Source organism: Lissotriton vulgaris, chromosome 4_1, assembly GCF_964263255.1.
Source record: "Lissotriton vulgaris chromosome 4_1, aLisVul1.2, whole genome shotgun sequence".
Lineage (NCBI taxonomy): Eukaryota > Metazoa > Chordata > Amphibia > Caudata > Salamandridae > Lissotriton > Lissotriton vulgaris.
Genome location: NC_141691.1, coordinates 2,037,293,563 through 2,037,437,741, shown reverse-complemented (window position 1 = coordinate 2,037,437,741; position 144,179 = coordinate 2,037,293,563). Strand labels below are relative to the sequence as shown.

Below are 144,179 nucleotides of genomic sequence, written 5' to 3'. Positions count from 1 at the left end.
GTTGAGCTGGATGGAGGTCCCTGCCGGCCCTTCTGAAGAGAAAATATGGAAGCTGTAGGTTGTGTTGGTGTAGTAGTTACCTGTGTTGGTGGTAGTACCAGTGGTGCCATGCCGCACACATCCTGCACAGCAGCATTTTTGGATACCTGCATGCCTGCTGGGGCTGGAGTGACGACTGTGATGACTGGGTCTTCATCGTCAGGCTGTTCATCAGGGCTCATGGTGTGCCTCCCTCTCAGACTGCATTGGTGGGTGCCAATCAAGATCTTGATCATCAGAAGGAAGGGGGCTTGAAGAAGAACTTGTACTAGCCCTCCTTGACCTTTTCCTTGCGGGGGATCTGGAAGACAATGGATCATCAGGAGGAGTGGTGGCTTGCTTGGCTGATACCTCCGCATGAATCTCGATTTCCTGATGTGCCCCTACTTCTGGAGGAACAAGCATTGTGGGCAGTTGGGCCTCTCCATGCACCTCTCCGTGCCCCTCTCAATGCGCCTCTCCATGCGCCTCTCCATGTGCCTCCCCATGCGCCTTTACTTGCGCTTCTCCATGCGCTTCTACTTGCGCCTCTCCATGCGCCTCTCAGTGCGCCTCTCCATGCGCCTCTACTTGCGCCTCTCCATGCGCATCTCCTTGCGCCTTTCCTTGCGCCTCTCCTTGTTACGTCTGTGGTTGTCGTTGCAGCTGTGGTTGAAAACTCTTCAGATGAGGTACACCCTGTGTTGATTGGATGCTACTTTGCGATGAGTCAACGCCAAAATTACTGGTTGCTGGTGAAAGAGCAATTAAAGTGGCTGCATCTGTGGCACTCATGGGCTTGGGCCTAACTTGGCGTGGTGGCCCTGAGACCAATGAAGCGGAAGTGCTGCTCCCACCTTGGTCCCCGGCGGACACCGCTGCTGCAGGCAAAGGTTTTTTTTCCCCAAAACAGTGTCGGTTGGCATACCAGTCTCCTTGGTAAGTGGCGCCACTTGCTTCTTCTGCTCCTTCTTACTGGCAGTGGCACAGGTAACTTTCTTGGTAGAGGAGCTACGTCCACCTTTGTTTGGGCCCATCTTCTCCATCCATCACCACCCCCTTTTGTACTGCATCTTCTTCAGATAGCATAACAGCAGGATGCAGTTGCATGAGTTGCAGAGTTGTGGCCACACGTGATGTCACGTGACGTTGTGCACACACCACAGCAGGACCTCTTCCTGGCACTACAACAAGTGATGATGATGAGGATGATTCCTGGTTCTCAGTAAGCATGGGTGAATTTTGCGAATCTGGCGTTCGTGAATTTGCGAACTCGCAATCCGCAAAATCTGCGAATTCTCGCGAATTTGCAGATTTTTTTTGTGTTCGCAAGGGTTTCTGCCAGTTCACGAGGGTTTTCTACCAGTTCGCAATTGCGAACTTACTTGTCGGCTCGCAGCGGTCACGACTATGTTGTTTCTACGTCTGGTTCATCATCACAGGTTCACAGCACCATCTGTTTCACCACTGCCACCCTCTGTTTCACCCATGCCACCCTCTGGTACATCAATGCCACCCTCTGGTTCATCACTGTAGATTATGGGGGGGAAAAGCAAGCACACCTGCCCTGCTTCAACTGACATGAATTAATTTGGGGTTGATTTATTAATGTGTCACTGTTTTAAAATTCCAGTCTGGCACCTGCTTCCTTATCTGTAATTTGCTTTCTGTTGCAGTGCAATTTTTTTCCCAGGACCTTTGTGGCCTACTTGTAGCTATTCTATGAGCCTGCTGTGAGGGTCAGAGCAGGGTCATAGAATAGTTGCAAGTAGGCAACTGAACTCTGGAGGGGCCCCTCAGGAAGCACTACAGGGAATGGTTACTAATGATGAGTTTGAACTTTTACACCTGCTGAGTGCTTTCAGTTTTGCAAAACTCGTTTTTCAGCAGTTTCGCAAGATTCGTGGGGCGCGAACTTGCGCGAGATCGAATTCGAAAGCCGCAAATTTGTACGAATATGTGATTTGTTTTTTTGCGGCGTGTTAGTTCTCAAGGTTTTGTGCGTTTTAGCGAGCCGCTTGTAGCGCAACGGCGCAAAGTTACCCTGACGGTCATTCACGGGCGCGGCCATCTTGTTTGCATGACGTATTTCCATTTCCGGGCGCGATGTGTAATCTCGCAAAGTGTGCGGCTCCCCAGTACAATTTCGTGTGTGATCGCGAGGAAAATCTCGCGCGAACTTACCCACGCGGTCATGAACGGGCGCGGCCATCTTGTTTCTCATTCATTGCTATGGTTCTGGGCATTCTTTCTGTATCCTCTCTGAATCTCTGCCATCGTTTGCTTGTTTGAAGTTTTTTTTATCTATTTTACTTATTATCTATCTGTCTATTTTTCTAGCTCTATATTTTTGTGTTTACTGCTACTTTTGGTTAATTTTAAACTACTTTTTTAAACTCTTTTCTTTTCTTCTTCCCTATTCTATTTATTCTTTATTATTTAGCTTCCTTTCTGCCCAGACCATGGTAAAGGGAGCCGGGAAGCATCCTGAGAAGGGGAAGGGTCCCGCACCCTGTGCCCGCATCCCGTGCGGGCGTTTGAGGGGGGAGACAGTCACAGCCCGGGAGATCTTTAGCGTGGAGGAGGTAGCCACACTAGTCTTTTATGTCCAGTGCCGCCTCCCCAGGACCATCATGGCAGGCGACAAGATCGCTAGCGGCTACAGGATCCGGGAGTGCCGGAAGCAGTGAGAGAAGGTGTGCTGGGCCATGTACCAACACTCTCGGGTCCGGCGCACCTACAACCAGGCCACCCACCGTTGGACGGATCTCCTGGACCGGGAACGCGATCTGCTCGACCTGCTCGGCCTTGAGATCCCCGGGCGTGGTGAGTTGTAGTAGCTATTTCTTTACTACTATGTTTTCTCCTGCTCTGTGTTATTATCTTGCAAATTTTTGTTTTTTACCAAGAGCAATAATGCTGCTGATTACAATGTAGGTAAATTATATTTCAAAATCTTCTGTGCATTTCAGGTGCAGTGCTCTCCTTCTCAGTAGCGCTGCTACTATGCTTATTTGTTTTCGATTTTGTGTTCATTTAATTGGCCTGTGAAATTATGCATGAGTGTAGTTTAAAGAACTGCGTAATGCTAGACACTAAGGGTCAGATTTTTAATTACGTGCCCATCCCTGCAAATTAGAAGGGATGCGCCAGTAATTGTGCGCCACGCCACCACCACCCATGGTGCGCCGTATTTACAATGCGGCGCACCATGGCCCCAAAACGTCACCGAAGCGTTACGCTTCTGTGCCGTAAAGGTGGCACATTGCTGGAGTTGCATTACAACGATGACGCAGCTCCAGCAATGCTCTGGGGTGCCCTATCTCTCCAATGCTGCGTCAAGCCGTACGTCTGCTTCAAACAGGCGCAGGGTTTGAGTTACGCATCATTGTCCTCAAAGTCACTTTTAGGCTGTGTTCCTGCGCAGGAACGCCCTCCCTTGCGCCGGAAGGCCGCCTGATGGCGCAGGGCTTTACAACGTGATGCATCTCCCATATGCGTCACGTTGTTAATATACGCTGCACCATGGCGCCTCTTTTCTTCTGCCGCTGCATCACAAAAGTCACGCAACAATGGAGCCAAAGAACTGCAAAGGTCTTCTAAATCAGCCCCTACAGACTCAAGTCCAGTCCTTCCTTTGTACACCTGGCAATAAGAAGAAATAGTGGTGGTGGATTGATAGTTTGAGTATTTTAATGACTGGTTAATGTAGTAGGAAACTTGTTAGTGTTGTCGCTGATCTGCAATCACGATGGACTTTGTCTGTCACTTCGCGTGCTGCGGACTGCTGCCTGCCAGTCCTAGGCGAACCTTTTTAGTAGTTTGTTTAGTGAGTTACATAAGAACTTTCCAAGTCGACGGTCCGCAAATCAAGCAATACTAATAACACAGTAGACCACATGAGATAGGTCAATATATCCCGTGGAATAGTTGTCTATTTGCTATTTCGCCAAAATATTTTGTTATTTTTCTTTTGAAATGTTTGATTTGGTTGACAAATATCATCCATGTTTTTTGGTCTTTCTTCCTTTCATGTTGTACATCAGCTCCCCCCGGGCATTGGAGGAGGCTGCTACTGCTGCTGAACAGGATCGGTCATGCGAGGGCTCCTTTGCTGGCCCGGTAAGTTTTAATTTTAATATAGAGTACATATTTTTTCCTAGCGTTCCTCTTTCGATTTTTTCTGAATCATCTTTGATCTACTTGTAGACTGTATTTAAATTCTTATCCTGCCTCGACTATGACTCCCTGTGGTATTACTAGATTATTCTTATTAGTCTGTCTGTGTAGCTAACTAAGATTGCACATTTGGCAATTCCATTGGACTCCCATTCTAGTCAGCATTAGCTCTATGCACTGAGTGCAGTCCTCTGGGATTGTCCATAATGTCTTTTCAAGTCTAAATGTTTATGCTTTGACAATTGCCAGCAATAAAAAGGTGAATGACCACCAAGAAAGAATAAGATAGTACTTTACTCTTGGTTTACTCTTGGTTTGGATAGGAGGACAATTCATTCTACTACTGTTGCAGGGACAAATCTGCACAAACAGAACTATGGACACTAAATAGTGCATTGTTTATCAATTATAATAGGCGCAGGTAGACTTTCTTTCCACATACCTCAGTGATATCAGACTTTGAAGAACCCCCAATCTCCTTACTGACTAGATAGTGTGGCAGAGTCATTTAGCTCCCGAATTCATCGATGATTGATCCCCAATGATGATTATCCAACGCAGGACAAGAGTACGAAGTCAGGGTCCAGAAGTGTCCGAGGCACGGACTCATGCTTGCAAATTGCAAAACCTTTTGCACATTCACTCATGACCAAAAACCACAGAGTCTATTTAAGTGTTAAAGCTTTATTAAAAGTAAAAATATTTATTAAAATCAAGCTTATCTTAAAACGTAAACGATTGATTAAAAATGGAAAAGTGCTTATACTCATTTTTTTATTTCACACATTTATTGTGGGCGAGGCGAGCCCTCACCTGGTTTGAACTTTCATTTTTCTTTTTGGTGCTGAATCATTGGTCCCTTCGTCCTAATGATGTCTGTTATGAGGAAAATGGTGTGTGTTAAAAAGCAAGCATTCATCAGTTGTGCCAAATAATGCTGCAAGACAACACACCCTTCCCTGGAAAAAGGGACATTTTTACTTTAGAGTAGACAGTCACAATTTATTAGATTGGTTTCTGTATTCACATTTCTTCATTCCTAGACAAAATATTAGTGAGTGGTGTATGTCTATGACATCTAACATTCTTAAATGTACTTTGTAGGTGGAACATCTGGTGCTAGGCCCAGCGCGGAGGTGGAGGGAAGCTCTGGGGAGGAGGCGGTGCAAGTGCCAGATCAAACTGCTGTGCGGGTTGCCACGGTACTGGCGGGCAGTGGTAAGCTCTTCTATTCCTTACTTATTGAGATTGCAGACTGCATAGTGTGCTGCTCCCCGTGAGAAAACGTAAGGTTTGTCCAGATGAGAGACATGAAGAAGAATGATTGACATTTAGGGGGCAATTATGATGGCGAACGGACCTGAGTCCGTCCGCCACCATAGAGTAGGAGGGACCGTCCGCAGGGGCAGCGGCGGTCCCTCCATGGTAATTAGGATGTGACCGCCACCCGCGCGGTGCCTGGCGCTTTGTGCAGGCAAAAGCTTGGGGGTACCATAGGTACCCCCCATGTGCACCCCCCACACCCCCTTCACCTCTGGGGGCCCGCAACGGGCCTCCAAACAAAAATCTGTATGCCTTTGCACATCGGAAATGCCGCCGTGTAAAGGCATGCTCCTCCAGACATCCTAATATGGCTGGCGGTGTCTGATAGACACCGCCAGCCATGTTAGTGCTTTTCCGCCACGGACGGGAGGCGACCGCGGCGGAAAAGCTGTGGACTGAAAAACGATCCCCCAGCCATCCAAATCTGGCGGGGGGTCTTTTTCAGTCCGCTGCGGATTTCTCGCATCCTCCGGGCCGGCGGTGAATTCCGCCGGCCCGGAGGATGCGGGAAATCCCCATAGTTTAAATGGATGGATGCCTGGATCATGGTACTATCTGACTCTTAGATAGCATATGTGTATCTCTAGAGATTAGACGGTCACTGGATGAACTAAGTGTTACTTTGAAGAGCATGTAACACCGCACCCGCACGTCCATCCCAGTGTAGGAAAGGCAAGGAAAAGAAGTTGTAATTTTGTCCGAATACTACCATGAATAGTAGCAGTAGTTTTTATTGCAAGCACAGCACATATCCGGCTATTACGATGGCCACTCACTACCTCTGTTAATAAGTTTAGTAGAACTCGGTCATTCATGTGTGGATGTATCACTGTTCACTCAATAAAAAGCAAAGCACCTAAAGTCATCCCATATGTAAGTAAATACATACCATGTGCAGTGATAGATAATCAGATTATTTATCTTCTTCATTTTTCTTTTCTAGTATTCGTTGGCACTGTAGGGTGAAAGTTAAATTAATGAAGCAGTAGCCCTTGTAACAGAGTATTCTCAGTGCCACCCGTAATAGAAAAGTAAGAGCATCACCACCTGCATGTACTGGACTGGTACAGTAACGCAAGTCTGTCTCACTCATCATGGCGGGCGTCTGTTTTCCTCGGGTGCAAGTTGACTGCGCTGGCATTATGCCGGCTTGCAGAAGTTAACATACCAATTTTGCTAAACAAGAGAGAAGAAGAAGAATAAGACTGGTGTACTGTCATAGTCAACTCTAATGGAGTGAGTCCATAGTGCTCGTAGAATTGATTCCTTAAACTCCAACTAATGTTAGAGCAAGGGTGAAGAAGTGGGAGGTTAGATAGATACTGGCCACAATAGTTATGTACTGCACTTGCAAGTTGCTGGTTCTACTGTGACACAACTTTCGGCTGAATCATTTTTTGTTAATCTTAAAAAGCATTGGTTACAGACTATGTCTTTCTTTCTTCATATAGATGCTCCTTCCAAACCAACCCAGAAGGTGCTGGCTAGACGGGCCCGGCAACGGAGGCTGTAGGCCACTGTCGCTGAATATCGCCGGCTGGTGCCCCAGGAGGAGGGGGACACGTAGTCTACCACAACATCTACCGGGACAGCTGCATCCTCCTCCGCGCTCCCTGGGTCACCCAGACGGCGCAGGTCTCCAGCGGTACGGAGCCGGGGTACCGCAGCCACCCGCCACTGTCGAGCAAAGAAATCAGCTGCCCCCCACAGCAGTTGCAAGAAACGCATGCACCGCCTTTCCCTGAGAGTTTCCTACCTCGAGCAGGAGCTGCTCAACACGAAAACCCTGCTCGAGACCATCCGCAAGGAGCATTCCGACCTGGCCCGGAAATTCAACAGCATTAGCCAGCAGTAGGAGGAGACTGTCCCTTGCCCCTTTTTTAAAGACTTCTGGGGGGTGGGAATTGGGAGTTGGGTTTTTTCACTTTTTTGGACTTTTCACGGACATTCGTTGGGGTTAGGGAGTGGGGGTGGCTTGGGTCTTGTGGGAGATTATTTTTGTCAGGGATATAAATATACTTTAAACTTTATCTTAGCATACGTGTTTTTTTTACTGCTTTTGAGGCTGGTGGGTGGGGGTTTAACAGTAACTTTGTTTTGGTGACACTTAAGTGGCATCTTGATTCAAGTTGTGCAATTAATTGCCCAAATGTTTTCAAAACTAAGTGCCTCTCACAGAGTAAGTGAATTCAATAGTCCTAGGACTTTACTAGTACTAGCATCAGTCTCTCGTCTCTCCTAATACTCCATTATACTTCCTCCCCCCAAACGCTTATCTTACCTGTAATTTGTGTTTGGAAATAGGGCTAGGCACAGGGCTGGCTGCACGTCAAATGGCGATATGGCAATCCTGGGCGGATGAAATGTCATCATTGCGTTGGTACTAGTGGTGTTACACTGTGGCAGTTGCAGCACCTTAAAAAAAAGAAAATGAAACCTTGTTTGTCCTTACCGTAGCATTAGAACGGTACGATAGAGAATATAGCAGGTGACAGTACACTAGAACAGTGCCACAATGTAGCCTAACAAATGGTAAAGTATTGAAAGTATAACTAGAACTTGCGTTGAATTTCTTTGACATTGGCTACTACTACAAGAAATAGTACTGAAAGTGAAGGACACAGCAGCGTAGTAATTTTCCACTTCTAGGAGGAGGATGTTCTTGATGACCTATCAAGTTGATGGCGGCATGGCGCACATGAAAATCTGCTTTCATTTGCCAATAGTGACTGAGTGTGAAGCTGAGTAAGTATAGAATATATCCTCGGATTCCTTCACCAGCCTGTTGCTATGCCCTTATCCTCCCCAGCAAGTGTGTGGAATTATTGCTGTCATTTAGTCACACATTAATCAAAACCACACAGCCCGGGGCAAGAGGGTTAGGGTTTGTAAAATGGATGGGAATGGGGGATTTTAGGAAAGTTTTTTTGAGACAAGAAAAAAAAGCACAGCATGGACAAACAATAATTGAAGATAAAGAAATCTTTGGGTACAAAGCTAACCATAAATCTTTTAAGTGACATAAAGGAAGTGCAGGCACTACTGCATGCATTGTTACTGAAAAGTAAGTAGTACTTTCGACAACCGTGAATGACAGAATGCGACAGTACTGGGCTGCAGCGTTTTCACTTGCCTATCTCTGCACTCAGAGAGACACTTCTTACATTAAATTAGGTTTACAAAATAGCCGAAGTAAAACCTATAGAATGGCTGTAGGGATCAATTTAGAAGCAGAGAGATATCTAAGAAATGCAGAGTCATACTCATAGAAGTTCACAGCAATAAATAATTAGAAAAGAATGGATACTGCTTCTGTATATTGTTGTAGTTGTCCTGTTGAATTTGGTAAGTAAGTTGCACGCATCAAACCATTCCTCTTATTAGCGGCACTCCTCCATTCCAGGTGACGCTTCGTCCATCAATGTTGGTGACCAGAAGACACCGTCCACTGCCTGCCTGGCGGATGCTGAATTGCGGCTCGCTAATGTGATGCCTAACTTCATCCTTTTTTTCCCATTGCACAGACTGAAACCCGGCCTGTAATTATTGATGGAAAAACAGGAAGTGATATTAGAACACCAATGACAAATAAAGATAAGGTATGTACGCTGTGTAGTGCAAAAAGTCACACTTTGAGTTTCCTAATAGACAGTACAATATTTTTGAAAGTGCGTACTCTGTCTGAGTCTCCTTTTGAAGGATGAATAAGTATGGGCAAATTAATTTAGCGGATCTTTCCCCTCAAGCTAGGTGTACTGTAAACTGTGTTTTAGAACAAAATTAGACCTTTCCAGCAGTGCTCCCAGCCAGACCCTTACTAAAGCCAGTCGCAAAAATGTAGAAGACCCCCAAAACGAGACCTAGTAGAAAACTGGTGACAAAACGTACTTTGAAAGCAAAAGTAGGCCCCAATCCCCCCTTACCCACCGTGGATTGTATTCAAACCACTTGCAAGCAAGCAAAAGTATCCATACCCTGCATCGCTCCAAGACTCGCAAACCCCCCCACAAACTGCCCCCCACCCAAACACATGCAATACAAATACTGCTAACCCTAACAAGCCCTAAGTTAAGAATAGTGGCAAACGCTTTCTTTAACCATGCCAAATCCCCCCTTTCCCACCATGGACTTTCTTCAAATCACTTGCAACCAAAATTCAACATTCCCACGAGTGCTCTAAGACCCCAAAACTCAGTTGCAAAAATCTAGAACACCCCGAAACACATATAATCCTGTTGCTAGGGCTAACCCTAACGAACCCTAAGTTACAAAAAGTGCCAAAAGGCTTTTCCGCATGGATTTTGTCCAAACCAGTTTTATCCGGTATTAGACCTTCCCAGCAATGCCCCAAGAGACCCGACAACCCACCCGCAAAAAAGCACAACACCCCCAAACAGCCAAATAGGAAAATCTCATACTTACAATATTTTTCGGCCTTCTGTCCAAACGCGCTGTGCGGCTAGGTCATAACTCCCTTTTTCCACCATGGATTCCCTGAAAAGCAAATGCAATCAAAATTAGACTGTGCCAGCAGTGCTCTCAGACCCCAAAACTAACCCACAAACACCCGGAACCCCCCCAAAGAGCACCTCAAAGACAAGCAAGTCAGCAAAAACGCAGCTAGGCCCTAACTCCCCTCTGCCACCATGGATTTGCTTCAAACCTCTTGCAATAAAAAGTGTCCATAGCCAGCAGTGCTCCCAGACCCGAAACCCACCCACAAACACCAGGAAGCCCCCCAAACAGGCCCCCGAAAATGCTACATTGAGCGAAATGTCAGAAATAGCAAAAACTTTTTCCTCATGGATTTTGTCTAAACCAGTTTTATCCGGTATTAGACCTTCCCAGCAATGCCCCAAGAGACCCGCCAACCCACCCGCAAAAAAAGCACAACACACCCAAACAGCCAAAAAGGAAAATCTCATACTTACAATATTTTTCGGCCTTCTGTCCAAAAGCGCTGTGCAGCTAGGTCATAACTCCTGTTTTTCAATATGGATTTCCTGAAAAGCAAATGCAATCAAAATTAGACTGTCCCAGCAGTGCTCCCAGACCCCAAAACCCACCCACAAACACCATAAAGCCCCCCAAACAGGCCCCTGAAAACATGATAGTGAGCAAAAAATCTAAAACATTTTCAAGTCTGATTTGGTCAAAACCAGTTTTATCCGGTATTAGACCTTCCCAGCAATGCCCCAAGACTCACCAACTCACCCGCAAAGAAGTAGAACACCCCCACAAGTGCAGAGTTGTTCTTCATTGGGCATAATCCAGCCCTCTGCTTTGAGGGAAATAGGAGTCTGGAGGAGGAGGATAGAGGAGCATGTTCTTGTGCACTTGTAAACCTGAGGAATGCAGACTGCGGCACCTTCAAATCAATAAGCAAATAAGTGAAGACAGTTCTGCTGATGGGCTTGTTTTTGTGATTAGGTGATTAAAGTTTTAATTATATTAACTGTGCAAAACAAAGAAAGACAGACACACAGGAATAAAAGTGAATAAGGACGAAAAAGAAAGTTATTGATTCATTGGCTCATTTTCAGGGCTCGGTGTCAGGGAATAAGAGTTTGTCCTCATACTCTGCCAATTCAGGCAGGAGTAGGTCAGTGTCACCTAACAGAGAAGAAATTCCCTCATCTAAGTTGCTGTCCTCCTCGTCTTCTTCCGGCGTGCATTCTCGTACTTTGTAATCTGGTGGTATGAGGTGCTGATTCATCTTGATCATTGTTAACCTCTCCACATTTTTGAGCGAGAGGTAGGTCGGTTTGCAAGTTACAATGCCACCAGCAGCACTGAAAACACGTTCAGAAGACACAATTGCGAGTGGGCAAGACAAGTAGCCAGGTTGGAGATCTGTGCCCACAATTCTTTTTTTCCATGCCAATACGCCAATGGGTCAGCATTAACACAGATCTCTGTTGAATCATTCAGATAGTCTTGCACCATTGACTGAAGGTTCTCCAAGGTTCCTCCACTTTGCTTACATTTTGCTGGGACCTTTTGAGAACCAAACCCTAGCTGAGTTAGCCAATCCTCTTCTTCACCCAATGTTACTGTTGTGTCTGGTGCAGAGGATCTGGTTGCCGGTGTCTTTAACGGCTGAGAGGTCACTTGTGCCACAGCCACAGGTGCAGAAGTGGATTCTTTTGACTGGGGATGGCCTGCTGATGCTGATGTACTGCCTTTTTCTTCAATTTGCTGCCGTTCTCTTTCAAACCTCATGGCTGACAAGGCTAGCCAACGCTTGTACTTTGTAACATCTTCATCACCAAAAAGAAAGAATGCTTTGCCTGCCAGCACCTTTTTGTAGCGTGGATCCAGAATAGTAGCACAAATGTAATGCTGTTCTGAGTGGATCATTTTAAGACGTTCATCGCCAAGTAGGCGCTCTAATAATTTCTCCGCCAAAACAAAAGCGTCTTGCTTTTCTTTATCTTTTTGAAACATAGAAGACACCGCCTTCAGTTGGTGCTCCAGCATGCACAACAATTTATTTATTTTATTTATTTATTTATTTTATATTCTTGTAGAGCGCCAGACTAGACTCCCGAAGGGGTATCTCTGCGCTATTACTGTACCATGAAACTGTGCTAGTTACGAGAGCATGAGTGATAAAGAGTGCGGAAACTGGAGAGTTATTTATGTGTCGGGATATAGGTAGGTCTTTAAATTTTTCCGGAAACACAGATGACTGGAAATTGATCTGAGTTCTGGAGGCAAGGAATTCCAGAGTATTGGGCCGGCATAAGCTAATGCACGGCCACCCTGTCTGGTTTTATTTACTCTTGGTGTCTGTAGGAGCTGCTGATGACTGGAGCGCAGGGAACGCCCCGGGATGTAGGGCTGAAAGATCTTGGTCATATACTTCGGGCCCTCCCCTATCCTGCTCTTATGAATTGTGCAGTGGCAATGGTATATCTTTTCCCAAATTACAGTCCTCCCTGCTGACTGCATGCGTGAAGACCTCAAAAGGACGAAGCAAGTCTGTCAGGCTTTTAACTAGCTTCCATTGCGCCACATCTAGCCTCAGGTCCTTCTGAGCTGTACCCAGTGTTAAGAAATACTGATCGAGTACCGTATACTGCTCATACAGACGCTCAAGCATGTAGAAGGTTGAGTTCCAACATGTTGGCCCCTCCTGGATGAGTGCTTTCACTGGCATTCGACGTTCATGTAGCAGGCCCCTCAGATGCTTCCGGGCTTTAAAAGAATGGCTGAAATGGTTGCACATTCTTCGGCAGGTAGCCACTAACTCGCACGCTGGACTGTCTTCTTCACTCAAGAATTTTTTAACAGCCAGGTTTATACATTGCGCCAAACACGGCACTCTGAAATGGTTACCCAGCTTCATGGCCTTAACTACATTGGCGCCATTATCCGTGGAAACATAACCAATCTGGTGCTTTTTTGGGGATAGCCAGTGAAAGACCTTTGTGTAAAACTCATTCAAAATGTTTTCTGCTGTATGGCGTTTCTCCAAGCAAACATGGCTAGTGTTGCATGTTTCCGAGCAGCTTTAAAAACTTGGTCCGGGTCAACACTTGCGTTTAGCTTTGCTTTAACCCCTGAAAAAGAGAACCAGTGTGCAGTGATGTACATGTAATCAGCACCTGCACCACTGGTCCACATGTCTGTTGTCAGATGTATAGTGTGAACAGCACTCCTTTGCAAAGCTGACCCAATCACCTCCAGCACATCTTCATGTAGTGCTGGAACCGCAACTCTGGCAAAATAGAACCGGCTAGGAACCTTCCATTTAGGGCAGAGCACTGCCACTAATTCTAGAAAACCAACCCCTTCTACAAAAGAAAAAGGGAGAAGGTCCAGAGCTAGCATTTTAGCCAGCCTAGTGTTATACAGACGCGTGAGTGGGTGGTTGCGTTCATATGGCGCGTCTGAAAACAACATGGTTCTAATGTTGGCCTGGACCATGATTTTACGGGATGATGATGATGACTTCTTCGATCCAGTTACGCTCGCTGATGAACTTTTTCGCATTGGTGTCTCACTCTCTCCCACACTCTTAGTGTGGCTCACTTCTTCCTCCTCGTCATCATCAAATGAAAAATCAACGTTTTCTTGACTTCCAATTTGGGCTTCCTTGATCTCCTTTAGGTGCGCATGCCATTGGACAGTGTGCTGTCTCTCATGATGACCTCTCTGGCCTCCGATACCATAGTTGGTACCAAACTTACCACGACTAACTGCAAACTTACAAATGCTACAAATGGCTATGTTTTCCTTTTTTGGGAAAACACTAAAGAAGTCCCAAACTGCGGACTTGAAATGTCTGTGGGGGCCGGAGGAGTCGATACTGGTGGTGGTCATGCTGCTAATGCCAGATGAAGTGGAGGATGTGTATTGCCGAACTTTACTATGTTGTGCACTTTCACCACCACTAATTGAGGTCGAGGTGGATGGAGGTCCATTCTGGCGAGGAAGAAATATGGAAGTGGTAGGTGGTGGTGTACTAGTTAACTCCAATGATTGTGCTGTTCCCATTGCCTCCTCGTCGACAACATCATCACGCTCAGAAGCTTTTTGGGCTAGGGTCAAAATGTCTGTTTGCTGAATGCACGCTGGGGCTGCAGTGACGTTTATGATGACTGCGTCATCGTTGTGAGAGTCTTCATCAGCAGGAGTATACGCCACTTCTTGTTGAGCGTCATCACACTCCATAACTATGAGAGTTTCGACGACCTTCCTTTTACGCTTAGCTACCTTTGTCAGATCATGGTGTGCCTCACTCTCAGACGGCAGTGGTGGTTCCCAATTTAGATCCGTATCATCAGAAGGAGGTGGGCTTGAAGAAGATGTAGAGACCACTTGATCTTTTCCTTGCTAGGGATGTGGAAGACAATGAATGATCATCAGGAGAAGTGGCTTCCTCAAATGATACCTCAGCTTATTTGTCGATTTTCTGATGTGCCCCTACTTCTGGAGGAACAACTGTTGTGGGCAATTGTGCCCCTCCATGCACCTCTGCTTGAGCATCTCCTTGTGCTGCCTCTCCTTCCACATGTGCTTGGGCTTGTACTTGCACATGTGGTTGTTGTTCCGGCTGTGGTTGTTCAACTTTCGTCAGATGAGTTACAACAACCTGTGTTGATTGAGGGACAATGCTGCTACTTTCTTGCAATGAGCCAACATCACTGGTCGATGATGATTGAACAACTAGACTAAGTGCCTCTGCAGCACTCAAGGGCTTGGACTTAAGTTGTCGTGGTGGTAGTGGCACTGAGCCCAATGGAGCGGGGATGCTGCTCCCAGCTTGGTCCCCAGCAGATCCCGCTGCTGCTGCAGGCGTACTTTTTTTTTTCTCCCAAAAAATGTGGCGTGCGGCACACCAGTCTCCTTGGTAACTTGTTTCTTCTGCTCCTTACTGGCAACTTTCTTGCTAGAGGAGCTACGGGGAACTGTTATTGGGGCCATCTTTTTCAGAGGTCAGAACAGCAGGCCGCAGTTGCAAGAGTTGCAGAGTTGTCTGTGGCCAGACGTGACGTCGCGTGACGTTATGCTGCACACACACACCGCTGCAGGACTTCTTCCTGGCACTTGTGGTTCTCTTGAGTCTTGTGCACCTAAAAGCAATGGAAGACAGAGGAACATCAGTTAGGTTATACACCCCAAAAACTCGAAAAACACAGAAAAATCAGCACAATCCCATGCCATCCATGCCCTCCATGATGTTTAAATTCAAGACACCCCACAGAAAGACGAGGCCCATGCACCACTCACTACCCCTGGGCATAATGTATGAAAGCTAGGCAAAATGGGTGCAATCCTGAGAACACTGCCTGCATTCAAAATGGCCCCTTGCCTCCCAGCACATGCCCAGGGCCTGCCTGTACCAGCAATCAAAATGGCCCCCACCCACATAGCCTGTCCCCATGAACACCCCAAAAAATCGAAAAACAAAGAAAAATCAGCACAATCCCATGCCATCCATGCCCTCCATGATCTTTAAATTCAAAACACCCCACAGAAAGATTAGGCCCATGCACCACTCACTACCCCTGGTCAAAAGGCCCCAACAACATCCCACAAATCGAAAAACACAGAAACATCAACACAATCCCATTGCATCCATGCCCTTCATGACGTTTAAATTCAAGACACCCCACAGAAAGACTAGGCCCATGCACCACTCACTACCCCTGGGTATAATGTATGAAAGCTAGGAAAAATGGGTGCAGGCCTGAGAACACTGCCTGCATTCAAAATGGCCCCTTGCCTCCCAGCACATGCCCAAGGCCTGCCTGTACCAGCACTCAAAATGGCCCCCACCCACATGGCCTGTCCTCATGAACACCCCAAAAAATCGAGAAACACAGAAAAATCAGCACAATCCCATGCCATCCATGCCCTCCATGATGTTTAAATTCAAGACACCCCACAGAAAGACTAGGCCCATGCACCACTCACTAGCCCTGGTCAAAAGTCCCCAACAACAGCCCAAAAAATCAAGAAACACAGAAAAATCCGCACAATCCCATGCCATCCATGCCCTGCATGATGTTTAAATTCAAGATACCCCACAGAAAGACTAGGCCCATACACCACTCACTACCCCTGGTCAAAAGACTCCAACAACAGCCCAAAAATCGAAAAACACAGACAAATCAGCACAATCCCATGCCATCCATGCCCTCCATGATGTTTAAATTCAAGACACCCCACAGAAAGACTAGGCCCATGCACCACTCACCACCCCTGGGCATAATGTATGAAAGCTAGGCAAAATGGGTGCAGGCCTGAGAACACTGCCTGCATTCAAAATTGCCCCTTGCCTCCCAGCACATGCCCAGGGCCTGCCTGTACCAGCACTCAAAATGGCCCCCACCCACATGGTCTGTCCCCATGAACACCCCAAAAAATCGAAAAACACAGAAAAATCAGCACAATCCCATGCCATCCATGCCCTCCATGATGTAAATGTAAATGTACATGTATTTATATAGCGCAAATCGCCCACATCGCAGGCATCTATGCGCTTGCTTAGGGAACCCGTCCTGGTATTCCCCTGTGAGATACCCCGGCAGGGTATCCACAAGGTGAAAGCCAGGCATCCCACCGCGAGGGGCCGTTGTGGAGATTAAGCAAGTTATTGCCCAGAGTCGCAGAGTGTGAACCCGTGAGTCGAGTAGGCACCGGAGCGAGAATTATCGAGTCCGTGGAATTATTGAACCCAACCCCCGTCGGGGCGGGGAATTGAACCCTGGTCCGGGGCCGATCTCAGCTTCCGGGTCTGCCGCCTCTAACCCCTGAGCCACACTTCTCTTTAAATTCAAGACACCCCACAGAAAGACTAGGCCCATGCACCACTCACTACCCCTGGTCAAAAGGCCCCAACAACAGCCCAAAAATCGAAAAACACAGAAAAATCAGCACAATCCCATGCCATCCATGCCCTCCATGATGTTTAAATTCAAGACACCCCACAGAAAGACTAGGCCCATGCATCAATCCCTACCCCTGGGCATAATGTATGAAAGCTAGGCAAAATGGGTGCAGGCCTGAGAACACTGCCTGCATTCAAAATGGCCCCTTGCCTCCCAGGACATGCCCAGGGCCTTCCTGTACCAGCACTCAAAATGGCCCCCACTCACATGGCCTGTCCCCATGAACACCCCAAAAAATTGAGAAACACAGAAAAATCAGCACAATCCCATGCCATCCATGCCCTCCATGATGTTTAAATTCAAGACACCCCACAGAAAGACTAGGCCCATGCACCACTCGCTAGCCCTGGTCAAAAAGCCCCAACAACAGCCCAAAAAATCGAGAAACACAGAAAAATCAGCACAAGCCCATGCCATCCATGCCCTCCATGATGTTTAAATTCAAGACACCCCACAGAAAGACTAGGCCCATGCACCACTCACTACCCCTGGTCAAAAGTCCCCCACTCTCTAATAAAAGAAAGAGGGACCCCACACCAAAGGGATAGGGTACCAGAACTGACTGTATGTCAAGATAAATTCCCTTTGGGTTATTTTAAAAGAGGACACCAATTCTTTTAGACTACTAAACAAATGGCATTCATTCATCAGGACCCTTCAGTTGGAGCAATGCAAAATACAACAAAACAGTTCTATAAAAACAAATGGATTCAATGTGACAATTTATTCATATAAAAACCAAGTTAAAAACAAACAAATATAAAATTGAATAAAATGAAATTTGGGAAAACAGACAGTATGAGAACGGAACAAATCATATACACATTCTAAACCTAAGCATTTCCTAAGAATAATAAGGGAGGTGCAAAATCAAGGTAAAAATTCTACAACAGTCAGAGTAATCCTTGCTCAGTGTGTATTGCACTTCTCCCCTTTGCTCAACGCATTTCAACGGACATTAAAATACAGCCGCCTTCAACAGGAGTATATTGGCTGTCTTTCCAAAATTAATTTCTGAAAGTTAATCAAATTGTATTTTAGATTCCAATTACATTGTAAAATAAAAAATAAAACAATGCTGTACATCACGGTAAAGGCCCCAACAACAGCCCAAAAATAAAAAAAACAGAAAAATCAGCACAATCCCATGCCATCCATGACCTCCATGATGTTTAAATTCAAGACACCCCACAGAAAGACTAGGCCCATGCACCACTCACTACCCCTGGGCATAATGTAGGAAAGCTAGGCAAAATGGGTGCAGGCCTGAGAACACTGCCTGCATTCAAAATTGCCCCTTGCCTCTCAGCACATGCCCAGGGCCTGCCTGTACCAGCACTCAAAATGGCCCCCACCCACATGGCCTGTCCCCATGAACACATGAAAAAAATCGAAAAACACAGAAAAACCAGCAAAATCCCATGCCATCCATGCCCTCCATGATGTTTAAATTCAAGACACCCCACAGAAAGACAAGGGCCATGCACCACTCACTACCCCTGGTCAAAAGGCCCCAACAACAGCCCAAAAATAAAAAAACACAGAAAAATCAGCACAATACCATGCCATCCATGCCCTCCATGATGTTTAAATTCAAGACACCCCACAGAAAGACTGGGCCCATGCACCACTCACTACCCCTGGGCATAATGTATGAAAGCTAGGCAAAATGGGTGCAGGATTGAGAACACTGCCTGCATTCAAAATGGCCCCTTGCCTCCCAGCACATGCCCAGGGCCTGCCTGTACCAGCACTCAAAATGGCCCCCACCCACATGGCCTGTCCCCATGAACACCCCAAAAAACTCGAAAAACACAGAAAAATCAGCACCATGCCATCCATGCCCTGCATGATGTTTAAATTCAAGACACCCTACAGAGAGACTAGGCCCATGCACCACTCACTAGCCCTGGTCAAAAGGCCCACACAACAGCCCACAAAATCGGAAAACACAGAAAAATCAGCACAATCCCATGCCATCCATGCCCTCCATGATGTTTAAATTCAAGACACCCCACAGAAAGACTAGGCCCATGCACCACTCACTACCCCTGGTCAAAAGGCCCCAACAACAGCCCAAAAATCGAAAAACACAGAAGAATCAGCACAATCCCATGCCATCCATGCCCTCCATGATGTTTAAATTCAAGACACCCCACAGAAAGACTAGGCCCATGCACCACTCACTACCCCTGGGCATAATGTATGAAAGCTAGGCAAAATGGGTGCAGGCCTGAGAACACTGCCTGCATTCAAAATGGCCCCTTGCCTCCCAGCACATGGCCAGGGCTTGCCTGTACCAGCACTCAAAATGGCCCCCACCCACATATCCTGTCCCCATGAACACCCCAAAAAATCGAAAAACGCAGAAAAATCAGCACAATCCCATGCCATCCATTCCCTCCATGATGTTTAAATTCAAGACACCCCACAGAAAGACTAGGCCCATGCACCACTCACTACCCCTGGTCAAAAGGCCCCAACTACAGCCCAAAAATCGAAAAACACAGAAAAATCAGCACAATCCCATGCCATCCATGCTCTCCATGATGTTTAAATTCAAGACACCCCACAGAAAGACTAGGCCCATGCACCAATCACTAGCCTTGGTCAAAAGGCCCCAACAACAGCCCAAAAATCGAAAATTCCAAAATTGTAGTTGCAGCAACTGTAATGCCCCAAACAAACTTACTTGTGAAATTTCTAATCCAAAAGTGATCCAAAGAAAGTCAAAAAGGCCTCAAATACAAATATCCAGCAGCATCCACAAAAAGTAATCCTCTCAGGTCAAGATCCAAATGAAAGTGACCAGCACATGAAGAAAGCACTGGGAGGAGCCTGCTGGACAGGAACAGGAAGTTGGAGACTGTGGGGCACTTCCTTCCTCCCACCCCCCCCCACAAAATGGACTCCTTGCAAAAAAAGTGCAGGCAAATGTCAACCTGAGGAGTTATTCTGATAAAAAATCATCATTTTCAGAAGGTTTATGCTGCTTGCTGGTGGATTTCTTGTGCAGAATTGCAAATTCTTTATTTCGTGAGTGCGAGATTGTTGCTGCCCGCCGCATCTATGTGTTTGCAATTGCGAACTCCCGCGATTCGTGCTGTGCAAGGTGGCAAGCGGCGATTACGTAATCGCGGTCGCCAAACTTCCGCGGGATCCCGCAGCAAGATCTAAGATGGCGCAGCACTCGCAAAATATTGAGAAAAACAACTCGGCAAACGCTAAATGACGGTAAGTGAACGCCGCCGGCCGCAATATTATATCACCAAGCAAAAAAATCCGCGGACTTTCGGCAAATTCACGAGAGTTTGCGGATTGCGAATTTACCGAAAATCCGCAAAATCCTCGAGCGGAACGGATTTTACGCCTATGCTTAGTTCTCAGTCTTTTTGCACCTAAAAGCAAAGGAAGCCAGAGGAACATCAGTTAAATAAATGTTGCATGTGTTGTGCTTCAATTAATATTTGCAACTAGACATTTATTATTATTAACACAACACACCCTAAAACGGAAAGACCCAAAATAAAAATTGCAATTCTATTCCAAAATGGATGTTTAGAATAATAGAAGAGAGACCACACAGAGAGAGTTGTTTCATTCACCACTGAGTACCCCTGGGCATAATGGATGAAAGCAAGGCAGACTGGGTGCAGGCCTATGGCACAAAGCACACTGCCTGGCTTCAAAATGGCCCCTAGACCTCCGCCCACATGGCCAGGCACTGGACCAGGCCTCAAAATGGCCCCCACCCACATGGCCAGACCCTAGACCAGGCCCCAACAACACCCAAAATATCGAAATACACACAAAAATCAACCCAATCCAACGCCATCCATTCCCTAAATTATGTTTAAATTCAAGAGACCCCACCGAAAGACTTGGCCCATGCACCACTGACTACCCATGGGCCTAGTGGCTAGTGTGGCTTTAACACGCACCCCAAAATTACAAAAAAACTTACACATAGATATAACAGTGAGCTATTCAATTCCATGCCATTCATGCCGTAAATGATATTTAATTTCAACAAAACTCACAGAAACAGTTGCACCCATGACTAACCCTTGGCCTACTGGATACTGTGGCTACCCACAATATATTTTTTTTAAAATTGTGAAAATGTTTACAAATTGTAGTTGCAGCAACTGCAATGCCCCAAACAAACAACACCAACTTACTTGTAAAATCTCAACTCCAAAAGTGATCCAAACAAAAAGTCCTCAAATACAAATATCCAGCAGCAGCCACAAAGAGTAATCCTTCCAGCTCCAGATCCAAATGAAAAGTGACCAGGACATGGACAAAGCACTGTTAGGAGCCTGCTTGACAGGAACATGAATTTGGAGACTCTGGGGCACTTCTTTCCTCCCAACCCCCCAAAAATGCACTGCTTGCACAAAAAAGTGCAGCCAAATGTCAATCTGAGGAGTTATTCTGATCCAAATCATCAATTTCAGAAGGTTTATGCTGCCAGCGATAGATTTCTTGTGCAGCATTGCAATTTTTGTGATTTCGGGAAAGCGAGATGTTCAAATCTCATGCCGATGTCAGCTGCACGTTGCATTTACGTATTCAATATGGTTTACTCATGCGCTATGTGATCCCTGGCCCTTATGACGTATTCCTGTTCTGAAAATCTCGCATTGCAAGATGGCAGGACTCTATGACGTACCCGCGGTCGAATAGTCTCGCACGATCATGCCATGACGTACCCGCGGTCAAAAAGTCTTGCGCGATCAAGCAGCAAGATCGAAAATGGCACAGCGCACGCAAACCGGGAGGAAAACAACTCGGCAAACTCAGAATGACGGTAAGGCAACGCCGCGCGCGTGAGATTGTATTTTTGAAGCGCGACCAAGCAAAACAAATCCGCCAAACTCGCAAATTGCGAATTCTTTGACAATTTCCCACGATTCGCGGACCGCAAAATTGCCAAAAATTCGCAAATTCCGCGAGCGGAACGAATTTTCAGCCCATGCTTAATATAAAATATGTCCTTAAATATATGATGGTTTATGCACTTCTAAAAACTGCAATTCTGAGTCTCTCCTCCTTTTTTGCCCAGGTTCTTTGTAATATCTTGTATATACAAATATATCTTCTTCTTTAGTAAATCCAATTGAGATATTGTTGTTTTTTGCATCCATTTCCGAATCAGCACATATTTACTTTTGCAAGAGTAGGAAGCAGCACATCCTTGTCATTGTGTGGAGTGGATCTGGCGCAACACCTTCAGGAACCAGCACATCACCATCGAATTGACACATCGCCTACTGTGGGAGCAGCAGCTCCACATCGCATTTAGAACCAAGAACTTGCACTGGGAACTGACACATCACTGCAGTTGCGTGGAGAAAATCAATACATTTCATCTACTGAGTGGCTCAATAAAGTGGAAGAGGTGTGGTTTCGGGGCCAGGGTGCCTGACCCTGAACCACGAGGTTCATGGGTCGATCCCTGGTGCCGGTGGCAGGGTAGCCCCACACCATGTGACTCTGGGCAATAGCTTGCTTAATCTTCCTGACTGCCCCCAGCTCCGGGACACCTCTCCGAAGGAGGCTGTGCACTTTACAAATGGTGGTATTTAATTATTTTATTTTATTTTATTCATTGACGATGACTCATCCAGGATCAAGGAACTTTGGTTCAGTGGGCCCAGGTGGGTCCCTGTATCTGGCCCACACTCCATCACAGTTGTCCTACATTTTTTACTTTGCTCCTGTACAGCACAGCCAGATAGCCCATTTAAGCACAATGTATTCTTAAACAAATCATATCTTGACTTCTACTTATTGTATTTTTGTCATTTTGGCCTTGTTTTGTTTATAGAATCATAATCTATTTCTCTAATTTTGTCTTTTTGTGATATTTTGACTGCGTTACTATTTGAAGTGTTGTACAAACACTTTTCATATTGCCTCTTAAGTTAAGCCTGATTATCTGTGCCAAGCTACACGAAAGTGATCACATGATAATGAGGGTGAATTGTGTTTTACCCTGACTAGTATTTTAGTTCCTGCTTGGGCAGGGTGCACACCCCTGCCAACCAGAAACCCATTTTCTACATTTCTAACAGGGAAGAATAATACACACCCCCACCCAGATGTTCCCAGGATATCCTTGTAAGTCCCAAATGCAAATGCTGATCCCTGGTCCAAGTGGAATGAAGCTACTGCACATGTTATAATAAAGACTTACAATTCTTTTATATACAATATAATCATACTGGTCAAGAGACAAAATATCACTGGGTACAGAGAATTCTTGTTCATAGTGTAGGAATTCTTGTTTGCAAAATGAGGGTCAAAGACATAGTCAATATCAATGGCTGTGAAGGAGGTGGGCCACTGTATCCCCCCGGGATGTAAGCCTTCCATGTTAGGAACATTTGCCTTTGTGACAGCCTCAAGGTCTGGAATGGGAGTTACCACAATTATAAGTTTTCCATGAGCTAATGTTCTTAACTTTGTAACAGTTGTCTGAACTACAGTCAATATTTTTTCCTTTGGTGTAAAACACACTTTAATATTTTAATATGTATCTGTTTTAGAGGCAATTGTTATAGCTTCAGATTAATTGAAAGAGATATATGTATAGCCAGTGAATTCCAAAATTATGCAGATCACACGTTTTGTTATGTTAACCCATGTTTGCAAGTTTCTCGATGCCAGCATGTCTGTTAGCAATGTTCTCAGAATCCGTGTATATTCTGATGCCTAATGTGTGCTTGAAAAGTCTGGATAAATTAAATAAAAAAAATGGTTTGACCCACGTATTCTGGTATGTATGCTCTACCAAAATTGAGAAAGCCCAAAAGCAATTGTATCTTTTCATACTCTTTGGAGGTTGTACAAGTGCACATTTTTCTAAAAATATGGTCCAACACCTTTGCCTTCCATTACCTTTTCTCTTCAACTGACAGCTCATATCCCAAGAACAGGACAGTGAGATCAGAAAAGTGAATTTGTCGGCTTGTTCTGAAAATCCCAAGACTATGCAATCTACACTGCAATGTGTGTTTAAGTCTTCATCTGCAACATATATCTCATCTACATAATACAGAGTGTCTGGGTCAATCTCTTCTGAAATTTATGTACTCTGGCAGAAAAAAGAGTCCACAAAAAATGTTTGGTTCTCTAAAGCAGTGAATGTTGTTTCAGGTGCTATGTTTTGGCAGACAAGCACATTTGAAATGTCCAAAGTGCTTTTGTATTTTTTGTTCAATACTGCTGATCTGTAGGAATTTTGTGTTGCAAAACTGTGTGTGTTACTGTTTAAATATCAGTAGTCTAAGACAAGGTGTTATAATTGATATGGTTTCTCTACTGGAAACAAGTGATTTGTCATTGGAGAGATAGAGGGTTCAATTATGCCTTGATATTCAAGTTGTGTTTACATTTCTCTGAGTGTTTAGCTTCATGCTTAATTGAAAAGTGTGGTTGCACTTGCAGGGTGGATAAGGGTGGTAAAATGAGCCTTTATCCCAGCCTACATGATTGTGGTATATTGCTGGGGATTGCACACTGCCCCATCACATGGCAAATGCTTACTTGACAGGTTCAGGAACCAGAACGAAGAAAGATTGTATTATTATATCTTCCCCTTACTGAACCTTTCTAACAAACTCAGGTGGCCAGTCCACTTTAGCCAAGATAATGTCATAGCTGTAAGTTAAAGATTCCCAGTACATTACATTGATAGTACACAGTTTATCACCCTCAATTTGTCAATTTGGATATCCAAATTAGTTGTCTATCCGGAGGGCTAATCCACTGATCTAGTATCTCTAGTATCTCAGCTTGACTATATGCATTAGTTGCTCTCACAACCAAAAAGTCTTGAAGATTCTGGCAAACTATTGTGACCTCTGCAGCACTGTCAATTCCAACATCTTGTTCTGAAATAATGTCCACTTATGTGTGGCATATTTAATGGAAATAGCTGCCCCTTTCTTCTTTTCGGATTGGGTTTTTTGTTGTGAAAGTTTCTCTTTCTTTTTTATGATGATGTTAGATGATCGGTGGGACTCATTTTTCGGTTTCACATTCAAACTTGTCTGTGCTCTGATTGTCCTACTATCTGTGAGCATTTGTGGGGAGAGTCCTGAAAGAAATTGAAGTGTGCATTGAATCCGGTTCTACCGGTCATAACACTTTCCATTTGACTCTGGTTGCAGAGATCTTTTCAGTGTTTTTGTTTTTCTTTATTTTTTTTGTTATAAGACTCAGGTATCTGTTTGGTGATATCCATTTTGAAATTACTTTTTAACTGTGGATTATTATTTTCTGGCTCCCAAAATACCTCAGCCCATTGATGGTGTAGCATTTGTTATGGTATTTATTGCAGTGAAGCCTATGGGGCTCATAACAATGGCTTAACGATCGCCACCGCCGAGCCGGTCGTGGTGACCCTTATGCCATCGTACAGAGAAATACCCCTGTTTTTCCACCGGTCGGCAATCGTTAAGATTTCCGGCTGGGTGGTGCTGGACCAGTAATATGGTGGAAGTGCCTAGCAGGCACCGACAGCCATATCATGATTTTGGTGGTATACAGGTCCTTCCATTGCTGCGATTCCGCCATAGAAGGGCTGGAAGGAATTGGCTTTGAGGACTGTTGCAGGCCCCTGGGGGGGTTGGGGGTTTCACTTGGGGGTACCCATGGTTCCCCCCTGCAGTTCCCTGCACCAAATGGCAGGCACCGCATGGTGCCTGCCACGTGGTGGAGGGAAATTCCAGGCATGCGATTTTGACATTGCGGCAGGTGCTGCAGTAAGCAGCATCCGCCGCATTGTTAAAATGCGGAACGTGACTGCCAGGGTGGCGGTCGCATCTTAATTGGCGGTGCAGGATCGCCATCGGAATACAAGGAAAAGCACTGGACTGGATCATCTCATGCCTCGCTGGAAGAACCCAGACAGTCCGCCTCCCCCCTTTTATATCAGAGGCCACCGAAGTCATCTGCGGCGTACCACAAGGATTATCACTCAGTCCCACCCTCTTCAACGTATACATGAGGTCCCTTGCATCCATCGCGTGCCAACACAACCTCAACATCATCTCCTACGCAGATGACACCCAGCTGATCCTCTCCCTCACCAAAGACCCAAACACCGCCAAAACCAACCTACACGAAGGAATGAAAGAAGTAGCCGAGTGGATGAAGATCAGCCGTTTAAAACTGAACTCAGACAAAACAGAAGTCCTCATCTTAGGATCATCCCCCTCCGCATGGGACGACTCATGGTGGCCACCGGCCTTGGGAACCGCACCCATGCCAACGGGTCACGCACGTAACCTGGGCTTCCTCCTGGTCTCCTCCCTCTCGATGACCAGACAAGTCAACGCCGTATCATCATCATGCTTCAACATCCTACGTATGCTCAAAAAAATCTTCCGTTGGATCCCCACCAAAACAAGAAAGACGGTCACCCATGTACTGGTCACAAGCCGACTGGACTACGGAAACACCCTTTACGCCGGAACAACAGCCAAACTACAGAAAAAACTCCAACGCATCCAAAACGCCTCAGCAAGACTCATCCTAGACGTCCCCCGCCAAGCTCACATTTCCAGTCACCTGAAAGACCTCCACTGGCTCCCCCTCAACAAGAGAATAACGTTCCGTCTCCTCACCCACGCACACAAAGCCCTCTACGACCTAGGACCCAAATACCTCAACACACGCCTCTCCTTTTACACCCCCACCCGCCAACTTCGATCGTCCAATCAAGCCCTCGCCGCAATTCCACGCATCCAAAGATCCACCATGGGGGGAAGATCCTTCTCCTACTTAGCGGCCAAGACCTGGAATTCTCTCCCCCCCCCCACCTCCGCTTTACACAGAACCACCTCTCCTTCAGAAAACAACTAAAAACTTGGATATTCGATAAGTAAAGTACCCCCCTCCCTCAAGCGCCTTGAGACCCTCTGGGTGAGTAGTGCGCTATACAAATTTTAAACTTGAACTTGAACACTTAGCAGACTCAATTGGATAAAAATGGCCGTGCTTGTTATAATGTCTTTAAAATCGATTCTGTTTAATCAAATTGAGGACAGATCTAAAATAATCTTCTCTTTTTGGGTAGAAAATGCCTCTGACCTCAACACTATCACCAATTCCCTTTACTCAGTACTTCAAACCTTTGACATACTTCACAAACACTCTAATATCTTGTATCAGATGAAATATGTCTATACCAAAGAGCTCTTTCCTAGAAGACAAACTCATACAAGGGCAGGCTCTCTAATTAAAACTTCTCAAGATTATCCTCTCAAGAGCTAAGTCTCAGTCCACTCTTACCTCAGAACACGCAGAGTTTTACTTTGCAGAATTCTGTGGAGTTACATAAAAAGATTTTACAGAGTTTCATCAATGGGTGAAAAATATGTCTCTGTCTATGCATTGATTTTTATTAAGGGCCTTTCTCACCCGTAGGTCTCATAGCGCTAGCTGAAAAAGAGGGCCCTGTCAGAACAGAATGTTTTTTTGTTTTTTTTTCCTTTCTTTCTTAGAAAAGTCATGTTTTTCGGGCTTTACGAAAAGTTTTGTGGTTAATTTCAAGATGCAGCTGCAATGGTAAGTTATTCCATGTCTCCTGTGCGGTTCTGGAAAAGGATCTGTTACCGTTTTTCACCATACGGACCTTAGGAACTGTCAGGAGGTGTTTTTTGCAGAGCAAAGTGTTCTTGTCAGTTGATATTGACTTAGCTTCTTTGCTAGATATGTTGGGCCATTATTGTTGACTGTTTTATGTACAATGCAGCATATCTTAAATGTAATCCTCTTTTTAATAGGGACCAGTGAAGTGTTTTTAGGCTGGGAGCCAAAGGTGAGCGTGGGGGGAGATTTTGCACTAGCCTCACTGCAGTGTTCTGCACTACTTGGAGTTTGGATATTAGTTTCTCATTTATTGATGCAAAAAGTGTGTTACCATAGTCCAAACAATTTATGATTATGCCCTGAACCAGGGGTAAGCGAGAATAAAGTGGGATCCATTTAAAGATTTTTCTAAGGGCTCGCATTATACCATAGCAGGTTCGGGTCACGGTATTTACGTGGTTTTCCATTGAAAGTTTGTTGTCCATTATAACTCCTAGGTTGCGGACAGCTAACTTTGGTGAGGGGCTGGACCCCAGTGAGGGTGGCCACCAGTCGGAGGACTAGATATTTTGAGCATTACCGAAAAGCAGGATTTCGGTCTTGCTCGCATTTAACAGGTGGTGGTTTTTGGACATCCAGTCATTTACAGTTATCATTCACTGAATGAATTTATGCTGTGTATTGATATGATCTGGACCTAGAGTGATCAGTACTTGTGTGTCGTTGGCGTACGACACTGTGTCAAAACCATGTGCTCTAATTATTTTTGCTAAGGGTGACATGTAAAAATTGAAAAGTGTAGGACTGAGGATTGATCCCTGGGGAACGCCTTTGTTGATAGTCTGACTTTTAGAAGAGAATCCGTAAATTTCCACCTTAAAAGATCGGTCTGAGGTATAGCTTTCAAAACACTGTAGAGTGGAGCCCTCGACACCACATTCCCTAAGGCGGCCCAGAAGAGTGGTATGGGATATGGTGTCGAAGGCCACCGATAGATCTAAAAGGAATAAAATAGCAGATTGTTTAGCGTCGAAGGAGATCCTGATGTTATCTATAATCTCCACTAGGGCTGTATCCGTGCTGTGGTGTGATCAAAAGCCTGATTATAATGGGTGGAGGATTTTATTGTTTTCTAAATGGTTTGATAGCTGTTTATTAATCCTTGATTCTATTACTTTCCCGAACAGAGGGAGCAGTGAAATAGGCCTGTAGTTTGATAATTGTTTGGGATCAGCAGATTTTTTTTTTATGATTGGCCTAACCACAGCTTCCTTCCAGTGAGGAGGGACTGTGGACAGCGTTAGTGATAAATTTAGAATTTTAGTGAGGTCAGTATGAGAATGTTTCCAATTTTAAATAGGATTTGTGGAGATACTGGATCTGCTGGTGAACCGGATTGCATCTTTTTAAGTGTTGCCATGGTGTGTTCTTCAGTTATTTCCTCGAAGTTTTTTAAGCAATTAATCAGGCTGGAAAGAGTTATCGTACTATCCTGTTGTGGGGTGTTATTTGCTGGGGGGAAAGCTTTATGGATGTCATTGATTTTGGTTATGAAGAAATCTGAAAGTGAGTCCATCCATTCCTGGGAAGCAGTTTGGGATGCTAGACTAGAAGGGGGATTCATGAAATTCTTTACGATCTTATATAATTCCTTATGTGAATTAGCTGCTTGGTTGATGCGGTTTCCTAAGTACGTTCTTTTAGTTTCTGCTATACTGTCCATATAATGGTGATGTAAGGTTTTATAGTGTTGTCTATCCGTGTTGTCTTTTGTTTGCCTCCATTTTCGTTCTACCTTCCTTACAATGAGTTTTTCACTTTTTAGCTCAGGGGTATACCAAGAGGATAGTTTATTCGGACATTTGGTTATTTTCTTTGGTGCAATATTATCCAAAGATGTGCTGATTGCTAGGTCAAATTTTTTTTGCAACCTGGTTGATATTAATTTTTTCTGAGAAGACGGTGGAGTGTGATGGGTTAAAGGTATCTGGATTTGTCTTCCTCCAGGATCTGCTTAATCTGAGTTCTTTCGTAGGGCGAGGTTGTGTTAATAATCCATTTAGGTAGAATTTTCTAACATGGTGGTCAGACCATAGAATAGGGGTAGGTTGATCTACTTTGATATTCATGGTGTTTGTGAATATTAGGTCCAGGTTGTGGCCTGCGATGTGTGTGGGTCCGATCACCATCTGTTTTAGTCCCAGGGTTTCAAGACTATTTATAAGATCCTGGGTGTGGGAATCTGTGTTAAGTTCGGCTTTCAAATTAAAGTCGCCTTGTAGCAAGAAATGATCAACCGCTAGGACATGAGGAGCTATAATTTCTGTAAGGTTGCTGGGGAGGAGAGTTTTGTTTCCTGGTGGACTTTAAAGTAGGGCACCTTTCCATGTTCCCTTTATTTCGATCTCCATTGAGAAGATACAGATTTCACCCCAAATCTCTTGTACTGCCTCTACTATGTGAATGTTAGTTGTACTTCTAGAAGCAATGGCTATGCCACCGCCTTTCTTATTTTTTCTGTCTAGTCTGATTATTTGATAGTCAGGTGGAAGTGCTACCGAGAGATCGGGTTGAGACTGTTCATGGAGCCATGTTTCAGTGATAAAGAATATATTGGGTTGTTCAGCATCTAGGAGAGATCAGATCTCAATTGCATGTTTGGCAAGAGACCGTGCATTGCAGTATAGACCCGTTAGTTGTTTGTATTCTGGTTTTATTGGTCTTGGTGAACTTGGTTTAACTTTATTGTTTATATGCTTGTCTTGGGGGCTTTTTGTGGGGGGATTTTAGGGAACTCTGAGGATCTCTGTTGGGATGGAGCCCGTAGCCAGTGTTTCGGCTTCGTTAAGTGAATGGAGCTCATAGCTGGTGTATCGGATCTGAGTCATCATTGTGGATCCAGGAGGGTTTGATGTGTGAATATAAGTGTGAAAACGGGCAGGGTGTCTGGCTTTTCGCGCCGCTGCGCGCGTCTGCTCGGCGCACTTCCTTTTAAATCGAGGAAGTGGGCGGGACTATGCTTGACTCGCCTGGGGCCTGGACTGCTAACCTAGCCTACTGTGTGGGAGGTGGGGATCCAAGATAGCCGTATTTATCCCCTCTGCGCAAAAGGCACAAGCCACGGCGGACCAGGGGGAAAAGGCACAGTACAATGCAAGGTAAGTGGCGCAAAACACAACAGCTTCTTTCTAAGTGCTAAGTGCAAGTTTAAAAAGTACAGACTGCGCTGACTGGCGCAGTGGTTTAAAATTAAGATTCAGCAGCATGTCCGCTCGGCGCACTTCCTTTTAAATAGAGGAAGTGGGCGGAACTACGCTTGACTCGCCTGGGGCCTGGACTGCTAACCTAGCGTGCCTGGTGGGAGGTGGAGATCTAGGATGGCCGTATTTATCCCCTCCGTGCAAATGGCACAAGCTGCAGCGGACCCGGGGGAAAAGGCACAGTACAATGCAAGGTAAGCGGCGCAAAATGTAACAGCTTCTTTCTAAGTGCTAAGTGCAAGTTTAAAAAGTGCAGACTGCTCTGACTGGCGTGTTGATTTAAAATTAAGATTCAGCAGCGCGTCCGCTCGGCGCACTTCTTTAAAATCGAGGAAGTGGGTTGGACTACGCTTGACTCGCCTGGGGCCTGGACTGCTAACCTACTATCCTGTGTAGGAGGTGGGGATCCAAGATGGCCGTATTAATCCCCTCCGCGCAAACGGCACAAGCCACGGCGGACCAGGGAGAAAAGGCACAGTACAATGCAAGGTAAGCGGCACAAAACACAACAGCTTCTTCTAAGTGCTAAGTGCAAGTTTAAAAAGTACAGACTGCTGTGACTGGCACGGTGATTTAAAATTAAGATTCAAAAATATGTAAGTTGCACTGCAATTCAGTGTCGATAGAGGGAGCAGCGAGGTAAAATCAGCATGCGGTGCTCAAGAGTGTACACCCATTCCTATTGATTTTGCTGATGATCGAGTAGAAAATCTTATCAAGCTGTGCAAACATGCTCGGGAAGCAGCCTTCTGACCACAACCACTCGCATTAGATAACTGTGCATTTCTGTAACCTTGAGGGAATCAAATGACACCATTGGATATTGGAAGAATTTGGCCGTAAATACGAAACGTTAAATTTCACAAATTCCACAGGGAAATTAAAACTTTCTGCCTGCCTCTAGACTCTTGTCTAGACTCACTCAATGTACTAGACACTCAACCTCACATGAGAATCTTTGTGAATAATGCTAGACAGAAATCTAGACCCATACGCACACATGAATGTCATAGTAACCAAGTGCCCACTTAAAGGTCACAGAGGAATTGCATTCTTTAATCCTGAACTGAACTTTAAAATGGACTTTAAAATGATGGTCAGTCACTTGTAATGTCAAGATTCCATGATGCAGACCTTTCAAACCATGAATGAGACAAGCACTTGTAGTGCTGGGTGATGCCACTAAATGCCAATGTGTCTTTGGACCTCACAGCATTCATGGGTCAAAAGTGAAGGAAAGAAACAACTTCCACTGCTTTGAAGAGCACAGTATCTCTGTGAGGCTGAGTTCCCAAAATTACATGTCTATACACTCCAATTTAAGCAACATAAATTTTGAGTGGATTCACCACTGAATGCCAACACTTAATAATATAAGAACCACCTAGGAAAGATTATCTGGAGTCTGCTAGAAGGACTATGGATTCTGAAAAAGACCTGTCAAAGTGATCCTCAAGAGTAATGTCTGACCTATATATTTAGGTATATTTAGAAAATAGATCTATAATATTGATGATGATGGGCTTGAATTGAATGCTGGAAGAATGCAAATAAGTCAGAGTGGAGTTGGCCGTACAGCTTGTTCTCTCAGGAGGCAGAGCTTCTCCTGGAACATGATGACCAATAAGTTCAAGTGAGCTGAATACGCTTTCAAATGGGATGGGCAGTGTTTGTCTTTCTGAGAACAGTCTGGTACTTGTTCTGAACTTTAATATCCAGGTGACGCATTCAGAGAAAGGCTATACCTAATGTTCCTTACCCTGTTAAGAGTTCTTGTACTGTTGAACATATCAAATGATGTATCTCCATTACTCTACTGATACTGAAAGAAAGTCAATAAAGTTTGTGCTATAAGGATATAGATGGTGTCAGTGTTGGTGATAGATACATGCATGCCACTCAAAATTTTCATAGATTGAATCCAAATGATTGTCATGAGATTTTTATGTGTTTAAAAATGTTGGCCCTACCAAAAGCCTGAGATAGAGATATTCCAAGATTTATTGGTTTTATTAGTAGGTCAGAAGCAGCAAACTATTTATAGACACTAAATGGTCGTTGTCTTGTTCTAGATATCCACTATGGCTAGCAGAAGTTAAAACCCAGGGTAGTGACGAGTCAGAGGGGCAATATCCAGTGTTGTTGTCGTTTTTTATCCTATCCCATTCCCTTTTATTCAGGCCTACTGATAAGAAAAGGTATTCCTATTGTGTGTCGTTAACTGTGAATACATAGATGTGTGGAAACATTCCTCATCTCATCCCTGTTGGATGCAGAGGACAAGGTTTGTTAGATTTGATGACGATACAATAATTCCGTGGAGGGCCCATCCAACTTTTAGAAATTGTGGCGAGGTCTAGGGTGATTCCACACTTTGAAAATGCTCTTCAACTGCTGAAGTCCAGAGGAAATATTTTTCTCTTGTTTGTCTCGTGGATACTATAGATAGTTCTCCGTAAGCTAAAATGGAGTTGAATTGCAATAAATGGCCAAATATCTTTTTCATCCATGTGTTGGGTAATTCCTTTTGCAGAAGAAATACTGAGATTTGTTTATAGTTTGCTATTCTGGAACAGTCAAGAGCTGCTAGGTCAATAAGAACGTGTCTAAAATTAGCAGTATTTTTTCTAACATGGAAATTGTTCCTCTTCGACCTCTAATGATTATTCAGAATTTTTTTATAAAGCTATCAAATACTCTTTAACTCAATTCTTAATGTGTTTTCAGTTTTCACTCTATGTTTCAGAAGAGAAAAATACTGAATTTTAACTGCATTACCAATATTTTGATCGGCCTGGACCTAAACCCACAGGCTAGACCATTACGAAACAGGTTAGTGAGCAAAAATGTTGTCGTGAAAAAAAATATCCTGGCATACTGACAGCAGCTGTGTCAACTGACTACACAATCAGACTGACAACACTGTAAATTAAAATTCAAATAAACTTAATTTCGGTTATATTGCAAACCACAAAAGTACACATTCAATATAAAATATTATATCACAGATAAATGTAACTACATATCATATAAAGTGCCAACGTGAGAATAAAATTGTCCTTTCTTCCACAAAATAGAATCAGGACAAATAAAGAAGATATAAATGAAGCAGAATTCACAGTGAATCATTACTGGTCCAAACAGTTTCTCAGTTTAATAGTCAATTTTGAAAATTCCTTGATTTGGAGGATACTGTCACTGTACAAAAGTTGTAAATACATTAGTGCCGGTCTGATTTGTGTATAATTACGTTTTTTTAAAAGTGATACTAGATAACGCTTGCGTGGGAATTCATAACACTTACATAGAAATATAAAATGCAGCATATCCTTCGGAGACTTTCTGTCGCAGCCACAGGGTGCTGCCCATTTGTTAAAAATGTCTGTTTTTGGTCTGATCAGCAGATGATGGAATAAATTGAGCCTGAATCATGTTAGGAGATATTTTTCGTGGGAGGTCAATGAGCCAGCCAGATACGGTTCTATAGTTTCACAAGTTTTTAGCATGGCAAATTTCCTCACACTTTGTTTTTGTAGCTGCACTTCCTCCCTCTGCATCCTCCTGTCCAGAAGGAAGGCCCATTTAATGAGCCCCGGATCCCCTTTTGTAATTTTACTTGGATGTTCAAACAGGTCGTCCCAGGCGACCCAGCCTAGCAAAATTAGATTTCAAGTATTTCAGCCAAGGGGTACACATTGCATTATCTTGACAAACAAAATCCCTCAGAATCAAATGTGTTAGTGGTATGTCCTGGTTCGACCAAATTCTGAGCCAGCAGATCAAGGGGCGTAAAGAAAGCAAATCACTTAAGTATTGTATCCCTAGCTCTTTATGTACGTAGAAGTTGGCAGTGCCTACCGGGACACACAAAAGACACTTCAAGAAACAATTTTAAGCAATCTGCAAGTGCTCACCACCAAGATACCCCCAGATTTCACTCCCATACAAAATAAAAAATGGAAGCATTAACACGCACAAATTCTCCTTTCTTTTTTCCAAGATGTGGGGCCCAATTGAGTTTAGTATCAAAAAGAACACCAAGATAAGAAAACAACTTTGCTAAAGGGATTAAAGCTTCCCCAATTTTTTTTGATGGCTGGCCTACTTGCATGACAAATGATTTTGAGTTATTCACCAAAAGATCTCTATCTGTCATGAACAAATTAAGAGCGTCTAACGATTGTAGACCCTTTTCCGTTCGCAAGATTAAAACCGCATCATATGCGTACAGGAGAATCGGAATTCCCCGCCTGCCTACTCTAGGGCAATCTGCCTGAACTTTCTGAAGCACGTTATCTAGGTCATTAATATAAAAATTAAAAAGGAAGGGCGCCAAGATGCATCCTTGGGGAACACCCTTTCCGATGTGAAAATTATGCGTTACACGCAGGTCTTGGGAGTATCTCACTTTAGCTCTGGTATTGTTATGCAAATCAGCCAAGAAATCTACCAGACCGTCATCCACTCCCTTCTCCCTCATGGACGGCCACAGCCTTCCCCTGTTGACACAGTCGAAGGCTGATGACACGTCCATGAAGGCGAGATGGATGGTGCCCCTTTTCACAACAGTATACTTATTTAGTATTAAAAAAAGATTCAGGCACTGGGTTATTGTAGAACGACCGCTACAGAATTCATACTGAGCAAAGGACATGATATTTTTTACCTCTGCCCATTTAGACAGTCTCTGCAGTACCATTCTCCCCACAATTTTAACCATCGAGTCTATTAGTGAGATGGGTCTGTAACAATGCGGGCTACCCTTGTCCCCCTTCCTGAAAACCGGGACAGTTGTAGAAACACCCCATGATTGCAGACAACCATTTTTCACTGCAGCATTAAATACAGACTCTAATATAGGGGCCCAAAAATTGGGCTCGGATTTGAATAAGTCCGGTGGGATTCCATCAGGCCCTGGGGCTTTCCCGGCTGTTAGACCAACAATGCCCTTAATAACCTCACCTCTGTCGAAGCTAGTCATTTCACCACCACTGACTCGCAGGGCGGTATTATGGGACATATCCAACGGGCAACAGTACAATTTATTAAAATGTTCTTCTCAGTCATCCTTAGTTATGTGACATTCTAGACCATCACCCTGCACCTGGGCCAAGAAAGGTTTCCTCATCATTACCCAGAATTTAGTACTACACTGTAGTGTAGTAGGATCAAGAATCTTGCTTTTGGCTTCTTTCCTAAGTGAGTCCTTATGTCGATACAATAGTAGTTTTAAGTTCTTCCGACATAGTTGTACATTTGCCTTTATTCTTGGTTTAGGAGCCAGTGCTAATCTTAAATTTCTGGCTGCTTTTGAGCATTCATGATTAAACCATTTAGGTCCCTCGGTCACCATCTTCTTAGCAGGAGCTGACAACAGCTTTGAGACCTTGACTGTTAGATTTTGGAAAGCGCTAAAGATATTATCTGGCTGAGTGCCTTCTTGCGTACAGACCATGATCTCATCTGCACAAGCAACTTTAATATCTTTGTACTGCAGTTCTGGAGTGATCTTGGACCATCTTAATCGCCGTCTCCCATCTGTCGTGGTCACCCTACCCGAAGTGTGATTCAGCCCTTCTACAGCTATCCATGGGCCCCTCATACGTACAGTAAGTGGGTTGTGGTCACTAAATTCACTGTCCTCAATAATAAAGGAATCCACAAAGGACTGCATTGAGGATGTTAAAAATACATAGTCAATGAAGGTTCCCCTCTCATGACCCTTAAAGGTCGGTATCTCAAGTAGCGCAGTAGGGTCCATCAGAGCCATTGTCGCTGTTAAGTCCAGATCATTAAGCATATCATTTAGGTGTTCCCCCTCGATAGTATGTTCAAGGTGGAAACCCTCGGACTGTGCACAATGAAGGTCCCTAATACATTTAATGAGGGGGTCCCCACATGGATGCACATTAAAATCCCCCATAATTAAAAGATTATGTAAACAGTCCTTCATTGAACTGCTAATAAAAGTGTTCAATGCAACTATCTGACTAGGAACAGAGCAAAAATTAATAGCATTATAAAAATCTACAACACCGGCCATACAGCTATCCCCCAATAGGACTAAGCCGATAATACCAGTGTTACAAGTTGGCACTCTAAGAACTTTGCTAGATAATGCAACAGAGATAAACATTACCATTCCCCCCTTGGGTCTGCCCCTATTGGTTGCCGTTGCAGGGATATAAAAAGCCTTGTACCCTTCAAGAAAGTGATTACATTCAATAGACCAGGTCTCCTGCAGGCATATCATTTGATACTGCTTAATATACTTGATCCAATTGCAGTCCTCCATCTTGGTACCTAGGCCCGCAATATTCCATGTGATAACATTATTCTTTCTCGTTTTTACACGGGATATCTCTGTACATCCCACTTCCTCCAAACTATCAATTCCCTGATCCACAGATTCCTCAAGTCAATCACAGGACTCTAAACCTGAAAGTGCGTCATATCTATTCTGTGTTACAATGTTGAACCCATATCCACACTGATTACAAACATTGTACTGATATACTCCATTCGAAGTCAACGGCTGCTTAGGAGTAAATGGTCTGAGTGGCCCAGGATTCAGTGGGGCTTTAATCAAGTACGTGTAGAAATAGCCAAGGGGGCGTACACATATACTGTTCTCCGTATAAACTAGGGAAGCCGCTCTTAGTAAGACTGTGGCAACATGTTGGGGATGCTTGAAGTTGACGATGATACAGTCTCCACTTATTGTCATTTTGGAAGTTCCAACCCAGTTGACCCTCCTTGTTGACAAAACTTGATCAGCATATTTAACTGGGAACCCACAGTTTTTATTCAGCCATGATACTGTTCTATTTTTTAATGATTCATGAGATTCTTCATGGGACTGAATAAAGTAATACTCAGTGGGGGGAATGTTTGTAAGAACAACCACATATGGTGCGCAGTCCGGAGGAAGATTAATATGACGACTTTTCTTTGCATAGGTATGAGCTGGCGTTACTTCTGTGGCTACAGTGGCCTTTATATTCCACATATTTGGAGGGACAGGCCGAGGTTGGGATGGCTCAGATACAAATGTCAGCTGGCTAGTTTGCTGTGAAGTTACTCTGCCAGCTCCTTGCCCCTCGGCATCTGGTCTCTTATCCACAGCTATTGATCTTCCAGCAGCACACTGTAGATATATTATAAAAACACATGGAAAACAGTATTTTTCGGGGACATGTTCCTTTCTGGACCACATTTCAGTAAAAATGGGAACAATTTAAAGCACACAGAAGGTAAAGTCTTGATACTGTAACAACATTTGTTTCAGTTACTAGCTAAGATTCTTCTAAACAGCTATTGAACAGTTATGAATCAACCAAAATGCAGCATTTTGGAAGAGTTCAACAGTCTGATTGTGAAGGACACTGAATAAAATCAATATTAAGCTAGTGCTTTTACTTTTAATATAGAAAAGTACTTTAATCAAATACCTGAATGCCTAAGATATTATAAATGTACACAATGAAAAGTAGGTTTCTCTAATGTATGCTGAAGTGAAGATCAGTAGAAGGTCTCTCAATGCTTCCTGTCATTGTTGCCACAGGGTTCACATTGTAAATACCTGTTAGGATTAAAAAGTATTTTGCATTGCTGAAAAAGTGGTTCCCTGCACTGAGTCCCAAGTTTACTGTTGTGTGGATCCCTAAAGTGGAGTGGTGTGGCTCACTGGTTAGAGGCGGCAGACCCGGGAGCAGAAGTCCGCCGGGACCAGGGTTCAATTCCCGACGCGGCAGGGTCATGGACGTTGGTCAGCGGACTCGATAATTCTCGCTTCGGTGCCTACTCGAATCAGGGGTCCCACTCGGCAACTCTGGGCATCAGCTTGCCTAATCTCCAAAACGGCCCCTCCAACGCCGGGGATGCTTGGCTCCACCTTGGGGACTCCCAGCAGGGACCATCTCACAGGGAAAGCCAGGACGGGTTCCCCAGCATTACACAGCGCCAGGAAACCTCCGGGTAACAGTGCGCTTTACAAGCTCAAACATAATAATAATAAAGCTGATATTTTGTCATAGATAAACACAGATCATAAGTGTGCACCTTGACATAGGTCTGTCCCTGTCTCACTGATTGCAAACTTGTTGGATCAGGAGGTGTGCAGAAAGTCCTACCTTCACAGTGGTGGAAGGCTACTACCGTCACCAAGAGTTAAGCAGCATAATCTTGATGGTGGCAGCATACCGTGTAGTATTCAGAAGAAATGAACAAGACATTTTTACCCAGTCTCACTGGAGTGAGGCCTATAGGCTCACTCACCTTTTAAAAGGCTTCTTTGCTGGGTGCTTATATAACCTTTGGCCATTATCAGGTAGACCTTGAGTGTTGCGCAGTGCAGAAGCTGTTAATCTGTACTGGATGCATGTGGGCCTTAAAAGGATACAGTACAGAGACAGAGCATTATTGTATATTACATGTGGAATCAGTGCATGTGCTAAGTGTATGTATGTGGTACTGTGCAGCGAATGCACGATAAAGACATGTGCTGGGTATGTGTGTATGTGTATGAACTACAATACATGCTGGAAGTGCGTTTGCAAATAGCACACCTTGGTACCGTATAAAAAGCATTAGTGCTGAACAGTGTGTGCCGGCTGAATTTCTTTCTTTGAATTTACGTGCACATGAATTAGAACAATGCATGGAGGTCACAGTGCTTAACAATACGTGTAGTGTGATGTATACTGCATAACTGTGCCTGTAATGGTACATTTCATAAAACTTAACAGAGTCAGATTCTAAGTTACATTTTGGTGTCTGGAAATGAACTATTTAGCAGGCTAGTCTTCAACACCTGACACTACATATGGACACGCTAACGCAACTGCACAGCAGGCGTGCGGAAAGTGCGTCAAAGGCAAACATGTCCGCACCCGACCGAGCCCGGAGGCCAGGAACGCTGGCTAAAAAATGGTAAAAACCCCAAACACTACTGACTGCTTATATTTAGAACCCAGGAACTTCCAAAGCACTTATCCCATGTAAGCTGTCCCACAAATTTTCCATGCTTCTTAGAAGGCCCGGTAGCCTGTGGGAACTACCATTTTCAATGTGACCCAGAACCCAATGATCCAGGAAGTAATCAAGATTTAAAAACGTATGGTCTAAACTGCCTACTATGTAACTTTCAATCCTTAGCAAAGCATGATGTTGAAATATGGGATATGATCACCTCAAACTCCCCAGACATCTGTTTTTTAACAGAATCATGGCTAAATGCTAAGAAACAACCAGCGATCAATTTAGCCATTCCGGAGAGTTATAAACGTATTCATCTTGACAGGGAAGGAAAAACTGGCGGGGCATTGCCATTGCCTTTAAAAACACTCTCAATGTAAATTTGATCTCTACCATAAGCAATAGCTGTATGGAATTACGGATCTTTTAGATAAACATATCTGCAACAGACAGCTGGAATGGAGCTTTGATCTATCGACCTTCAGGGCCCAGGGCCTATTTCTGTGACCAATTGATGGAACAAATAGCGATGTATGTCCTAGCATCAAATCAATTTCTCCTGCTTGGCGACTTTGACTTCCATCGGGAAGAATATACCAACCCCGAAGTTAATAAACTTTTACTAAACTTAGAATTACTAGGACTCACCCAAAGAGTTAAAGGCCCAACACACTCAGCTGGTCATTCGTTGGATCTAATTTTCTCCAACACTGACCATCTGATTTGTGAACCTCCAATCCCCCTAATGTGGACAGATCACTTTATGATTACATTTGCTATTACACCCCCGTGCCCTGTGGACCCTTTAGCGAACAAAGGGCGGCAACAGGAAGTGAGAAGACCATGGCATAAACTCACTCCAGATTCCTTTAGTAAGGCCTTCCACCCCAAATCTCCAAATAGGGATTTTGATGTGTCTAAGCTGCTGGAAGGTTTCAATTCTGCTTTCACGATGGCCCTGGATGCTACAGTTCCTTTTAAAAATCACAGCCTTTCACAGACACGACAGTCAGCCCCTTGGTACACACCAGATTTAAAAGTTGAAAAATCTAGATGTAGAACCATAGCGCGACTCTGGCGAAGTAAGAAAACCCCCAAGATAGGGATCTTTATAAACAGGCCTTGTCCCAATACTATCAGAATATAAAACTGCTAGACGAACGTTTATCATAGATCCAATCAAACAAGCTAGTAATTCCTCAAAGGCCCTTTTTAATATAGTACTAGTATGCACCCAGTTCCCAGTGGAATCCCAGGAATTCGGTGACTCGCTAGCTGTCAACTTTCAGGAAAAGATTTTAACCTCTACGGCAAATTCCGGCTGCTTCCTTGCAGAACTCAGAGATCAGTGTTAGATTAGAAGAGCAAGGAAAGGAAACCCATACTACTCTGGATTGTTTTCAGATGGCCATGCTAGAGGAAGTATCCCCCTAAGATGATGGCTCTTCTAGCCACTTGCAGTGCCCCTATGATCCTCAATATTTTCAATTGCTCCATACAAACAGAAACTATCCCCATGGAATGGAAGGAATCATATGTACGGCCTATTTTGAAATAAGCCACATCCAACCCACAAATACTCAGTAATTACCATCCTATATCCTTGCTTTCCCTGTTGGGTAGGCAATTGGAAATCCTAATAAATAGGCAGTTGGGGTCAAATCTTGAAACCAATAAAATTCTGGATTCTTCGGATTTCCAACCGGGTTTCAGTACAGACACCGCACTTCAGGCTGTGATTGACGACCTTAGACAGGTGATGGATGTTGGAGGTTTGATCGCACTGATATTATTGGATCTGTCCAAGGTCCTTCAACACCATCTCTCACCCAAAACGTATGGGAAGATTGCAGGCCTGTGGTATCCAGGGAACAGCATTAAAGTGGCTGCAGAATGTTCTATCAGATAGACAACAACCGATCATATTAGGGCCTAATTACTCAAACAAAACGTAGTTGGATAAGGATGTACCCCAGGGATCATGTACAAGTCCAACGCTATTGAACCTTTATATGACTCTGTTAGCAAAGATTGTTGAGTAGTATTGCTTTGAGATAATCTCATACGCTGCTGACACACAGCTTATATTTACTGTTGGCTTGAACTTAGAATCAGAGAAAATGCACTTCTCGGACAGAATGCTTTCAATCTCCAACTGGATGACTTAGAATTGTCTCCAGCTGAACCCAGAAAAAACAGCAGATCGAGCTAATGGGGAAAGCCCCAACCCTTTGCTTGGATGAATGGTGGCCACACCTACTGGGAGCAGTTCATGTTCCCAAACAATGTGTATGAAACTTAGGGCTAAAACTTGACCATACTTTAACTATGAAAGACCTTATTGCTGCTACTACCAGTTCTTGCTATTATAACTTGCACCTTCTGTGCAGAATCTTTCCCTTCCTCCCCACTAACTCACGCAGAACCACTGTCTAGGTGATGTTCATCAGTAGACTGGACTATGGGAATGCTCTGCTGGCCGAAGTGGGTGAGACTTTGCTTGCAAAGCTACAGGTGGTCCAGAACACCGCAGCAAGATTCATCCTGAACTGTCCTGAGCGCACCATCTCCACGTCTTTGTTGAGTAAACTGCACTTGCTACCTGTGAAGAAGTGATCCTACTTTAAAATGTGTTGTCTCTCCTATAACGCCTTGAGAGGCAAAGGTCCATGATGACTTTGAAAGAAACTTACTACTTACGTGCCGTCCTGAAATCTCAGATCAGGCACCCAAGCCCTTTTGTGTGTGCCCTGAATATGTCAAACTCACACTGAGGACAAGGATTTCTCTTATCCTGAACCCAAGGTACCGGAACAAGTTACCCGTAGCTCTCTGTGAGACGCCCATCTACAGTAAATTCAGAAAACAACTGAAAGCCCATCTGTATTAATATTCATTTGTTCCACCCCATCATGCTCCTCAACAGCTTCAAGATGCCCCTGGGTGGTCCATGCGCTATAGAAAATAGCATTAACATAACTATAAGAATGGGGTTTTGAGACCCCACATGTTATCATCTGCCAAGTGGCCATTCTGGCTGTATATTAACGAGAAGCTGTTCATGACTTCTTCCTGTGACACGGACTGGGGGGGCAATGATAACTAGTCTACCTGTTGGGGTGACGGGACATCACAGAGGAAAAAAACAGTATGAGTGCCTCTCTGCTTGCCAGGACCAGTGTGCCGTTTAAGATGGAAAGGACTGTTGGTGGGATCAAGGTCCAGTGTTGAGCCCTAGAGAGTAGGGTCCCTGCGTGTTGTGTGAGGAGAAAGGCTGTACCCTGTTTGGGTTGTCATGTTGTGCAAGAGCAGTTTGATGTCTCTCGAGAGGGCTACCATGATCTCAGCCATGTGCGGAGCACCGCGAGAGATGCATTAGGCCTGCCCCAGAATGCTACATCACTACAGATAATTATTGTAATTTCTTTGCATGTGTAGAGTTAGAAATAAAATACTTCTTTTTCCTACAAAAGCAAGTATTTGATTAGTCATTGATATATTGTTGGTACTGTGTGCAAGTCGGATGAAGTCTTGCTTAGAGAGGTGGTGTAGAACCCCGCCCTTCCAGCACTTCATGAACCAGAGGTGTGTGTTTTCCGTCACAAAACAGTGATTATTTCTGTTTGCGGAGGGGCGCCACAGCAATAGCCAGGATCACTTTTTGGCATAGAAAACGAACCAGGAAGTACACCCAGGATATTGGTTACATGTTTGTTTGCTGATGTGTTTGCAGTGGTGAGTCATTTAGTGCAGTAAGAAGAGAATAGTGCAACGAAAAGCAGGCTCTGGTGTTCTGTCTCTCAGAAACTTCTGAATATGTACAGCAGGTGGGTCTTCTAGAAAGTTTGTTGTTTAAATGTCTGCACTTTGTCTTGTTGTCTTGAAGAGAGCATCTTACATCTTCACATGATCACTGTTGTGACCAGTTGTCAAGGAGGATGGGTCATGCATACCATCTGTGTCAGTTGGGTCCATGCCCTGTCATGTCTTGTCTAGTCCAGTGTACTCCAAACATGCCAGTGACAGCTCTCTCTGCTGCCGGCCAGGGTCCTAGCTCCATCTGCCAGGCTCTTCTATGTTGTGACGTGTGGAATTAACTTGGTTTGGATGGGACATTTCAGGAGGAACTGAAAACCAAGCTTTACCTCCAAGCCTTCCCTGAGAATGGACTCTAGGACCTTCCCTGATCCTCGTCCAGGTCTATTTTGCTCTGCTTTTCTTCCATCAATTGCCTGGTCTTTCATCCTTCTTTCGCCACCTTCTGGTTCTGGAATGTTCCGGCTAGACTGTGAAGTGAACCTGACCCCTCTTACATCACTGTCTTCCTTTCGCTGTGGGTCTTTGCATTTCTCCTTCCTTTCCTTTACCTTTTTAGTAAATGTGAAGATGTAGGACTGAAGGGCTTAGAAAAGGGGGTGAGGCACAGATGTGTGGACACCCTTCGCTACCTGTAGCTCATGCAGGCAACATGGGCCACTCTGTGTGAAGCCCACCATGAGGCTGTTGGCAGCCGTACCTGCTTCCATGCCCCCAGCAGCACACAATTTCATGATCTATTTTGCATAACATGTTTGTAGAGACCTCACTTTGCCTCTGTGGCAGACCTCTTCCCTTGTCTGAGGCTCTACCGGAGGCCAATGCCTATGTGAACCTGCATGAAAAATCGACGTTCCATCCTGTAACAAAGGGTGTAGAAACCAAAAGTGCGGCAGGTGCAGCGGCACCGCTTCCAGGGTCTGCACTTACGTCTGTTATCAGTACTGATCAATGAATGGGAAGCTCAGTTAATTGTTTGCCTGGGGCCTCTGGCATCCTCATTACGTCACTCTCTGTACCCAACAAGTGCCACTTTGTTACATTTTAAACATGCACTTCCCTTGTTAATTCCTCCCAACCGTGCCCTTCACAGCAACTCCATTATTAATTATAACCCAGGTGTGACTTACCATTGGCCATTTGCTGGTAATCACTTTCATGACACCTATGGGGCGAGTCAGCTGCAGCCCAGAGATGTAACTTCCATTACCAGCCCCACTGGGATTAATGGAGCCCTCATCCATCGGCCCAATGTCCTATCATTGTCTTTCATTCCACCATAGGTGCAGGTAACCCTGGAAACCAAAAGGGGCCCAGTCCCAGCAACGCTTTCTGCTGCCGTCACGCACTTGTTCTAAGCACCGGGAAGCTGAGGGCCCTCTAGACCTGCTGTAGAAACGTGTGGTACCATCGAGCCGGGCCCCAGCATGTGTGCACAGGTGCAAAGATGCCATTGCACCAAGGTCAGGCGGATTAAAGAGACATTTAGGCGCTGACTCTCTGGGACAAAATTAATCAGTAATTTGGGCATGCGCAACCCTTGCAACTTAGCCTTTTCATAAAGGAAAGAACAATGAAGTCAAACTAAAATACAACTGAACATAGCCCTGAATATCACATAGGATTTAAAATGGAATATAATAATTTGTGGTATTTAAAGCACCTTTTTTTAAATTATGTTTTTCACACTGAAGAGTCTGATCGTTTTTGTATATGTATGTGAAGTGTATGGAAAGGGTGACAACATTTCCTAGTCGCCTCCCGGTCAGGATGAGAGGTGGATTGTCGGTGACCAGCAATGCTGTTCATCATTCTCACAGACATGTTCTGCTAAAGGTAGAATGAGATCTGAGAAACGGTGACACTGTACAATGGTCAATTACGAATTCCTTAATGTCATTTCTTGTGCATTGTCAGTTTCTATGCATTGTAAATACTTCCAATGTTTCTCCATCAATTCCTTTTATCCCATAGGATGAAAATTATTCTGTTTCTCCTGCTTTTGGGCCGGGTAAAAAGTCAAACACTCGAAAGTTGTAAGCCATCACCTTCAGGTAGGAGAAGTTGCAATCCCTTCAGGCATCGGTCTACAGAAAGCCTGCTTCATATTTCTGTAAAGAAATCATTGAAATGTAAAATAGCCTGTAAAGTGGTTGCTCCGTTGGAGTTTGACACGGTGCACAAGAGGTTTCGGCGTGTTTTTTTAATTTATCTCACAAAATGTAGAAATGGAGGCACTGCATATCTGTCTTCTGGATGAACAGATGGGGTGGGGGGAAGTTTTTCCGTGGAGAAACGTGTGATTAGTGGCACAACGTTCGAGAAGAGTTGTATTATGGTTAACATCTCTCCTAACACATGAGGAGAGAGATAAAGTAAGTAACACTGTTCTGATTTCATTTCAACTTTTTTTTTTTTTTTTAGGTTTTTCAAGTATGTATATCAGTAATACAATTTGACAATCATGAAAGTATGTAATTCTTTTTGCACTCTATATACGAGAAAAGATCAATTCATTAGAGGGTCATCACTGACAAAATATCGATGACAAATATATTGATGAAAAGATATAGACGGCAAAAATATCGGTTGTCTATACTTAAACAGGTAAGTACAAAAATATTGAATTAAAAATATTGAAGTCAAAAGTATAAATGTACAAAATATCGACTTAAAAATCATATATAATATAAAATAAAATATAATAAATATATTAAAAATATTATTAATATTAACAAGATACATCAGATTTTACATATATTTTAACTAAATATAACAAATAAACTTAATTTAAAATAAAAAAATGAAGCACGCAAACATAATAATTTATATATATATATTTATATTTGCCTAAAAATAATGTATTAACTATTATCTTTATTTAATTTTTAAACTTTTAAATTATATGAAAATAAAATGTATACATATATCAATAATTTAAAATTAAACAAATAACCATTTTGTAAGGAATTGAAGCATTTAACTATTAAAAAAAAGGTAAACGTACATTTCACAATACAATACATACAACAGTACAGAAAGTATTGGATAGCGAATGGGTAAAATTGAGCATTCCCATGCCAGTGAGTACAACAGTAGGGAAAGGACTGGATAGCGGAGGGGTAAACATTATTATTCCCAATACAGTGAGGGCAACAGTAAGGAAAGTATTGGATAGCGGAGAAGTAAAAATTACTATTCCAATTCCAGTGAGTGCAACAGTAGGGAAAATATTGGATAGCGGAGCGGTAAAAACTACTATTCCCACTCCAATGAGTTCAACGGTAGGGAAAGTGATGAGTAGTGGAGGGGTAAAAATTACTATTTTCACTCTAATGAGTGCAACAGGAGGGAAACTGATGGTTAGTGGAGGGGTAAACATTAGTATTCCCACTCCAATAAGTGAAAAAGTAGGGAAAGTGCTGGGTGGCAGAGGGGTAAAAATTACCATTCACATTCCAGTGAGTGCAACATTAGGGAAAGTGTTGGATAGCGGTTGGGTACAAATTACTATTCCAATTCCAAAGAGTGCAACAGTAAGACAATTTTGAACAGCGGAGGGGTAAACATTACTATTCCCAATCCAGTGAGTAAGACAGTAGGGAATGTTTTGGATAGAGCAGAGGTAACAATTGCAATTCCCACTCAAATGAGGGGAACAATCTGGAAAGTGCTGGATAGCAGAAGGGTAAACACTACTATTCCCACTCCAGTGAATGCAACGGTTGAGAAAGTGCTGAATTGAGGAGGAGTACAAATTACTATTCCAACTCTAGTGAGTGCAACAGTAGGGAAAGTGCTGGATAGGGAACAGTAAATAATATTATTCCCACTCCAATAAGTGCAATAGTAGGGAAAGTGCTGGATGGCAGAGGGGTTAAAATTGCTATTCCTACTCCAGTGAGTTCAACAGTAGGGAAAGTATTGGATAGCGGAGGGGTAAAAATTACTATTCTCACGCCAATGAGTGCAACAATACGGAAAGTGCTGTATGGCAGAGGGGTAAAAATTACGTTTCCCGCACCAATAAGTGCAACTGTAGGGAAAATGCTGGATTGGAGAGGGGTAAAAATTACTATTCCTACTCCAGTGAGTGGGAGCTGGTCCTGTCACCAAAACCTCGGGTTGAGGACACCTTGATCTTGATGTCCTCTGTGCTGCATGAGCCACGCCAGCCACCTAATCGCTCTCCTGCTGGGAAATCTGGTCAGGAGGTATACAAATACACATATGATGGATTTTTATTGTGTGGTCTCATCGTATATCATTTTATATCAACATACTTGTTTTTATATGAGACTCGTTTGGAGTCCTTTTGTGGTGTCAGCATTGGGTCACAGGGAGCGTGGTTGCAAATACTTTACACATTTGCTTTGTAGATAAGCCTTGCTGCTCATACCAAGCTACCAAGGGGATAGCAGGAGTTATATGAGAAGGTGTCCTTCCTTTCCCTGATGTGGAAATGAAGGTCCCTCCTTGGCCTAAGGTACCTACCTCAGCCAACTAGGGATCCCAGTTCTAACAGGTGTCATGCTTCATCATTGGGTGCTCCTGATCGGGCCTGGTGGCTCTTTGTTGGAGATCTTTTGATCTGGTAATGCTGTTAAGGTAAGTGCATATAAGAGAGCTCTGTGAGAAAGTGATACGTGTGAGGGGTATCTAAAATAGTCTCTGTTATCCTAAGAACAAATTTTATAGTGAAAGGATAACAGGGCTAAGTAAAAACAGTGGTGCTGTCGTGAGGTCGTAATGTACCAAGATAGTGGTTAACAGGGTGTGGTCAAAATGTTTCAAGCCTAGGGAGCCTAGAGATTAGATGGTGTTTAATTAGGACCAAAAATAGTGAATATGCGCCCCCATGCGGGCAAAGGATCTCTCTTCTAATAAAAGATAGTCACTCAATTTTAGTGAAGCTGCACCAGGATGGTTGCAGCACAGCAAATCCACCTAAAATATAAGGAAACAAAAGGTGGACAAGCAAACGTGACAGCATTTTAAGAATGTAAACTAGTATTTACTGTGGCCACACAATAGGTCATATGTGCAATACACTCAAAAGTAGTAGGGTGCACCTGCACTGTCCGAAGTCAGGTGACAGATATTAGAAAAACAACAAAACATGGCTGGATCATTCCCTCTTGAGGAGTTAGTGGACCACCATTTCTGTGATTCTGTTTAAATAAAAGTATTTTTTTAAAGCAGCCCTTTTAGAATTGGTAGTAAAGGGCAAGTGTTTTGCGGCCACAATTGTGGCTACAAAACAATTGTAAATTGAAGTGTGATTTGCTATGAGGAAGGGACGCCCTTGACACACCCCTTCCTAATAGCCAGTCACAACCCCTATTTTACAAGTCAGTAATAGATTTTTGACTCACAAAATAGGGTTAGTACAAAGAGCAGAGCTATTTTACAGTCACACACCGGACGATTTCCCATTTGTGAATGCAAAATAACGGTCGTACAACAGGCCTTAGGAGTTCTAGGACATTTGCAATTTTAAGCGGACTCCATAGAGGAAGTGCTTAACTTGATGGGAGGTGTAATCATAGAACAGAATATGATTGTATGCAGAGGAACAGACACATACAGTCCAGTGCTCTGTGTGTGTTGTGTTTATTTGCATGCTTCCAGGCTGGTGAGCAGTAAGCGGACGACGTCTACCAGACAAGTATTTGTCTCCACGTATTCAACCCAATCCAATGTGGTCAAATCCATCATCTTAAATTGCTGGTCTCTACTACAATCAGAACCTGATTTCCAAGGAATGTTTGCAGAATGTCCATTATTCTCATATAAGAGATCACCAAACCTTAAAGAAATTCTAAACAAACGCCAATCTTCCCCACAAGCTAAGCACAGAGGAATGATGAAATGCTTGAATTGTTCTAATTGCAACAATGCAGTCACTGGCAAACTGATCCACCATCCTAGGTCAGGTAAACCCATCACGTAGAACTTTAATGCCACATGCAACAGCCATCACGTGGTGTACTACATAAAATGTCCTTGTGACCTATTTTACGTAGGTAAAACAGAACGCATGTTGCGCACACGCATAACAGAGCACAAAAGTTGTATACGTACTAACACAACCAGTTCTCCCATTGCTCAGCATTGGAATAACTGTAAACACAACATTGCACAACTAAGATCCGGGGTTCTTGAGGTTATAGACCATCGCCCTGACCGTGATTCATCTAAAATCCTACTACAACGTGAAGCGCATTGGATTTTGTTCATGCAATCCTTGACCCCAACAGGGCTTAATGATAAATTAGAGCTAGCTTGTTTCCTGTAAAAACTACTCAATATAGATCGCTTTAGAATTCATAATTATGCCACACTGGTTTTTATTGTTACGCCCCACACGTGGCATTTGTACTTGTACTTGCAAACATTGTAGTCATGAGTGACACTGATTATTCACTATGCTTAATGTAATGTTGCACTCTGTGCTAATGTTGCTCGATGTCTCAGCTGTTTGTGTTTTATGCAGTGTTTTCACGTTTTATGTACTTCATGTTTCGCATGTATCTTCTATATTTTGTTGTAGGATGGGTTTGCAACTAACTATAAACATGTTCCATTAGATGCTTTACAGAGTGCCTCACCTGCTGTTTTTCGGTGTTCTGGCAGTTTGCTTTGCTATACTTTAAACCCCACACACTTTCCCTCTCTAAGATGGCAGACACGCTTTCGCGCTTTAGTCCACTCTCGCTTTCCATTGTGCACTCTCCTTCAAACGCCGACCGACAGCGACCGGTGTTTCTCAGCGTGTTCCGAATTTACATGTCCTGTCAGCTCTACACGGTCGATATTCCTTAAGCCACAATCTTTCTTCTTGGTGAGTTTCTTACAGATTTTTGAACATTCTTGCGCATACGTACACTATCTCACCAGCTGGGCCACTAATGCGTCACCATTTTACAGATTGGTCTTCACCGACCAGGTGTTCTTCTCCCCGTTGCGGTGGTTTAAGGGAGTCTTGACGGGTAAGTCCCGCTTCTGTAAACTTCACTTAACACGTAGCCTTTGCTCGGATGGTTCGGTATGCACTCTTTCTCACCCCTTTCTTTTCAGCCTTCCCCGAGTTAATTCGCAACAACGTTTGTCACACAGCCTTTTTGGGCATACAGCCAGGGCTGTATCTGTTGGTTAAATGTAGCTTGACGCTACTAACTCAAGTAAGGACTATTCATAATTATTTTCGCTAAGCGCCCTCACACGCGGCCGAGCATCAACCATCCCTAGTCACTATTTAACAATACCCCATGAACCCAGCCCACCTTCAGCCATCACAAGTATTTGAACTAAGTGCACGCTGTCTTTTCGGTTATCTATTCTCTACCTTCTCTTTTGGCACTCTAGTTCTCTCACACCATTGTGTTCAGTTCACCATCACTATTGTTTCCGCACTCTGGTATAGTGATTGCTTCAAGTACACTGTTGTGTTCTATTTTTCCTGTAACCAATATGTCTAACCCCAAGAGTAACCACATCTGTAGAAGCTTCTCTGAATTATGATTGTTGGAATATACTGTACCTATTTATGCAGATACCCCTGATGAAGGGCTAGATAAGCCCGAAATGCATTGGGAATGCTTAAAATTAATTTGATGATGCCAACATCGTGGATTTTGTGACTGCCAACAAACTCCCACAAACAATTAAAACATCCAAGCATCTAAACCTTGTTTGAAGACTCTTCAATCACCATGTGTTATTGAATTGCTGATTACTTTGTATAACTATACAAATTGTTTATTTGCATTTTGTTTGTATCTTGTACATAGTGGTTTACAGTCAGTGGAGTGTGTTGAGCAGTGCTCCAGGTTTTCCAGATTAGCATCTGGATATTTCTACCTACTCCAGGCTGGTGAGGACACTACAGGATGAATCAGGGTGAGGATCCCAGTATACAGAGCATCAAATAGATGCAACCAACTTAGAGACAGGAACTCTGGAGCCTCCCACATATTCTATAAGAAATACAGAAATAACCCAAAAGTATCTTCACAATTGTCATGATAAGCACAGTTTAAAATGGGGAAATGAAATTTTAAGTTAAAAGGGAGCATTCAATCATACCACAGGCCTGTCACTATCATTAATAAGGGTTGCCTCATAAATTAAAAAATATGTTACAGTTCATACTCACATTCAGTTGCCATTCTCAAAATATATGACCTGAAGTGGCTACCCTGCAAAAAATGTATCAGAGTGAAGATGACGTTCTTGTGATTTAATTCAAAACAAGAATAATATGTGCATCCATAGACCAATTTTTGGTCAGGAATTCTTTTGAAAGGAAATGTCTTGCAGAGTAATAATGTGCACCACCTAGTAGAATACAAATGAAGGAGTAGTCATTATAAGCTTGAATAACTCAACAAAGGTGTCTTTGTTGGAAGCCAAACTACCATGGCTAAATCTCTTTGTACACAAATATTGGAACATCTTCAAAAGAGTAATGGATGTGTTAAAACAACTATATAAATATAAGCCATAATAAATATGGGGCTATGGCACAGAGGTGCCATCTTACACAGAGGAATCTCCCTTCTACCTATATAGATCAATAAGACATATTAGAAAGAATGTAAGGTCACCTATAAAGCTGTTTCTCAAAATAATTACTTCACTTGTGATGGAAAAGATATTATCTTGTGAAGGAAAAGCTATTATCTAAGCAACAACATGTGCAGAATCAGTATAAACACTGGATACGATTCGTAAGTGAGGAGGTAAGAGCGAGGACCGAGCAGCGAGGAGCAAGAGTGGCACTGAATTGAGCTGAGCAGTAGCCCCCGCCCTAGCCCCTGCGATTGCTGCTGAACTGCTACTTCAGGTGTTCCTAAGTACCGGGGGGATCCAGGGGGTTATGGGGTGGACAAGTCCCTCAGCCCGTTGTTCTGCTAGTTTTCCCAATTTTCTGCTTTCCCCTAAAGAACCGTGCCCGGAGGGGACCAAGATCAGAGATGGAATTGAGAGCAGTGGAGGGGATATCCGGTCCCTAGTCCCCTAAAGCAAATGCAGAAGCAGTAGTGACCACAACTCTCTCTCCTCCAGCATCTCTCTCCCAGACTCTCTCAGTCTCCATCATCATCTACATTGCCGTGACTCAACAACACACTAGCGGCAGAGAGCCGAGAGCAGTAAGGTGTGACTGGGGGAAGTGGTGAAGGTGGGTGGCTGGTTCAGAGAGGGTTGCGGCACTGCTGCCATTAGAAGGAAGCTGCTGTGTGTAAGCCCAGACAGGATGGTGGAAGCAACCCAGATACGTATGGGTGTGGCTTACTGCCTCGTCGAGTGTGCCCTGCTCAACAGTGTCTCCCTCCTACAGCCCAGCGCACCCTGAGCCAACCACATCACTTGTAGCTTCGTTTTTGTAACTTTGACAGTTACATTGGATGAAGCAGTAAGGGTAAAACACCTACTACTCCTCTTCTTTAGAGCTCAGGTGCCTCCACAATGGTGCACTAATGGCATTTACTGCAAGCATCTATCGCAAGCCTCTAAATCACCCAGAATCTAAGCATCAAGTCAAAAGGCACCTGCAACAAAACCACCAAAAACTCACTGTGGCATGCTCACTGGGGAAAAGGCCAAACAAGCATCAAAAGTAAATTCTGCAGCCAGAAAAGCAGTCAGTAGGTCATACGACTAGAAAAGCTCGCCAACTCATTTTATCTATTTACCAGCTTAGCCCAGCCCTGCCCGGTCATCAGAAACTAAGTAGAGCAATGAGATCAGGCAGGACAAGGAAGCAACCACCACAACCAACAAAGCAAAATCGAAACCCAAAGAATTGCATCCCTCTTGGGTTGCTCACCAAAATCATCAGGTAATCAAGGAGCAATGCTAATATCACCAAGCTATTCAATCTTTGGTTCAATGACTACAATGGGATAATTACCTACTTAAAGGACCCCACCTCAGTCATATACTCCACGATAACAAAGGTTAATGGCCTTCTTAAACCGCTGATGCCATACAAACTAGCCCCTATGCAGAACAAAGACAAAAAAGACAAAGAATTACACAAGACAACAGCAACTGCAATGAATGCAGCTCCAAACAGTAGCGGGTGCAAAGAAACCCTCCATGTGACAGTAGCCATCGAACAGGAGGATGCAAATCCGAACTGCTTGAGCAATAAGGTGCAAATTATTGAAGCATAACTACACTTGAGCACTGAAATACACCTTAAGGATGAAGCCTTAACATATAGTAACAGCACAGATTCTATCCCAGGGACAGCAGATGCTGACCAAGAGGTTATAACGTCAAACTGCAGGAGGAACACGGTGCAAATCACGCAAGTGCAAGTTGACCCTAGCACAGAACTGGATCTCACACCCAGGGTTGACACAAGAACTGACAATAGAGCGGAAAACTATCAGGATGTAGAAAACCCCCCAAATCACTCCACTCCAAGACAACAGCTAAAGCAAAAATATAGGAAGGAGAATATCTATAATACAGACGACTTCTGTGACTCGTAGATGGTGTCGCAATCAAGACTGAACAATAAGGACATATTGCAAGCAATAAACACCATGGCTAAAGCTTCACCACAACTGTGTAAGTAACCGATGCCCCGACCGGAGGCACACTTCACTACAGGAGAAATATTAAGCTCCCCAGAAAAAGAAAAGGTTGCAATGATAAATCCAACAAGCAATTACACAGCAAAAATAAACAATATTAAGTTTAGTAACCAAGAGCCACATGTGTCAAAAAAGAGTTTTGCGATTTTCAAATTGCAATTTTTAGCGAATCGCAATTAGAGAATCGCAAAATGCAATGTATGTAGGATTTGCTGAAAATATATTCCTTATTTGCTAATTGCAAATTGAGATTCCCAAATAAGAAATACCTTCACAATCATTCCTATGGGCGAGGAGGCTCATAAAATGAATGGGAAGTCATTCTCAATTTGCGATTACCAATTAGAGAATCACAAATTCAAAATGCAATTTCAATGTTGCAAGACTGCCAAAAGGACACCCTGTTGCACCCCTTAAATATGCATGTGTGCACATGTTGCACACATACATGCCCTAAAGCATATGTGTGAGATATATGGCACTTTTAAAAAATCAAAAATTGCTTTTTTAAAGAAAATCGCAAATTAAGGAATTTTCAATTCCTTAAGGTCAAATGGCAAATTTCTGGAGCTTCCAGAATTGCATTTAAGGAATCACAATTTACAATTCCTTAATTGCATTGGCAAAATAGAGAATCACAAATTTTGGAATTCTCTATTTTGCGATGGCCTTTTGGGATGACACATCCCAAAAGGCTTTTTCCAATTCACAAATGGGCCGATTCTGAGAATCGGCCCGTTTGCAAATAGGAAAAAGGCTTGGTACTTATGGCCCCAAGAGAAGATATTAGAGAAAGACAGAAAGGCTCACCCCTCAATGTCAAAATACATCAGCTTAGCACAAGAAACGGGTCAAATTGATGAGTCCAACAGCTGGTCAATTAAGGAAAAAGCTGACACCGCGGCTCATAGACCATCAGCAAACAATAATAGGCATGTCTAGCTCACCAGAGCTGTCAAGAAAAGAGGCCTCCCCCTTAGCTATCAAAGTCCATAATAAAAATAAACCATCCACCAGTGAACAGTGGTCTGTCACGGAAAATACAGTAGACAAAAATGACATGTACCACCTATCCAGCAGTACAACAGAATGGAACTATCAGCTGTATCACAGCATTACTAAACATCTACTAGATGAGAATCAAGAATCGGAAAAAAAACTGGAGTCCTTTCAAATCTGCACACTTCCTTATTGAAAGCACTGCAAACTTGAACCTGTGCCCTTACTATGCTGTCTGATAAACTTGACATCCAAATCAATCTACCGAATGCCATAGCAGAACACATCTCCAGTATAAATGCCAAGCTTGACTCAATGATGGGCCAATTATATACAAATAAAAATAAAACACCTACTCTGGTACAAGCTTTAAACTGTGCTTGCAGCCCAATTCTGGAAAAATTAGGGTTTCTCCCAGCACTACTAACAAGCATTCTCCGGGAGGGCAGAGAAGCAACTAATTTCTCAGAATCAAATAGCGCATTCCGGAGCTGTGGAATTAAGCAACAAGGAAACCACCGCCGGGCAGTGGCGTAACAAAACATGAGGGGGCCCCCCTGCAAACTACATGGAGGGGGCCCCCCTCCCATTCTCCATGCCAGTCTAGAGCTCTCAGGCCAGCGACCCGCCATACTGCAGGGGATGCGGGGCGATTGTTATGCCACTGTCCCCAATACAGCCGTTATAGGTAACACTTACCTTGCATCCTTCTCCTCTCTGCCTTGCACCCTTCTCCCCCGCCGCCTTGCACCCTTCTCTACCCTGCATCCTTCTCCCCTCTGCCTTGCACCCTTTTCCCCTCTGCCTTGTACCCATCTCCCCTCTGCCTTGCACCCATCTCCCCTTTGCCTTGCACCCTTCTCCTCTCTGCCTTGCACCCTTCTCACCTCTGCCTTGCACCATTCTCACCTCTGCCTTGCACCCTTCTCCCCCTCCGCCTTGCACCCTTCTCTACCTTGCACCCTTCTCCTCTCTTCCTTGCACCCTTCTCCCCTCTGCCTTTCACCCTTCTCCCATCTGCCATGCACCCTTCTCCCCCTCCGCCTTGCACCCTTCTCTACCTTGCACCCTTCTCCTCTCTGCCTTGCACCCTTCTCCCCTCTGCCTTGTACCCTTCTCCCCTCTGCCTTGCACCCTTCTCCCCTCTGCCTTGCACCCTTCTCCCCTCTGCCTTGCACCCTTCTCCCCTCCACCGTGCACCCTTCTCCCCTCCACCTTGCCCCCTTCTCCCCTCTGCCTTGCACCCTTCTCCCCTCCGCCTTGCACCCTTCTCCACTCTGCCTTGCACCCTTCTCCCCTCTACCTTGCACCCTTCTCCCCCTCCGCCTTGCACCCTTCTCTACCTTCCACCCTTCTCCTCTCTTCCTTGCACCCTTCTCCTCTTTGCCTTGCACCCTTCTCCTCTTTGCCTTGCACCCTTCTCTTCTCTGCCTTGCACACTTCTCCCCTCTGCCTTGCACCCTTCTCCCCTCTGCCTTGCACCCTTCTCCCCTCTACCTTTCACCCTTCTCCCCTCTGCCTTTCACCCTTCTCCCCTCTGCCTTTCACCCTTATCCCATCTGCCATGCACCCTTCTCCCCGTTGCCTTGCACCCTTCTCCACCTTGCACCCTTCTCCTCTCTCCCTTGCACCCTTCTCCCCTCTGCCTTGCACCCTTCTCCCATCTGCCTTGCACCCTTCTCCCCTCTGCCTTGCACCCTTCTCCCCTTCACCTTGCACCCTTCTCCCCTCCGCCTTGCACCCTTCTCCCCTCCGCCTTGCACCCTTCTCCCCTCCGCCTTGCACCCTTCTCCTCTCTACCTTGCACCCTTCTCTGCCTTGTACCCTTCTCTACCTTGCACCCTTCTCCTCTCTTCCTTGAACCCTTCTCCTCTTTGCCTTGCACCCTTCTCCTCTTTGCCTTGAACCCTTCTCTTCTCTGCCTTGCACCCTTCTCCTCTTTGCCTTGCACCCTTCTCCTCTCTGCCTTGCACCCTTCTCCTCTCTGCCTTGCACCCTTCTCCCCTCTGTCTTGCACCCTTCTCCTCTCTGCCTTGCACCCTTCTCCTCTCTGCCTTGCACCCTTCTCCCCTCTGCCTTGCACCCTTCTCCCCTCTGCCTTGCACCCTTCTCCCCTTCACCTTGCACCCTTCTCCCCTCCACCTTGCACCCTTCTCCCCTCCGCCTTGCACCCTTCTCCCCTCCGCCTTGCACCCTTCTCCCCTCCGCCTTGCACCCTTCTCCCCTCCGCCTTGCACCCTTCTCCGCCTTGCACCCTTCTCTACCTTGCACCCTTCTCCTCTCTTCCTTGCACCCTTCTCCTCTTTGCCTTGCACCCTTCTCCTCTTTGCCTTGCACCCTTCTCTTCTCTGCCTTGCACCCTTCTCCTCTTTGCCTTGCACCCTTCTCCTCTTTGCCTTGAACCCTTCTCCTCTCTGCCTTGCACCCTTCTCCCCTCTGCCTTGCACCCTTCTCCTCTCTGCCTTGCACCCTTCTCCTCTCTGCCTTGCACCCTCTCCCCTCTGCCTTGCACCCTTCTCCCCTCTGCCTTGCACCCTTCTCCCCTCTGCCTTGCACCCTTCTCTACCATGCATCCTTCTCCCCCTCTGCCTTGCACCCTTCTCCCCCTCTGCCTTGCACCCTTCTCGGCCCCCCATTTCCCTCTCCCTGCGGACGCCCATGGTGTGTTCTAACAAGCGTGCTTACCTGAGGGCACCATTTTGCTGCCTCGTCCCTTCTCATGTGAGCTTTGCCCTGGAGAATACTCTGTCTGGGGGCCCCCACTCCCACCCTTGTCAGGGTCCCGAGCACTGCTCTGTGCTGTCTCTTGCTCTTGCTCTCTGAGGCCCCCACCCCATCCTTGTCCCTGTCTCTTCTTGTCCCTGTCTCTTCTCTTGTGGGGTGGAGCCCCCACCCCATCCTTGTCCCTGTCTCTTCTGTTCTCTTGTGGGTGGGCCCCCCACCCCATCCTTGTCCCTGTCTCTTCTCGGATGGGGGCCTGTCCCTGTCTCTTCTCTTCTCTTCTCTTGTGGGGTGGGGCCCCCACCCCATACTTGTCCCTGTCTCTTCTCTTCTCTTGTGGGGTGGGCCCCCCACCCCATTCTTGTCTGTCTCTTCTCGGACGGGGGCCTGTCCCTTTCTCTTCTCTTCTCTTCTCTTCTCTTCTCTTCTCTTCTCTTGTGGGGTGGGCCCCCCACCCCATCCTTGTCCCTGTCTCTTCCCGGATGGGGGCCTGTCCCTGTCTCTTCTCTTCTCTTGTGGGGTGGGCCCCCCACCCCATCCTTGTCCCTGTCTCTTCTCTTCTCTTGTGGGGTGAAGCCCCCACCCCATCCTTGTCCCTCTCTCTTCTCGGATGGGGGCCTGTCCCTGTCTCTTCTCTTCTCTTGTGGGGTGGGCCCCCCACCCCATCCTTGTCCCTGTCTCTTCTCTTCTCTTGTGGGGTGAAGCCCCCACCCCATCCTTGTCCCTGTCTCTTCTCTGGGCTGGGGGGGAGAGGAGAGAGTGGGGGCCGGGCTCTGTGCTGCCTCAGAGGAGCAGTGAAGACTGCTGTCTCTGGTGCCCCCATCCTCTTTCCGGGCCTGCCTCTGGCTCTGACTGAAGAGAAACAATGTATATTGATACTTTGTTTCTCTTCAGTCAGAGGGAGGGGGCAAAGGGCTCCGAGCAGGCTGCACCTGCTTCAGATGCAGAGAGAGAGAGGCTTGCTTCAGCGCAGACCTCTCTCACAGCTCTCAGAAGAGCTGAGGGGACCGGGGCCCCCTGGGGGCCCCTTCAATAACTGTAGAGAGTGAGGCCCCCCGCACTGCGGGGTCTGCGGGGGAGTTTGTTACGCCCCTGCCACCGGGTCGTCTTCTCTACAACCTGCTATTCAGATTGACGCCTCACAAACCTAAGTGGTCCAACAACCAACATCCCGGGCCAACCAAACAAATATCCTTCCTCCCCTTTTAACAAAAAGGCAGATGAAAAACACACTAGGAAAGCGGGAAATGGGACCCAAAATAGTAAAGTATTAAAACTACAAGTGAAGGACAATTACCCAACCTTTAATTTTTAATGATGACCCTGGCAATCGCCAAGCAGAATCAAGAAGACGAGATCATTCGGGCAAAACTCAGTCGCTAGACACTGCCAGCTGCATCCCCAGGGTTAAAAAGCCCCGTCTCAGCAAGGTTGAGTTCGGAGAGCAGTGGTCATTCGTTTAACAGAAATCAAATAAAAGAAAGCAAAGCTAGTGTGCGCACAGTTGCGTGCCCTGGGGGCATTATAGATAGAATTAAAAATGTGACCGCAAGTGCACAGCTGATTATGACCATCTGCACAAAGGAAAGAGGCTGTTCCCACAGCAGTTTAGGTCTTGCTCTAGAGATTCACACAGAGGAAAAACGAGGAGTTAGGTAAGTGATCTCACAGAGAGGCCAGCAACCTGGCAGGGTGGCAAGAGACCAGATATTGATTAAAATAAATGTTCAATGTGAAAAAGTGAGCCACAATGAACCAGAAAAGAAGTTAAGAAATCAAAGCTCTAGACCAGCGCCAACAATTCTTCAGCAAAAAAAGGAGCCTAAACTAAACTTAAACACCACACTATTCCTCACAAGGACCACAAGATCACCTAAACAGAGGGAACATCTTGCACCTAATGACAGTCATACCAACTCTAAAACATTTAGGGGCAGATTTATGATAACTGGCGCATCCCCAGGGATGCGCCAGTTATTTTGCGCCGCTGCTCCGCCACCCATGGTGCGCCGCATTTACAATGCGGCGCACCATGGGGCAAAAATGGCACAGATGCGTGACGCATCTGTGCCGTAAAGGTGGCGCATTGCTGGAGATGCGTCGCAAGCGCGACGCAGCTCCAGCAAGGCTCGTGAGTGCCCCATCTTTACAATTCTGCGTCAAGACCTACTCCTACTTCAAGCAGGTGCAGAGTTTTGACACAGCATTGGCCTGAAAGTGACTGAGTGAAATCTTATAGATTTCACTCAGCCACTTTTGAGAAGGCGCACCTGCCCCGGAACGCCCACCCTGCGCTGGAACGCCCACAAGTGGCGCAGGGCTTTACAACGTGACGCATCTGCCTACATGCGTCACGTTGTAAATGGGTCGTAGGGATGCACCACGTTTACGCCGCAGTCTGCCTTGCACCCTTCTCACCTCTGCCTTGCACCATTCTCACCTCTGCCTTGCACCCTTCTCCCCCTCCGCCTTGCACCCTTCTCTACCTTGCACCCTTCTCCTCTCTAACTTGCACCCTTCTCCCCTCTGCCTTTCACCCTTCTCCCATCTGCCATGCACCCTTCTCCCCCTCCGCCTTGCACCCTTCTCTACCTTGCACCCTTCTCCTCTCTGCCTTGAACCCTTCTCCCCTCTGCCTTGTACCCTTCTCCCCTCTGCCTTGCACGCTTCTCCCCTCTGCCTTGCACCCTTCTCCCCTCTGCCTTGCACCCTTCTCCCCTCCACCTTGCACCCTTCTCCCCTCCGCCTTGCACCCTTCTCCCCTCTGCCTTGCACCCTTCTCCCCTCCGCCTTGCACCCTTCTCCACTCTGCCTTGCGCCCTTCTCCCCTCTACCTTGCACCCTTCTCCCCCTCCGCCTTGCACCCTTCTCTACCTTCCACCCTTCTCCTCTCTTCCTTGCACCCTTCTCCTCTTTGCCTTGCACCCTTCTCCTCTTTGCCTTGCACCCTTCTCTTCTCTGCCTTGCACACTTCTCCCCTCTGCCTTGCACCCTTCTCCCCTCTGCCTTGCACCCTTCTCCCCTCTACCTTTCACCCTTCTCCCCTCTGCCTTTCACCCTTCTCCCCTCTGCCTTTCACCCTTATCCCATCTGCCATGCACCCTTCTCCCCCGTTGCCTTGCACCCTTCTCTACCTTGCACCCTTCTCCTCTCTCCCTTGCACCCTTCTCCCCTCTGCCTTGCACCCTTCTCCCACCTGCCTTGCACCCTTCTCCCCTCTGCCTTGCACCCTTCTCCCCTTCACCTTGCACCCTTCTCCCCTCCGCCTTGCACCCTTCTCCCCTCCGCCTTGCACCCTTCTCCCCTCCGCCTTGCACCCTTCTCCTCTCTACCTTGCACCCTTCTCCGCCTTGCACCCTTCTCTACCTTGCAATCTTCTCCTCTCTTCCTTGAACCCTTCTCCTCTTTGCCTTGCACCCTTCTCTTTGCCTTGAACCCTTCTCTTCTCTGCCTTGCACCCTTCTCCTCTTTGCCTTGCACCCTTCTCCTCTCTGCCTTGCACCCTTCTCCTCTCTGCCTTGCACCCTTCTCCCCTCTGCCTTGCACCCTTCTCCTCTCTGCCTTGCACCCTTCTCCTCTCTGCCTTGCACCCTTCTCCCATCTGCCTTGCACCCTTCTCCCCTCTGCCTTGCACCCTTCTCCCCTTCACCTTGCACCCTTCTCCCCTCCACCTTGCACCCTTCTCCCCTCCGCCTTGCACCCTTCTCCCCTCCGCCTTGCACCCTTCTCCTCTCTACCTTGCACCCTTCTCCGCCTTGCACCCTTCTCTACCTTGCACCCTTCTCCTCTTTTCCTTGCACCCTTCTCCTCTTTGCCTTGCACCCTTCTCCTCTTTGCCTTGCACCCTTCTCTTCTCTGCCTTGCACCCTTCTCATCTTTGCCTTGCACCCTTCTCCTCTTTGCCTTGCACCCTTCTCCTCTCTGCCTTGCACCCTTCTCCTCTCTGCCTTGCACCCTTCTCCCCTCTGCCTTGCACCCTTCTCCTCTCTGCCTTGCACCCTTCTCCTCTCTGCCTTGCACCCTCTCCCCTCTGCCTTGCACCCTTCTCCCCTCTGACTTGCACCCTTCTCCCCCCTGCCTTGCACCCTTCTCTACCATGCATCCTTCTCCCCCTCTGCCTTGCACCCTTCTCCCCCTCTGCCTTGCACCCTTCTCGGCCCCCCATTTCCCTCTCCCTGCGGACGCCCATGGTGTGTTCTAACAAGCGTGCTTACCTGAGGGCACCATTTTGCTGCCTCGTCCCTTCTCATGTAAGCTTTGCCCTGGAGAATACTCTGTCTGGGGGCCCCCACTCCCACCCTTGTCAGGGTCCCGAGCACTGCTCTGTGCTGTCTCTTGCTCTTGCTCTCTGAGGCCCCCACCCCATCCTTGTCCCTGTCTATTCTCTTATCTTGTGGGGTGGGCCCCCCACCCCATCCTTGTCCCTGTCTCTTCTTGTCCCTGTCTCTTCTCTTCTCTTGTGGGGTGGAGCCCCCACCCCATCCTTGTCCCTGTCCCTGTCTCTTCTCTTCTCTTGTGGGGTGGGCCCCCCACCCTCTCTTCTCTTCTCTTGTGGGGTGGGCCCCCCACCCCACCCCATCCTTGTCCCTGTCTCTTCTGTTCTCTTGTGGGTGGGCCCCCCACCCCATCCTTGTCCCTGTCTCTTCTCGGATGGGGGCCTGTCCCTGTCTCTTCTCTTCTCTTCTCTTGTGGGGTGGGGCCCCCACCCCATACTTGTCCCTGACTCTTCTCTTCTCTTGTGGGGTGGGCCCCCCACCCTTTGTCTCTTCTCGGACGGGGGCCTGTCCCTTTCTCTTCTGTTCTCTTCTCTTCTCTTGTGGGGTGGGCCCCCCACCCCATCCTTGTCCCTGTCTCTTCTCGGATGGGGGCCTGTCCCTGTCTCTTCTCTTCTCTTGTGGGGTGGGCCCCCCACCCCATCCTTGTCCCTGTCTCTTCTCTTCTCTTGTGGGGTGAAGCCCCCACCCCATCCTTGTCCCTGTCTCTTCTCGGATGGGGGCCTGTCCCTGTCTCTTCTCTTCTCTTGTGGGGTGGGCCCCCCACCCCATCCTTGTCCCTGTCTCTTCTCTTCTCTTGTGGGGTGAAGCCCCCACCCCATCCTTGTCCCTGTCTCTTCTCTGGGCTGGGGGGGGAGAGGAGAGAGTGGGGGCCGGGCTCTGTGCTGCCTCAGAGGAGCAGTGAAGACTGCTGTCTCTGGTGCCCCATCCTGACTGCCTCTGGCTCTGACTGAAGAGAAACATTGTATATTGATACTTTGTTTCTCTTCAGTCAGAGGGAGGGGGCGAAGGGCTCCGAGCAGGCTGCACCTGCTTCAGATGCAGAGAGAGAGAGGCTTGCTTCAGCGCAGACCTCTCTCACAGCTCTCAGAAGAGCTGAGGGGACCGGGGCCCCCTGGGGGCCCCTTCATTAACTGTAGAGAGTGAGGCCCCCCGCACTGCGGGGTCTGCGGGGGAGTTTGTTACGCCCCTGCCACCGGGTCGTCTTCTCTACAACCTGCTATTCAGATTGACGCCTCACAAACCCAAGTGGTCCAACAACCAACATCCCGGGCCAACCAAACAAATATCCTTCCTCTCCTTTTAACAAAAAGGCAGATGAAAAACACACTAGGAAAGCGGGAAATGGGACCCAAAATAGTAAAGTATTAAAACTACAAGTGAAGGACAATTACCCAACCTTTAATTTTTAATGATGACCCTGGCAATCGCCAAGCAGAATCAAGAAGACGAGATCATTCGGGCAAAACTCAGTCGCTAGACACTGCCAGCTGCATCGCCAGGGTTAAAAAGCCCCGTCTCAGCAAGGTTGAGTTCGGAGAGCAGTGGTCATTCGTTTAACAGAAATCAAATAAAAGAAAACAAAGCTAGTGTGCGCACAGTTGCGTGCCCTGGGGGCATTATAGATAGAATTAAAAATGTGACCGCAAGTGCACAGCTGATTATGACCATCTGCACAAAGGAAAGAGGCTGTTCCCACAGCAGTTTAGGTCTTGCTCTAGAGATTCACACAGAGGAAAAACGAGGAGTTAGGTAAGTGATCTCACAGAGAGGCCAGCAACCTGGCAGAGTGGCAAGAGACCAGATATTGATTAAAATAAATGTTCAATGTGAAAAAGTGAGCCACAATGAACCAGAAAAGAAGTTAAGAAATCAAAGCTCTAGACCAGCGCCAACAATTCTTCAGCAAAAAAAGGAGCCTAAACTAAACTTAAACACCACACTATTCCTCACAAGGACCACAAGATCACCTAAACAGAGGGAACATCTTGCACCTAATGACAGTCATACCAACTCTAAAACATTTAGGGGCAGATTTATGATAACTGGCGCATCCCCAGGGATGCGCCAGTTATTTTGCGCCGCTGCTCCGCCACCCATGGTGCGCCGCATTTACAATGCGGCGCACCATGGGGCAAAAACGGCACAGATGCGTGACGCATCTGTGCCGTAAAGGTGGCGCATTGCTGGAGTTGCGTCGCAAGCGCGACGCAGCTCCAACAAGGCTCGTGAGTGCCCCATCTTTACAATTCTGCGTCAAGACCTACGCCTGCTTCAAGCAGGCGCAGAGTTTTGACACAGCATTGGCCTGAAAGTGACTGAGTGAAATCTTATAGATTTCACTCAGCCACTTTTGAGAAGGCGCACCTGCCCCGGAACGCCCACCCTGCGCTGGAACGCCCACAAGTGGCGCAGGGCTTTACAACGTGACGCATCTGCCTACATGCGTCACGTTGTAAATGGGTCGTAGGGTTGCACCACGTTTACGCCGCAGTTGCATGACGCAAATGTGGCGCATTCCCAACATAAATCTGCCTTTTAACATTTACAGACTTGTTGGCAATAGAATTCATTGGCCAGGCAAATGATAAATGAAGGAAAAAAAACATGCAACTTGGAAGATGGAAGAAATGGTCTCAGCCATCTTAAAAGAGGCCCCAAAGTTTGAAGAGTGCGATATATCTCTTTCTATTCCTTTGATACAACATTATCCTGTCACCTCTCCTGTCATGAAATAGCCCCCATGCAACAATCCTAGTACAATCCTATTTTTCTTGATTTTACAAGGCGCAAAAGGTGTGTATGGTAAACATTTGCAACTATAAAAGTTACAGAATATAACATACCAAGAACCCCAAAGACTAGACTTGCAAAGAGAATGGCATGCAATGACGCAATTGATACCAGAGTGTCACCCAGTCCATATCTTGTCCCGGAACATAAGACATCTAAAGAGATGCCTGCCGGAAAATTGGTCTCCAGAGAGCTGGGAAAATTAGGAAATCATTGCCCTCCAAGATACCTAGCTAATAGCCCCAGTGGAAATCCCCGGGCATATCCTCCACCAGCACTAAAGATGTCTTCTGTTCTATTGTCAACAACCGCATCAGACATGCAAATAATAAAAATGGAGTTGGGCTCTCAGTTAGTTGTGAACACCATAATATTTATTAATCTTTATGCACACCCAAAAGAAAAGAGCAAATTCAAATTTCAAATGCTTTATTCGGTATATAGAATATAACCATATAGCAGACAAAAAGAATATACAGATAATACATCATAGACCTTTTTTTTAAAGAAAATCGATTGCCATACTAAAACAAGGGCATGAACTAAGTCTCCACGAAATTAGAAAAATTAAATCATTTTTGGAGTACAAAGTTGCGGTGTTTCGCTCAAGACATTTTGCAAACAGTTAATTACATTATTACATTATTTCCTTTAAGTAAAGTGACAAAGTGCGTAATCCCAAAAAATGTATGATTTAAAATTAGAATAGCTCATATTTCATTTAGATATATAGTTTATAATTGAATTCATGTTAAAATATTGACAATATATGATAATTTCATCTAGATAAATAGTCAATTGATAATTTAAAAATACAGTAATAAAACCAATACAAACAACAATATACAGACTGTTAAAATTACAGGGATCATGTTAATCTGAATCATGAGATGATCGATTTCCTACTGGAAACACATTTTAAAATGTAGGTAGCTACATGGAAACATACATCCGTGCTATTCAATTCGAACATTAACCGCAAGGCTTCTTTGGTAGTTCTTTTGTTATGTTTTTGAAACATAGGCTTTAGATATATTTCCCTATAAAAAATATCAAATTTACATAAAAGCATAACATGGCAACAGCTCTGTTTGGATGTCCCGTCGCATGGGCAGGGCAAAGTGCTATTCCATCCAGTATGTGGGAAGGACACTAGGCGGTGCACAGTGCCCAATCTCAGCCGGGTCAATACAAAACGATGTGAACTTCTGGTGACGGTTATCAAGTATTGTTGGAGACCTTCTACAATATTGTGTTCGTTATAGAATGCGTATGTATGTTGGCTTGCATATCTGGCAGCCCTAACCTTCTTTGCATTTTCCAAGAACAGATCTTTTAGCTCTTTATTTGAAAGCGGGACGCTCTGTTCTGGGTTAAAAAAAGGGTTGTGGTCATAAACTGCCTTGAACCAAAACCAGATGTGCCTAAACCAGGGGATACGCATATGATGTTCTAATTTTAAGCAATCCTTAATTACGGTTTGTGTGAATTCTGTTTCTGCTTTAGACCAAATGGATCTCCATAGGGAAAGGGGACGTAATGCGGCCAGATCTCCAATGTAGGGTAAACCTACTTCCCTATGTATGATCTCTATAGAAGCAGATGCCGGGGTACATAATAAACAAAGAAGAAAGTGATTTTCCTGATGTTGAAGCAGCTTAAAACTATTGGTGTTATGTCCCCACACACCGGCCCCGTACAGTGCAGATGACAAGCACCTCACGATGTAAATGTGGATCATTACTTTTATTCTGCGATTCCCCAGTTTAGTTGCGAATCTAAAGATGCTATTGGTGTTCCTCGATAGTTTTAGCTGTACGCACTCCTGTTCGCTGGTCCAGCCCCCGTCCCCCGAAAAGGTTATCCCTAGGTAACAACATTTCTTGACGGGTTCTAGCCTGACATTATCTAAAAAGAAGGTCCTGTTTTGCTTGGTCTTTTTCCCACACGCCTTTGTAAACGTTTTACCCTTGTTAATTACCAATTTCCGTTTAACTATAAAAGCATAAAAGTTGTCAATGAGATGTTGCAAACCATTTTCAGTGCACGATAGGAGGACCGCGTCGTCTGCATAAAGCAGAATTGGAATGGACTTACCATCAATACATGGTGCATCCACCGCGGTTGTTCTAAGTATCGTATCTATCTCATTGATAAACAGTGAAAACAGAAGTGGTGCTAAAACGCATCCTTGCCTTATGCCTCTGTTAACTTTAAAATAAGGGCTGCACTCGCCAGCAGTCCCATAACGTACCTTGCATGTTAGTATTTCTTATAGTCTGGCGAGAAAGTATATGATCTCTTTAGAGGCTCCCATATCTATATTAAAACAGGCCATAAGAGTGAGTGTTCGACCAAATAAAAAGCAGAACTGAGGTCGGCAAAACATAAAAAAAGGCTTCCTTCCTTAACTGTTGTGTATTTATGGATGATAAGGTCAAGGTTGACGCATTGCTCCATCGTACCAATCCCCCTCCTGAATCCATACTGTACTGGTGATAAAATGGATTCCTCTTCTGCCCAAGTATCCAGTCTGGCCAGGAGGACCCTACTTAGTACTTTGATCGAAGAATCGAGGAGGGAGATAGGTCTGTAGTTGCATGCCTCAGCCCTAGAGCCCTTCTTAAAAAGTGGTACAATGATTGATTGGCCCCATGTCTGAGGAAGTGCAAATTCAATTGCAGCATTGAAAAAGCGTGTTAGGATGGGTGCCCATAGGTGTTTTTCATGTTTATATAGGTCTATGGGCACACCGTCCGGTCCAGGAGCCTTGCCACCACTACTCTTCTCAAGTCCTGCCTGGTCTCGTTCAGGGAAATGGATAGCGCAATGGTCGGCCAAGTATCTAAAAACAAATCATCTGAATTAAAAACCTTGGAATAATGTTCTATCCAATCTTTACAACTGACGTTAGAAGTTACTGCAGGTATGGTATCATTCTTTAAAAAAGGGCAATTAATTGTCTCCCATAATAATTTACTATTTTTTAATACTGCCGCCATATATACATTTTGCCATGCCTCATCTTGTAACTGTTTTTTTCTTACTGCTAGCATGGTTTTATAAACATGCCGCTTTTCCCTAATTTGTTCCTGGTCTCTAGGTTTGATTGACATCACGTGTTTTAATGAGGATAAGGCATCTATACAGTCTTTATCAAACCAGCCCGGTTGTTTTGCTCTATGTTTATGATTCTTGCCAGTCAATAGGCCCTCTATTGTAGCATGGATCTTATTGATCATGGGTAGCATGGTTACATGGTTACAGAATTATACTCATCTTTGAGGAAGTAGCTTATTTCCGCACCACATTTATCATTTATTTCCGCTAGGAGTTTGTTGGGGTTGATTTTAACCCACTTAATTCTAGGGCCATTTGGTCTAGAGGCCATAATTTCTTGCGTCGGCCTACTATATATTTGGGTTTTAGGACCCCAGCCAAGTAAAGCCAGTGAGATACTGTTGTGATCACTCACGGCTTGCTCCTCTATCCATTAATCACGGTACGAAGTACCACTCAATACTGAAATATGATCGATTTTGGAATTAAAGTTCCTGCCCTTAAATGTTGGACATCTGATATCTCCCCTCTTTTTGGAGCAGTCCAGAAGTTCTAAATCTAATTTGGCGGCTAAGCTGTTCAATGCCAACCCATATTTGTCATATGAGAAATGATTGTACGTTATGGCACTTCTATCCTCCAGGTCGTAAGTAGTACCGCAGATCCCCTTTTGGGCATCTGCACAAACTTGCAAATTAAAATCCCCTGCCCAAAGTATAACAGGGCAATCTCTATAATTGGTAAGAAGATTATCTATTGCTGTTTCTATTTCCTGTACCACAAATTCTCTATTGGCGTTAAAAATGTTGTTATAGAAGTTAACAATCATTAAATCATTTGTTTTCTGGTGCTCAAGACAAATTATAAAGGCTTGAGGGCCAACATCTATGTATTTACCTAATTTAAATTCTGTGAGCCCAGTAGAGATCAGGGTCAATAAGCCACCCTTTGCCCTGCCGGCAACCGAGTCCTCGGCGTTTATATAAAAGGATGTGTAACCTTCGACAGTAATTTGGTCTCTATACCATGTCTATTATGTCATGCCCTTGGGAAATAAAATCATTCCAGAATGGGGTATTAAATTTGCTATTTATACCTGCTATATTCCAGGTAATAATATTCAATCCAACTCCAGTTTCATATACTGGTTGGTGGGAGGGTAATAACCTATGGCTGCCAATATGTGTAGTATCGGTTGTAGGCGTGTTATTATATTTTGGTGAAACATTCGCCTCTGAGCATGAGATTTTTTCCAGTTCACATGGGTTTTGGTTTTTATCCGAATTAACAGGGGGGTCCGCATTCTGGACTAAATCATTCATAATAGTTCTTATATTAGCTATTTTTCCCTCAGCAGAATGCTGGTAAAACATGTCCACATCCTGCCCTACTTCGAGGCCTTCTTCATTGCCCTCCCCCTGCCCATCGTTCAGAGCTTCCACAATCACTCCATGTTTCATACCCCTCGAGGACATTTTATTAGCTTTACTAGTTACAGTCGGGTCAACATTACATGACAGTCAGTCTACCCCCTCTAGACTTGAAAACGGCTCGAATCGATTTGATAAGGGTAGATGAAACATAGCCCTGTTGAGAGTGTTTGCTACATAAGGCTCCCTTCTATATGCATGGCACGGGAGGAAAGGTGGGCCATGTCTTATACCAGGGTAGAAATAATTTAGGTCTAGTGTTTGGATGTCCCCCTCTCTGCCGAACCTTGGTTCCCTGCGGATGAAATCAACCACCCAGGGATCTTTAAAACTCACGATGACACAGTCACCTTCCAGGTCCTTTGTAGTGTTCCCTACCCAGTTTACTCACCTAACATTAAGTATCTCTGTGTTGGAGAAGTGGGGGAGTGTTCTGTTGGTGTTAAGCCAATAAATGACTTTATTCTTCAAGTCCCTATGTGTTTCCAGTTTCTCAGTTCCAATCCTGCGTACTCCCACCATAATAATTGTGTAGGGTATTGCTTCCGGGGGAAGGTTTACACAGGGGACTCTTTGGGGGATATGCTTGTTGTTTGTATGACCCTGCGCCTTGGGCAAATTGTCTGCTGTATGAGCACGTGACTCGGGTTGGTTTTTGGGCGTGGCGCCGGTCCTTACGGCTTTGTTTCTGGCAGATCCCGATAAGTTGCTGTCTGGCGTACTTTTAATTGTAATGGTTGTAGCAAGTAGGGTGTGGTGGTGTTGGGTTTCCTAGTTACGCTTTTATTACTTGGGACAGTAATTGGTATGGCAGTGGTAGTATGTGGGACCTTTGGACTCTTTAAAACTGTTGTAATAGTGTCTAATCTGGTTGTGTTTCCAGACACTAATTTTTCGAAGTGGTCTAATTTAGAATAATCTGTTTCGTCCTTTCAATTAATGGTAACATTAGTGACCTAACCAACTTTTCCATTTTCTCCATTAGCCTTACTACACTGCAACCTTGCAAGACTGAATGAGGGTTGTCAATAACTATTAAAGGGGAACTAGCAGGTTGCACAGGCTCTCGGGGTACCCTTTGTACTTTTTTGCGCCTCTTTACTGCTACTTTCTTTGGTGGGATTGCGCCTCTTTTCCTTTTGCCTGGTGGGTCAGTAGTACTGATAGTACTAATATTAGTATTCTCCGGTAGCTCTGAATCAACATGTGCAGAGATCACAGGTGAAGGTAACAATATTGCTGGTGGATCAACAGTGCTAATATTAATAGTCTCTCGCATCTCTGTATTAACATGTGCAGAGATGGCAGGGGAAGATGGCAGTAATGGTGAGATAGGTAATATGGGTGATGAAACGCAGGAGGGACGAGAGGTCAGACTGATAGGAGTAGAGTTTAATGGAGAACATGCCTCGGTGCTATCGACTTCCCCTTGTGTGTGGCTAGATGCTGGACTCAAAGTGACTAGCAGAGTATTGCTTGGAACAGGTTAAGGTGTAGCAGATGTTCCAATCTTGTCAAGCGAGGAGCGTTTCCCGGTTAGAAGGTCTAGCCTCTGTGCTATCGACTTCCCCTTGTGTGTGGCTAGAGGCTGGACTCAAAGTGACTAGCAGAGTATTGCTTGGAACAGGTTAAGGTGTAGCAGATGTTCCAATCTTGCCAAGCGAGGAGCGTTTCCCGGTTAGAAGGTCTAGCGACAAACGCTTCTCTACTAGCGCTATCTCTTTCTCTATGACCACCTTTGCCCGTGTCAGGAATTTATCGATAGTGCCAGTTGCTACCACCCCAGTGGATGCAATGGTGACCTTGAGGTCCTTCCTAAGTGTCCGCACCATAATGCAACAAAGAAGTCAATAATGATACACAGAACAGTGTGTGGGGTGACGCAAATCAAAATACCAAATTATGGGGTCCAATGTCCTGCACGACAGAGGGGTGGCCCAGCCCAGCCTCCTCTGGCCTCCTCTGGCCTAAGAGGACCCGCCCTTTGCCTGGGCTTCGCCCAGCGTCCCGCGATGCGGGTAACGCGTGCTTTAGTAGAGCCTCCGGGGGCGGTGTCTAGCTCGTGGCGGCTCCTGCCGCAATGCTCCAAGGGAAGCGTAGTCCTCCTCTCGGCGGCCGCAGGTGTCAGGAGCAGCGGTGGGAGGACTATGGTGGAAATTGAAGTTGCGCCGGTGTTACTGCAAGTAAGTGCCCCAGCAAAGCAGCGTCCACAGAAACAAAAAGGGAGAAAAGATCAAAATAGAACTATTTAAAAAAACTTATTACCACCATTGCAAGATTCCAGTTTGAAAAACCGACCCGGAAATAATCCTAACTGTAAACTTCAACTCAAATCTACTATGCATACCAGAAGAAGACAGGGTAGGATAGCAATTGGTAACAGATCTTGAACATCTAGGGATGCATGTATAAATGGCAGAATGAAACAGGACAGACCTCCGACCTGCACATAAAGTGGCCCTTATTTAAGCACAGAAAAGGTGGTGGTGATGAACAGAGTGTCTGAATTAAGCAGACCACTCTTACCCAGTCCAAAGATCAGGGCTTGATCCATCACCTTTTTTTAGCTCACTGCACCATCCCAGCTCAGAACTTGGCTATATGCAAATTAGTCTGACCCTGGCCCAATGCATCATGGGAACAGGGCAGACCAAACTACCAAGCCAATTCTTATACTGGGAAGGAAACAAGCTACCGGGACCGGTTTCTGGCATTTCAGCCGTCTTCGGCCCGGCTTGCTTGAATCCTGATGGTGCAATGAGCTAGGGACTCACATCTGAGTATACCCTTCCACGCTTATGGTGGACAATAATGATTCAGAAAAGGGGGTGGTGATGAACAGAGTGTCTGAATTAAGCAGACCACTCTTACCCAGTCCAAAGATCAGGGCTTGATCCATCACCGTTTTTTAGCTCACTGCACCATCCCAGCTCAGAACTTGGCTATATGCAAATTAGTCTGACCCTGGCCCAGTGCATCATGGGAACAGGGCAGACCAAACTACCAAGCCAATTCTTATACTGGGAAGGAAACAAGCTACCGGGGACCGGTTTCTGGCATTTCAGCCGTCTTCGGCCCGGCTTGCTTGAATCCTGATGGTGCAATGAGCTAGGGACTCACATCTGAGTATACCCTTCCACGCTTATGGTGGACAAAAATGATTCAGAAAAGGGGGTGGTGATGAACAGAGTGTCTGAATTAAGCAGACCACTCTTACCCAGTCCAAAGATCAGGGCTTGATCCATCACCGTTTTTTAGCTCACTGCACCATCCCAGCTCAGAACTTGGCTATATGCAAATTAGTCTGACCCTGGCCCAGTGCATCATGGGAACAGGGCAGACCAAACTACCAAGCCAATTCTTATACTGGGAAGGAAACAAGCTACCGGGGACCGGTTTCTGGCATTTCAGCCGTCTTCGGCCCGGCTTGCTTGAATCCTGATGGTGCAATGAGCTAGGGACTCACATCTGAGTATACCCTTCCACGCTTATGGTGGACAAAGGCTGAAATGCCAGAAACCGGTCCCCGGTAGCTTGTCTCCTTTCTGGTGAAGAATTGGCTTGGTAGTTTAGTCTGCCCTGTTCCCATGATGCACTGGGCCAGGGACAGACTGATTTGCATATAGCCAGGTTCTGAGCTGGGATGGTGCAGTGAGATAAATAACGGTGATGGATCAAGCCCTGATTTTTGGACTGGGTAAGAGTGGTCTGCTTAATTCAGACACTCTGTTCATCACCACCCCCTTTTCTGAATCTTTTTTGGCCACTATAGGTGTGGCAGGGTATACTCAGACATGAGTCCCTTTCTCACTGCACCATCAGGATTCAAGCAAGCCGGGCCGAAGAAGGCTGAAATGCCAGAAACCGGTCCCCGGTAGCTTGTCTCCTTTCTGGTGAAGAATTGGCTTGGTAGTTTAGTCTGCCCTGTTCCCATGATGCACTGGGACAGGGACAGACTGATTTGCATATAGACAGGTTCTGAGCTGGGATGGTGCAGTGACATAAATAACGGTGATGGATCAAGCCCTGATCTTTGGACTGGGTAAGAGTGGTCTGCTTAATTCAAATACTCTGTTCATCACCACCCCCTTTTCTGAATCTTTATTGGCCACTATAGGTGTGGCAGGGTGTACTCAGACATGAGTCCCTTTCTCACTGCACCATCAGGATTCAAGCAAGCCAGGCCGAAGAAGGCTGAAATGCCAGAAACCGGTCCCCGGTAGCTTGTCTCCTTTCTGGTGAAGAATTGGCTTGGTAGTTTAGTCTGCCCTGTTCCCATGATGCACTGGGCCAGGGACAAACTGATTTGCATATAGCAAGGTTCTGAGCTGGGTTGGTGCAGTGAGATAAATAACGGTGATGGATCAAGCCCTGATCTTTGGATTGGGTAAGAGTGGTCTGCTTAATTCAGACACTCTGTTCATCACCACCCCCTTTTCTGAATCTTTTTTGGCCACTATAGGTGTGGCAGGCTATACTCAGACATGAGTCCCTTTCTCACTGCACCATCAGGATTCAAGCAAGCCGGGCCGATGAAGGCTGAAATGCCAGAAACCGGTCCCCGGTAGCTTGTCTCCTTTCTGGTGAAGAATTGGCTTGGTAGTTTAGCCTGCCCTGTTCCCATGATGCACTGGGCCAGGGACAGACTGATTTGCATATAGCCAGGTTCTGAGCTGGGATGGTACAGTGAGATAAATAACGGTGATGGATCAAGCCCTGATCTTTGGACTGGGTAAGAGTTGTCTGCTTAATTCAGACACTCTGTTCATCACCATCCCCTTTTCTGAATCTTTTTTGGCCACTATAGGTGTGGCAGGGTATACTCAGACATGAGTCCCTTTCTCACTGCACCATCAGGATTCAAGCAAGCCGGGCCGAAGAAGGCTGAAATGCCAGAAACCGGTCCCCGGTAGCTTGTCTCCTTTCTGGTGAAGAATTGGCTTGGTAGTTTAGTCTGCCCTGTTCCCATGATGCACTGGGCCAGGGACAGACTGATTTGCATATAGCCAGATTCTGAGCTGGGATGGTGCAGTGAGATAAATAACGGTGATGGATCAAGCCCTGATCTTTGGACTGGGTAAGAGTGGTCTGCTTAAATCAGACACTCTGTTCATCACCACCCCCTTTTCTGAATCTTTTTTGGCCACTATAGGTGTGGCAGGGTATACTCAGACATGAGTCCCTTTCTCACTGCACCATCAGGATTCAAGCAAGCCGGGCCGAAGAAGGCTGAAATGCCAGAAACCGGTCCCCGGTAGCTTGTCTCCTTTCTGGTGAAGAATTGGCTTGGTAGTTTAGTCTGCCCTGTTCCCATGATGCACTGGGCCAGGGACAGACTGATTTGCATATAGCCAGGTTCTGAGCTGGGATGGTGCAGTAAGATAAATAACGGTGATGGATCAAGCCCTGATCTTTGGTCTGGGTAAGAGTGGTCTGCTTAATTCAGACACTCTGTTCATCACCACCCCCTTTTCTGAATCTTTTTTGGCCACTATAGGTGTGGCAGGGTATACTCAGACATGAGTCCCTTTCTCACTGCACCATCAGGATTCAAGCAAGCCGGGCCGAAGAAGGCTGAAATGCCAGAAACCGGTCCCCGGTAGCTTGTCTCCTTTCTGGTGAAGAATTGGCTTGGTAGTTTAGTCTGCCCTGTTCCCATGATGCACTGGGCCAGGGACAGACTGATTTGCATATAGCCAGGTTCTGAGCTGGGATGGTGCAGTGAGATAAATAACGGTGATGGATCAAGCCCTGATCTTTGGACTGGGTAAGAGTGGTCTGCTTAATTCAGATACTCTGTTCATCACCACCCCCTTTTCTGAATCTTTTTTGGCCACTATAGGTGTGGCAGGGTATACTCAGACATGAGTCCCTTTCTCACTGCACCATCAGGATTCAAGCAAGCCGGGCCGAAGAAGGCTGAAATGCCAGAAACCGGTCCCCGGTAGCTTGTCTCCTTTCTGGTGAAGAATTGGCTTGGTAGTTTAGTCTGCCCTGTTCCCATGATGCACTGGGCCAGGGACAGACTGATTTGCATATAGCCAGGTTCTGAGCTGGGATGGTGCAGTGAGATAAATAACGGTGATGGATCAAGCCCTGATCTTTGGACTGGGTAAGAGTGGTCTGCTTAATTCAGAAACTCTGTTCATCACCACCCCCTTTTCTGAATCTTTTTTGGCCACTATAGGTGTGGCAGGGTGTACTCAGACATGAGTCCCTTTCTCACTGCACCATCAGGATTCAAGCAAGCCGGGCCGAAGAAGGCTGAAATGCCAGAAACCGGTCCCCGGTAGCTTGTCTCCTTTCTGGTGAAGAACTGGCTTGGTAGTTTAGTCTGCCCTGTTCCCATGATGCACTGGGCCAGGGACAGACTGATTTGCATATAGCAAGGTTCTGAGCTGGGATGGTGCAGTGAGATAAATAACGGTGATGGATCAAGCCCTGATCTTTGGATTGGGTAAGAGTGGTCTGCTTAATTCAGACACTCTGTTCATCACCACCCCCTTTTCTGAATCTTTTTTGGCCACTATAGGTGTGGCAGGCTATACTCAGACATGAGTCCCTTTCTCACTGCACCATCAGGATTCAAGCAAGCCGGGCCGATGAAGGCTGAAATGCCAGAAACCGGTCCCCGGTAGCTTGTCTCCTTTCTGGTGAAGAATTGGCTTGGTAGTTTAGCCTGCCCTGTTCCCATGATGCACTGGGCCAGGGACAGACTGATTTGCATATAGCCAGGTTCTGAGCTGGGATGGTACAGTGAGATAAATAACGGTGATGGATCAAGCCCTGATCTTTGGACTGGGTAAGAGTTGTCTGCTTAATTCAGACACTCTGTTCATCACCACCCCCTTTTCTGAATCTTTTTTGGCCACTATAGGTGTGGCAGGGTATACTCAGACATGAGTCCCTTTCTCACTGCACCATCAGGATTCAAGCAAGCCGGGCCGAAGAAGGCTGAAATGCCAGAAACCGGTCCCCGGTAGCTTGTCTCCTTTCTGGTGAAGAATTGGCTTGGTAGTTTAGTCTGCCCTGTTCCCATGATGCACTGGGCCAGGGACAGACTGATTTGCATATAGCCAGGTTCTGAGCTGGGATGGTGCAGTGAGATAAATAACGGTGATGGATCAAGCCCTGATCTTTGGACTGGGTAAGAGTGGTCTGCTTAATTCAGACACTCTGTTCATCACCACCCCCTTTTCTGAATCTTTTTTGGCCACTGTATGTGTGGCAGGGTATACTCAGACATGAGTCCCTTTCTCACTGCACCATCAGGATTCAAGCAAGCCGGGCCGAAGAAGGCTGAAATGCCAGAAACCGGTCCCCGGTAGCTTGTCTCCTTTCTGGTGAAGAATTGGCTTGGTAGTTTAGTCTGCCCTGTTCCCATGATGCACTGGGCCAGGGACAGACTGATTTGCATATAGCCAGGTTCTGAGCTGGGATGGTGCAGTGAGATAAATAACGGTGATGGATCAAGCCCTGATCTTTGGACTGGGTAAGAGTGGTCTGCTTAATTCAGACACTCTGTTCATCACCACCCCCTTTTCTGAATCTTTTTTGGCCACTGTATGTGTGGCAGGGTATACTCAGACATGAGTCCCTTTCTCACTGCACCATCAGGATTCAAGCAAGCCGGGCCGAAGAAGGCTGAAATGCCAGAAACCGGTCCCCGGTAGCTTGTCTCCTTTCTGGTGAAGAATTGGCTTGGTAGTTTAGTCTGCCCTGTTCCCATGATGCACTGGGCCAGGGACAGACTGATTTGCATATTGCCAGGTTCTGAGCTGGGATGGTGCAGTGAGATAAATAACGGTGATGGATCAAGCCCTGATCTTTGGACTGGGTAAGAGTGGTCTGCTTAATTCAGACACTCTGTTCATCACCGCCCCCTTTTCTGAATCCTTATTTAAGCACAGTCATAGACTATTCAATAGTAACTCTTCAGCTCTTAGCGCAAACAGAAATGTTTCTGATCATACCCACCACCAAGAGTAACCACTCGTGTCAGCATTTTGAAATACCAATTACATTTTTAAGACACACAGAGGCCCCGATAATAGAAGGGTCCACATCAACCTTAAACCTAAAGCGACTGCGATGGACAAATAACACACTACCGCACATAGCCTTGAGGGAGAAAGATCAGATGGTGACTCTTGAGTCACAAAAAAGCTTGACGATTGATACATGGATCACCTTCCTAGCAAACCTTCAAATTCAGGGTCATCATCAAATTCGCAAAGTAACAAGAGGATAAACCATAGCAGATACCTATGTAAAATTGCCCGAAGTCTAAGGAAACAACTACGAAGAGCTATTAGGTCACACAACAACAAAGTGCATCCACTACCACATGGGAGCAAGTACGTCAACAGAAGAAGAAAGACAAAAAACTGATTTTGGAGGACAAAAGAACACAACACAATAACTTTTGTACAAAACTATTATATGACGCAAAGCGTTCGAACACCAGAGCTTTCTGTGATCAAGAGAATTCTTTGCCTAGAACGTCGAAAGTCATAAACATTGACTTGTGTCACAGAGTCTGTTTGGGTACAACACCTAATCACCACGTTATCAATATCAGACGAAGGCAGGACAAACTCCCTCAAATTCTCATCCCCCTCTGTAACGGAGGACCAACATAAGATTTTGCAACAAAAATTATAAATGTAAATCAAACAACGTCAGTGGTCCCAAATAAACAGAGATATAAGGTGGACATGTTTTCCAACACCACCACAATTACAGGTACAAACAAAACATGTAATGAGATAACACAACAACCATACCTACCCTATTCTGAAGGAAAAATCTCCAAGGATATAGAAAAAAGGAGGCTTGATAGGGTCGAGGGGCCAAAAGGAGTACCCCAAGCAATCTACAAGCAAGATCCCAATTTTTGGGCAACAAGGATGTACTGTCTGGTTCATCTGGTAGGCTCAAAGAGTTGCCTTCAGGGAAGCTGGAGAGGCTCAATAACTAATCCAATATTTAAGGAGGGAAGCGCACAAACTATTATCGCAATTATCGTCTTCCTGCGTTAACAGATGCTGAAATTAAATTGTATGCCTCCTTGATCTTAGCTGACTTATAAGCTGGTCCGGCATGAACAAAATAATTCCCATCAACCAGTAAGGTTTCCCCTGGGGCACAGGCACAATCACAAATGCTCTAGCATTAAGCCTGATTGCAGATAAAAGCCTGTGGCAGTGACAGAAATTACATCTACTATGGGACAGCTATGGGACAACAGCTGGTGGCCCACAACTCTGGGCACCGCTCCCAGTCCAGCAACAATGGCCAAGAATTTAGGCGTGACTTTAGATAACACCTTAAGCATGAAAGCTCATGTATCAACAATCTGTAGCAAAGGCTTTGCTATACTTAAGATGCTCCGGCGAGTTTTCCCATGGATCCCTATTGAGTGTAGGAAAATACTGGTCCAATCCTCATTAATGAGCAGGCTGGATTATGGAAACTCTCTGTTCGTGGGAATGGCTGACTATTTTTTCTCTAAACTACAAATCGTACAGAACGCTGCGGCGAAGGCAATAAAAAAAGTACGACCCAGCCAAAAGCTGCCTGCGTGAGCTTCACTGGCTACCAATGAGGCAGAGAGCCACGTTTAAGCTGCTGTTCATAACGCATAGAGCTTTGCACAATACTGGCCCTCGTATCCTAAAAAACAAAATCAGATTTTACGCTCCTTCCAGGAACCTGCACTCCCGCACGGCAGCTAGAGCAAGAAATACTCGTGTGAAAACAGCTAGGATGAGTGGACGGGCGTTCTCCCACCTGGCGGCAAATAGCTGGAATGAGTTGCCTATGGAACTTAGATTAACTGACTGTTATTTGTCCTTTAGGAGGCAATTAAAAACATTTATTTTCCCTAAATCTGATTAAATTATAATTATGACCCTGTTATCTGCCAACCACTCACTTCTGTCATGATAGCGCAGTGATATCCTATCTCGGATGATTGTTTGCGCTTTACAAGTACCACTGACATTGACATTGACATTGACATCTATGCTGCATGGATTTTAAGCCGGCTTTCGACTGAGTCAGTAGATGCATTTTGTGGGGCAAATTCAAGCAACATGGTCTACCAGAATCAAAACTGAAATCAGCAATGGATCTATATACTGACACCTGGATGCAGGTAAACATCGCAGACGGGAAGAAGCTCACTACGAAGATCTATACTAGTGAGGGACTAAAGCAAGGTTGTGTCTTGGACCCATATTTGTTCAACCTATTAATGGCCGATCTGACACCAAGGCTTAATGAGGTTAACTCACAAATTCCACATCTGGGTACGCTGTCATTAACACATCTGTCCTATGCGTATGACATTGTGCTCCTAAGCTACACGAGAAACGGCTTGCAAAGAGCAATTAATGAGCTAAGTAACTATGCCTAACCAAACTTGATGGAAATAAATACTACAAAAACGAAAGTCATGATCATAACTCACTGTTTCCATAAACAAATGATTTTCACAATCAACAACGCATGGGCGGAAGTGGTGAGCAGTTATAAATAAAGCAGAACGAGGCCATACAAAAAAGGGAAATGCCCTAATATTCAAGTTCTGTAGTTTATCAAAGACCCTAAAAGGCCCACTGTTCACCCCATTATTAGCAGTTATCAAAGACAAACTCCTACCAACTATTGCCTATGGAAGTGCAGTTCAACATGGAAATGATGCAGCAATTCTGTACAGCCTTCAGACACGGGTGTACAAATGGGTATTTTCCTTGTCATGTGACCCAGGATCGCTCAGAGTTTGGATTGCAACAACAACAATAATACAGAAGGTATGAGGCAATTAAAACTTGGTATGAAATCTGGCTTAACCGTGGGCTCAAGATTAATAATGCAGTCTGGGAAGCCCTATATGGTGACTCTTAGTCTGTCTATGCAAAGTATTTACAGGACTCATTAAAAATCACCAGGATGGCTGACCTCTGGCAGCGGAAACTACCTCTGGCCTCGTTTCAACTCATCATAAAGTAGACAGTAAAAAAGCACTTGCTAGTAGAAGACAAAACAAAATTCAGTCAGCAAGCTCACACATGTATCGTACTCCCCTTTCCCCCTACTTAAAAAACATGTTTTGTTTGTTACATATCAGAAAGTTGCCCTCTAATACAGACCTGACCCACTGGAAGTACCAGGGATTAAAAGCATGCACTCTTTGTGGGTCACCCACACAGGATTTTATACATCTAATATGCATCTGCCCAGCCTTAGGTCTGCAACGCCGTCAACTGTTGAAGAGAAAGTTCAATGAAAGAGGAATCCGGTCCTGCAGAACTGCAATATTAAAATGCCTTGACTCAAATGACCCGCAACTTAGTTGCCACTTAACAACATTTTTAATCAGTTATAAGAAAGTCTTGACACATTGAAATTGGTTACAGAGTCACTTTAGTGGTCATTATCTGCCTTTTTACCCTCAAATTTACTCAACAAATATAAAGACAGGGGATACCCCTCACAGGTTCTGAATTCAGCTAAAGAAATAGTAGCACAGAAGAAACGGGAAGATCTGCTACAAAAATCTGTTAAGTCAACTAGGAAATGTGAAGTGTTTGTCATAAAACACTGGGTGCAATCAACAAAGATTAAAAAAATCATAACCAAATGCTGGGAAATCATAGAGCAAGAGGTTGGCTTCACATCAGTGTTTATGGACAAACCTATGTTTGCTCACAATCGCTCAAAGAACCTGAGGGAATTGTTAAAACCCAAACACATGTCTTCCTCACAAGCACATACAGGCATGAGGAAATGTTGGAATTGTGGTCGGTGTGGAAACATAATCCAAGGAAACATCTTTTATCACCCACACAGAGGACAAAAAATCCAGTTAAGACACACGTCAAATTGCAATACAGAGGGCGTTATCTATGCAGTCCAATGCCTGTGTGGACTGAGATACGTAGGTAGAACATCACGTAAAATCAAAGCACGTATAATTGAATGCAAAAGCATGATTCGGAATAAAAATTGAAACTCCTGCCTAGCCGTACACTGGATCAACACATCACAAACCATCCCTCAGATCAGGTTCACTGTACTAGAAAAGATTTACTCAGTTCCGGGGATAGACTATAATGTTTCAAAAGCACGTAGAGAAACATTCTGGATTAAATGCTTACGTACCATCATTCCTGGAGGTCTCAATGACCATTATGAATTATTGTTTTTCCTGTAAACATATGGTCTAACTTTGATTTTTGTACAGGATTTGCACGCACACATAAAATTATAATTAGCTTTTTTACTTGACAACTATGTCATTTTGATGCATTTTTCTTTCTCTTTTACTGTTTTCTTCCTTTTTTCGTATTGAGCACTCCATTTTCTATTGGGCATTTTGTTTCTGATTTAACTTTAAGCAGTTGTTACTTTGTAGCTCCTGTAGGACCCTAGTCTTCACTTATCAACTCCTGTCTTTCAAAGGGTCACATAATCGATATTACCCGGCAAGCTGGAGTACTTACACTTTTCCAGAGGAATTGCTACACGTCTTTTATAGTGTTTAAATCTATAGATAAGGTGTGCACCACGTAGGGTTATTATCAGCTATTTGCGAGTGGCAGTGCAGACAGAGAGGTACACATAAAGTTACCTTTGAATTACACAGCCTTACTTAAACCGTACATGTAATGATGCTTGTCTGCCTGATAAAGGTTATGAGCACTTGTTTGATTCATTGAATGTTGGTGCAAGCAAAGGGTGAGCTTCCAGCCATTTAGATATTTATTTTATTTGATTCTACTTTACAACATCATCTTTGGCACTCTGGTGATACAATGGCTGAGGTTTAATTGACGCCTGGTTTTCTTTCAGACACAGAGCTTGTAATCTGTGATTTCAGTAAAACACTGTTTGCATATGCAAACAAAGGGGTGTTTTCACGAGCTTCAGCCGTTTCTCGTTTGTTTACCTTTGTTTTTGGTCTGTTCCCATGTAGAGTGGGTAGTGCGCATTTCTCAACATACACAGTAAGAAAGGCATGTGAATTTCAAGCTATAAACTTTGTTTTTCTCTCTGATACTTATTTAAATTATCTGTACATCGTTTATTCGGTCTCAGCATGGAGTTTGCAAATCCTTGTTTTATACTGTACTTTTTCATGATCTATACATGGAACTGATAATGTTCCGATTTTTGTTTTTGTAGTTCCGAATGGAGGCAGCTATTAGTTGCTCATCTAATCTCCATATCATTGTTATCGTATTGAATGTACCCCTGAAGAAGGGTTTTTCAACCCAAAATGCTTTGGGTTGCATTTACATTTTTCTGTTAGCAACATTCTGTGTGAAGAATTTGTACTTATTGGTTGTCATCATTAACGCTTTGTGTATTCACCAAATTTGTAACATATGAAGATGAAATAAGAAAAACATCATTGTAAAACTAGTTCATGTCAATGTTTTATTGTTATTTCAAGAACTGAATGAAAAAAGATAAAACACTTGCAACCTTAGGGACATCAGCTGTGCAATGCACAGGTCCGGATTTCTCAGGGTCCTCACATAGGCAGTTTGCACACTGGGGTTAGGGCTACAGCCCATCACGCAGTGGCACGCAAAACTGTCTTAAATTTACCCTGATCCATAAGTACCACTTTAGGTGCAGGTCTAACACACATACAAGGCATTTAATACCCTCTGCCAGGACTTAAACTCCCCTTTAATTACATATAAGTCACCACTAAGTTAGGCCCAAGGTAGCCCATAGGGAAGGGTGTTGTGTAAGTAAAAGGTAGGACACATACATTTAAGTTTTACTTGTCCTGGTAGTGAAAAACTAATTCATGTTTTACTACTCCTCTCATAGATTAACATTGGGCATTCCTTGTTTTATCTAATTAGTATAATTCCCAATTGGAAGGAGGTATAGCTCTCATGTTTTGGTACCTCTGAAATTGTAATGACAAATCCTATCCTGGTAAAGTTCAATTTATCACTATAATTTTAAAAAACGCCATATTTAGAAAAAATACATTTTTCTACCCATAGCTCTATATACCTGCTACCTGTCTCCAATATACCTCTGGGATTGGTGACAGCTGAGTCTTAAGCATTCTTTCTAGCTAGCCTCAAACAAAGAGAGCTTAGGTGTGACTGATGGCCCATCTACATCCTGATGGAAAATCCTGGGCAGTAGGGGAGAGAAGAGCTGGGCACAACTCCATACTTACACCAAAATAGGTTGTGTCCTGTCCCAATGCAAATGAGCACTTACCCCCTGTAGTCAGTCTGGAGCCAGTGATGGAAAGGAGGACCTATGTGCACTTGAAAGCCCCTGTTTGTAGATTCATCCAGTTCGAAGGCACAACTAGGTTTTAGTACTCGACCTCTGACACCATCAACTCAGTACACTTCTGGACCTGTAGTTACTCTTCCAGAAAGAAGAACTGCTGTGCTCCTGAAGGATTGCCACTCTGCTGGACTGCTGCTGTGGAACAACAGTTTGTCTGTTGTACTGACCTGCCTGCTGTCTCCTGCCCTCCTTGCCTGGGTGAGAAGAACTAGATGCGCACCACTTGAACACAGAGTAACTCCAAGGGCCAGCTGACTTTTTTTCTGTTATAAAGTCTCAGGGACATCAATGACTTCCACCTCACCCTCCTTATAGTGCGTGGACTTTTCCATTTCTGAATTTTACCTTGTCAAATGGTACCAATGCAGTCCTGGGCCCTTTGAATTGAGTATAAAGTGCAGCTCCAACAGAAATCCCCACATCAATGCCGTGGGGCACATGGGAACAAGTGTATCTTCATCAACAATGATGCATTACTGCTGTCATGGACTCAAGGACATCGCATCACCTACTGCACATTACATCTCCTCCATTTCCGATGCATCCTTGACTTTGCATGGCTTGGAACAGATGCATTGCCCTCCTCCTGCGTGTCAACAACAACACATCACCTATTTATGTCTCACATACTGGCTCTGACGATGACGCAACTACAGTAGTTTGTTTTGGGCTAAGACTGGTTCCTAAATTCAACCTGCACACCATTGTGGTAAGCCTGAACTTTTGGATTTAACTCAGTCTAACACAAACAGATGGTTCCGGTTGCCACTTTTTTGCTTTTAAGCATCTATTCAATTTATCTTTAAAAAACGTATTACTCTGGTCCTATTTATTGGTTTTTTGTCATTTTAGTCTTGTGTTCTTTATGAAATTAGGCTCCATTGTTCCAAACAGGTATGCTATATTTTTGTGTGGTTCTTTCTCTGTTTTACTGTTTGAAGTGTTGTACAAACGCTTTACATATTGATTTTGAGTTAAGCCTGACTAATCTGTTCCAAGCCACCAGAGGATAAGAATAGGTTAATTTAGGGTGTGTATCTGGCTTACCCTGACTAGGATCGTTGTTTGTGGTTAGACACGGTGCATAACTCTGCCAATCAGAAACCCACGTTCTAACAGCTACAATCAGTGTGTTCTCAATTCAAACGGTTTCAAAATGTCATGTTTGGTCTGTTGTGCCAGACTACCCTGGTTGGAGGTCCCACAGGTATTTTGCCCTGTGACTGGAAGTGAATTGCAAAATTGAACTGAGAGACTGATGCAACTTTGTTCAATGTTATTCCAAGCTATCTCGCAGCGCTTGAATCCACATCATGGTGCTCATAAGTCACCCACCTCAGTTTCATTAATATTCAAAAGTTTTCATATGTTTTTGGGATGTCAATAGTATATAGTGACAACAGTATTCCAATAATCACCTTTAACACCACATTGTGTCTTGTAATAAAGACATCTTTAGAAGCATTTCTAATGACTTGTAAGTGGTAACCCTTAGTCACAGGTTGATATTCTAATCTTTCAGATTGTTGCATAAAGTCACTGATAGTGCTACAATCCTCTCTAAACCCTAAAACCTGATTCACAAGCAGACTGTACTAATGGGTACAACATTGGGTATGTAATAGGGGGACCTTATCAATGGGCAAGTGATTCTCCTTTGTTCGAATGCCTTTTTCAAGTTATTCTATATTAAAATATAGAACAAAAACCTTCAGAGGTAATTGAAACTGTGAAATATAGGAACTACTGTATTATATGTAATCATGTTAGAATATCAAGTGTGAGTCTGTATCACAGCAAATGCTGAGCATGGTATCGCTATGGTGCCACCACGTATACTTGCTTTGTATGGATTTTTTTCAAAGTGTAGCACTTCTTCAAATAATAGATCAACATAAATATTATTCAAGATTGAGGCAGCCATGGCTCCCGTTGATGTGCTGGTGTGCCATCAAAATAGAAGTTCTTAAAATTTCAGGGTATTATAGGTATCCCTGGGTGTACGAAAATGCTATGCTTGTGTAGTTTGCATAGTTTGCGCAACTACTCGCTACACGAATTGCACGCAGCACAGTGGAAAAATGCGTGGCGGCCATTTTTTGCTTGGTTGTGGCCCCAAACATCAAGTTGGTAACCGCGAGCGAGCAAAATACCATCCCAGCGAGACTTTTTCCTCATTCACGATCAGGAACTTCAAGTTGCCGATTGCGAGCGTGGAAAATAAACCTCCCAGCAAGATTCTCAAAGCTGGGCGGGTCAGGTTTCTCATTGCGATGAGAAACTACCAGTCCACGTTGAGAAAGCTGCTGCTTGAGTACAAATCTTCTCGAGTGGAAGAAAACGACTGCTTGCACTGTGCAAGATGCAGTTTGCAATGATTGCACAGTGTGGACAAGCATCCGGCACTGTGCAATCTGTGTGAATAGCATTTTGCACAGTGCACTACACAGTTTGCGTAGCTACGCGTAGCTTGCATAGGGCGGAGTGCACTTCACGTACCTACATTTAGCTCTACTACGCGAACTACACCCGGGGTTAATTATAGGTGAAAATTACTTTTTGTGTATTTTTGAACAGACATAGAGGTGGTGTCATAGAAATTCTCCGTTTTAGGCAATAGTTATTCTTGTGCTTTGAAAGGAGCAATCCCAACTGAGAAACAAGGGTATGCAAGGCTTGATTGTATGAAGACACTAATAACTATTCAGATGGGTCTTTTTTTTAAATATGTTTTTAGTATGATTAATAGCCATCCAAACATAGTACAATTTTTTTGAACTAGTGTTACATTTTGTAAACAATTAGGTATAAGAGGTAACCTCTCAAGGACCATCCCATCAAGAAATACTTGCATGTAACTAAAAATCTTGTATCAATACACACAGTATTGTACTGCAACGTAAGTAAGTCATCCTTATTAAGGAAATCATAACATAATAACTTTAACTCACCCATCCCACCACCCCCGAGTCACATAAGGAACACCTCAATTCTGATACTTGCAATACAGGCCAAATGATGTGTGTGTGCAGACATTTAAACACTGCACTAGGGTAAGAGAGACCTGTGGTCTTACTACCTCATTCGGCCATCACCTTCAATATTTTGTTTTGTCACTTGTGAGACAAGGCCCTCCCCTGTTTGGAGCTCTGTGATCATGCCATACCAGGCCCTCACATCTTCTTCTACTTTATCATCCCTTCAAACACTTCTCATTCGAATTAGCTCTGACATTGCCCATTCCTGTAAGTCCCTGGTCCACTTCCCCACTGTGGGGGCATCGGACTTATTCAACTAATCGCAATCCTTCTCTTAGCCAAAACCAACCCCAACTGTAGGAATCTACTTGTAAGTTGTTTCCCTTTATGTCTAGGGAGAAGTCCCAGCAACATCTCTTTAATAGATTGGGGTAGCGTACACCCGGTCACTCTATGTAAATTCTCCAGTACTACTCTGGACAATCCCATATCATGTGCAAGAACTGGGCGTCGCCATACCCACACTTGGGATACCTAGCAGGGCGATCCGGGTATATTTTGTGGAGTAAACTTGGTGTCTGATAGGTTTGATGGACTATATTGAATTGTTTGAATCTGATATTAGAACTTATGCTTTTAACCCCTTCATGTTCCTTTTGCCACTCCCAACCTGTTAGGAGCTCTCCCTGCATCGCATCCCACCTAGCTTGAAACGGGAGCAGGAGCACATTCAGGTACCCCCTCAGTGCCCTATAAATGTAAGATACCAGCCTACGGTCCCCCCACCAAGGTCACGAGAGCCTGAAAAGTGGCAGTAATGGGTGGTTCCTCTGGGAACATTGGCCACGCCTCCCGTGCGACCGCTGAAATTGTGGCATATTGAAGATCTTGCCCCCTGTCTAACTCAAAAGTTGAGTCCGCCTCCTCCCTTGTGATGAACTTTTGTTCCAAATGCAAATCTCTCATTGTACGACAGCCTCCCGCCTTCCTTCTGAGAATGGACATGGTTTGACTTATTTATTTAAATGGTATCACCGCCCCCATCATAGCCTCCGGGGCATAGGGTGCTTTTTTCACCGCAGTTTCAATTGTGAGTTCCCAGATTGCAGCCACATGTCTGATAATATATGGGAGCTTCTCTGGTTCTCAGGATCCCATTCAAAAAAGGTCCAGTAGAGGGGTTGTCCCATGAGTACCCTCCAGCAACTGCCTCTCCCAGGTAACTTTCTCACCTAGTCTCTGGGTGGCATATTGGAACTGTGTCACCATGTAATAAAAGCCCAATCTATGTACCTCCAGTCCTCCCCCCTCCCATGTCCTCAGTAGTGTATCCAGATTCACCCTTTTCCTTTTGAACCCCCATAATAGATCCACCAAAAGGTAGTCCATCCTTTGGAAGTACACCCATGGAATTTCGTAGAGGGAGTTCTGCATAGTATATAAGCAGTACAGGAGAATCACAATTTTTATCAAGACTACTTTTCCCATCAGGGACAGGGGCAGATCTCTCCAGAATTCGAAATATGGATGCCTTCCACACAATCCCCCATATTGTGTTCTATGTAGGCATCCTGTGTGTGCAACAGCCTGACCCCAAGATAGCCTATGTGAGCTTCTTACCCAGTTCATCCCCACCATGGGCAACTACCACTCCTCCGTATCCACCAGGCTCCACATTGGGGAAAGCTTAGACTTCCCCAGATTAGAGCTAAGCCCTGATATTTCACCAGAGCCATTTAGCTCCCTAAGAAGCTCCGGACCACCTCTTTTGGACGCCGGCGGTATACAAACCTATCATCAGCATACATTGACACCACATGAACTGTCGCCCCCAGCCGAATCCCACAGTGTGACATCCTACATCTAAGAGCGATCGCCATGGGCTCCATGGCGAGAGTGAAAAGGAGCGGCGACAGGGGGCAGCCCTGTCGAGTACCTCTCTGGAGCTCTAAGCTATCTGATACCTGATTGCAAAGGCGGATCCGAGCCATTGGCTTATTATATAGCAATTTTAACCATCTCAAGTAGCTATCTCCCACTCCTGTCCCACTAAGCACCATCCACATATAATCCCATTCAACAGAATCAGAGGTATGTTGGATATCCAGGAGACACAGAGCCCAGTCCTCCTCCCATGGATGTGGCGCATGCCAGACATGTGCATGTCTGCACAGATTATGCATTGTATTCCAGCCAGGGCCAAATCCAGCCTGTTCTGGATGTACCAATCGGGTCGTGTATGGCAAGAGTCGTGCTGCTAATACACCACTCAAAATGTACTCATTTATGTTCAGAAGAGAGATGGGCCTGTTGAAGCCTGGAGAGAGTGGATCCCAATCTGGTTTCGAGATCATGGACACTATTGCTTCCATCATGGTGGCAGGAAGGACCCCCCAACCAGAGCCTCATTATACACCTCCGGCAGGTGATCTACCAGTTGTGCGGCAAATGTTTTATAAAATTCAGCAGGGAAACCTTCACTTCCAGGGCCCTAGGGCTTCAGCATTCTCTTCCTCAAGGATAGGAAGTGTTAAGTCCCCTAAAAAGCCTGTGGTACAGTTCAATAAATTCCTCTATAATCGCATCTTGGGTATATATCTTGTTTCCCATACTATTGTGAATCTTCGACACCGGAATCTGTACCGTATCTTTGCAGATGAGTCATGCTAGCAGCACTCCTGATCTGTCCCCTACATATACGATTGCTCCCTGTAAGTATGATAAATGTGCTTCTCTAAGCATGACCGAGCCTGGAGAAATGTCACCAAAAAGTCACATCCACTTTGTCATGTCAGTGGGAGTCTTATATAGTAAATGCACTAGGGTCTGTAGTCATTTTTCTAAAGTGTCAATATCAGCACTAAGTTGCTGCCGGGTTCCATAAGTAGTCCTCATGTAAACCCCTAATAACGACCTTCATTGCATCCCACTCTGCGGATCTAGTGGCTGTGGATCCCCAGTTTTCCCAAAAATCATGACTAAGTTCCTCTAACACGGTTTGTACGTATGGGGAGTCTGTAAGGGCTCCAGCTCAAAGCCACCATAGTGGAATGGGTGGACGTCCCGGCCCATTGAACTGCATCAACAATAATGGTGCAAGGTCTGATAAATATCCTTGTAAATAGGAGATGGACTGCGTGGCAGCGGACAGACCAGCAGAAAGACGACAATGGTCAATGCAGGAGAAGGTATTAGCTGTGGGGGTATAGCAAGCAAATTCCCTTTATGTGGGATGGCGCCCTTTCCATTCGTCTCATAGTTATATGCCTTGAAGGATACCAGTGACGGATCTCAGCATGCAGGGTTTAGTGTGGTCTTTAAGGGGTTCCCTATCCAAGTTCCCGTCAAATATGCAATTAAAATCTCCAAAGAGAAGGACCTCATCCCCCAGGTATGGGGTCGCTGCCTGTGAGACTGTTGGAAGAAATTGGGGCAGTCCAAGTTGGAGGTGTAGACATTGATGCTGCATATTTCCCTCCCTTCACACCTTCCAAACGGAATACCATACCATCCATTAGGGTGTAAGACATGCTGGAGGTGTTGGAATTGAACCCCTGGCACCACCCATATAAGTGCCCCTCATGCAAAACCAGAGTATGATGTGGCATAAATCTGCCCCTCCATCTCTTCCATAGGTTCAGTAATGTGTTTCCCCATATATGTGTTACTTGTAGTTCCACTATTGCTATCCTATATCACTTCAGGAAGGCATGCTTTCTTCGATGCTTATCTAGGCCTGCCATACCACGACATTCCAGTTAAGAACCTTAGACGTTTGTACTGTCATGACGATATGACATTAAGCACCCGACGTGTGTGCCCCTGAGGTCAGTGCGACCCTCCTATCGATTCTTCAGTCTGTGTATCCAAGTGTAATCCTGTGTGACCCTAGTGGTTTTCTCATAACAAAACCATCTAATAAGAACTGATCAAACCCGTACCTCCCTCCCACCCCTGGGCAGAAGATCTCCTGCTCCCCACACCAAACAATACACACCTCTCCAAATCACCCCCTACCCTCCTCCCCCTTAGACACTTCAAGATCAGTATAACCTCTTTAAGGAATTGACCCAAGCCAGCGTTATCTAATATGTCAATAATTTTGTCTAATAAACGCTGTGCATGAGAACTGGTGACACCGGGGCGTAAATTCACTATCAAGCCTCCCTGACAGCCCTGGTCTCTAGTGGGGACGTCACTACTCTGACAGCCGGCAGTGCTCCCAACAGAACAAATGCGCTAACTGACCTCCAATCTATATTTGATGTAAGTTAAGGATAGGCCACAAAGGAGAAACATATTGGAACAGGCAGGGGTGCTGTGCCCTTAATCAGTAAATGTATGGCTCCCAGGGACCCGTGATATAACAGTTTAGACCATATATGTCAGATTGTCATCCTATCTATAACACAAAACAAAATGTATCTGTACATTTCAGCGAATAATGTTCAGTGCATGGAGTCCATTTGTGGCCACTGCTGGGTCCTCTGGCCCCTCGCTCAATGTCAGGTGTGCTGACCGCCTGATCTGGAACCACCTGGTCAGAGGCCTGCAGTGTAACATCCTGCCTGACCCTGATACGACCCAGGCTCATTGTTTTATTTTGTGGTTTCTGATGTGCAGGCTGTCTCAAACCCCTCAAGGAGGACTGTGACGATGGTGCCCCAATGGAACTGGTAGAAGGGACCAGGTGTCTCCCATCCGGGGCCCTGGTATCCAACCAGTTTCTCACTTCCCCTGCTGAGAAGAAGAATAACACTCTCCCTTCACTCTCTACCCTGAGTGTTGCTGGGAACATGAGTCTATATTTTTAGTTCAAATCGCTAAGTCTCTTTTTAAATGTGATAAAGGTTTACTGCTGTTCCTGGACCCTTTGGGTGTAGTCCCGGTACACTGGTATAGAATGTTGTTCAAAGAAATATAATTTGCCACTGTGGGAAAGTTAAAGCAAAAGATCCCTTTCCCGGAAAATTCATAATTTTGCAGTTATGGCACGAAGAGGTACTTTAGACCAAGGTGGGGCAACCAATGCTCTGTGTGCCCGCTCTGCACTAAAGAATTTCATCAAGTGTTTGGGAAACATTTTCCAAGTGATCCAGTCTTCCGCAAACAAACCCACATCCGGCTTTTCCGCCCTCTCTGGAATCCCCAAAAATCTTAGGTTCCCCCTCCTGGAGCGACATTCTGAGTCCTCGGCCCGGTCATCAAGCTTGATCACCTATTGCTTCAGCTCCACCACTGTCTCACTAAGGCTCATGACCTCTTCCTTGAGGGCCTCTGTGTCTTTCTTATTGGTCACCACTCTGTCAGAGACTTTCCTGAGATCGCAACTCAGTAGATTAATATCTATGGACACAGCATCAATCTTCTTGATCAGTGGATTGGATGGCCCTGATAACATCCATCAGTGTTGGTGCATTTTCGGAGGCTTATTCCAGTGTTCCCTTTACCATTATGTGGTCCTCGTTCCTGGTCTCCGGACTATGGAATATGGGCTGAGCATAGTTTGATATCTTGTTGGATTGCAGTTTTGATGTTTTATCTTTCCCCATACTGTTCCACAAGTTGCAGCAAGTTTATCTATATGGCCCCTCTCTACAGGAGGTGCACCCAGTCTGTATCTCTTCCCACTGGTTTAAACGCCACCAAGGGTCCTGCACTCCTTCACATGAAGTTTCCCATTGCTTAACAAGAATATGCAGTATTCCAGTTAAAATGCGGACAGTTTTACTATTCCTTGGCTCTTGAGTGAGAACCTCCTATCCACCTCACTGCTCTGCTGATATCCAAGGTGGCGAGTCCAATCAGTCTGCCAGCAACCACTTATATAAGGCTTCACAGGGGGGACACCCTTTGGATCTCTCCTCATGCTCCCTAGCCACAGGGGGGCCTGTGTCATCTCTCCCTCCGTACAGGCTCTCCTCTACCAGACACCTCCAGACCCCACTGGACTCAGGCTGCTCTTCTCCCAGCCACCAGACCAGTACAGCCAGACATTGCCCTGCAATCCCACTTTTCTAGGGTTCGCCAGCCTTACCTTGCATTCAAGGAAGGAGAGTCTCCAGTGCAGACCACAATTATCCACTGGGGTGCACTACCATCGTCCAACCTATTGAGCAGCACCAGACAATCTCATTTGAAGCTTTCCCGGCACATGCTCCAGTCATGCATTACTGTATCTTGGGCCCACAGGGTGCGTTTCTGAGCACATTTGTTCCATCACACTCTCATTGCTGCTGCCTTAGTTCGACATCCACTGTGGGGTTAGGTCGGAATTCTACCCCAGCAGGGGTTCATCTAGCTCCTGGGACCAGCACCACTCTCCGAGCACTTTACCATTCTGAGTCTGTCTGTCCCGGATCCAGCCTAGGCCTGGGCTGAAAACTACACTTGCATAGTTTGCGTAGTCTGCGCAACTAAGCGCTATGCAAATTGCATGTAGCACAGTGCAAAAATGCCTAGCAATCAATCAATCAATCAATCAGTGCATTTATATTGCGCACTACTCACCCGGAGGGTCTCAAGGCACTTGGGAAGGGGGGGTCCGCAACTGCTCGAACATCCAGGTCTTGAGCTGCTTCCTGAAGGCGAGGTGGTCTTGGGTCAGGAGGTGGGTCGGGAGGGAGTTCCAAGTCTTGGCGGCCAGGTAGGAGAAGGACCTTCCTCCTGTGGTGGCTCTTCAGATGCGGGGGACGGCGGCGAGGGCATGGCTGGTCGATCGAAGCTGGCGTGCGGGGGTATAGAAGTTGAGGCGGCTGTTGAGGTATCTTGGGCCTTGGTTGTGTAGGGCTTTGTGTGCGTGGGTGAGGAGACGGTAGGTGATTCTCTTGTTGACCGGGAGCCAGTGCAGGTCTCTCAGGTGGCCGGAGATGTGGCTGTGTCGGGGGATGTCGAGGATGAGTCTTGCTGAGGCATTCTGCATCTGCTGGAGTCTCTTCTGGAGTTTGGCATAGCGTAGTTGGCATGTTTTGCCCGCTCGCTGTCCTTTAAGTCAAGTTGGCGACCGCAACCGAGCAAAATGACATCCCGGCGAGACTTTTTCCTCGTTCACGATCAGCAACATCAAGCTACTGATCGCGGACAAGCCTCCGACACTGTGCAATCATTGTGAACAGCAGTTCCCTACCGCACTATGCAGTTCACGTATTGCTATGCGTAGCTCGCGTAGTGCGAAGTGCACTTCGCGTAGATACGCGTAGTGATACTACGCCAACTGCGCCCAGAGGTTAATCCATCCTCCATCACAACCCGCACGGGACTGTCCATCACCTCCTTTTACCTCAAAGCAGGCGGCGCCTTCGTCCTGGGGGTAGCAGCACAGTTATTCCACCCACAGTGGGGCCTATTAGAACTGCAAGGACCAGCTCCTCCACGCAGTCCTCCTCAGGCCACTCCCAAGATGGCACCATTCGGTCGCCCGTGCCTGAACTCCACGTTCGCGGACCCATGGTACATGGGTCCTTACAGCTCTCGGCCATCAGCAGCCGATCTCACGAGTCCAGAGGGAGCAATTCCCTTACTTTTGGAAGCCTGGATACCTCAGGATCTTAATCTATATCGCTCGGCCACACCAAGCTCTCTCAACCCCCGTCCACGCGGCCATGATGCAATGCCTCACCCCGGTTGAATTGAGCCTTCTTCCACAAATTCTAAAGAATGCACCATTTTGAGGACTGTAAACCTATCTTGAATTATTTTGGGACTGAGTGATGCTCCACTTTCTCAGTGTAGTATTGTAGACCCTATTTGGGTACTGTTTTTAATGAAAGTACTTAATCATATTACCTTTCTTGACATAGTGTATTTTGCATACTCTTCAATCAAATCAGTTCAGGAGCTAATACATTTTATATATTATTTCTGTCCATAAGCTTGGTGGAGCCTGCAGAGGACTATGCAGCAAAAAATCAATATTACTATATAACCTATACATCATTTAAGTAAACTTTAGTGTCCACTGTTCTGATTTTTTTATTTTATTTATATTTCACCTATTCACTGCTCCTTTCCCTAGTAATGCCAATAGCGTACTGTAAAATCCATCTCCCAGTTTCAGAAATAACAGGTCTGTCGTTGAGTAAAGAGTAGGGTTTGTTTTTGGTGGGTTCTTTACACAAAATGATGGGTTGCCAAAGTTGGTACTTTGCTGCTAGTTTCAAATATGATCTTGCTAAACCTGATGAATTTGTGAAAAGCGAGGATGAGGTGTATGCTGTTGTGCAACAACTCTACTTGTAAATGTATGAGAAGCAATGACTCACATTTATGCTCCTCTGCTCAAGTCATGTTTTCTGCATAACACAATTAGGCGCTTGTGTATCAAACATTTCACTATAGACACAGACTGGATAAAGTTCTTAAATACTAGGGGTAGCGGAATTTGAGTAGTCGCGTTTCGCAAAGTTCTGCAAAACGGTAACAAATACCTGCGAGCTAACCAGAACTCCAAGAGCCAGCGGAATTTCTTGTTCTGCCCGTTCGCGATGCATTTTTCCTGTTCAGGGATATTGTTTGCATGCTCGGGGGGAGATATCTCACAAACTTGCCCATGCGGTAGCCAATAGGAGCAGCCATTTTGTTTCACTTGACCCGGACGCTCGTGACTGCGGATGCCCAGTGGCCGGCTACCAAAATCTTGTGGCACGCATGAATAGAAAGGAAAACTCGCTGGTGAACGCAGGGATCGCGGTAAGTCACCACCGCACATGCGAACACGCATTTTGAAAGCCCAAACAAGGAAAAAATTCTGCTACGCCATGGATAGCGGAATTTCCGGCAATTCCACGATCTCTGCGGAAAGCAAAATTGACAAAATTCCGCAAATACCGTGAGCGGAGCGGAATTTACTGCCCAGGCTTCTTAAATACTATTGGAAATAACACTAGATGTAGATAGACTTTTTGAAGTAGCAAATGACATAATTGGACCATTTGTGAATGCAAAAAAGCATTACCAATTGTTAAAATCCCAACTGCGATACAATAACATGTTACTGAATTGCAACTTGGGTTTCAAATCAGTATTTGGAAGGTGCATATTTAGGGCATTCCTTCCAAATACCAATTTTCATTGGTATACACAAATGTTAGCAGTTTACCAACAACTCAAATTTGGTGGTACTCCACTTGCAAATAGAATAGGGTGCCAAAGGGGCCCCTTCCCCTTTGATAATGGTTACAAATATTTTTACGAATAGGTAGAGGTCCAACAGATCACTGCCTGCTTTAAGGAAAACAGACAGGCATATTTACAATAACTGGCGCATCCCCAGGCATGCACCAGTTATTGTGCGCCGCAGCCCCGCCACCCATGGTGCCCCATGGGGGAAAATCGGCACAGATGCGTGACGCATCTGTGCCGTAAAGGCGGCGCATTGCTGGAGTTGAGTTTCAAGCGCGATGCAGCTCCAGCAATGCTCTGGGGGGCCTATCTGTCCAATGCTGCGGCAAGCCTTACGCTTGCTTTAAGCAGGCGCAAGGTTTTGACGCAGCATTGGCCTAAAAGTGCCTGCGTGAAATCTTGTTGATTTCACGCAGGCACTTTTGCTAGGCGCACCTGCCCCGAAACGCTCACCCTGCGCCGGTACGCCCACATGTGGTGCATGGCTTTACAACGTGACGCATCTGCTTAGATGCGTCACATTGTAAATGGGTTGGAGGGATGCGCCACGTTTACGCCGCCGTTGTGTGACGCAACGGCGACGTAAACGCAGTGCAAGTTCGACATAAATCTGCCCCAGACTACTTAAAAATAAATTGTCTAATTTAAAAACAAATTGTAGGGATCAGAAATTGCAACATACCTCATTTATATTCATGAGGTAGTTCTATTTGAAAACCACTATGTATCACTATTGAAACTCAAAACAGTTTTATACATAAGGAATAGTGAGTTTCCTATTTTAATTTGCAAAAAATCTCGACTAGAAAATTGCTAGTCCTAACTTGTGTGCATCGAGCCCATAAATCCTACAACACATATATACCCAGGATTGCTCCCAGACTTCCCCTCTCTCTCATGGTTGCTTGCTTGTTTAGCCTTCATTCTATCTTTTTGATATATTCAATAAAATGCATCAAACACTTCATGTATAACTTGCACAGAGGTTTGAGGATTATGCTGCTTCCTCAGTTTTTGTTGAGTCACATCTCTTAATGTTCTTCATTCTTCCAGAAATTAATATAGCACGGAAAGGAGCTGCCGATCAGAGTTCTGTGTTTCTTGGATTACCATGGGCTACTGCTTCTCTTGCCATTGATGGAAATACTGCTATGAATTTCGGCAAGTCTTCCTGCTGCCACACTGAGATACAGATGGCTCCCTGGTGGAGGCTGGATCTGGGAACGTCCCACAAAATATCTGCAATCAGGATATTTAACAGAGAGGACTGCTGCGGACAACGCCTGATGTTGGCTCAAGCTCGTGTTGGAGACTCTCCGTATGGTATCAACCCTATGTAAGTCATTGCTGTTGTTCTATGAACTGTACTACTTTTAGCAAGGAATAATGTTTTGAACTCCTATCCCGCTCCCAGTGATAAAAAAAGCATCAAAGCAATTCCTGTAACCTTCTTCCACAATGTTTCATGTCTATTAAGTCACCAGGCCAGTAAAATAGCAAGGGCCAAAACAGTGAGAGACTGGGGCGCAGAATACAAGATTCTCCATTTATCCTGTCAAAAAATATGGGGGGCATCCACAGTCCACATCCTACCCAGAAGCCCAAAAGCGACTGAGTTATATAAGTGCTGCAGATTTTAGGTTTGCAAGATAATTCTGTGGTGGAAGGTGTTAGCTAGAGCATCCAAATTCAAGAAGGAAAATGCTCCTTCAAATTGACCTTTTGGCTAAACTGATGAGTGCCGTGGTGTATTAAATGGTGTCGTTGTGTAACTTCAGCATATAATGAAGTCACCATTCAATATCAGGTCCAGTCATGTGCGATTGTAAAACCATAGCTCAGTCCTGGGTAGGTATTGCTCAAAGCAGTCAGACTGTTGGAAAGCATTTAGAAGTACCAGAACAGTTAAAAAAAAGTATAACATGTAACACTGTAATACCAATCTGTAGCAAATATTAGCAAAGTCAATAGGTCTGGCATTGTCCACCAGCTTTTTGCCAATTCTTGTGTTTCCTGATTTTTAGAATTACCACGGAAAAATGGATTAAGTGTGGCTGAAACCCCCTACAAGTAGAATTATCATACACATAATTTTTGTGAATCAAAAGGCGTTGGCTAGTACAGACCTATACAAGCCAGTTGTGCAGCCTCTCGCATTTGAAAAGCAAGAAAGAAGGAAATAAAAAAGGTAAGAATGAAAAAAGACAAGAAGGGAATAAACAAAGCAAAATGCAGGACAGGCGGCAAGTTTGAAAGCAAGAAAGAAAGAAAAAAGATGCAACATAGGCAAGAAGGAGAAAAAGCAAGAAAGAAAGAAGAAAAGCAAAAAAGAAAACTAAAGATTGCAAGAGAGCAAGAAGTCAGGAAGGAAAGAAGAAAAGGAAAAAAGGCAACAAGAAAGTACAGCTGGATAAAAATGTGGATGGAAAGAAAGGAGAAGGAAAAGAACAAACGAGAGAAAGAAAGAAGGAACGAAGAAAAAATGAAAGTGGGAAATAAAGAAGCAAAGAAAGCTGAAAAAAGAAAGAAAAGTGGAAGAAAGGATAGAAAGAAAAAGAAATAAAGGAAAACGGCACAAAGAAAACAGAAAGGAAAAAAAGAGAAAAGAAACCAAGAAAGGAGAAAAGAAACCAAGAAACAAGGACAGAAAGAAAGAAAGAAAGAAAAAGAAAAAAGAAAAGAAGAAGAAGAAAGAACGGAAGAAAGAAAAAAAGAAAGAAAAAAGGAAAAAGATGAAAAAGGAAGAAAACAAACAAATAAAAAAGGAAACTAAAAAAGGAGGGTTACCAGTGTCACAAATAAAAGTGATGAATGATGATTTTCATTCTGGACAAAATTTATTCAAGAACAATTGATTTAATGAGTCCAGAACATATGTATGCTGAACAAGTGTCTGCTCACAAATGTTTGTGTATTAATAGTGTAGCTTGTGGTTTGTGAACTGCCTGCACAAGGAAAAGAGAATACCTTAATGCAGAACAGTTTCAAATTGACGCAATCTGTTATGCTGTCAAACAAAACTCTTCAAAAGGAATTCACAGTAGCATTGGAAGAAAACTGGAACATATATGGCTGTAATGGACCCTGTGGTGTTATCTGGTAAAAAGATTCCTGCTATCTTATTCGATGCTGCAAACAAAAGCAGCACTACAGTAATAAGAAAGCAAAAACACATACACTGAGACTGAAGTGAACTACCTTGTGTACAGATATCCTATTTCTGAAAAAGATTAATGCAGACACTCAAAGTGAAGTAAGCCAGTGGTTGAAGCAGGATAACGTATTGCGCTGTACTTTATGCTGTAGAGGCTGAGAGGAAAATATGAATGACACAACAGCAGATCAATAGATAAAGATGAGGAGGTGGCTGAAATCCCCTTTATGTACGGCATACATATAATTTTACTAAAATCAAAAAGTCTTGGCTAACGCCAGACAAGATTAGGTGTATTTTTATCTTTAAATAGTCACCTCACAAAAAAACGCCACCACAGGGTTCTAGAGATATGAGTTTTTAAAGAACCCCTTAACCCCTTCGATGCTCATGACATCATGAGCATCGGTCGAGCTGTGCTAATGACGGAACCGTTCCTTCATGACCACACCCATTAACATTGGGGCCCAGCACCAGCGGTAAATCGTGGCAGCACGGATGTGGTTAATCACAGCTTTTCACATGGCACAATAAATCATAGTAATCAACCTTTCCTTGCGGATTTGGGTCAGCCACAACGTGTAACTTGAAAATGGTTCTAAGGCCACACTTATGGCGGCTAATTTCAACAGGAAGCCAGTCACAGACATCAAAAAGGTCCAACAGAACAGTTGCCTCACAAAGAAAACAAGTCAGGTTGAATGCAACAATTGTTTTGATAGCTCGAAGTATGATTTTAAGTAGTCCGATTTATATATTAGCACGTTGTGGTATGGAACAGTAAAATCAGGAAGACCACCCATGGCTAGGGTAGCAAACATTTGTTAAAAAAAAGTCCACTTTAGTGATTTTCTTTATGAAATGAAAAAAATAATAATCCTGTTTGCTACTGGTGGTGTTCTTTGAAGTTTAAATGCATTTACAGGAACCATCATGATGGTGACTCCTATCAATGTCTTCATAAATAACTGCATACTTGCGGGTTACTTATGAGAAAAAAGGGGGAGGACTATCTATCTATCATTTGGTGAACCCACAGGTCATCCACCTTAATTTAAATCAGTTGCTTTGTTCAACAGATCATCTGGCATATAGTCCAACAGTGGTTTCAAGGTGTGATCCATTTTCATACTTTTTCCTTAATGTTTCTAACTAATCACTCTATAGCCAAACTACTCCATGCATCACTAATGACACTGAATGAAGAATTGGAGAGTGTGCTGCTTCCAGAGGCTGGCACTCTTACAGTTGATACATATCCCCTTGTAATGCCTTGCTGGTCCTACAGACGCTTTCCCAAAAACAATGCCATGAGTCTGCTATGAAAGGGTAGCCTAGAATAGCATTGATTGCTAATAGCTCATCCTTCCACTTTAGTCAACCTAAGGATGTACCACCATATATGCCTCAGATCACCTCATAACCCATCCAACATCTAGGAATAACATGAGGATACGTAGAATTTAATGTTGTGGTCACATAGTACCAACTATGCAGTAAATCCTTTTTCTAGCCATATCATTGTGTACCATGCCCAATATGTTGCAATGAATAGCCCCACAAAACAATGTTCTCATCCCAACCTGCAGAACCAGTTGTATTTAAAGCAACACTAAATACAGCTTGGGTATAACAACCCTTTAGGCCTGCAATAGCAGAAGTAAAATGTCATGATTATTTCATCTCATTTATGGGCAATTATCTTATTTTAGAGTGCACAATGTGTTGTTTAAGTTACTTATAAAGTAGCATTTCAGCCACCTCCAAATTCCCATTTACAAGTGTTAAAAAATCTGAACAATTTTCCATCAAGGATCAATCAAACAATACTCGGAGCTGGGATGATCAGTTGTATAGTTTCAATTTGGTATCACCTACCCACCTTCTAATTTGAGATGCAGTAGGATTTTACAGGGTGCACTGGCTGGGAACATTCAACACCATATTGCAATATGGAATTGTTTAGAGCCTCAACGAAACCCAAATCAATAGTAATCTGAAGTTTCTAAAAGAAGTACAAGACGGTAAGGAACATTTATTTTGATTGTGCCCATCATCTCACACCAAGAGAAGAAGAGAACGGATAACTGCTGTAAAACACCCTGTATGTCATGAAAATAAGGGAGGCCAATTGGCCCGAAAAAGATCGGCATGTAGCGTATTCCAAATTCCCAAACATTTAATATAGGCCACTGGCCAGCAAAACTGTTCCCAGATGAATTTCCTATTCCGCTTTCAGTTGCTAATCAGTTTCGCCGGAGCCACTTGCACTCTGCTTCTCGGCCGGAGCCGCTTGTACTCTGCCTCGCGGCCGAAGCCGCCTGAACTCTGCTTCGCGGCCGGAGCCGCTTGTACTCTGCCTCGCGGCCGAAGCCGCCTGAACTCTGCTTCGCGGCCGGAGCCGCTTGTACTTTGCTTTAAGGCCAAAGCCGTCCGAAACTCTGCTTCACGGCCGAAGCCGTCTGAAACTCTGCTTTGCGGTCGGTGCCGCTTGTTCTCTGATTTTTGACCGGAGCCACTTGAACTTTGTTTTCGCGGTCAAAGCCGCAGGGAAGCCTCGACGCGGCAGGGACCGCTATTGAATTACTTTGGCGGCTGAAACCCTGCTTTGCGTCCGGAGCCGCTTGTACTCTGCGTTGCGGCCGGAGCCGCTTATACCCTGCGTTGCGGCCGGAGCCGCTTGCATTCTGCTTTGCGGCCGGAGCCACTTGTACTTTGTTTTCGTGGTCAAAGCCACAGGGAAGCTTCGATGCGCAGGGACCGCTATCGAATTGCTTTGGCGGCTGAAACCGCTTGTATTTTTGCTTCATGGCTGGAGCTGCTGGTTAATTGAAATTGAATTCACCTAGCGTTGGTAAAAGAGGAACAGAGAATTAAATCCCTAAGCATACAGAGACTTGCCGGTTTGAAACCCTGTCCCCAGTGACCTGAGCACTCCCGTGGAAACTTCCGCCCTGCTGCTGCATCCAGGCTGAGTCCTCCTGCCGCCGCACCGCAATCCCATCAGCGGCCGCAGTAGAGAGAAATTCGCCTTCCCAGGGGGCCGTGTCAGCGCGCATAGGAGCGCGTCATCAGCAAGCGCCAGGCGGTGCTACAAAACGGGGGCACGCCCGCAACGCGGGACGAGAGCCGGACGCCCGGACGGGTCGGGTTGGGTCCCCTCCCCTAACATCCAAGCCATCCAAACAAGTAGGATATTGCTTTTTATTCATTATTACCTATCTTGTCCTACTGTATATCTTGGGAATACCAGTAGACATTTACTGCGTGTCATTTGAGATCCACAAGTAACTATATCTAACTGCTACAACCTAACAACCTGTAATATGACCACGAGAGGTAGCGGAAGTAAGACAGCCGTGGAAACAGCGGCTGTTCTAGGGCCTATAGACAGCTTCATAACCAGAACACATGACGCCATTGACCTTAGCATCTCACTTCTACAGCGAAGAGTATCACAAGATCTGAGCATTGCAAAACGCTACTCTCTAGGAAACATTAAATTTGCTGCCACTCCTGGCAAATCTAATACAACCAACTCAGTAACCATCCAGGAAACCCAAAATAACCCCCGCATACTGACAAATGAGGTTGATCTTTCTGTGTCAGACACCTCTACCAATTGTGACTTAAGTACTGACCTAGAGAGATCCCCAGCGCTTAATGTGGCTTTAACACCTGAAAATGTGGATGATACACAAGCAAATGATTTAACTCACACACAAGGGGGAGCAATTCCGAAACTAACTAATCAACTGATCTTAGCTGCCCCCGGGCCTCTAAAGAATAACCAGCGTGGGAGACAGCAGAAAAGAAAGAAGACATCCAATCAAACACATCAACCCCCAGGGATCTCAGATACAAATGTAGGAGAGGAACATAGGGACAAGTATGAAACCACCATAGGCAGCGATCACCTGATTGAGCGAATCGGGGACCTTCTCAGTATATATCTGTCACCAGTCGAAACTAGACTTGCTCGACTGGAAAAACAAATTGGAGAACTAATATCCCTAAACACTAAACTCGTACCTACTGTGCCTCAAAACACCATAGCACCCCGAAATCCTAAAACAAATAGTAGTAAAGCAAATATATCCCAACCAAAACCTAACCTCACCTCAGCAACTATCCCGAAACAGAACCCCCCTAGCAATAATTTAATAGCTGCAAATAAACCCTCAACACCCAACAGTATCCCTGCCACCCCTAATACGAACATCCAACCAACCACTAACCAGCTAGCGAACTCTCATGTACCACTTCAACAAGGATCACAGGTATCTACGCAATCTAATCATATGGCCGCAAAAATTCAACAGCCGAAGATACCGTACGAACAACCATACAGGTCACGACAAATCCCTAAACGCATTACCCTCCCCCCTGAATGCGGAGCCTACGTAATCGTATTGGTAAACGTACCAACACTCAAACAAGAACAGAGTGAAACTACACCATCCCTGAAAAATAAAATAATACATTGGTTAAGTCTAAACTGTAACTTTCCAATAGAATGTGCCGGGGAAATCTCCCATACTCAAAGAGTAGGCTGGATAGGCCCCCTACGGAAAAAATTCGAGGGGGACTGTGTAGCGATTACTTTTAGAAACCCTCAGTGGGCCGAAAAGACACTAGCCAAAGCCCCTCCACCATCTACATGGGAATTTAATACAACTCTTCTCCCATTGGGCTACTTCTATAGGCACTTAATAAATACAAACAATAACATCTTGCCTAACCCCATGAATTCGTTCCCAAAAGAGTCCTTTCCCTCCGACTCTTATCTTCCCACTCCATTCCAGAATCCTAAATTTCTTTATCCAACAGGTTCGGTACAGTGGCACCAGAGTCAAACACTCATACCTCCTGCTATTCATCCTTATCTCTCTGAAATCTCTTATCGAGAGAATGGAGACAACCGATGGAGACAGGCGGCCTTGCCACTAGCCACTCCTTATAATATTCCGACCTATAACAGGTTTAATGCTCTTTCTGGGTTAGATTTTAATGATTGACTCCCCGGCTTATATTTGAATAGGGAACTTTCACAATCCTCCAATAAAGAGATGACTCTACCATCAATAACATGTATTATCCCTGAAAAAAAGGCAACCCAGTCTATTTTAACCCCTGACATAACTAACTGTCCAATAACTAAACATCATAAGATAGATGCTTTGGTAACGGAACTACCGGTTTCCGCTACCCAGGAAGCTGTAGATCTGATAACTGATATAAGCAACCTTGCTGACCCCATACCAAATACCTTGCAGATCCATTTCATATTTTGGAATATTGCAGGCCTTTCCACAAAAAAGACAAACCCTGGTTTCCTGAGACAGATCAATTTGAGCGGTTGTATCTGCCTTCAGGAAACTTGGGCTATAAGCCCAATACACATGGTGGGCTTTAAAACTTACTGGTCACCTGCAAAGAAATCAATCTCTGGCAGAAATAGTGGAGGCCTAGTTACCTATATTACAAACACCCTTCCCGTGGATGAGGTATTCCCCCTAAGATTAGATGTGAACTTTCAGATCATAGTAATAAAGATCACTAAACAAAGACTCTATCTAGTTGTTAATTTTTATAATAATCTTTCTGAGGTAGATATGATTTCCCTTCTCCCAGAGATTTCGGCAATACTACAAGAACAACGTACAAAATACATTAAACTGTCACTCACGGTAATCTGGGGAGGAGATTTCAATCTTCACTTATGTAGTAACAGCAATAACAATAAATGTGGGATTAGTAATGAGGCTGACGTAAATCTCACGCACTTCATGCACTCTAATGTGGGGGAAATAATGACTGAACTCATGGCTGAATTAGACCTAAGTTTCGCTAATGAAATAAAAACTCCATCTGTTTCTTTCCAGCCCACATTTAATGGAAGAGGTTTAACAAGCCTTATTGACTTTATACTAATCTCAACATCTGCAGGACGTGCCATAGAAGAATTTGAGGTCCTTAAAAATCCTTTAAGCGACCATTTTCCAATAGCCATGGGTCTTGTTGAAATAAAAACAAATAAATCATATGATATCATGACCGCCCTAAACCAACGTGAGCTAGCACTAGGCTCCTTGAACGGCTATACACTGAAGTGGGGTGGTATTGATAAGGAAACAACAACCAGAAAAATAGTCACACACAATCAAGTTGACATTATAAACTGTCTGGACCCCACTACACAACCAAGGGAAGTCATAAAGAGTTTCCTGGTAATCCTAAAAAGTATACAAAAGGAACTAACCAGGACGTACAAACTAAACCCAAACACAAAGAAAGGCTGGTTCAATACAGCATGTACAAAAGCATCTTCACGTTTAAAGGAAGCTTTGAATAGTGACCATAGGGACAGAGCCAAAATTAGTAGACTTAGAAAGGAGTACACGGTTGCCCTAAACAACAGGAAGAAAGAAATAAAAGCTGAATTATGGTTACGCCTTACCCAAAGCTCGGAACTAAACGACAGTACCACGTTCTGGCAAGTAGTCCGCTCCCCATTTCTAACAGATAAAGACAATTCCCCCTCTATTGATGTCGCAATAAGTGAACAAGAATGGGTGAGACACTTCACAAAAGCCTTCTCCAAAGATCAGATAGAAGACACAGCCCAACTCGAACCTACGTTACACATCACTTACCCAATAAATCTTCAGCTCTCTCATGAAGAGGTTCAAAAAGCTTTAAAATCTTCAAAAACAGCCAAAGCCCCTGGCCCGGACGGCGTTCCCGTCGATATTTTCAAACACCTCCCAGATTTATGGACTCCCTTACTAACCAACGTCCTGAATGCCACTACTGAAGTGGGCCTTCTAGATTCCTGGAGAACATCGACGCTGGTACCGATATTCAAAAAAGGAGATCGAAATAGTCCATCATGCTACAGACCGATCTCCCTCCTGGACTCGCTAGGAAAGATGGCAGGAAGGATACTCCTTGAGCGTCTCCAGGAATGGGCCACCGACCATAGAATCATTTCAGACTTACAATATGGTTTCCGGGAGGGGCTAGGAACCGTTGACCAGGCCTTAAATCTATCTCTATTAGCGGGCAAATATGTGGAAGCTAAAGGCTCTACTCTTCATATGGTATATGTAGATCTCTCCGCAGCGTTTGATTGCGTGGCACATTCACCGTTGTTGAGTATCATTTTGAAGATGGGAGTTCCCACTCCAATAGTGGACTTTCTTCGAGAACTGTACACAGGCACTACAGGCAGGGTAAGATTCGGGGTGAGAGGCGAGCTCACGGACACTTTCAGGGTGGAAAAGGGGGTCAGGCAGGGGTGTGTACTGGCCCCCTTTCTATTCACCCTTTATACGAATGGCTTGGAGGCTGACATGCTCCAAGGCAGTAAAGATCTTCCTTTGATAGCTCGTCGGCAGATACCAGCGCTCCTATATGCCGACGACGCTGTCATTTTAGCAAGAACACTAATTGAATTACAGCAGGCTTTGAATAGATACTCCACCTTCATGGCAAGCCTATATCTGAAGCTAAACGTAAAAAAAACTTACACAATGCATGCGGGGGAGAAAAGAAACGCAAAAAATAGGAAACTGTATGTACAGGGTGAACAGGTGGATAGGACTACAACCTATCCCTACTTAGGGATTGTCATTGATGAAAAATTCAACTGGAATCCAGCTGTCAACGCAAGGAAATTGTCTTTTCTCCGAGAGACATCATCTCTAAAAAGCTTCTCACAAAGACTGGGGCAGCGACCACCCAAAGAACTGTTACAAATTTACAACTCAAAATGCATAAGTACGGCAACATACGGGGCGGGGATATGGGTTTTCGCAAATGTGGACTCAATACAAAAAATTTAGAACTCTTTTCTGAGATATCTGCTGGCGGTACCAAAACGTTGTTCCACTTATGCCTGCCACACAGAGCTTGGCATTGATTACATCACAGACATTATAAAATTGCAGCCAATAATGCTGTGGCGTAGAATATGGGTCACTGAGCAGTGTCAACTGACTAGGACGATCATTCAAGACATCTTAAAACTGGATCAATGTAAGAAAATCAAATGGTTGTCCTATGTTAAAGCGCTATTAACAGATTTAGGTTACAGGAAGTATTTTGACCATCCATTACTGATAAAAGAAATCCCAAAAAAGAACTTAAAAAGGGAATGTCTTCTTTACTTGGGTCAGGTACGACTATTATCGGAGATCCATAAACCATCTGTTCAACACTCATTACTAGCGCAGACTGTGTTTACCGCAGAACCCTATTTGAACTTCAAATTAACACAGTACGAAAAAATGCTGCTCACCCGTTTCAGATTTGATCTCTTTCACTTACTGGTTGCATTTCCAAAGCAAAATGTCTGGTCATCTACATTTTCTATGTGCCCTTGTGATCTGCAGTCCCCACAAACAACGATTCATACACTGTTATTCTGTAAGTTCTTTACTGAACCCCGTAAACGCTGGATATTGCCCATCTTGAAACTCTGGGGCCTACGACAGTGCCGTCCTGCATACCTGGCACTTCAATACCTTGAAAACGAAAACTATGCCAAAGCGATTGCACTTTTTCTCAAATTTTGTATACGTCATCGTACAAACCTCTGAGTATAAACTATACCGCTGCTTTGCATAACCGAAAGAAAGCTAGCTAACAGGAAAACTGTAGGTCAATTTATAGTTGAAAAACTCACATAAATTGAGATGTTGCTGCTCGTTTTAATTACTTTTTAACAAACGCATTTTTTAATGATTTTATATTTTGTAATTCTTGTATTTTGCTCATTGTGAACTTTTATGGTGTTTTTCTTAAAACTACCGAATAAAGTTATTATTGAATTGAATTGAATTGAATTTCCTATTCTTGATTCAAGCTCAAAAGAAGTGTCCCTGAAGTAGAAACACGTCTTTCCTCCACCTCCACCTCCAAATTAAATTTCCATTTACTGAGATTCCCCATGGAATATGTCCACTTTAGTCTAATATACCACCATATGTAATTTCTCAGAAGGGCCGAGCTTTCCTCCTAGTTTTAAGTTTGATTAAAATTGCATCTATAGAGATGTATAGGTGGTTAATCTCCCTGTGAATCCATCAATTGTATATGTGTATCTAGTAGGGTACAGACATACAGTTTAAGTAGTTGCCCATGCCATGGAAGCCATGCTATATCAGAAGCAAACCTGCCTATGCATGTGGACCCAAAATGTGTCACTTTCCATCACATACCAATCAAACAATACTAGGATATGGGATTATGTATACCACAGAGCAAATGTAGTGCTTTGGATACGTAAAAATGCCTGTGTCAACAGTAATCAGAAGGGCCTCAAAGAAGTACAAGACTATGAGTAACATCACTTTTAACTAGTAAATGACTAAGCTTATCAGAAAATAAGGGAGGGGGATTGGCTTTAAAGAAATCCACTTGCAGCATATTCTTATTTGTCAAATATTTAAGATATGCCTCTGCCCAGCTAAACTGTAACTGAGTTCTCAATTGCATTTTCTCTACTTGATTCAAGGTCAAGCTCATACTTATTTGATAACCCTCTAGTTTCTTACAAATGCTACTCTTACGTATCAGAGCCAGGAAAGAAGATGTCTGGGTGCATAAAATGAGAAATGTTATATTGACAAAGACATACAGTTATGTTTTTTTACTCCAAATTATCTATTATCGTCATATTGTCTTAAATGTGAACCAAGAGTATCCCGAGGCGAACAATAGAGGAGACAGGGTGTGGTCCTGGTTCCCCTCTATAAGGTTTAGACTCTGAAGGTTCTAAATAGGAGTCAGAATAGACAATGCACTCCCTTCAGTCACCTATTCAAGCTTATTCATCCTGAAATATTATTGGGCAAACTCTATTCATCCCATATCCCAACTAAATAAGAAGCAGTCAAGACAAACACTTTGTTGATGCCCAAGGAGACTAACACAGCAGGGCCTTTTATATGATGTATTATACATCTTTCTCACTGGATGGCTCACAAACCATATCTTGTCATGTGCTTGCCTGCATGAATTAATTTAGATTGGTGTGGTTGAACTAAAATAGACAAACGCAGGTCTGCTCTGGAAGACAGAACTTTAGTATATAATTTCGCCTCAACATTGTTAGCAGCCTATTTTAGTAGCAGATTTTTAGGTTCTTCCCAATATGAGAATAACTGAAATGGACAATTCTGACAGTGCTGAGTAATATTTAAAATTAAAAATCCACTTGATGACTGGTTGGGAGCAAAACCAATTATGAAAGCCACCGAAGTACCTATTTGGACGAAGTACCTTGGATGCCTTAATCAATTGACCTCCCTGTCTATTATTCAAATATTCCAGCTTGTGCCTAGGTATCCTTTTCAGTCCATTCCAAGCACTATATTTCATCTGTACCACCTCCAGATATACATGTGTACATGGTCTACTTTCTCCAACTTCTCTATTTCCACTAGCATAAGGGTACAACCATTTTATAGGAATTAATTAATGTATTGGTTGTTTGTCTTTGTTGCATAGCTGGTAACCATATCCCCAGCTTATTGTTAGGCTCCTAGACAAATCTTTTACAATTGATCAGTGTCATCTTCACCCTATTTGTAAACATCGCTTTAATCTGGCCTCTAGGACCTATTGTTTGTGTTGGTCACATGAATGCAGTAACTCACTATAACTTTAAGTTCCTTTTAAAATCTGTAAATGTCTCATCTTCTATGTATAAGTAATATCACTATGGAGTAAATCAGCTTTCCTCCTAACAACACACTTAAAGGCATCGAATATCTTCTGGATTGAGGTCTCTTTTGTTTTTGTTGCGGTCAAATTAGTCATCAATGTGGGTTTATATTCCAATTCTCCGTGGTGGATGGAGGCTCCACATGATCATATTGTGTGATGTGTATCAAAGTCCAGAGACATCGAGCAATGATCGGAACATGATATATGTTATCAGATGTGTGAGATGGAAGACACAAGTTATTACTACACAGGATATGGCATTTTCATGACAATGATTTCTATTTGTATCAGATGTAGATATTTACCTTTTACCCAGGCTATGTCTCTCCAAATGACTCCTAAACCCAATTTATTTAGTGTAACTTCTTGTTTCTTAGAAAATTCATTAGGCGTCTTTCTGCATTACCCTGATCTGTCTGTAGCTGCATACTAACCTGAATGAAATTCCCGACACACAAGTGTATCCATTCAAATCAGAGAGGTCCGAGAGAAAGTCAAACAGACAAAGATGTCTACCGTGAGTTACAGGAGTATTTTTTGGCCAATCGTAAGGCTTTGAATTCCTCAGACTATGAGTTTCATCTTTTCTTTAACTATTTTTAAATCATGCACCGGACAGTTTAACATTACATGCAAGAAAATAGCTATCCAATTATATTTTTCACTTTGAGGCAGTTCCATCTTAAATATTTACATATCCATATCTACTTTGCAGCAAACTTAAGAACTTTTACATTCTGTGATACGCACTGTGAAACAGAAAACCCCAGCATCTTTTGAAAGCACCTCTATAATGACTCTGAGCCTCCTTAAAAAAGTGTGTCCCAAGAGCAAAATGAAAAACAAATGCAGCATTTTGAAAATTGCCCTATGAAGATAAACGAGTCTCTCCTACAGCACATTCAACTTTACTGGGTGATCCCCTTTATTGTGAGCCCTCATTAGGGGGAGCAGCAACCCCCAACCCACATGCTCCCATAGTAAACTGAGTAAAACTATGTAAAAAGAAGGGACACAGAACCCGCCACACATAGTTCATCAGAATATGTCTCTTTACACCGGGAGCAAATACCAGGCTGTAGGTTAAAACATAGACGTTACTTTGTCCGCGTTGTTACCACGCATGGCTTTACATCGCAAGTCGCTTCTACGACTTGTAATAGATGGCGCGCTGGACTTAGGAAAAGTATGAATTACTATTCCTACTCCAGGTAGCGCAACAGCAGGGAATGTGTTCGATTAAAAATCCAACACATTCCCTGGTGTTGCACGCCACCTAGTGCAAGTTGTTGAAACCACTTGCGATATGATGACATGCGTAATAACAACGCGGACGATGTAACACCCGCTTTGTAACCTACCTGCATGGTATTATCCACATTGAAACCACTGTTTCCCAGTTAATCAAAACTCTGTACTACAACGGTTTTAAAAAAAAAAAGAAAAAGAAAACTCACATATTGCCAACTACTTTCTTTATGCATCGCATGAGTCACTATTTGTTCTCTCCTGATTAGCTACAAGATAAACTAAATGAGAGGGTGTCAGTCTCCCTATCCCTTCCTCACTTCCCTTCTCCTGTGTGGTCCAGGTGTTTCCCCTCTGCTTGCTCAAGTCCATTTCAGAATGCAATAAGACATGTTTCTATCTTGTACTTTTCCTTCAGTTCACCAAGGAACAACAGTTGGGTATTCAGGATATTCAGGAAATGCACAACAGCTACTTGATCTAAGAAGAACCTGGTTTGAACATCCTTCTCCAAAGTGATACCTGTGGAAATTCTCAATCTATATTTGACCTCATTCATTCTACATGCATCTCTGATCGGTTTCATCAAAAGTCTCCTATGAAGGATTGCTGTTGAAATTTCCTGAAAGAGTGAATCCAAGTATTTCTGGAAGGAGATTCCACCTGCTCACCTGTCAGTTTGAGTACTTCTTCTCTGATTAGTAATACAATGTGAAGTTTGTAATTTAAAATCCTCTTTAACAGTAAAGTGAGATTATAGATCACAATTATCTAAATGCCACTTTTAGAAAGTTGGCCATTTCTTGCCAATAACTTTCTTAGGCCTTCTATGAATTTCCAGCTATCCAGGAATGTTAATGCTTCCCCATTAAGAATGCACATTGGACCTAATGAGTAAATAATAGGGACTAGAGATGGGCAGGATGAAACATCCTGCTCATAGGGTTGGGGTGGAGCTATTCCCTGCCCCATTTACATTGCAAAGATCTTAGCTCCAGCATACACCAAACTTAACACCTGTCTTTGTGACCCTAGACCTATTTGAGCCTTGGCAGGGGATAGGAAGAACTTTCCAGAAGCAGATGTCGTGATAGACTAGAAAATTCCCCCACTTGAGCAGATGACACTAGTTAAAAATATGGTACCTCCTGAACAACTCTTCAATACATTCATATAGCTGACAACAAGAAGACCTACCTTGTTCATCAAAGTCTCCCCGGTTGCTTTATTTTTTACAAAACTGCTCTGCTGCTTGAGACTTGGCTTGTTCCCCAGAAGACTAACATACTGCTTGATGTCTGTATTTTTCCTTTGAGAGCCTGCCCCAATGCTACAGGAGAATTTCTTTCCTGTTTGAGGCTTGCTGTGCTCTCCAGAGGACTGCCCTGATGGTTGAAGACTGCCTTCTCTCCAGAGGACTGCCCTGCTGCTTGGGGGCTAACCAGCTTTCTGTGAAAAAAACAATGGACCTGCTCTCTTTATCCCAAGCTACTTGAGTGACTCTAAAGAGACAACTTGTTCTGAGCTACAGTGACACAAAAAGCTACAGAGGCCTCTCTGCAACTGCCCAGCAAACCTTATGCAGCTGGACCTGCCTTAGACTTGCTGGCCTCCACTAGAATCTCTGATCCCAAGTGCCTTCCCAGGAGCCTTGGATGGCATCATTATGCACTCCTCTACAAGAAAAGGGGAACTCCTGAAGTTCTTGACTCTTTGCAACAGACTATCCTGGTCCTATGTATCCGGCCCATGGTTCGATGTAGTCAACTTGAACATGTGACATTTTCCTGGTACACGAGTTGTACTACTTGCCACTGAATCCTTGTAAAACTTTACCATTGCATATCTCTGATTCCACTGTTTGGATTTTTGTAATTGTAGCCTAATTTTATTTTTATTTCTTAATTGGTTTTGGATATTTCAAATTGCCTCTATGTTAAGCCTGTTTTTTTTTGTACCAACCTATCAGAGGGTTAATTTAGTGACTTTTGTGGCTGTTGATTGAAAAGGGTATACTCACCCATAGGTAAACATCCCAATGTATTAAATCTCCATACAGAGAGCCCAGGCAAAACTTAAGAAAAATCACTCGTGGCATCTTGATGTGAGGAGAACATACCTAATTTAGAAAAAATGTACTTTCCATCTTATTGGTAATGTGTTGTCTAGGTGTACTTCGGAAATAGGCTCCTTCACGCATGATACCGAATGGGAATTTGAAATACTGTGATCTCTTGGGGGTGCACCTTATAGCATATTCATCACGTTGGCTGGAATTTGAAGAGCTAATCAAGTTAATGTGCTTCTACACTCTTATTGCTGTGCTTGCATTTTAATGTTGTTCCTCACTGCTAATGTTGTCACTGCCCACCTGGGCTAGGAATTTAACTATTCATATGAAGTATGAGGTAATCATCTTTACTTATATATCAGATAATGATGATTCTAGACAACTGTTTACTGATCAAAGCGGAGTGTACCAATTTGTGCTATTCTCAATTTTAGACAATGTGAAGATAGATGTGGGGCCAACTGATGAGCTCATAAGATGTTGGTATACATAGAATAAGTATGGTAGGTGTTCATAAGGAAGTCAAGGTTTGCAGACATCCACAAAGGTTAGTAACATATTGATGAGACCTCAGTAAGGTACCAATAAAGTTGGCCCACCAAGACAAGGGAAGTATGGGTAAAGTATACGTAATGACATGGTTGGCAGTAATCCATCAGATAGCTAAGATTGGAGAGGTTTCAAATAAATGAAGCCAAATTGATTGTGTTAAAGTGGCAGGAAATTATGAGTGTCATTACAACTGTGGCAAGATATTACTTCTAGTGATTTATTCTTACTTAAACTTGTTTCTTGTATCTCTTTTGTCACAGCTGTGGTATAATCAATGAAGAAAACATTCGCAAACCTGCTGTACTGTGCTGCAATGGGATCGCTGGCAGATACGTCCATATCCTTATTCCGTACTTTGTTGAGTACCTTACACTGTGTGAAGTAGAGGTTTATGCGGTGAAGGCATAGAAGTAAAGCGAACACATCGGACAGATTGTATAATGAGCCAAGATACTCCAAGATGTGATGTGCCTGGTTGAGCCATGGTCTTGAAAAATATCTTCTCACTCTGTTTTATCTTATTTATTGCATATTTTCTGTAACAGTTGGTCCATTTGAGAAAAAAACTGGTGTTTGGTCACTCCTTTTCAGCAGCCATTCTAATGTCTTTACAGGTTTCCATGTATTTATCTGTATTCTAATAAAATGCCAGTAATATATTATGCAATATGAATACAGTCATTGGTAAAACTAACTTTTTCATTTAAAAGCATAACATTTTGGAGGGTATTGCACTGGGGCTAAGAGTAAAAGAAAAAGCATTGGCAAAGATGAATTCTTTGTTCTAGTGTTACTATGTAAATTAATACTGAGAAGCATATTTGCTGTTTGCATATGATGCATGCGCAAATATTTTTTATCACATTAAAGCCTTCCCTATTGGTAATGCCAGTGACTGGTAAATAAGTAGGAAAATATGATTTATTTCTGTATATTATGCATTCAGCAGACGGAGAACTGAATATGACAAACAGTGTGATAACGGAGTATAATTTCAGCTGTAAAATAGTGCCTCAGAATCTACAGTTGCAGAAAGAACTTCCTATAGAGTGAAATGGCAACCAAACATCCAATAGAATTTATACTGCTCCAGTCAGTGGAGCATATGCCCAATGCACGTATACTTAAAATAATTGATAGCAATAATTCATAGAAAGTTGTGATGTCAAAACAGACCAAAAACATAGTGAAGCATAAAAATAAGAAGGGGGTAAACATTTCAATTGTAACAGTTTTTAGCAGTTATACACAGCATAAACATGGTCCTAAACATTTGAGCACCTTACAGCTGAACCAGACTATGTGACACATTTCCTTTTTAGACGCAAAAAAATAATTGATTTGCCCAGAATCACAGGATGTTAGGCAGAGGTTGCAATTTGAAACTAGTTCCTCAGTTCTGAAGTCAGCAGCTCTAGCCGCTAGGCCACACCCCATCAAGAAGTATGTTCTGCAATGGTTCACATTAACTCCCATTTCATGTTATTATGATCTTCTCAAACATAGCTCAATGCCATATATAGCACACTGCAAAAAAAGACACACATCGAAGGGTTACGGGCTGATGCCTCACCAAAACACATGTAGACAAACAAAGGAGTGATGTAAAATGTATAGAGCATGCTGGTATTATTAAGTGATAAATTCGAGAAGGGACGTAAAAGTGCCATATGCATAATATGTAGACCTTATAGCATTCAGGATGCCTTAAATGGGTGGAATCAAAAAGGTGCAATCACTTACTGAGCTGCCTGACCAAGAATGAAAAATCTGCCAAGTGTTCAGAAGCCATCCCATAATTTATATTTTTGGTCACCAAGTTCCACTTTTTTGCCACAAAGTCAGGCTTGGGTGTAGTGGAGATGAAACTCGGGTTCAGTGAGTGTCGTTTGTATGGTGGCATTATATTTTTAAGTTATGGCATTAGCAAAGACCTTTCTTGTTTTCAAAAATATGTTTTTTTACAAATGCATGTATATGCATAAATGTAGCATATTACAATGCATGTAAATACATTGCATGCTATTAGAACGTGGTCGTTACGACGACTGCGTTGTTAGTACGCAATACCTTTACATCGGAAGTCATTACAACGACTTGCTGTAGGAGGCGAGCTGGACTTAGGAATAGTATTTTTTACTATTCCTACTACAGTTTGCGCAACAGAACGGAAGGTGTTGGATTTTATATCCAGTCAGTCAGTCAGTCAAAAGGCTTTAATTTTGGCTAAAAACCAAAAAAGCACAGATTTACAAACATTTGAATAAATGGAATGGAAATGGAATGGAAATGGAATGAGTCTTATAATGCGCTACTTAGCCCGAGGGCATCAAGGCGCCTAACAAAAAGAAATCAAAATAACCATATAACCAGCCCTAAGGATATGCCATTGACAATAGCCATGTTTTCAAGGCTTTCCGGAAATTAAGGACCGACGATTGAGATTTAATTTCTATAGGGAGGCTATTCCACTGCTTGGGGGCTACTGTTGAAAAAGCCCTCCCGCCCCATATACTTCTTCGGACCCGGGGCACCACCAACAAGTTTTTTGTGGAAGAGCGAAGGGCTCTATCCGGGACGAAGGGGCGTAGCAATTTCCTCACACCGTCAGCCCCTTTGCCAGTAAGCGCACCATAGGCCAGAGAGAGAGTCTTAAAAACAATCCTCGACTCAATGGGAAGCCAATGGAGGCTTTTCCTGGCGGCCGTAGCGGAGGAGAGTCTGGGGGCATCCAGTACAAATTTGGCCGCTGCATTCTGATCAGACTGGAGACGCTGTACCAGACCTTTGTTAGCACTGGCATATAAGGCGTTACAGTAATCAAGTCGGGAAGCAACAAGTGTGACAACGACCTGCTTACGAGCCTGAGGGGACAAAAAATACTTGATTTTCCTCAGAATTTTCTTGATGCCCCAGCAGGTAGCAATTGTTCTGTTTACCTGCTGTACCGTGGAGAGGGCCGGATCTATCATCACTCCCAGATTTCTTGCAGAGTCAGTGGGTGTGGGGCACGTTCCCAACGAGGGGGGCCACCATTCTGCCGTCCAGATGTTAACGTTTCCGCCGAAGACCAGAACCTCGGTCTTCTCCCCATTCAGTTTAAGTGAATTGTAGATCATCCACTTTGACACCGCATCCATACAGTTTCTAAAATTCTGAATGGGATTATTAACCGAACGGGAGAGGGACACCAAAATCTGGGTGTCATCGGCATAGGAAACTACCTCCATCCCAAACGATCTTACCAGCCTGGCAAGTGGGGCCACATAGATGTTAAACAGGGTCGGGCTTAATGCCGACCCTTGTGGAACCCCACATTGCACAGGAGTGGGAGGAGATAGAAAATCACGCAGCTTAACCCTCTGCTCCCTCTGAACCAGGAAGGATGCCAATAAGCTCAGGGCTGCACCCTCTACCCCTATCTCCCTCAGCCGAGATGAAAGAACCGAGGGAGACAGGATATCGAAGGCAGCTGTCAGATCTAAAAGGATTAGCAGGGAGGTATGACCCAGATCGACCTTAGTGCGGATGTTTTTAAGCACTATCGTGAGGGCCGACTCCCTGCTATGTCCTCTCCTGAAACCATGTTGTGACTGATCCTGGAGACCCGAGGAGTCCAGAAAAGCCATCAAATGCTGGTTAAGATGAGTCTCCAGCATCTTTGCAGGTGCCGGGAGCAAGGAAATAGGGCAGAAGTTTTTAAGTATCTGGGGTCTAGTGTGGCCTTCTTCAAGAGGGGCTTAACTGCAGCACTCTTCCATTGAGAAGGGAAGATGCCATCCTGCATTGCTCTGTTCATAATGTCCAAAAGTGGCGGCAACAGGGTCTCTCTGCAGTCCTTAATAACTTTGAGGGGACAGGGATCTAAAGGAGATCCTGATCTCAACTTGCTTAAAAGCAAATCGGTTTCCTGCAGTGAGAGCAGTGGAAAAGTGGACAGGCTCATTGTGGTGGTCGGGGCATCAACTTCCAAGGGAGGAGGGACAGGGCTGGGAGAAGGGGGAGGCATTAAGGCCTTTTGTAAATCAAGGGCCGAATATATGTCCACTATTTTTGTGTGAAAGTATCCTGCAATTTTGTCACAGAGAGCTTGTGAACACACTATGGGGTCAGGCGTCTGTAAAGTACAGAGAGAGTCCACTATCCTAAAAAGCTCTCTCGGGGAGGTAAGGGTGGTCGTTAAATGGGCAAAGTATTCCTGTTTCGCCTTAATAACGTCAAACTTCTGCTCTTTAAGGAGAGATTTATGCTTCTCCCTCTCAGAAAGGTTCCAACTAGCCTGCCATAGCCTTTCCTGCCTCCTACAGCCCGGCCTTAGGACTCTGAGTGGCTCAGGGAACGAAGGTCTTTTTCGGGCAGAATAGCACAGGGTCACCAGCACCAGCACATTTACTGCTGTTGAAATAGCATTCATGAGCTCTGTAACAGCTATATTGACATCCTTAGCTGAATCAATACCAGATTTTCGAATTAGCGGGGCAAGGGCAGAATTGGTAATCTTCTTAAAATTTCTTCTAGGTTCCATTTTACTAGGACCGGTCAACTTAGGATTCATAGTAAGAGTCTTAAGCTCCATTGGAACTGCCAAATGATCGGACCAGCTCAAAGGAATAGGTAGGTCCGTTTTTAACTGCAGGTCATTTGTAAACACCCCATCCAGGATGTGATCTGCCTGATGGGTAAAGGATTTAACCTACTGCTGAAGGCCGTAGGAGGACAGAGAGTCCAAAAGAGTAAGAGAGTCTCTGGAAGTAGAATTGTCTAGATGGAAGTTTAGATCACCCAGAATCGCCAAGTGTACGCAGCCAAAATTGGGTTCCAGAATGTTAAGCAGAGACTGACTAAAATCAGATCTAGGACCGGGAGGTCTGTAGATCAATATGCCTGTAAACGGGGCAGCACAGGGGGCATTAATTAGAAAATGCAATGCTTGAAAGGGGTCTGAGGGGCCAGACAGTTCAAAGGTACGACAGGAGAGGGAGGTATTATAAAGAATCCCCAAACCCCCTCCTCTGCGCTCAACTCTTTCCAGTCTGGCAAGCCCATAACCTTTCGGAATCGCGGCCACCAAATCAGGACCGGATGAGTCAGATGCCCAGGTTTTTGTGATGAACACCCAAGTGGGCCTTCTTGCCAACACAAAATCACTGAAGGCGATACTATTTCTCACCAAGGATCTCGCGTTAATGAGAAAGCCACTCTCACTTGTGAGACTAGAAGTGCGGGGCAAGGATATCGAAACGGGAGGCATAGGGATATCACCTACCGGCAGCATGCACTGAGTGGCAAAGCAGCCGCAGCATGGAGAATATCGTAGAGTCTCCGGCGAACAAGAATAATGGCACATTAACCGTAAGGGTTTATAAGCAAATAATTCCTGGAGTGAGTATTTATAAGTCGACAAAGCGGACTTATCACACCCTAGTACCTCACCTTGAATCCCGTCCATGAGCCCGTCCTGTGCTGCGCGTATGAGTGGCCAGCTTAAATAGATGATCAGTGAGTCCCGGGAGCACTAGCCCGCTAACAAAAATGGCGCCGCCGAGTGTCCCGTGTTACCCCCCAGATGGCCGCAGGTATCGAAGACACAGGGAAAGGGCCCGCCAAAAGAGGTGAGCGAACTATTATAGTGCAAGCATGAGGATAACTATTTTAAAAACAGGGAAAACTAAATTAAATAAAATGAAATACAAAACACAGATTTTTTAAAAAGGGATCAGACTATCACCCAAAGTTACTAGCATAAGCGCAGGCTGTCTATGCTCTGTCCAATTAGCATGATACAATGTGCTCTAGACTCATAAAAACAGGCTATTAAAAATAGTTTATATAGAACATTTAAACTTGAACAAGTTCTTTCCAAATAAAAACTAGACATAAAAGAAAGGGAAACAATCCAAAGAGTAATCACAATAAGGATTCCTTATAGATTGGAGTGGTTACGGTAGCGCCCTTATAACAGTTTGACATTTATTGGTTTTAATTTTAGCGCTTCTCGTACACCACATCGACAAAAGATATCTAGAAGTCGCAAACACAATCAGAGGTGAAGTGTCATATTTCAACATTCTAAAAACTTCCCTGTAATCTCTAAGACCCATGGACTTACTTAATAAAATAATCCGTTTTGCTCTAGCCTTAGAGTAGAAAGGGCAGAAGAGCAGAACGTGCAGATCTGTCTCTTTGCTACTTTCACACCCTGGGCAAGAGCTAGGATTTAGGGGTGCAGTTGACCACTTGTTTGTCACAGCCCTCACTGGAAGTGTTCCATATATAAATTGGATATATAATTTCTTTGCCAGTGGGGGCTGTATGTCGTCCAAGAATTTCTCAGATAGGTAATTGTCCTTGACCACCAGAAATCTATTGGTCAACCCACCCAAAGATGAGCTTGCTAGTGTCCGATCCATTCGGTAACGCTTGAGTACATTGGCCAACAGCCACCTAGGAGTCAGGGCACAAATTTGCTCTGGAAATAACCACATATCACCCCTACCTAATGTGTAGCAAAGCTGCTTGACATGTTTTAGCCAGGGGACTTTCCCCACACCCCTTATGGACAATAGGTCCTGTAAGTCCTCTCTATAGCTTAGCAGCTCTGGAGTAAACCAGAGTCTCCTACAGTACAACAGGGGTCAGTTTGAAATTACCTCCGGTATAGGGGGCAGACCCAAATCTAGCCATAACAGGGTCAGGGGTGTACTCTGGGGGAGTCTCAATAGGGGCCTAATGAAGCTGTTCTCAGTAAGAGACAGAGAGGTGGTGTTGGTGTGGCTTCATAGCTCTACACCATAAAGCGCCCCACCGCACGCCTGAGCTCTATAAATTTCCACTGGTGGACCCAAGGTTTTATAAGATCACTCATTAAAGACCTTTAAAATACCACCAGTGGCTTGCGCCAGCTTCATATTTGCCTTGGCTGTGTGGGACCCCCATTCTATCTTGTCGTTGAGTGTTACCCCTAGATATTCAAAAGTGGAGACTTTTACCAACCGCAAACCGTCCAGGTGGGGGTGGGGGCAGTTGGGTGCTTTAGCATTACATATATTTGGTTTGAGAGAGATTAATCTCCAGATTCCTAGTACTACAGAAAGAGCAGAACGCCTCCAATGTTCGCTGAATACCCATAGAAGATTTTGATAACAATAGGGTGTCATCAGCGAACATCAGGGCTGGTATCTTGCGGGCTGCTGAACTAGGTGAATCTAAATCCCTCGCACCCAATAGGTAGTCAATCAATCCATTAAGAAACAGAGAGAAAAGCGTAGGGGCCAGTACGCACCCCTGTCTCACACCCTTTTCCACCGGGAAGGGGGCGGAAAGCTCCCCATTCCGCCCATACCTCACCCTCGCATATGTGCCTTGATGTAAACGTTTAAACAGTTGGCACAGGTATACTGGGGTGCCCATTTCTAACAATATGGCCCAGAGCTTATTCCTTTGAACCAGATCAAATGCAGATCGAAGATCTACAAAGATCAGGTAAAGACTGCCAGCCCCCATAATCACCGTCTTCCAGTAGACCAATTGCAGTCTAAAGAGTTGGTCGGTGTTAGAGACCTTGGCCCGAAAGCCCGCTTGAAGGGAGGTCAGGATGTGGTGATCATCCATCCAACACTGCAACCTTGTTAGTAAAAGGCGGGCAAACAACTTCTGCAAGACGTCTATGAGGCTGATGGGACGATAGTTAGTTGGGCCAAGTGGGGAGGCCTTTTTATGGATGGGGGTGATCTCTGCCCACAGCCAAGTTTGGGGGATTTCCATGCCATGAAGAATGGCGTTAAAATATAACCAAATGTAGGGAGCCCATATTTTCTGCTCGCTCAGGAATAAATCTCCTGGGATTTTATCCAATCCCGGAGCCTTCCCGGGAGACAAGGTTCTGAGGGCCACCTGGATTTCCAGCATTGTAAAGGAGTGGTCATCAGGGCCCTTTGTATCCGAAAAAGTTAGAGCTGGAAGACTATTCATGGGTAGGACTAAATCTGGCGGTGGTGAAATAACGGTGTGTGAAAACAAGGGCTTAAAGTGGGCTATCCAGAGCTCCTCGCTCAAGTTAGGAATTACAGCTGAGGTCCCCTCAAATGAGTCTGATCTAACTAAGTTCCAAAACGCCCTGTAATCATGACCGTCCAGGGCTACTTTTATGCTTGGCCATCTTGAAGCCTCCCAATCGGACTTGGACTCTGCGACTCTAGCCACTCTGCACAGAGCCAGACTTGACCTCCTTAACGAGGGCGGATTTAGCCATCCTACAGGGTTTATTAAACCAATGGGCCTGGTATTTTGGACGTGGTCTCTTATTAGCTACGAAATAAAAGTAGCCAGCCAAAGTGGTGAATAAATTGGTATGAATGAGGGTTATTTTAGGGTTCAGGGGTAGGTTTGGGTTTTGGGGTACAGTGTTATTTTTAGGGTTCAGTGCTAGGTTGGATTTTGGGGTCCAGGGGTATTTTTAGGGTTCACGGGTAGGTTTGGGTTTTGAGGTACAGGGGTATTTATAAGGTTCAGGGCTAGGTTTGGGTTTCAGGGTACAGGGGTATTTTTAGGGTTTAGGGATAGGTTTGGGTTTTGGGGTACAGGGTATATATATAGGGTTAAGATGGTTAGTGTTTAATGGTGTTGGGGTATTTTAAGGTGTAAGGGTGGGTTATGAATATGGGGTGCAGGGGTATTTAAAGGGAGTAGGGTGGGATTAGCACACAATATGAGACATGGCATGAAGGGCAGAACGTACCACAGGCCCCCAGCACACGTCCACAGCACAACACAGACACGCCCACAAGGGACTACTTTACTGGCACGGTTCTTTTACGTTTTAAATGTATATGGTGGGAGTCTGCATAGCCTATGTCCTTCTGCCGCAACTGCCCTTTCCAACGCTGTATTGGGTGTTGTGATTGGTGCTGTGGTTCCTGAGATTAGCTTCCTCAAAGGTTTGGGATCTCTCTCTATTATATTAGTATGGACTATGTAACTTAGTCGCCCACAAACAAATGGCGCCAGATTTTGCAAGGAAAATCCAATGAGAAATAATGACGATAGTCCTTCACTCCACTGCAGTTCAAATGAAAAAACAAAAAAGAAAGGGGGAGAGCGCTTCTTTAAGCCAGAGTAATACAATTCGTATACAAGAATATCTAACAGCAGGAGGAGGAGCCTAGCCTGCGACCATGATGGCCGCCTGATCCCTCGGCTCCGCCGACCCTCTCGTTCTTCTCCCGAAACGCCGCTGATCCTGCAATCTATCCTGTCAGCTTGTCGGCGTCCTGGAACCGTGAGGCGCTCCTGAGTCCGATGGTGTGCTCCCCGGCGCGATCCCGGCGGCAGAGGCGGCGAGGTATCCCGGTCTTTGTCTCAGTGTTGCATTGCTGGGGCCGGGTCTTTGTTCTCCGGAGGCAGCCGTCCCGAGTTGCAACAACGGCGGACATTGTAGCAGGACGGGGTAGGCTGACGGATAGCGATTACTGCATTGCCTTCCCTGCTACAGCGAGCCGCCCTGTCCTGCACGCTTTCATGCTCGCATTGTATCACCGCCGCCGATGCTACATTGTACCCTCTTTCCGGCTTGTGGACGGCTCGGAGCTTCTTCTTGTTCTCCAGCGCTGAGACGGGTGCCATTTTGAACTGGGCGCTCGGCATCTGGGACTCTCTACCCCCGGAGAACATTTGGGATATCTACAGCGGTTTGCGCTACATTGTAGCCGGGTGGCAGGCGAAGGGGACTGTCCCGCTACTGTACCCCCTGGAGTGGTAGTGATTCGTGGACCGACTACTGGTGGGCTGCTGAGACGATGGCCGTCGGCAACAGTCTCGAGGGCTATGGTGTGACCACGCGCCCAGGGTGCGCGAGACGGCGGCGCCCTCTTATCCTGCGGCGTCCCTCAGGGTTGCTGATATTATGTATGTCCTGCGTGATCTCCATGTAGCTGTGCGTGCCATGGCCCTGGACCTGAAATGCCGACTGGATATCTCGGATGGCCATTCTGAGCCTCACGTGCTGTGCACTTCGCCATACCCTGTGTTTGTCTGCAACTACCGGCCTGCCCAGATGTCCTTGAAGGTGCTGGAGAAGAGAGATGTGGTTGCTGCCGCGCTACCCATTACTAATGAAGGGACGTGTGGGGATCTTGGCCCTTGGCAAAGGCTGGAGGTTTGTGTCCGGACGCCTCGCCTCACGACTGCTTCGGGGCTTCATGTCGGGTCTCTCTGCCCCATCCTGGAGTTGCAACTGCTGTTTTGGCCGGCTGCCCTTCAAGCATTGCTGTCGTCCATTGCCCCTTCTTGGTTGGAAGTATACCTTTTGGCTCTGAGGTGGACGGACTTTGGTGGACGGCGTCGTGCTCTGCAGTGGACCTTACATGTGCTTTCTCCGTCCAAGATGGCTGCTTTAGAACTGGACTCCGTCGACATGCTGGATCGAAGGGGACAAGGCTGAGGATGTTTCTCCCTTTTTGCTGCGTCCGGTTGTGTGCATTGCTGGGACTGTAATGGACAATTATGGGAGGTAAACGTTGGTCAGGTACTGGGTCGGGGGCCGGGGATGGGTGGCCGGGGGTAAACGTGCTGATTGTTTTGGTCATTTCTCTGGCCCTCTCCGGTCTTATGTGATTTTCTTTTTCCTTCTTTCTCTTGTTTCTGAATTTCGGGTACTCTTTTGGGGCGACAGACACACTGCTAGGGGGGCGGGGGGTATGCCGTAGCCTCTGCATGCGTGTAGGGTGGGGGGTGCGCAGGGGGGGTTTTCTTTGTTCGTTTCAGTTCCTATGGGCCTTATTTTTTCTTCTTCTTCTTCTACCCTTTTCTTCTCCTATTTTGTTGGGTCATGGGATGGATTGGTGCGATGTGGGTAGTGGCTGGGGTGTACTACACTGTTTGCTCGTCATCTCTCCTGTGCTACTCGCTTCCAGCCATTTGCTTAATAGATAATGTTCGCTGATTTTTCTGAAGACTGTTGCCCGCTCCTACTACTTTGGACATACTTTAAAAACTTTAAAATTAAACCTTCACTTCTCCTACCTCTCGGCAGCGCAACTCCTTACAGTGTAACTCGGATTGATCGTGCTTGCTTTGATATGCTGCTGGTTCGCCCAACTGCTTGCTATTGTGCTTTACATGATGTCGAGGCCGGCCGGTGGGTTGTAGGCCCGTATTTGTTTGCTTATACTGTCCAATAAAGGTTTTCAAAAAAAAAAAAAAGAATATCTAACAGCAGTTTTTGCCGAGCAGTTCAACTCCAAATCCAGATCCAAGATTTTCAAAGCATTGGAGATTACTTGATGTTTCTAACAATGCGCGCTTTCCCCAGACCTTACTGTATACTGGTGATACACTCCTCCGGAGTAAACATGGGCGAATTTTGCGAATCTCGCGTTCGCGAATTTTGCGGATTTGCGAACTCGCAATCCGCAAAATCCGCGAATTCTCGCGAATTTGCGGATTTTTTTTTTTGTGTTCGCGCGGGTTTCTGCCAGTTCGCGAGGGTTTTGTACAATTTCGCAAACGCGAACTTACCTGTCGGGTCGCAAGTTTTGCGAACTTGTTGTTTCTACGTGTCCAGCCTGTTTGGGACACTCTTCTTCATCACTGCCACTCTCTGTCACCACTGCCACTCTCTGACTACTCATGCCACCCTCTGGCCCACCCATGCCACCCTCTGTTTCATCACAGCACCCTCTGGTTGTCCAGTGTACATTATTGTGGCAAAGCAAAGCACACCTTCCCTGCCTCAAGTGACCTGAATTAATTTGGGGCTGATTAATGTGTCACAGAATATTTTTTTAGCTGGCACCTGCTTCCTTAGTGCTTCCTGATTAGTGATCTTTTGCACTTGCTAAGTGCTTTCATTGTTGCAAAATTAGTTACAACACCTGCCCTGCCCCAACTGACAATAATGAATTAGGGGCTGATTAATGTGTCACTGGATTTGAACTTCCAGCCTGGCTCCTGCTTGTCTCCCTTAGCTGTAATTCAGGACCTTTGTGGCATATGTGTAACTATTCTGAGGGTCAGAGCAGGGTCACATAATAGTTGCAAGTAGGCAACTGAACTCTGGAGGGGCCCCTCAGGAAGCACTACAGGAAATGGCTACTAATGATGAGCTTGAACTTTTGAACCTTGTAAGTAGTTTCAGTTTTGCTAAGATCGTATTTCTGCAATTTAGCGCTTATTCGCGGGGCGCGAAGTTGAACTGGGAAGCCGCAAACTCACGCGAACAGTGCGAGCAAGCCATAAAATCTGCTGCTCGCGGATTTGCGGATTTTGCGGGAAATTCGCGAATCTCGCGGATTGCGAATTTACCAAAAATCCGCAAAATCCGCGAGCGGAACGGATTTTCCGCCCATACTTACTCCGGGGATCCACGCCAGGCATCCACTCCGGGCAGCTCAAGATAACTGGGTTCGAAAACCACCACGCCATGCCAGATAAGTCTTCCACGATCTCCGTAGTTTATTTTCCTCGCACTCGGGCGTCACAGTTTATTTCCTCGCACTCGGGGCTCCTTGGTTCCCAGCACTTCCTACACCAGGATTCGGAAGCCGGAATTGATTCTATGCGTTTATGCGAGGCAGCCCTAGATGGCCGTTGGTGAATCCGACCGGCGTCCGGTGTTCGGCAACCACCACGCCCCGCCCTACAGGTCTTCCGCGGTCTCCGTAGTCAGCGGTTTGTTTTCCTCGCACTCAGTACTTACGGCTTCCCAGCACCTCCCGCTCTTGACTGTTTATTCCTCACACTCGGGGGTCCTGGCTTCCCAGCACTTCCTACACCAGGATTCGGAAGCCGGAATTGAGTCTATGCGTTTATGCGAAGCAGCCCTAGATGGCCGTTGGTGAGTCCGACCCAGCACCTCCCGCACTTCACTATTAACATTCAATAGCTGTCATCTTCCCCCGAACCGGGGATAAGATTTGCAATACCTTTGCATCCCCTACAGCAAGTCATTGTAATGACCTGCCATGTAAAGGTGTTGCGTACTAACAACGTAGTCATTGTGACAACTGCTTTGTAATAGCACTGAGTTGAGGAAAACGCGTTGTAAATGCAGGTTCCCATATGTATGGGCTTTCATCAACCTTCTTCACCCATTGATCCGTTGTAGTGCCATTCACAATGTAGTTCCACCCACTACAGACCTCAGCATATGCAATGGCACAGCCCACTTCAGTTACTGGCTCTCTTCACAGTTATTGTAGCATTTTTTTCTATGCACATGTGGATATTTACCAACTAAGTAGTGCATTACATCTTTACTTCTGTTGTGAATATAATTTTCACTTATATCAGACACAATTGGGGTTGGCAATGTGCCTCTCCCCTTCATCCTCACCTGTGCCAGTGCTGTATATAGGGTGAAGGAGGTCTGTATGTATCCGGCCACAAAGAAAAAAGGGACTCCAGATGAAGGTAGCACAGGGGCCATCACATATACAAAACTACAATAGTTATAAAAAGGTAAGTGCATCACTTAGGCTATAGTGTTTACAGGTGAACAAAATGTAAAATCAATTTTGTATAACAACATTTATGTTATTTAATATTCAAATAAGACATGTAGAAATCAAACAGAAGCTTTTGGAGGATGTGGCACACACATATTTTGTGCTTCAGTCAGGGAGTATTTATCTGTCTACACAGTTTACTGAGTATGGTTTTAAAGCATGTTTCATGAATTGTGTAAACATTCACAAGAATACATTGCATGTATAATGTTCATGATACTCCATTTGATGTTTTTGAGGGCTGAGTTATTTTTGTGCTTCTTATGAAAGGCCTTGTACAAGCATATGGGTTCTATTAAAGGTCGATTTTTCTTGCTTAGCATTTGCAAATCTGGCAACACATCAGTAATCAACAAGAGGCAGAAAAACAGTGAATCCAGACAGAGAAGTGGTATCAGGGCCCCATAAGGAGGGACACATACAGTAGGTAATTGGTGATTGGGGACACAGTACAATGGGGCACTTGCAGGAGGTAAATTGCGCAAGACATTGTAATAGTGCATCCTTGAAAGGGGAAGTGAAAGGAGGAGACAGGCAAGTAATGCATCTGAATAATTTGCAGGATGAGTCCACCCTGCTGCCTTAAATACACATACATGTTCATGCATTTCACCCAGCATAGTAGGTTGATTGCATTGCTTTTAGGTCCCATGTAATAAGTGGCCCCCTTCAGCAACACTAACATTTTAGTCACCTACACAATGCATCCTGGGCATTGTAGTTTTGATGTTTAACATGTTCAGTAATATTTTAAGTGGGCAAAGTCCTGTCTATACTTGGACCTCATTTCTGTACTTGACAGTGCTGTCTCAGCAAAAGAAATCCGGAAGACAAAATAAAACTGTGACAGGCTTGCAGGATGTATCTAACTAAAGTATTTGTGAAGGCGGGCTGGTGAAAGAAGAAGACGACCCCAACGACCCCGTCACCGCCAGAGCCAACCTTCACGAAGGGATGAAAGAGGTAGCCGAATGGATGAAGAACAGTCGCCTGAAACTGAACTCGGACAAGACGGAAGTCCTCATCCTGGGATCCTCACCCTCCGCCTGGGATGACTCCTGGTGGCCCCCTGCCCTAGGCAGCGCACCCACACCAACAGACCACGCACGCAACCTGGGCTTCATCCTGGACTCCTCCCTCTCCATGACCAGACAAGTCAACGCCGTCTCCTCGTCGTGCTTCAACATCCTGCGCATGCTACGTAAGATCTTCCGGTGGATCCCCACCGAGACCAGGAAGACGGTCACCCAGGCCCTCGTCACCAGCCGTCTGGACTACGGCAACTCCCTCTACGCCGGAACCAACACCAAACTCCAGAAGAGACTCCAGCGGATCCAAAACGCCTCAGCACGACTCATCCTGGACATCCCCCGTCGCAGCCACATCTCCGTACACCTGAGAGACCTGCACTGGCTCCCGGTCAACAAGAGAATCACCTTCCGTCTCCTCACCCACGCACACAAAGCTCTGCACAACCAAGGACAAGGATACCTCAACAGCCGCCTCAACTTCTACGCTCCCAAAGGCCATCTTCGATCGACCGGCCATGCCCTCGCCGCCGTCCCCCGCATCCGAAGAGCCACCACAGGGGGACGGTCCTTCTCCTACCTCGCCGCCAAGACATGGAACTCCCTCCCGACCCACCTCCGCCTGACCCAGGACCACCTCGCCTTCAGGAAACAACTCAAGACCTGGCTGTTCGAGAAGTAGCGGACCCCCCCTCCCCTAGCGCCTTGAGACCCTCTGGGTGAGTAGTGCGCTATATAAATGCCTTGATTGATTGATTGATTGAAGAGGAGGATGAATGGTGCGAGAGCACTAGGAGGGCTAGTAAAACCAGAGACACTAGGTCCAGGTCGAGAAGAACAAGACCCAGGGACTCTTCATCTATGATGTCTAGGGTTACAATGCCAGGAACAAATAGACTATGAGGAACAGGGAAATGAAAAACAGCACTAGAGGTACAGGGACCAGTGTGAGAAGACTCAGGAGACTCAGGAGGGTGTGAACCAGGAAGATATGGTCCTGGTGTACAAGAGACAGAAAGAACAGAAGGACCAGAATTAGAAAGAAAAGACTCTGGACGAAAACAAGAAGGAGGGCTATGAGAGCCTATGCACAACAACTAGGCAGGAGTAGCAGACTCAAGCAGCCAGATCACAGAGGAACAATACCATGAGATCAATGAAAACAAGGACAGGAGACAGGGAAGCAAGATAACAGAGAAGAGATCAAGGGAGACCATGGATCAACAAGCAAAAATAGCAGGACCACAAGGAGAAAGCACCAGGACTAGCAGGAACAAGAGCCCCTACATTAGAGTGACCAGAGGGGTTATAAAGGACAACAAAGTCCAGGTCCAGTGATACCAGGATTAGAAGATTCAGGAGTATCCCACTCAGAAGGACCCAAAACCAGATTCACAAGAAGTACATGAACCTGGGTGAACGGCAAATTAGGAACTAGGTGGTCCAGTGCCAGAGGATTGAGGAAGAAGAGACCCAATAGGACCATTACTATGAGAAGCATGATCGAGGGACCCATGGTCAGATGGACAAGAAGAAGGCAGAATTGGCAATCCTAGAGAGCCGGAGAAGTAGTAGGATGGGGCAGGAGGACAGGGGACTATAATGGCTAGAGATACCAAGGCCACTAGAACTATCAGCAGAACATGGACCAACGTGACCTGGATCAGAAGTATTAGGAACAGGCAAACAAGGGGACTTTATAAACCAGGGGAGCAGGATCACAAGAATGAAAAGGTCCTCAATCAAAAGCCTCTGGAAGATGAGACTGGTGATCCAAATTACTATGGGCAAGAGTACCAGGGAATGATGACCAGTTCAAACAGCACCAGAAAGTACAGGGCCAAGAACTTCTTAGCCTAGCATGAACTGGAGATCATGAAACATCAGAACTAGTAAAGGCTAGAATGGTCTGTGGCAGTACAAGTTATTGCAGAGCCATGGAGGCAAGGAGCAGGAGACTGAGGGCTAGGAAGATCTTGACTAAATTGGAAAGGACTTCGAAGATCAGGCCTCGTAGTGCAATGGCCAATACATCCAGGATATTGGAATAAGCAGAAAAGGTTTTAGCAAGTCTAAGGAGGGTAGTACCAAAGGTACCCAGTAGACCAGAGCAAGAGGACTAGACCAACAAAAATGATCATGACCAAGAGGACTATACGCAGGGCTAAGAGGGTGATTAAGATTAGGACCTAAGGGACCATGGATCGAATTACCAAGTGGGAAAGAACAATTGTTACAACTAGCAGGACCAGGGTGTTTAGGTAAGAAATTCAACCAGTATCTAGAAGACCAAGTGGAATAGACTAAACTGGCAGGAGGAACAGGACCAAAATGACCAGACTCAGGAATACCCAAACAGGGTGAACCTGGATCAAGACCACCTGGATCAATTGCTGCAAATCAGTAGGGCTAAATGGACAATGTGCAGAACCAGGACAAGAAGGACAAACCAAATCAGAAATACAAATATTTAGAGTTCCAGGACATGAGAAGAAAGATGGGCCACAAGGGCCAGGGCTAGCAGATTGACAGTGAGGAGAACCAGGAAAAGGAAATTATGACCAGGAGGACCACAGAGGAACAGGGCCCAATGGTCCACATCTGGAGAAACCAGACAAGGCCATGATGACCAAAAGGCGAAGTTTATGATAACAAGAACAATAGGACAACATAGACCAAGGTGACTTGGACAAAGGAGACCAAGACTACAATAGCAAGTGTGTTAGGTCAAGGAGAACAGGGTCCAGAGGAACCCAAACTAAATGGAACATGGTTAAAAGAATCGAGGATATTAGGCAAGACATCCCAAGAAGGACTACATAAAACAAGAATAGCATGATCATGGCCATGAGTGCCAGCAGGGACACAGCCAGCTGGGTGTCATAAGGAAAAGTTATAAGAGAGACAAAAATCAAAGGACAATCTGGATCAGGACAATTAGGGCAAAGAGGATCAGGACTTTGAGAACTAGGACTAGGAGACCCGAGTAGGGATGAGAAGGACTATTAGGACCGGGAAAATCAGGATAAGGGTGATCACATCCTGGATTTTAAGGCCACAAGGCTAAGACAGGGTGGCCACGAAGATGAGCAGAAGGATGGCCAGGCCCAGGAGGACCAGTTGAAGGAAGACCATGAAGAGGTTATGTAGTAGCATGAGGACAAGCAGCAGGAAGACCATGGTCAAGACAATCAGTACCAGATCCATCAAAACAAGTTCCAGGCCAATAGGACAAGGGGCCAGAATAAACAAGGAAGACAAGGGGGTCAGTACAAAGAATATCAGGAGGACAAGATCGAGGAGGAACAGAGTCAAGGAGGATTTGAGGGATCAGCATCAACACGACCAGTAACAGGCTTAATAGTGCCAGAGGGACCATGACCATAGGACCAGGGCCCAGAGTATCCTGTGGAGCAGAAATATCAGGACCTGGAGCTGCAGGACCAGAGTGAGGAAGATCAGGAGGGCAAGAACAGCTAGAGCCAGGAAGATCAGGTGAAGTAGACCTTGATGTCCCAAAGGACAAGGTTGAAAACAACAAGGATCAGTAGGGCCCAAACAAAGAGATCGAGGACCAATAGGTCCTCGACCATTTAGTGCAATGCCAGAAGGGCCATGACAACAAGGCACAGGGACAGAAGGACAAGGATGAGCCAAAGTTGGGAGGCAAGAGCTAAGATGAAAAGGCCTAAGAGGGCCAGGATGCAATCGGGCATGTAGACCAAGAGTACCAGCAGAGCCAGTCATTTATATACTGGGATCAGATGAGCAGGGTAGGAAGGATCGGGGTTAAATGGATGGGGTCAAGAGTATTGGAAAGAAAAGAATGGGATAGGAGAAGGAAGTCTGAAAGAACCATGATGGCCAGAAGGGAAACAGCCACGAGGATTAGGTGTATGAAGACACAAACAAGGAGGAGCAGGAACAAAAGGATCAAGTCTAGTGGGTACAAAACAAGGAAGAATACACAGACTGTGGGGACTAGGAATTGGAATACCATTGTTAGATGAACCAGATTGACAGTGAGAAAGGCTAGGGGAACAGGAGCTGAAGAAGAAAGTGGAGATGGCTAGGTAACTGGAGTACTGGACGAGGGCAAATAGGACCAGGGCAGTGAGGACCAGTGGGTTTACAATCAAGGCACAAAGGAAGTTACAATCACAGAGGCCCAGGAGTACCAGGAACTGTCTTACCAGGACAAGCAGGACCTGGATGAGGAGTAAAAGAAGGACAAGGATTAAGAAGGCATGGATGACAAGAGCCACGATAACCAAACTGGGTGGCTAAGAAAATGATGCTCTGAACTGAGGGATCAAAATAAGTCCAAGATGACAACATGATAGTGGATCAGGGGCAAGGGTGTCATAGCATGTTGAAGGTGGAAATGGAAAACTAGTCAGGTCAGGAGTATGAAGACAAGGACCATTAAGACAAAGGGACATATGGGTAATAATAAATGGACTAGAAGGTTCTGAATGAGCAAGTCCATTTACAGAGTATGGGAGGTCTAGAAAGGTAAGAACCAAGGGACCAGGACCTGAAGTTCCAAGTGGAGAAGGTTCACTTGGGACCTGGGAATTAACGCCAGACTGGCAATGATTAATGTAACCAGGACATCCAGACCCATGTGGACCAATGGGATAAGCCCAGGACAAAAAATGAGTAGTCCCAGGACAAGAGGACCTAGTGAGGAGGTCCAGGACCAGTGGTGGCAGTACCCAGTGGACCACAAATAAAGGACCTGGGCAAGGAGAATCAGGGTGACCAAAACCAGGAGGATTAGGGGTACTATCCCTAGAATAAGCAGGACAACAATGCTATGTGAATAAGGACCTAGCAGATCTGCAGGATGAGGCTCAGTAGTATAAGGGTCAGGAAGCCCAGGAAGGGCTAATACAAGGATGAGACAGATGAAGTCCCAGGAAGACCAGGGTGAGGAAGGACTACAAACAGGACCCCCCGATTCAGGAAATCTAGACTGGGGCCAGTATAAGGATCAGGAGGCACAAACAACAAATTAAAGGATGACTTGGATCAGAACTAGGAAGCAGATAAATGCCTGAAGATCTATATCTGTAAGTGCTTCCTGTTCACGGAGCCTTGTTGTCTACTTGTAACTATTCTCTAACCCTGCTTCGAGGGTCAGAGCAGGGTCAGAGAATAGTTGCAAGTAGGCAACGAGGCGCCGCTCAGGAAGCACTTACAGGGTTACAGCAGATGCCCAAGTTGAAGTTAATTTCTTGTTACAAAGAAATTAGCTTCAACTTGGGCACCTGCTGTAACCCTGTAAGTGCTTCCTGACCAAAATTCGTCCCGCTCGGGAATTCGCGGATTTTGCGCGATTTTGCATGATTCGCGAAATCGCGGAAAATCCGCAAATTCCGCGAGCGGAACGAATTTTCCACCCATACTTAGTTAAACCTAAGTAGGAATAGGTGCCATAGTAATGATTTTTAAGTGATTAACCTTCGGTTTAATTCCCTCCGAGGAAATTTCATGGCCTAAGTATTCTACCTCATTTTGTCTAAACTTACATTTGTCAAATTTCAAAGTTAAACCTTTCATCTGAATTTTCATCATGTTCCACACAGTCACTACCACATATTAGGATGTTGTCTTGAAAGGCGATCGCTCCTTTGCAATATTCTAACAACTCTTTCATAAGACGTTGAAACACTGAGGCTGCGCTTGCTAATCCAAATGGCATCCGTGAAAACTGAAACATACCTTCAGGAGTAACAAAGGCAGTGAGTATTTTAGACTCCTCATGCAATTCTACTTGATGATAAGTATTTGCTAAATCAACTTTGGAGAAAACAGTAGCATTGGCCAAGGTGGAAATACCTCATGGATATTTGGAAGAGGGTGTTTATCTACCCAAATTTCAGTATTCAAACTGCGGAGATCCACACATAAGCGGAGCTTTCCAGTGCTTTTGAGCGATAAAACAATGGGAGAAACCCAAGGAGAAGATTCAATTGGTTCAATAATTTGTTTAGAAACTAAATGACTTAGCATTTTTTTTAGCTTAGACCTATATGTCAACGGGACATTTCTGTCTTTGTGTCTGACTGGAATGGCACCATCATTTAGAATAATTTTATGCTGAAAACCAACATATTTCCCTAAAGTATCCTCAAACACCCTGGGAAATTTACTTTTAATGTTTGAGATAAACAATTCTTGTTAATATTCTGATTGCTTTGGGAACAAACAGTGCTTATATCCACAACATTTCTAGATGAACTGCAATTAGGGCTTACACTGACAGGAGTAGAAGCATTTGGGTCAAGTTTTATCCCCAATTCTTTTTGGTGTGGCCAACCTAGAATTGATACACCTTTAGACATCACGTACACTTTACCATTAATCATTCTACTCATAAATTCGATTTCTGCCCAAAAATATCCTTCAAGATCTATTTTATGGCCGGAGTTCCCCCTTGGTTGTACATCAGGAAGGCACAATTTACAATCTCCCCGAGTCTCTTTGGAAAGACCCATAAGTCTTTTAAATACAGACTATAACATTTTTACAAAACTTTTAGCAAACCAATTAAATAAAATAGTGGGGTCTCTAGGTGCCCATGATCAGTGCGGTTTTGTTGCTGGTAGGCACCTTCATTCAAAATACAACATTTTTATTGGAGGCACTAGATTATTTTAAGATTAATAAAGTGAAGGCTCAAATCTGGCTTTTAGACGCGGAGAAAGCCTTCGATCTAGTGTCATGGGATCGCCTTTTTGCTATTTTGCAGTACCCTCGTAAGGGTGTCGAACGTTGTCTTAAACAGTGTCAGGATAAATTGCTAGACACCTTAGGCCCTCTGGCGAGAATCCTAGACCTTGCCTAGGAATCCTCTATTAATGGCACTCCGGTTGACACCGAACTCTTGAGGGGTTGGAGCCAACGTGCCTTATGCCTCCTAGGAAATGCCAACGCTAGCCTCACGTCCGAGAGACGTAGAGGAATCCTGATTAGGATGAACCCCAAGTTGGGGGACCTAGCCAATAAGGACGTAGAGGGAGACCCTAATGGACTCCTCTTCGGAGAGTCCTTTATCAAAGTTCTTGGTAAATACGTATCTACCTTCTCTGCTTTTAGCAGAGCTCAGAGTAACATGAGAAGGATGTTTGGGGGCAGGCAAATTTTTGGAAGGGCTGACAGAGGAGGGCCAGCTGTCAGCCGAGGCTTTAACAGGTCCTTCTACAACCAGAACCAGCGTGGAAGATACTTTAGAGGAAACAACTCCTTCTTCCCTCAGAGAGGACGCAACTACCGCAATCGTGGAGGTGGAAACAACCGGGCCAAGTTCCAAGGACAAGGAAATCAAGGTAAGAACCCCTCCTTCTGGTTCTTCACTTCCAAAGGTAGGGGGGAGACTTGCTACTTTCAGCCAGAACTGGCTATCAATAACAAACGATGCATGGGTTCTAGAAACAGTGAAAGGTTTCAGGATAGATTTCGTCTCCTTCCCTCTCCAGACCTCACCCCCCAGGGAACTAGTTCTAAGCCGAGATCAGTCACCCCTAGTAGACGAGGAGATTCGCCAGATGTTGGAAAAAGGGGCAATTTTCATTGTATCCAACCCCGGCCCCGGCTTTGTAAGCACAATTTTCCTTGTGAAGAAAAAAGACAAAGGTTGGCGCCCCGTAATAAATCTCAGACACTTGAATTCCTTCCTCGTATACACTTGAATTCCTTCCTCGTATACAGGCATTTCAAGATGGAAGGTATCCACCTTTTGAGAGATATTCTTCAAAAGAAAGATTGGCTCATCAAGCTAGACCTGAAAGACGCTTACTTTACTGTCCCTATGGATATCGACTCCCAAAAATATCTGAGGTTTTTATGGAAAGGCGTAACCTACCAGTTTCGATGCCTTCCTTTCGGCCTTTCTTCGGCCCCTTGGTGTTTCACCAAGATTCTAAGACCGGTCATTGCATCTCTAAGGAGAAGAGGAGTTCGTTTGATTATATATCTGGACGATATTCTATTGATGTCCCAGAGTCAAGAGGAACTTCTTCTCCACATGAGGTGGACTGTAGACCTCCTGGAGTCCTTAGGCTTCATTATCAATGTAGAAAAATCCGTCATGACTCCTTCTCAAGATCTAGAATTTCTAGGTTTTCAAGTGAACACGTCCTTAGCCCAACTCCAACTTCCCTCGAAGAAACTGACAAAAATAAAGAAAGAAGTCTCTTATGTTTTATCGAAAGATTTGGTCAGCTTGAGGGAACTAGCAAGAATAGTGGGTCTCTTATCATCATCTATCCAAGCGATCTCTCCAGGACCGCTTCACTACAGAGCCCTTCAGAGGTTGAAATCCACGGGCCTGAGGAAAGGCCTATGGTATTCAGACCACATTCCCTTATCTCCAGAAGCTCGGTCCGACCTCCTTTGGTGGCGGAACAACCTAGACAGTTGGAACGGGAAAGCCATATTCGGGAATACGCCGGACCATATCTTGGAATCCGATGCGAGCAATTTCGGCTGGGGTGCCAGATTGGGAGATTTGGAAACTGGTGGGAAATGGTCCCAGGAGGAACTATTTCTACACATAAACTGTTTAGAGATGATGGCGAGTTTGAATGCTCTTATGAGTTTCAAATCAATTTTGATGAACAGCGTAGTCTTGATCAAATTAGACAACTTCACAGCCGTCTCCTACATCAATCGTTTAGGAGGAGCGAAGTCTGTTCTTCTAGCAGATCTGGCCTAGAAAATTTGGTATTTCTGCTGGGACCAGAAAATTACGCTGAGAGCAGAATTCCTTCCGGGCCACCTAAATACCAGGGCGGATTGGAACTCGGGGTTCCTCAGAGACGCAAGCAATTGGAAGTTGAATCCTCTGATTTTCAAGAAAATTCAAGACCTATGGGGTCCTTTCGAAGTAGACCTATTTGCCAGCAGACTCTCCTTCCAAATAGATCGCTACTTCAGCTGGAGACCAGACCCATTTGCCTCGGCAGTGGACGCTCTTCTCCAACCGTGGAGCAATCTCAATTATTATGCCTTCCCCCCTTTCACTCTAATCCAGAGAGTCTTACTGAAGGTTCGTTCAGAACAGTCCCGAATTGTCCTAGTTACTCCCTTTTGGAACTCCCAGGTCTGGTTTCCGAGTGTGATGGAATTGACCATGGAAATTCCCCGTTTTATCCCAGGGAACTTGGATCTCCTTTTGGGTCTAGAAGGAGACTTTCATCCTCTTCTCTTAGAAGGAAACATGAACCTTCTTGTTTGGAAGATTTCAGGGGTTCTACGAGATACTCAGGCCTTTCAGGGCAAGCTAAGAACCTTTTGGATGAATCATGGTCTCCCGGAACGAGGAGAAGATATACCAGTGCTTGGAAAAGATGGTGTGGTTGGTGCATGGAACGGAATTTGGATCCCGTGGAAGCACCTGTAGTGGATGTTGCTAATTTTTTAGCGGACCTTTTTAACTCAAACCTTTGCTATAGAACAGTCAACTGCTATAGGTCGGCAATTTCTGCAGGTCACTCCTTACTGAACGACTTTTCTATTGGTACCGATCCTTTGATTCGTAGAGTAATGAAAGGTATAAGACTTAAACGTCCTCCTAGGCCCAAATATAGTTCCTTGTGGAATGTTAATGTTATTTTTAATCTTTTTTCATCTTGGCCGGACAATTGTTTCCTTACAAGAAAACAATTGTTGATTAAACTAGCTACCTTACTTTGTTTAATCTCCTTCAGGAGAGTATCTGATGTTAAGGATTTAGAAATTTGTAACAGGTTTTACTCTCCTGATGGAGTATTATTCGAGATTTGGAAAAGAACCAAGACCATGTCTGAAAACATATTTTACCCTTATTTTTTAGATTCTCCAAAACTGTGTGTTGTAAATTGCATGAAAGCGTATGATCAGAAAATGAGTATTTTTAGACCTTGTAATGAAAATCAATTGTTAATTTCTTTTATCAAACCTTATAAGGCGGTCTCTTCCGCGACAATTGCCAGGTGGGTAAGAACTGTCATGTTTGAAGCTGGAGTAGATTTATCGAAATTCGGCGCACACTCCTCTCGTGGCGCTATGGCAAGCAAGGTATTCTGGGGTGGGGGATCCCTTTCTGATATCCTGAAAGCAGCAGATTGGTCTAATGCATCAACTTTTGTTAAATTTTACCTTAAACCTGTCGAACATGTGAGTAATGTTGCTTTAAGAAGCTTTGAACTTGCATAATGTAGCCTCCGGTCTTGTAATGAAATGTCGATTCTCCAATTAGCATGCAGAGAGAATCTTGATTTCATTAAAGACAACGGAGGCTGACATTATCCCTCCCACCACTCCCTGGTGGATGTTTTACTTACTATATTCTTAAAATTTGTTTAATATGTCTTTGCATTTGATATTTCTTCCTTCCGGAACAAGTGTTATTCCTTGTGTTTTTTCCTTTTCAGATTCGACTTCTTTATGAACCTTTTAAGTGGACGTTGGAAGATTTTGAGTCTCAAGTCCTTTCCTTCGCAGCTCTAAGAGGATGTTTACTGGTTGCTAGGACACTTGTCTATGTCCTGTAGAATGTTTTATTTATGATGTAATGGTTACAATTTAAAGGGCTGTATATCTTGAGCAGCAATAAAAGTTATTGCATAATGTCAGCCTCCGTTGTCTTTAATGAAATCAAGATTCTCTCTGCATGCTAATTGGAGAATCGACATTTCCCGATTGTTTTTATTTCTCTTTTAAAACAACTTTATATGAATTGTAGGGCACAGATTATCATTAATATTACCAACATTGCCATTGAGACATGCCAGGTCACTAGGGGCACGCGACAAGGATGCCCCCTATCGCCAATTTTATTTGTGTTATTTATTGAACCGTTGGCGATTGCAATTAGGGACACAAGAACCGACACTGCCCCAGTAGTTGGAATGACAAATATAAAATTATACGCGGATGATATTGCCCTTTTTTTAGATTCAAAACCCTCAAGTCAATTAAAAATTTTAAACAGTTTCTCTGTCTTCCAAAAATTAGGGGGCTACAAAATTAATGTTAACAAAATGGAAATTATTTTAACTAACTGCACTTTAGACACTTAATTCCGGAATTCAAGCAGATTTACATCACACGTGCCCAAAAAGATATCTGGGAATATTCATATCGGACAATCTGGAAGACCTTCATTCGCAATTTTTTTTACCTCTGTTAAAAAAGGTGGTGTCTCTTTTGGATCGTTGGAATTTATTACCCTTGTCTTTAATGGGACGGGCAGCGTTAGTACGTATGTCGATTTTACCTCTTTTCAATTTTCTTTTTAGCGCCGTACCTTGTGCAATCCAGGCCTCCTTTTTAAAAAAAAGTATATGCTTTGATCTCCTCTTTTCTCTGGGCAAAAAAATCTCCTAGACTCGCACTCAGCACTTTATATCTTCCATCTGCACAAGGAGGGCTGTCCCTCCCAAATATTAGAGAATAATATTTTGCATCTTTTGCACACCATAGTTTTCGTTTTTTTCCTCAGAAACACATGAGGTAGACAATTTTTTTATGAAGAGGATGCTGTCAGACTCAAAAATCACTGACCCGGTTGGAATTACGAAAGACCAAAAAAAGTTCGTTACAAGTCCCTACAGTGGATTTTTAAACAGAAAACTCAGTTTTTGAATTTTTATTGTATCCCCAAAATAAGTAACACACCGGATCTAATTAACTTCAGTTTAGGGGAAGAGGGCTGCATGGACAATAGTATAATAAATCTATGGAAGGAGAACGGCCTTGAGAAAATTGCAGACTTCCTTATAGGTAACAGATGGAAGTCTTGGGATGAAATTTCTAGACAGATACACCACTCCCATACAATTCTGAACTGGTCATTTCTTATGCTCAATCCAAAACAATGAGAGCTCGATATAGGAATTGTATTCCATAAAGTAAATATCTCTACAGCTCTTAATAATCAAACACAAAAGAAGATGAGTATGTGGATTAAAATATTAAAAGAAAATAAAGGGTAGGAATTCTCTCGTAAGGTCATTGAGAGGTGGAAAAAGAGGAAAGACATTGAAATTAGCCAACAGATATGGGATAAGATAAATAAATTTAATAAAACCATCTTTCGCTGCGCTAATTTTAAATGCATGCAATTTTATAATAAATGGTTAATCTACAGAACCCCCTCTTTTCTCCACAGTACCTTTCCACACGTCGCCAACAAATGTTTTCGATGTGAAGATAAAGGCACCTGGAAACATATTGTCTGGGAGTGCCCAAAAATTCAGTTATTCTGGAAGGAAATTGAAAAATACCTCTCCATTGAGCTCAAAGCCACTGTAATCTTTGATGATTTAATTCCTGTCCTAGGCTGCTCTTTGAGTTATACTCCACATGATGAGCCCCTTTTTATTGCCTCTTTAATAGCGAAATTCCTAATTTTACAGTTCTGGAAAACAGATCTTGTGCCAACCTTTCAGGCATGGAAAGTAAAACTATTACGAATCCAGGGCAGGGAAAGAAAATATGCACTGAGATCTGGGGCCCTTAAGAAATATGAAAAGTTTTGGAGTATATTTGAATCCTAGTTTGTTCTCTGTCGATACTTAACTGTAACCATATCTTTTTAATATTAGTCTGCCAGATTGTTTATATTTACTCACATCGCACTTTATAAGTAAGTTTCTGAATCGATTAAATCTGAACACGTTTTTGTATTTTTTATGTCCTGTACTATATTAATTCTATTACTAAATGTGTCTTGTAAAATATATTCTATCTTTATAAACTCTCAATAAAAAAATAATAAAAAAAAAAGTCTCTTTGAAAAGTTTGTCCCCAATGATAGTGTATCATAAACATGAATCTACCATCAATTGATCAGGTTTACTATTAATATTGATAACGCATGAAGGACATATTTTATATTCAGATTCATTCACGGAAAAAATGCTATTCAAACCATGCAAGGCTTCTTCTTCTTCTTCTTGTGAATGTATTCAACCCTCTGAACAGAACGGCATACACTACTAAAGTGACCCTTTTTTTTACACGTCATGCAAACTTTATCCCAAGCAGGACATCCTTTATAATTACCCACATGGTTGGAACTACCACATCTATAACAAATAATCGCGTTCCTTTTGAAAAAGGTCTTATTATCTACATGTTTTTTCTCCATCTCCTTTTTAAAATAACTTTTCATAGGATCATTTGTTTTGTCTTTTACCAAAGAAACTTCTGGTTCGTGGTTTGTACTTTAGTAGATTGGTTCCTTATTTTAGATAAAAACAATTCAGACTGTTCAATTCCCTTGGCAATATTGATAACTGCACTAAGGGTGGATTCTCTACCCAACCAAAGTCTTTCTTGAATCTTTTTACTTTTGTTTTTCATCATTATTTGATCCCTAAGTACTTGTTCGTACAAAATAGCCTCTAAAGCACATGAACAAGCAAGAGAACGTAGTTCAGAAACATAGTCTTCAATTGTCTCCTCAGATTATTGAGCCTGTGAGTAAAATGTAAACCTTTCCATCACAGTGTTAATTTTTCTTCCAAAGCGAAGTTTCATATGCTTCGTTGCCTTCTCAAAAACATCCATGCCTCCAGCTTCTTCAATTGGAGATAAATTATCAAACTCTTTTATGCCTGCACCACCTAAACAATGTCTTAATAAAGCAAGTTTCCTTTTGGCTGAACCATCATCTTTTTTTAAAACATCCACATAAGCCAAAAACATGGGAAACCATGAATCCCATTCTATATGTGGTTCTCCAGCAACTTGAAGAAAATGTGGTGGTGCAGCAATGTTAGACATAGTTATAAACAATTAGAACAAAATTGGCTTGGAAATGGAAATAATAAAACAATACCTTGTGTCTTGAATGGCAGAAAAAAATGAAGAAAAAAAATACCTAAAAATAATCTGATTTGGAGATGTGCCTAAAATAACTCACTTAACGATTTCTAGCACTTTATGAAGAGCTATCATAAATTCCACCTGATATTGCGCAATCGTGAGCTCCGGCTGAACTTGACAAAAAAAATTGCTGAAAAAGAAATTCCAAAATGTTCACACGTAATACGTGAGGTCAAAGTTACAATCCCAGAATGCAATGCGCAACGATCACTGTAAGAGTTCTGACATAGAGCATACAGAGGCAAAGAATGGCGCACGCTCGCAAGTTTCAAATGATGCAACGGAGCTGTGTAATACCCCTCGAGGATGCGGTCAACAGCAGAGTGAGTAAATGAAATTAATCCTTCAAGTTCATCGGATATGAAATGTCAAGAGACAATAGTTCCCCGGATTCCGCAATAAACATTATGGCAGTTTCTTTCTTTAGCTGTCAGCGCGGGGTGAAACAAAGCGCTAAGAAAAAAAAAAAATTAAGCCACGAAGGTATACTCAGTAATACATTACCAAGTGATGATCCAACGCTTAGTGTCCCAATGATAAGGTATTTTCTTGCGATTGGAAAACAAATATTAAAATAATATCCAGTGAACGCTGTCTTCATAGGAAAATCTGCATCCCGATCGTCACCAGTATTTATTTGGTAAATAAGTAGATTGACGCAGGTCCAGCTAACAGGATTTATTCCAATAAGAAGTACATCTTAACATCCACAGAAGAGCAACCAGGTAAAGCCACCAGTCACCTCGTAAACCGCCACACTAATCCCCCAACAGTCCCATTACATCTAACAATTCTAACTACACCATTCTATAATCAGACAGATAAGAGGTATCAGGGCACTATAGGGAGGGACAGTTGGTTGTTGGTGTTTGAGGACACAGTGCTACCAGGAACTTGCAGAGGGTAAATTGAGCGAGACACTGTAATAGTGCTTCTTTGGAATGGAGAAGTGAAAGCAGGAGACAGGCAAGTAATGCATCTAAGTAATTTTCTGTAGTAGTCCACTCTGCTGCCACAAATAAACACACATTTTCATACTATTCACCCAGCAGAGTAGGTTGATTGCATTGATGCTTTTTGGTCCCATGTAATGAGTGGCCCTCTGCAGCCATCCTGTAATTTTATTTGCCTGCATAATGCGTCTTGAGAATGGTAGTTTTGAAGTTTAACATGGTCTGTAGTGATTTAAGTGGGAAAGGTCCTGTCTCTACTTGGACCCCATTTCTGGCTTGACAGTCCTGTCTCAACAAAGGAAATCTTTGGCACAGACTTGGAAGATGTATCTGACTAAAATCATTGTCAAAGGGGGCTAGGGAAGGAAGCAGAAGGAAGAGGAGGATGAAAGGTACAAGACCATCGGAGGGCTAGGCTGACCAGACACAAGATGTCCACTACAGGACGGCCGAGGCCCAGATAGACCTACTCTATGATGACAAGTGTTACAATGCCAGAGAGAACCAGGAACAAATAGACAATGAGGAACAGGAAATGGAAAAACCGTACTAGAGGTATTGGGATCAGGGTGAGAAAAATCAGGAGGTCCAGGCAATTGAAGACCAGGGGTATATGGTTCTAGTGTACAAGAGCTCACAAAAACAGAAGAACCAAAGTTATAAGGAACAGACATCTCAAGACCATAACAACATGAAGGGCTATGAGGGACCTGTGAACAGCAACCAGAATGACATGGACAAGGACAACCAGGGGCAGAGGTAGCAGACTCAAGTGGAAAGGCCGAAGAGGACCAGTACCAGGCGACCAACAGAAATAAGGACAGGAGACAGGAGAGCCAAGATGACAAACATCAGCTCAAGGAAGACCAAGGGTCCAAAAGTAAAAAGGCCTGGACAAGGAAGACCACAACCAGAAAGATCCAGGGCTAAATTAGAATGACCAGAGGGGTTATAAAGGTCAAAGAAGTCTAGGTCCACTGGGACCAGGATTAGAAGGTTCAGGAGTATCAGACTCAGGAGGATCCTAAACCAGATTGAAAAGAACTACATGAACCTGGGTGACCAGCAACATCGGAACTAGGTGGGTCAGTGGCAGAGGGATGAGGAAGAAAATACCCAATAGAATCCTTAGTTGGAGAAGCATGATTGAGGGGC

At 44.5% G+C, this 144,179-nt stretch overlaps 1 protein-coding gene across 1 annotated transcript; it reads left to right on the top strand.

The window, feature by feature from the left end:
- Positions 1-43,579: 43,579 nt before the first annotated feature.
- On the top strand, positions 43,580-114,068 carry LOC147724917 (pentraxin fusion protein-like). Its single transcript, XM_086918131.1, has 4 exons — positions 43,580-43,590; positions 45,554-45,633; positions 96,955-97,237; positions 113,921-114,068. Exons 1-4 carry the CDS (start codon positions 43,580-43,582, stop codon positions 114,066-114,068), a joined length of 522 nt encoding a protein of 173 aa, XP_086774257.1.
- The last annotated feature ends 30,111 nt before the right edge of the window (positions 114,069-144,179 follow it).

What these genes read in the sequence shown, in the direction of transcription:
- LOC147724917 (XM_086918131.1), top strand. An exon ending in TTGTAAGCCATCACCTTCAG is followed by an intron (nt 45,634 to 96,954) that starts GTAGGAGAAGTT and finishes TCATTCTTCCAG; the next exon opens with AAATTAATATAGCACGGAAA. An exon ending in CCGTATGGTATCAACCCTAT is followed by an intron (nt 97,238 to 113,920) that starts GTAAGTCATTGC and finishes CTTTTGTCACAG; the next exon opens with CTGTGGTATAATCAATGAAG.